The sequence below is a fragment of the Sapajus apella genome, unplaced genomic scaffold (genome assembly GCF_009761245.1).
Source record: "Sapajus apella isolate SASKATOON/1434 unplaced genomic scaffold, GSC_monkey_1.0 scaffold3, whole genome shotgun sequence".
Lineage (NCBI taxonomy): Eukaryota > Metazoa > Chordata > Mammalia > Primates > Cebidae > Sapajus > Sapajus apella.
The window spans coordinates 33198081-33342259 of NW_022436943.1; the positions used below are offsets into that span (position 1 = coordinate 33198081).

The following is a 144179-nucleotide window of genomic DNA, read 5'->3' on the forward strand; positions in this document are numbered from 1 at the left end:
CCTCCCACAACATGTGGGAATTATGGGAGTACAGTTCAAGATGAGATTTGGGTGGGAACACAGAACCAAACCATATCAGCATACCTCTGAAAGTCATAAGTAACTTGCTCAAGATCACTCATTAAGGGAATCTGGATTCAATTTCAATTTTTTGCTTTGAAGATCAATGTTGTTTCTACTCTCCTAAAGCTTCTTCAGTACACAGGCATGCATTTAAAAACAAGTAGTTATTTATGATTAACTTTTTATTAGTTTTTTTCAAATGCTAAAATTATATACCAGCACACTTCTTAGAAAAGTGTTTTAACATATTCAAGCCATAATCTACTAGCAGTTTTATTTACCTGTTGACAAACTTAAAAATGTTTTTGTTTAATTCAAAGGCAGCTTCTTTTCCTTTAACTAAACAAATCAACAAGTTAATCCATCTGTTTTCCCACTTAACGGATATCTGTAGAGAAGCTTTCAAATGCTAGGCACTCAGACTTGAGAGACCAAAATGAATAAGGCAGTAACTACACAAGAACACTAACAAAGCCCTATTATATTATGCACACAATCTCCCTGGGCTACATGACTAAAAACAAAACAAAACGAAACAAAAAGGCTGCTCTCAGTCTTCCCTAACATATCTTGAAAGCAAGCTGGAAAGGCATAAAACTGAAACCAATTAAACATATGCTGAGATAAATCCCAGCATAATTTAAATAATAGATAATACAACAAAACTCAATTCTGAAAATATAAAATTCAAACATGTCTAGTATTCAATAAAAAATTATTAAGCAGGAAAATAAATGACACATTTCAAGAAAAAAAATCAATAGAAACAGATGTACCAATAACAAGATGAAGGAATGAGCAAACCCGTTTAAATAGCTCTACTAAATATTCCCTAAATGTTCAAATAAGTAGAAGAAAACATGAATGTGATGAGGAAAACATAAAGTCATGAAAGATACACTCAAGTAGGTAGAGGAAATCATGAATATGATGGAAGATATAACAGATCTAGAAAGAACTATAGTTAAAAAAAACGAGTACACTTAAAAGCAAATTAGATAGTGCAGAAGAAAAGATCAATGAATTTGAAACATAATACAAACTATTGAAAATAAGGCAGAGAGACAAGAAAAAAACTGAAAAAGAAACAAACACAGTGTCCTATAGGACATTATCAAGTGATATCTATTATTAAAATTTCATCAAAAGAAGAGAGAAAATTATAAATTATAAAACTATACTTCCAGGAAACTCAACATATCTCAAGGACTATATGCATGGAATATTACATACTGAGAAATGAAAACTTCTCATCAGAAACTACCTGCTATGGTTTAGATGTTTGTCCCCTCCAAACTCATGATGAAGTTTGATACACATTGTGGAGGTGTTTGGGTGATAAGGGTGGATATCTCATCAATAGATTTATGTCCTCCCTCAGGGGTGGGTGAGTTCTTGCTCTATTATTTGTCTCAAGAACTGGTTGTTAAAAAGAGCCTGGTGGCCTCCTCATATTTGCTTCCTCTCTCATGATGTGATCTCTTTGCACATGCCAACTCCCTTTTGGCTTTCTACCATGAGTTGAGGCAGCCTGAGGCCCTCACCAGATGAAGATGCCCAATCTTGAACTTCCCAGCCTTTAGAATTGTGAGTCAAAGAAACTTTGTTTTTATATAAACTGTCCAGTCTCATGTATTCTGTTACAGCCACACAAAATGCTCTAAGACACTACCCAAGACGGAAGATAATTCAGTGACATCCTTAAACTAATAAAAGAATAAACTTTCAAGCTAGAATTCTTTACCTAGCAAGAATTTATTTCAAAAATTAAGTGGAAATAAGGGTTTTTTTTCTAAGACAAGCCAAAACAAAGAGAATTTATTGCTAGCAGATCTACAATAAAAGAAAGTTTAAAGGAAGTTCTTTATGTATTAAAAAAAAAAGATACCAGCTTTTTCAAAGGAATGAAGTACACTGGAAATATTAAGAAGGTAGATAAATAAGAAGGACATTCTTTCCAATTCATTTAATTCCTTTAATAGATAACTGATGGGTTGAAAGAAAATAAGACCCATGTATTATAGGGTATATAGCATAGATAAAAAGAGCATGTATGACAATAATAGCATAAAAAACAGGTTTGCCATTTAAAGATTCTTGCACTACATGTGAAATAGTATAGTGTTTTTAAAGGTAGAGTGCCGTAAGTGAAAAAAAATATATATCATAAACCCTGAAGAAGCCACTTAAAATTTAAAACACATATAGTTAATAAGCCAGCATTAAAGGTAAAATTAAACAAAAACTTCAAATAGTCCAAAAGAAAACATAGGGTACAACAAAAGGGACAAATAGGAGATTATAGGAGATTGGGCAAAAAATTAGTAACAAGATTGCAGTTTAAACTGCAAAGATAAAAATAAATACACAAACTGTAAATGGTATAAACATTCCCACCAAAAAAGGCACAACAATAGTTTGTTGCTGTTGTCAACAAAAAACTGTCTTTAACTATAAAGAGACACATAGGTTAAAAGCAAAAATGATAGAAAAAGTGACAGCATGCAATCCCAAGCCCCCCACAAAAAGCTGGAATGGATATATTATTTTTAAAGTAGATTTAAAAATAAGAAATATTATCAGATATACAGAGGCACATTTTATAACAAAGAATTCACTTGCAAAAACCCTAAATATTTGCTGACATCGGTTCAACTTCAAAACAGATAAAGCAAAAAACTGATAAAACTAAAAAAAAAGAAATTGACACATTTACCAATTATATCTTAAGATTTCAAAAGTCCTCTCTCAGCAATTGATAGAACTAGCAGAAATAAAATCAGTAAAGTTATTGAAGACCTGAACACTATCAACCAACTTGGCCTACTTGACATTTATAAAACATTTCACTGAACAATTTAAGACCACCCACTGGTCTCAAGTGTATAGAAAACATTTATCAAAATAGAACACATTGTGAGTTACATAACATTCTCACTCATTGTTAAAATAAAATTGAAATCCTGCAAAGTATACAATCTGAACACAACAGAATTTAATCAGATAGGAATAACAGAAATATATCTTACAAATGCTTAACAATTTGGAAATTAAGCAACATAACTCCAAATAACATACATGTCAAAGAAGCTATCAGACATAAAATTTGAATATATTTTTAATTGAATGAAAATGAAAACAACATAAAATTTGTGTGACTGCCACTAAAGCAGTATTTAGCAGAAAATTTCAAGTATTGAATTCTTATTTTATGAAGTAAGAGTGGTCTACAGTCAAGGAACTAAGCTTCCACATTAAGAAATAGAAAAAGAAGAGCAAATTAAACCCAAATAAAGCACAAGAGAAATTAGAAAGAGTAGAAATCAATGAAATAAAACATTTAAAATTTAGAGAATATCAATAAAACAGAAAGCTGACTGTTCAGATAAAATAATAAAGTGGATAAACCTCTAGCCAGAGTGACTGTGAAAAAGAAGACTAAAAAGTATCTTGCCCCTTATTTCACACATTATAAATAAGCTAACTCAAAATGTATCATACCTTTAAGGCCAGGCATGGTGGCTCACGCCTGTAATTCCAGCACTTTGGGAGGCTGAGTGGGTGGATCACCTGAGGTCAAGAGTTCCGAGACCAGTCTGGTCAACATGGGAAACTCCATCTCTACTAAAACATACAAAACTTAGCTAGGCAGGGTGGGGCACGCCTGTAATCCTAACTACTTGGGAGACTGGGGCAGAATTGCTTGAACCTGGGAGGCAGAGGTTGCAGTGAGCTGAGATTGTGCCACTACACTGCAGCCCGGGCGACAGAGCAAGATTCGATCTCAAAAAAAAAAAAAAAAAAAGGATCATTTTTAAATTTAAGAACCAAAATATCAACCACCTAGAAGAAAACATAAGAGAAGATCTGTAACCTTGGGTTATACCATTTTCCTTAAATAGAATACAAAGAACCATAAAAAAACTAATAAACTGAATTTTATCAAAATTTTAAAAACATGTACTTCAAAAGACATCAAGAAAGTGGAAAAGTACATTAGGAACAAATATTTACAAATATATTGTTTTCTTTTTTAACTGGAAAATAAAGACAACCCAATTTGTTTAATGACCATAAAAATTTGGATAGACACTTTACAAAAGAAGATATAGGAATGGCACATAAGCAACTGAAGAGTTCAAAAATTTCATTAGTCATTAGAAAAGTACAAGTTAAAAACACAACAAAATGCCACTACACACGTACCAGAATAGCTAAAATTAAAAAGACTGACAAAACCAAGTGTTGGTGAGGATGCGGAGCAAGTAAAACTCTCATACACTGATGATAGAAATAAAAAATAATATAGCCATTTTAGAAAAGTTGAGCAGTTTCTTGAAAAGTTAAACATACGCTGATACCATGACCTATCAATTCTACTCCTAGGTGTTTTCCCAAAAGAAAATAAAGAACATATGCCCACACAAAGTCTTATATTTGAATATTGATAACAGCTTTAGTCACGACACCTCAAACTAGAAACAACCTAAATGTCCATCAGCTGGTGAATAGATATCAACAAATTGCAGTATATTCATACAGTGGAATATTGCTCAGCAATATAAAGGAACAAACTGCTGACATACACAAAACATGGATGAATCTCAGAAGCATTATGCTAAGTGGAAGAAGCCAAACACAAATGTGTATGTTGTATAATTCCATTTATGTCAAATACTAGAAGGGCAAACCTGTAGCATGGTAAGCAAATCCGTGGTTGCCAGAGGCTGGGAATGTATAATGGAGTCAACATTCATTGTGTTGTGCACTTAAAATGAATTAATTTTATTGTATGTAAATTATACCTCAATAAAGCTGACTTTTAAAATGTGTGCATACACATTTATGCACACATACATATCTATATACTGATAACCTATCTTCCATATCCTTGCTAGAGTATTTGTTGTAAAACCACAATACATTCTCCAATGACTTTTTGTTTTTTTAGAATTATGTAGAAGCCCTTTTTCCGTGTTATTTATATAGGGTCCTTCATGAAGTTTTCTGTCTTTCTAAATAGCTGTGTTTCCCATTATTACTCTAATTTTTCCTGCTCTCCATCTACATGATACTAGTTACAGTTCTCAAAACCTGCTGTGGCGTTTAATGATTACATGCTTTGGGACATACTGTTACCTTTTCTTATAATATTCTTCAAAATTCTGCCTAAATGTCAACTCTTTTTTTTTTTTTTTTTTTTGGGACAGAGTCTCACTCTATCACCAAGCCGAGTGCAGTGGCTCCATCTCGGCTCACTGCAACCTCCACTTCCTGGGTTCAAGTGATTCTTCTGCCTCAGCCTCCAGAGTAGCTGGAATACAGGCACATGCCACTACGCCCAGCCAATTTTTGTATTTTTAGTAGAGATGGGGTTCACCACATTGGCCAGGATGGTCTCCAACTCTTGACCTTATGATCTGCCTGCCTTGGCCTTTCAAAGTGCTGGGATTATAAGCGTAAGTCACCACTTCTGGCCAATATCAACTCATTTATGAAGTCCTCCCAGCTCAGCACATCACAGTTCATCTCTTTTCTATAGTGTTTTGTACATTAATATTTGTTTTGCTTATTATAGTTTTCCTTGCATATGTCTGAATCATTTTTGTGTTATTCATTTAAGTGCTTTAAGTTATACTTACTACCACAGAAAATCATTCATTAGATAGTAACATTATGAGTTCACTTCCAGAGTCACAACATATGGTTGTGCAAATGCAGAATCCCATTCACAGTATAATCTATGTAAATGGTGCCTCTGTGGCTGTGCAGCATGTTACCTTCATAGCTAAGGGCTGCTCTGGATCATCCATTAGTTATATTTATTGAGTGTCCGCTATGTGCTAAGCTCCAGACCCGTTTCTGAGAACATAAATGTTGGTAGGGAATGTAGAGCCTACTAGGGAAAATGGACAAAGAGACAGATCATTACAATATATTATAGCGAGTACAAAATGGAAAGACTTCTAACTCAGACCAGATGAGCATCTGAGATTTTCCTCTATCCTCTTTCTTCCACACTTGCTTTTTATTCCTCTGTCACCAAACACAGTGTTCCTGCTCCACAAAGGTGACAGTGGTCAAAGCAGGAATGGTCTTGTCCCCCTGGCTCCTTTTGTGAAGATGATGGGGGGCCCCATAGAGTTGTTGGCTCATTGGTTTCTTAGGTAAATTATGAGGCAAAAAAGCCTTTTGTCTGTGACTATTGTATGTCTTTCTAAATTTAAGGTCAAAGTTATTAGACTAACAAACTCTTCCCATCAGGAGTAAAGCTAAGAAGGAACACAAGAAAGAAAAAAAATGTAGAAAGATACTCTCTGTCAGAGTTGTAAATCCACTAGGGGAGGAGCCATGAGTATCTCATTCACTGTATATACCCCTGTCTTGCCCACACTCTGTACACACACTAGTGCTGGATTGTACTTGAATGCCCAAAGAATGAATGGATGGTTGAATCATTTATGCACGTATTAGCCAGGGAATGTGAACATTTCACTGAATGGGAAAGAATGTTTCTAGTAGGGAGAACAACACATCCAAAAGCATATGCAAAAGAAAAACTAAAAGCTAGGAAAAATATGACAAGTTCCGGGAACAGCAAAATAGACCACTCTGGCAAGAATTGAGACTAAGGTGGTTAATAAATGAGGGAAGCTAGAGATGTAATTCTGAGTCAGAGCTGGTCAACACAATCATTTGGCATCATGGAGTTATTGAGTAAACTGCTTCTTTTTCCACAGGGTGGGTTGGCATTCTTTAGCATGTTATAAAATTGAGTTAATAAAGCTTTAAGCCACTTTCTACATATACGTATGAATTTATGGGGTAACATAAGAAATATATCTATCATTTTGAATATATGCAAACATAACGCTTTAAAATGCATAACATGTTTTAAGTTTTTTCCCATCTTAGTAACTTTTCCTAGCTGTCATGGTTGGGAAGGCCATAAAATCACTCTATAATTTAAAAATACTGTTCCTCAGTCTGAAAATTAACATTTTCTTTCTTGTGCCTGCAGCAATGGCTTCTGAGAGCTTCATGTTAATTAAAAATGTCCAATTACAATAATGCCTCTAATGAAGATGTAGAAGAACAAATATAAAAGCAGAAGGAATGGGAACACAAAAAAAGAAAGGTTCTAAAGGGCAGCCATTATTTCGTTTCTTGTAATTGCCCTTAGGAATTTACTATCTCTCTTAAAAGAAGGAAATCTGAATTATATAATTTATTAGTAATAATTGTACTTTGGGAGGATTTACAGGTGATTCACATAAATGGAAAAACAAGCATATACAAGGCCATGTATTTTCTTTGTCTGAGTACTTAAGGGTAATAATATTAAATTTAAAGTACACCAAAAAAAAATTAATCCTTCCTTATTGCTCTTAGACCCCTATTGCCTTGTCCATATACACTTGAGAAAGACTTGCAAGAAGAGAAATTATCAAGTGCCAACACTTATTAATTTTAATCTATGAGCTTATATTTTAACTGTTTAAAAAAATTGAATTTCCCAGCCTTAATTTTTAATTACTAGAACATTAAAGCAGCCATCTCTAGGTTCATGTGGTATATTTCCAGGGACTATTTCCTGACCAGCCCCTAAGAAGCAATCGAAAATCTTGGGCTCTGGCAGGACTTGTAATGATATAAGTAAAGTTTGAACTAAGTCTATTTGAATGAAACCTATAAGCACCATATTTTCTTTCAACGTATTAGCATTTGTCTAAGAATGGAATAGCACATTCAAATTGATGGTCTGTGTAAGTAGACGTATTTGAATTCAGAGCCAGGAAAAACATTGATAAATGTATCCTTACCAATAATAATCGGTTTTTGCTCTATTTTTGCCCATTAGGAAGTCTAGAGCTTTTACAAAACACGTTGACAGGATGTCAATGTAATAAATATATGCCTACCATTTGTTTACTATATATTAGACTTTTTTAGTTCCGTGATTTAATTATCACATTATTATAAGTTACATAGATTGGTATTTTATCCATTTTATTGATATGAAAAGTAAGAGAGATTTAACCAATGACACAGCTAAGAAAAATTCAAATGTATCTAACTCCAAAACTTCTACTTTCTCCTCTATACCCGCAAGCACCAATCCTATATAAGCTTTAAAACATGAAATTAATCGTTTGGAATATGTATCAGATGTACTCCTAGTACCCAAATGTCAGTATTTGTCTTTTTTTCAGAATAAAGAAGATACTTCATTGTCATTGGAAAATACTGAAATAATCCATCCCTATTTAAAAAGCCTATTAAAATATTCTGAACAGAAAAGACCAAGAATGAATACTTTTCTTAAAGTTTGTGACTGCATAGTTGAAGCATACTCTGTGTTTTTTATATTGTATAAAAAAATAACCTGATACCTATAGCTCTCAGTATAAGTAATTACAGAGAACATTTATCTCCATCTTGAATATCAAATATAAAGAACCTTTCTAAAGGAGCATTCCTATAATAAATTAGACATTAACCCTCTACCATATTCCAATAATGAAAAATCTACCTCAACAAAATTCCATAGAAAAAAGAAATAAGGTACAGAATGAACCATAGATTTCCTCAGGAAAACTGTGTTTATAGAGGGAACAGGAATTGCTATACAGATCTGACATTTTCTTTCCTTCAAATCTCATTTAGGTATTTTAAAGAGATGAAGGTAAAGGAAGCTAGAAAACTGCTATAAAAGGTAGGATCCTACTTGATACGAACACACAAGGAGAAAGGGAGAATAATACATTCAAGATTCCCATTAATAATGCACCATTCAGTATTTCTTCCAAGATTTGACCCCTAACCTTCCTCCACCTTCTGCTCCTTCCCTCTCCCTTACTTTCTATACAGTTTGGAAGTGATTTTGTTATTGGGAAATGTGGTAATTTTCAGATTTTGTTTAATTTGGAAGAAAGAATTTAGTTAAGAGATATATAGTAAGGATTGTTTTGGGAAGTCTCTTTGGGCACACATGTTCTGTGGTTGTACATGTTAGTACACATGTCGTATGTCCCATTAGCATCTAAAATCTCCACCCAGGGGTGTATTTTTTACTATTATAATGAGCAAAAGACTACTCAAGGGTGAGTGTTTAGAAGAGTGTGCATGTTCGTTGGGGGGAAAAATCCCTAGTGTGGTGATTATCTCTGACTAGGGCCTAATAAGTCTTAAGACTTAAAAGAAAACCCAACCACAAGGCCAAAAGTAGCCAGTATAGCTCACTGCCTTTTTTACTGTCAGTAAACACTACTACCAATAGACAATGTCTCCAAGGCTTCTTTTCCCAGGAAACTTCCTTGCCTACTCATGTCTGACTATCTGCCCACTCTATTTCAAATAGAGAGCTATCCATAAACAGATGTACCATCACTTCCTGTCACACCCTTGACTGGATGCAGCATAGAAATTAACACATGGAATCTAGAACTAATTGTCTTAAGTCGTATTAAAGCTATGCCATAGACTTGCTTGTTTCTCCATGTATTATATAAATGGAACTAAGAATTTTTTTCAAAAAGTTGTGGTGAGAATTAAATGTGAAACATTTACTGTGCCTGGGACAGGGTAGGCTTGCAAACAATGTTAGCTTATATTTTAAAAGAGTTGTAAGGTTAATTCTCCAACTCCATACAAATATAAGTATAGAATTGCATTCATCCTTTCAATTCAATTCTAAAAAGTGGTTTCATTCCAAACTTCATCAGACTTCCATTAAATAATCAGGAAAAAAAATCCCACCTGTCTCTGAATATTACTTCAAACCTCACTGGTCACTATCTTCCCTTCACTTAAAGCTTTTCCATTCTCCTAGCCTTTATGATCCTGCGTTTATAATCAGTTGAAAAGGGAACATTTACACTCTGCCATCTTTATTTCTTCTGGCTTTTATTTGGAATAATAATATTCTCATCTACTTATTAATTCATGCTCAGTCACAACCCACCTAATAGCAAACTAATCTTTTCATGGTTTTTCTTAATGTATACACATGACCATTACTATCAACAACTATTTTGTTTTGTTTCCTTTTTTTCAGTACATAATACATCTTTTAATTTTTTTTTACTTTCAACCTTTCTGTATTTCTATTTTTTTTTCATACTTTAAGTTCTGGGGAACATGTACATATTGTGCAGGTTTGACACACAGGTATACACATGCTATGGTGGTTTGCTGCATCCATCCCCTGTCATCTACATTAGGTGTTTCTCCTAATGTTATCCCTCCCCAATCCCCCCACCCACTGCTATCCCTCCCCTAGCCCCCAACCCCCAGCAGGCCCTGGTGTGTGATGTTCCCCTCCCTGTGTCCATGTGTTCTCATTGTTCAACACCCATTTATGAGTGAGAGCATGTGGTGTTTGGTTTTCTGTTCTTGTGTCAGTTTGCTGAGAATGATGGTTTCCAAATTCATCCACGTCCCTGCAAAGGACATGAACTCATCCTTTTTTATGGCTGCTAGCATTCTATGGTGTATATTGCTTCTTATGTCATGTAAACGATCAGGTTTACAGAAGGTGACACATTCATCTCAGCTTTCAGGGAATTTTCTAAGGTTGAGAACTGAAAGTCCCACATCAAGAGACCCTCTTAGGTCCTAAACAAACTGGAACAGTTGATCTTTCCATATCATTTCTATTGGACAAATTTATTCTGATTTTGTCTATAAAATGTCCAAATCATTAGAAAATGAAGCAAAGTGAAAATGGCATTGAACTTTTAATTCCTAATTTCCAGTTTCAAATACTGTCCTGGTTTTGCCTTTTACTCTGCCTAAGTGTAGCAGGTCAGTCAAATATTCAAGGTTTTCATTTATACACTAAAATAGGAAATATTAATCCTTGCACAGTAGGGCTGTTGTGAATATCAAAAGTAATAATGGTCATGCAGACAAAGTGTTAATAAAGAAAAAGCTTCACAGGTTATCTCTGCTGATCTTAAAACTCAGTAGAAATTTGCTAAATGGTGCTCCTATCAATGGTTAAAAGGAAGTCTTTCACATGAAATTTTTGTTCTTTTTCACAAACATTTCATGTCTAACCATATCCATAAGCAACTTTATTTTATATTTAGTCAATAATAAAAATCCATACCTCCTCTCGTATCCCAATATTCTCTGGCATAAAAGAATATCCAAACCCTCCCTTGAGCATCTGTAGTACAGATGTCTTCTCAGTTCAAAAGTGATAAGAAGACAACATTTTAAGTGTTACTCTCACAAGTGGGCATTTTCTCACATAGTTTTAAAGATATTGTTTTTCTAGGATAACCATTTTAAATAAGTGGTACAATATGCTGGTATGCACCTCATGTCTAAAAGCAAACCTCTGGTTGTCACTTCATGAATTATGTGCCCCTGAGCTAGTTGTCTAACTTCACTGTGCCTATAGCTATGCATCTGCAAAATAGAAATCATAACAGCACCTACCAAATGTGAGTGTTGTGAGGACTACATGAATAGATGCAGGTGAAAAGTCTAGAACAGCACCTGGGATACAAACAGATACTTCTCAAAAGAAGACATTTATGCAGCCAACAAACATATGATAAAAGTTCATCATCACTCATCATTAGAGAACTGCAAATCAAACCCACAATGAGATACCATCTCATGCCAGTTAAAATGGCAATCATTAAAAAGTCAGGAAACAATCAATGCTGGAGAGGCTATGGAGAAGTAGAAATGTTTTTACACTGTTGGAAGTGAATGGTTTACACAGTTCAACCACTGTGGAAGACAGTATGGTGAGTCCTCAAGGATCTAGAACAAGAAATACCATTTGACCCAGCAATCCCATTACTGGGTATATATCCAAAGGATTATAAATCATTCCACTATAAACACACATGCACACATGTTTATTGCAGCACTATTTAAAATAGCAAAGACCTGGAACCAACCAAATGCCCGTCAATGATAGATTGGATGAAGAAAATGTGGCACATCTACACCATGGAATACTATGCAGCCATAAAAAATAATGAGTTCGTGTCCTTTGCAGGGACATGAATGAAGCTGGAAACTATCATTCTCAGCAAACTGACACAGGAACAGAAGACCAAACACTATATGTTCTCACTCATAAGTGGGAGTTGAACAATGAGACACATGACAGGAACTTCACACACTGGGGTCTGTCAGGGGGTGGGAGGCAAGGGGAGGGAGGGCATTAGGATAAATACTTAATACATGCAGGGCATAAAACCTAGATGACAGGTTGACAGGTGCAGCCAACCACTATGGCACATGTATACCTATGCAACAAATCTGCACGTTTTGCACATGTATCCCAGAACTTAAAGTAAATTTTTTTTTAAAAAAGTAAGTATTTTATCATTCTTTCTGCTTTAAGCCAATCACTGCTATAGGTTCCCAGGACAAGATGTTAAATAAGGTTGGATATTGCCTTCAGAGAGCAGTATCTGAGGATTATAAATGTTTTGGTGGAGGTGATCCTGGGTCATGGTGTCAAGCAAGGCTTTCCTAAAAAATACTGTGCTTAGTCTCTCAATTTAGCTTAGAAAAGAGGCTTACCCTTCCTATGCACTCATTCCCCCATAAGCTTCATAGAATTTCCTGTTGAAAATCTTAATTTCAAATTATGTCCATGTTTCTAATGTGTTTAGTCTTCCATAACTTCTTTACCAAAATAGGATGTCAGGACTTTTGACATTTCTGGAATACACCAGGATTTAAAAAAAAAAAAAAAAGCTTTTGTTTATATGTCAATGTGTTTTTATCTAAATTTTTTAAAATAATGTGCTTCCTCATTGCCTCAAATCAAACGATCTTATGTTTTCATCTTAACCTTTTCATAGATTGTTTTCTGCAAGAAAATGTTGGAACATCAATATTTCTCTCATTAGAAAGCTAAAGAATTGGTTTCCATATAATACAGTAAAATGTGAATACAGTCAAGGATGTCTCACTCACCCAGCTAAGCTGAAGCATCCTCTGCAGTCACCTGAGGTCATGGTGACCATTTGGTCAGACGCAGTACTCCTCACCTCCACTCAGTCTCTGCTGGAACTGCCTTCTCACCCTCTCTGCAGCACCTCACTAATTCTTCGGCATGGATTGCTTACACAAATGATCAGTGACTTGCAGCTGTGTGAAATTATTCAAAGTGGGATTATTATTTCCAGCTGAAATGAAGCCCATTACATCTCAATTGGCCTTATTAACTGCTAAACTTTTTCTTTAATGCTCCTAACAACATGGAACATACTATTCACTTTTCTTCACTGGAGATTATAAACGTGTCTTAAAGATAAAAATCAGATCTTTACCTTGTTTGGGGTGTTTAATCATGGAGGGCAAATGGGAATGGCAATCTTGGGATGTGCAGGGGCTTCAGGGAGGCTTACTCAGCAGATGCAAGGCTTGCTATCCACCTCCAGTTCCACACTAGTGGACCAGTAGCTAAAATGATGGACTGTTCAGTTGTGCCCCATCACACCCAGGCTGCATACTTCCTTTGTGGTCTGGCCCAAAAACCAGCAGAAACTATCCTCTGAGAATCAGATGATCACAAAGTGGTACAGGCTTGCAGCTGTGCCTGTCCAAGCAAAAGGGACTAAATCAATCAGTTTTTACATTATTTACTGTAATTCTCTTATTAGATTCTCCACAGACAGAGATTCAGCAATGTGCACAGGGTTTTACCATATGGATGCTCTCTTGTTCCCCCTTATGGTCATTTACACTCCTTCCTGACACATTTCAGGCTGCCTTATCTCGTCTGGCTCTCCCAATAAAGTTTTTCTTTAATCTCTCATCAAAATGGAGAATAATGTCTTTTGTTTATTTATTTTTCTCATATTGTAGAGGCCAGAATTCAACACAAGTAATCAGTTACTGAATTTTAATGATTCCTCCTCTATGGATTTTTATCACATCTTCCTCCTCCTTTTTATCCCTCTGACACAATTCTAATAAAAACAACAATAGCTATCGTTTTTGGAAGGTCTACCCTGAGTCAGGCACTTTGCACATATTGTCCCTAAATCCTTGCTAATAATCATGCAATGTAGGGCTTATTCCTTCTACTTTTCTTTATTTCATTTAGTCTGATATGTCCATATTACATATAATATGTAGTTTTTCTCTTTCTTTCTTTTTTTCTTTTTTTGAGACAGAGTTTCATTCTTGTTGCCCAGGCTGGAGCACAATAGTGTGATCTCGGCTCACTGCAACCTCCAACTCCCGGGTTCAAGCGATTCTCCTGCCTCAACCTTCCCAGCAGCTGGGATTCCAGGCGCATGCCACCACGTGTGGCTAATTTTTGTATTTTTAGTAGAGACAGGGTTTCGCCTTATTGGCCAGGCTTGTCTTGAACTCTTGACCTCAGGTGATCCACCAACCTCAGCCTCCCAAAGTGCTGGGATTACAGGCCTGAGTCACCTCGCCAAGCCTGTAGATATTTACTGAATGCCTCAACAAACTAGAATATTGGTTGAGAACTAGAATGCCTCCATGGGGGCGAGGGGCATTTGTTCCATACATTACTGTATGCCCAATACCCAGCACAATAAATACCAGGTTGGAAACACTAAATCTATTGCTCATCATTTTAATTTTAGTGATAGCAGTGTCTTACATTTATTTATCATCCAATAAATATTTGTTGAATTAACTAATCATGTAGGAAAATAAAAAATGATACATAGGATTCCTACTTTTCCACTCTGTCTAGTTATATTTTATTTGGGGCATTTTATCCCTAATTGGCACACCTTACATTTATTTATTCCTCTTCAATTTCAAACTATTTTGGAAGGGTGCATTGTATCAGTTAAGATGCAATCAGAAAAGTAGAACAACCTGAGCAACCTATAATGTGAAGGAACTTGTGTCAGGGATTTGGCCTTCTGCAATTGTGAGAGCTGACAAGGTGGTCTCTGTAGGGTTATAGTCTTTGAACCTGGTGACAGAACTTGACGTTCACTTATGCATTAGTCAGGAAAAAAAAGATGAAAATAAACTGGGTGTGTTAGATTATTCTTGCATTGCTATAAAGAAAACACCTAAGACTGGGAAATTTATAAGAAAAGAATTTTAATTGGCTCATGTTTCTGCAGGCTGTACAGGAAGCATAGAGGCATCAGCTTCTGGGGAGGCCTCAGGAAGCTTCCAATCATGGCTGAAGAAAAAGGGGGACCAAGAACAACATCACATGGTAAGAATGGGAGCAAGAGAAAGAGAATGGGGCAGGGAGGTGTCACACACTTTTAAAGAAACAGATCTCAGATCTTGTGAGAACTCACTATCATGAAGACAGTACCAAGCCAGGAGAGATCTGTCCCCATGACCTAAACACTTCCCACAGACCCCACTGCCAGCATTGTGGATTGCAATTCAACATGAGATTTGGGTTGGGACAAATATTCAGACCATGTCAATCAGTCACGGGGAGCAAGAAAAAGCTAGAATCCCCAGATAAGGGCTGGAGTTCATAAAGACAGACTGAAATCCACATCATTCCCTGTTTCCTCTGACCTTGATGATGTGGGTGTCTACAGAAATCCCAGGCTTTCAGCATGGCGTTAAGCACACACATGTGGCCCAGGATTCCAAGAAGCTGAAGGAGGATCCAGGGGAAGGTGGAGTCGTCGCAGGCCTGGCTGCTGCCTCACACTAACGAGATGATCCCGCGATATGCAGCAACATTGTGTAAGCTACAAAACCCCCGAAGCTTGCTTCCTCTTTCCAAATATCCTAAGGGATCTTTCTCATGGCCCACAATCTCTGTAAACATGCAGGAAAGGAAATTCTGAGAAATGCCGTTCAGCCTAGGCCGGTTGATCTTTTTCGAAGCTATCCCACACATCTTCCAGTTGGTTATGACAGTTTTGTATTGCATTCTTTTTGGTCAGTTATTAAAAACTCATCCTAATTTAGACTAGAAACTTGAAGAAAAATATTTTATTCTTTTAGAAGTCTTGATAGATCAAGAAATTCTTATTAACATCTTAACTATACCATACCATCAAACATTTGTTTGAATATTCACTTAAATCAACTGCTCTATTCTTAGAACTGAGTTTGTCTATAAATAGCATTAAGCCAAACAGATGAAAAGAGAGAAAAACAGTTTAATAGCCTTAAACAAAATAGAAATTTATTTGTTTCTCACACAAAAGAAATAAAGAAATAGGAAGGCTAAGATAGGTCTGCCTATGAACATCAGGGACTTGGGTTTTTTCTGTCAAGATAAGCCTTAGCATCTTCAGAATTACTTGATGCTCCATGATAGCTGTTAGATCTCCAGCCATAAGCCTGCTCCCCAGGGAGAGAGAAAATCCAAAAATTTCACTTTCTAGCTTATTGCTTCCTTTTAGCCCTTCTGCAACTCCCAAAGAGCAACTTCTACTTACATCTCAGAGCTTAAAGAGAAGATGGGAATTATAACCGCAAGGCGTGCCTATTACTTAGGGGAAAATGAATATTGGGAAACAGATAGCAACATTTGCCAGAAAGAAAGACTGTCTATACAAATCATACTTACCAAGATGAAACATTGCTTTCTTTCATAGAGATGAAAATGTTATCAAATATAACGATGAGCTTTGCACCAGTTAATTTTGTGACAGGTGGCTTCATTTAACATTGTTGATAAATACTTTTGAAGCTCTGCACTTACAATGGGAATGTTATAAAGTCCTCAAACTCTTAAGCTGAAGCACTGGAAATAAAAGACACCCAAATTTTGCAGTCAAAGGCATGAAATTACTGTAAAAGTTGTTCAGACTGTTATAAAAGCTCAGTGGGACTCTGGATGCTGGTTAGCTGAGAGTACCAACCACATGAACCAGAGATTCAAAGAAGAGTTTCAAAAGGGCTGAGGCTGGCACATTGCAATCCACAATAAACAACCATAATTTGAACCAGATTGCGGAGATTGCAGGGTTCATTCATTTATCAGAGGGCATTTCTCCAGTTAAGAGAAGGAAAGATCCCTAAGAAAAGAAACTTGACAAGAATCCTGGGGACCTACAGAAATGGAGGGAGCTATGCAGAATTTACTTTGACCACAGAGTTAGTATCTGTTTTATATCACAGCATGTGAGCCTGATCTACCCACTATTTGTCTGTGGATATTAAAGATAATTATTCATTCACCTGATTGCTCTATCGTCACAACATTTTCCTAAAAGCAAAATCTTAATGAAACCAATGTAGTGCTTCATTTTTGATTTTACCTCCTTCCTTCTCTAGCATTAAAAAAAGAAAATTGGTTGGCCAACATTAGCTTGCCACTTACCCACGTTGATTACTATATATGGAATGTGACCACAATGTGACAGGGCTAACATCCTACAAATGTAGTGGCACTTATGCACCCTAATGAACACTACAAAATAGCTATAAGGGAAGAAGACACAGCTAAGGTGGTTACCATGGTTCAAAACATTTGGAATCTCATTTATCAGAATTCATCTGATACTGTGGCATTTTTCGCCACTCACATGTGTGCTTCCTTTTTTCCATCACACTTAGTTAATGAGAAATAAATGGCTCAAGGAGTTACAGTGGTTTCAGAATGAGTCTCTTCTACACTGTAGGAAGACCCTATCTGGAAGACCACAGGCATCAAGACTAAGAGCACAGGCTCTAAGGACAAAGCACTCAAGTTCAAATTCCAGCTCTGCTCCACGCTAACTGGGCAATGCTGGGTGAATTTCTTACCATCTGCTTGCTTCAGTTACCTCTTCTGAAAAATGAGATACTAAGAGTAGCTCTACAGCATAGGGTCTGAGGTACGGCTTAGGTTTCAGGTAGTGTTTAAGTTTTTTTAGCTATCAGGAAAAGATCCCTGGGAGTGACTGGAAGAGAAATATGATATTGGTGAACCAATACATACAAAAGTTAAACTTCTATTTTTTTCCTTACAAAATATGCTCAAGCAATTACATCTAAACAACCAAGTACCTGCTGTTAAAAAAAAAAGTGAAGCACCTTTAGAATTCATGTCTTAAATCTTTTAAAAATCATAAGTTCCCAATAATGTGAAGAAAGAGCCAAACATGGCATTTCTAAACCACACTGCTGCTTTGAAGACAAATTAAAAGTAACTGAAATATTACAGGGCAGTCTCTAGTCCCTCTTTTGCTTTCCTTCAAGACTGTGCGATCCAAGCTCTATGCTTCGGAATGATTTTACTGCCTCCCTTCAATAATCCAATGTACATGGAGCTGTGTCAGCCTGACAGGTCAAATTTAGTTTGAGAGAACAAATTAGAAAAATACAATCAGTTATTGGATAGTTTTAAAGACCTTTAACTTGATTAATTACAGGCTTTACTAAATTTATTAAATCCATCTTTATTCTCTATTAAGAACTGAATTATTATCCCCAAACTGCCGTGTACAAATAGGCCTGCCATCTGCTTTAGTTATGAAGCCCTAGTTTAGGTAGATCCCTCGGGCTCCATGACTCAGAGTTCAGGACAGCAGGGTGACTAAGCATGCCTGCCAGCATCATGTGGGTCTTGCCACGAAACTGTACATGCTTTAGAAATGTTAATTTGTATTTGAGGTTTTTTGTTTTTTTTTTTTTTTAGAAAAAGAATGAAAAAAAAAAAAGTAAAAGAATAAAGGAAACGAAGAAAGAGGAAGAGGAAGAGGGAGAGAGAACAGGGGTGTTGCTTTATTGCCCGGGCTAGAATGCAGTCTAAAACTGGGTATGCCTGTAATTGTGTTTAATAACAGAGACATTAAAAAAAAAATGAGGGAAGAAAATAATTGACAAGCAGCCAACCAATATTTCATTTAAACCTGTAAATACGTGTGATGTAGTACTGATAAGAGTGTATATTTTGTGTATTTAAAGTGGAGAGTTCTATGAATGTTAATTAAGTCTACTTGTTCCAGATCTGAGTTCAAGTCCTGGATATCGATGTTAACATTCTGTCTCATTGATCTATCTAATATTGATGTTGAAGTCTCCCGCTATTATTGTGTGGGGGTCCAAGTCTCTTTGTAAGTCTTATATATCTGGGTATTTCTGTATTGGGTGCATATATGTTTAGGATCTTTAGCTCTTCTTGTTACATTGATCCTTTTATCCTTATGTAATATCCTTCTTTGCTTCTTTTGATCTTTGTTGCTTTGAAATCTATTTTATCAGCAAAAATTGCAACTCCTGCTTTCTATTTATGTATTTTAGCTCTCCATTTGGTTGGTAAATTTTTCACCATCCCTTTGTTTTGAGTCTTTATGTATCCTTGTATGTGAGATGGATCTGGATGTAGCATACCAATGGGTCTTGGCTTTTTTTTTGCCTGTCTGTGTCTTTGGATTGGGGGATTTAGTCGATTTAAATTTAGAATTAATAACAATATATGTGTGTTTGATGCTGTCATTTAATGTTAGCTGGCTGTTTTGCCCATTAGTTGATGCAATTTCTTAATTATGTTGATGTTCTTTATTTTTTGGTATTTTTTAGAAAGGCTGATACTGGTTGTTCCTTTCTATTTGTAGTGGTTCTTTCAGAAGCTCTTGTAAAGCAGGCCTGGTGGTGATGAAATCTCTGAGTGCTTGCTTGTTCACAAAAGATTTTATTTTTCCTTCGCTTATGAAGCTTAGTTTGGCTGGATGTAAAATTTTGGGTTGAAAGTTTTTTTCTTTAAGGATGTTGAATATTGGCCCCCACTCTCTTCTGGCTTGTAGGGTTTCTACTGAGAGATCTGCTGTGAGTCTGATGGGCTTCCCTTTATGGGTAACCTGACCTTTCTTTCTGGCTGCCCTCAGTATTTTCTCTTTCATTTCAACCCTGGTGAATCTGGCGATTGTGTGCCTTGAGGTTGGTCTTCTTGAGGAATATTTTTGTGGTGTTCTCTGTATTTCCTGGAGTTGAATATTGTCCTGCCTTGCTAGGTTGGGAAAGTTTTCCTGAATAATATCCTGAAGGGTATTTTCCAGCTTGGATTGATTCTCTTTGTCACATTCAGGTACACCTATCAAACGTAGATTAGGTCTTTTCACATAGTCCCATATTTCTTGGAGACTTTGCTTGTTCTTTTTTATCCTTTTTTCTCTAATCTTGTCTTTTTGTTTTATTTCATGAAGTTGGTCTTCGACCTCTGATATCTTTTCTTCTGCTTGATCAATTCGGCTGTTAAAACTTGTGCATAGTTCGCGAAGTTCTCCTGTTGTATTTTTCAGCTCCATTAATTCACTTATATTCCTCTCTAAATTGTGTGTTATTGTTAACATTTCTTCAAACCTTTTTTCAAAGTTCTTGGTTTCTTTGCATTGGGTTAGAACAAGTTCTTTTAATTCCCAGAAGTTTCTTATCATCCACTTTTTAAAGCCAGCTTCTGCTAATGGAACACAGTCTTTCTCCATCAGGCCTTGTTCTGTTTCTGATGAGGAACTGTGATCCCCTGTAGAGGGAGAGGCATTCTGATTTTGGGTATTCTCAGCCTTTTTAGGCTGTTTTCTTCCCTTCTTTATAGATTTATCCATCTGTGGTCTTTATAATTACCGTCTTTATAGTTGGGTTTCTGAATGGATGTCCAACTTGTTGATTCCCGGCGCTAGAATCTGAGCAACCCACTGCTCCGGCCAAAACAGCGGCTTTAAGATTGATGGTGCTTTTCTGACTCTGCACCAAGAACCGCCACACCAAGGCAGCGGCAAAACCGCCTCACCGGCCTCAAGAGCCACGCTGGCGACACGTGGGGCTCCTCCGCTGGGAATCTCCTGGTGTGTGAGCAACAAAAATTGATCTGAAAGTGTGGCGTCCTCTTGTTCTCTGCTCTTTCAGTGGGAGCTGCAATCCCGAGCTGCTAGTGATCAGCCATCTTGGATCTCTCTCCTGTATTTGAGGTTTTGCAGGAATATGTGAATGTACTTTTTGGGGGATGACTATAAAAACAACAGTTTAGAGTAAAAGTGTGTTTTTGTTGTTGTTGTTTTGTTTTTAATTCCTAGCTAGACCTGGATTTCAAAAAAATTCCATATGGACTCTTGATTGTCTATGCAGGCATTTTACAACTCACAACCACGGGTAACATGTTCTGTTAGCCAACCTTGGCCATTGCCATTCCCTTCATTCTTCAAAAAGATACATTTGCTTTCAGGCAACCTATCCTTGCCTATATAACATGAATAGTTAAGGTAATGAATGTATCTTTCTGGTTATGAACACTGTACAAGCATTACCTGAAAGTGAGCTTGAATCAGACAGGGGAGAAATTTTTATTAATGCACAAAACAGAATTCTTTTAAATTGGAGATGAAAGACTGTGGGGAAGTAAATATTTGCAATGGATTTCCACTGTCACCTTTTTTCTTATTATTTGTTCCTATTTTTTCAATTCCAAAGTGTTAACCTGTTACTTTGAGAAAGTTTTCCTTTAAAAAACATTCCAAGATGTTCATGATTAACTCACTGTAGGCAGTTCAAAAGAAAAATTCTAGTAATCCTTTAAAGTCTAGAAAATAGGAAAAACATGTTTGTGTCTGGCACAATATTATATTTTGACCTTCAGGACACCAGCAGGGATGTTGCTAAGAGGCAATGCAGCAGACTTATATGAGTGTTAGATGAGAGTATAAAAAGATAAAGCAACGTTTTCCAAAATGAGTTCTACTGGACAAGGGCACAGAATAACACACACACACACACGCACATGCACACGCACACAGAGAGAGAGCAAAAAAAGGGGCAGGGGAGAGAACGAGGGAGTACCATGATCAAATAAACTGGAGAAATGTTCATATTTTATCCCTGCAAAGAGACACCCAATACACTTCACTATTTTAAAAGAGTATGTAGTGCTCTGCAGTAAATAAATCTGTAATCCAGAATTTCTGCAAGTATTTAAACCACAAAATCCTTATCACTTGAGATTAGCAGGACTTGTGTTTTGATTTTTTCTTTTTAAGGCAGTCTCACTCTGTTACCCAGGCTGGAGTGCAGTGGGGTGATCACAGTTCAATATAGCCTCAACCTCCTGGGCTTAAGCAATCCTCCTGCCTCAGCCTACTAAGTAGCTAGGACTACAGATAATGCCACCATGCCCAGCTAATTTTTTTTTTTTAATTTTTTCTACTGACAGGATCTCACTATGTTGCCTAGGCTGGTCTCAAACTCCTGGGCTCAAGCAATCTTCCAGTCTCAACCTCCCAAAGTGTTGGGATTACAGGCATGAGCCAATACACCCAGCCAGGACTTTGTGTTTTTGGTAAAATACTTTGAGAAATATTCTCTTAATAATCACTGTTGATTCTTGTATCAAGGATTAGAAAATGCAATAATTATATATATATTTTCGGGGCTTTTTGGGTTTTTTAAAGTGGAATTTATTTTTAAAGAGATATTAGGTTAACAGCAAAACTGTGAGGCCAGTATAGAGATAGTCCACATACATCTTGTACCTTCACATGCACAGCCTCCTCTGTTATCAACATCCCTGTCTCCAGAGTGGAACATTTGGTACAATTGATAAACCTTAATCGACACATCATTATCACCCAGAGCCCATAGTTGACATTAGGATTTACTCTTGGTAATGTACATTCTATGAGTCTGCACAAATGTATAATGACATGTATCCACCACTATAGTAGCATAGAATAGTTTCACTGCCCTAAAAATTCTCTGTGCTCCATCTATTTACCCTTCCCACCTCCCAAACTCTGGCAACTGCCAATCTTTCTACTGCCTAGTTTGCATTTTCCAGAGTGTCATATATTTGGAATTATATAGTATATAGCCTTTCAAGAATGCCTTCTTTCACTTCTTTGCATGACTAATGCATTTAAGCTTCCTTTATGACTTTTCATAGCTAGGTACCTCATTTATTTTCAGCACAGACTAATATTCTATTGTCTGAATGTCTCACCATTTATTCATTCACCTACTGAAAAAAACTTGGTTGCTTCCAAATTTTGACAATTATAAATAAATAAAGCTACTATAAATATCTGCATGAAAGTTTCGGGGAACATAAGTTTTCGGTTCCTTTGGGGAAATACCAAGGAGCATGATTTCTGGATCATATGGTGTGAGTATGTTGAGTTTTATAAGAAACTGTCAAACTGTTTTCCAAAGTAACTGTATCATTTTACATTCCCACCACAATGAATAAGAGTTTCTGTTGTGCCACCCCTCATGAGCATTTAGTGTTGTCAATGTTCTGGATTTTGGACATTCTAACAGGTGGTGGCATCTCACTGTTGTTTTCGTTTGCATTTCCCTGATGACGTATGATGTGGAGCATCTTTACATATGCATATTTACCATCTGTATATCTTTTGTTGGTGAGGTGTCTGTTCAGGTATTTTTTGGATCTCATTTTTAATTGGGTTGTTTGTGTTCTTATTGTTTAGTTTTAAGAACTCTTTGTATATTATGAACAATATTCTTTTTTCTTTTTTGAGACGGAGTCCCACTCTGTCACCAGGCTAGAGTGCAGTGGCACCATCTTGGCTCACTGCAGCCTCTGCCTCCAGAGTTCAAGCAACCCTCATGCCTCAGCCTCCCGAGTAGTTGGCATTTCAGACGCACACACCATGCATGACTAATTTTTGTATTTTTAGTAGAGACAGGGTTTTGCCATGTTGGCCAGGCTGGTCTTGAACTCCTGATCTCAGGTGATCCGCCCACCTTGGCCTCCCAAAGTGCTGGGATTATAGGCGTAAGCCACTGCACAGGCCTATTATGGACAGTATCCTTTTATCAGGTATGTCTTTTGAAAATATTTTCTCCCTGTCTGTGGCTTGTCTTTTCATAGTGACTCCTGCAGCACAGAAACTTTTTATTTTAATGAAGCTCAGCTTGTCAACTCTCTTCCACAGACTATGCCTTTGATGCTGCAACTAAAGCATCATCACCAAACCTAAGGTCATCTAGATTTTCTGCTATGATATCTTCTAGATTTTATACATTTGCACTTTACATCTAAGTCTGTGTTCCATTTTGAGTTAATTTTTGTGGAGGGTGTAAAGTTCATGTCCACATTAATATTTTTTCACTTTCAATCATCTCCATTAGTTTACAGCAGTAGAAAGTTCAAGTTTTATCTTTAGAGGCCAAGAGACAAAGCCTTATGTTTGCTACTTTCAACTAAGCACTGTCTCTACACACCTCTGTCATCACAATGACCACACTCTGTTATAATCATTGCCTTAGTGATCTCATTTACCAGTTTGTGAGTGGACAATGACAGCAGCTGTCCCTTGAAACCCAGAAGTACCACAGGGCCTTGGCAAATTACAAACATAATAATGGCTAACACTTACTGAACACTTACTATGCGTCAGGCCTTGATGTAAATGCTCTAAATGTATGGGCAAATTTTCTCCTCACACCAACTCCATTAGGTGAGTTCTTACTATCCTCATGTTACAGATGAGTAGCTTGAGTTTCAGGAAGGTTGAGCAACTTGCCCAAGGTCACACAGCTGTAAATAAAAGAGGCTGATTCCCCAGCATTATGGGACACACGAACTCAAGGCTAAATTAATAAATGAATGAAAAGAGATAACATTTACTAAATTCTCACTCTGTGCTAGGCACAATTCTAGGAGTGTTATGTCTGTTATCATTTTTATTCTTCATAATATTTGTATGAGGTGGGTGCAATTATTACCCCCTTGTTTCTTTCAGAGGAGGAAACTGAGCAAAGACAGTTTAAATTTACTCCAAATCACAAAACTAGTAAGTGACGGTCCAGGATTAAAATTGACTCTCAAAATCATGTTTTTATGCTTTGAATGAATAAATAATTCAGCATTAAAAAATGAAATACAATACAACTTAGTAGGGAATCACACATCTAAAAAAGTGTCATAGGAATCACAACCCTTTGAAAATGACTAATCCCAGAAAGTGTCTGACAAAATTTTCAAGCAGCAATAAAAAGTATGGTTAGTGGTTTCCATTATGAAATTTTCCAAATGGATGTATGTGTGGCCGAAATTGGAGATAACATTTTGGTGCAGCATTTCTTTTTGTGGCTGGTATCTCTAAATAAAAATCCATTTGATTTGGTCTGTCTTGGGAAAACAGATTTGAAAGATTTTAAATCAATCATGTATTTTTAAAAAGTAAATCATCATAGGAAAAACTCAAGATATTTTCAAACTTCTTCACAAATAGAACATTCCTATCCTATATCCTCTGCATTTCCCTCTTTAAAAATATTCCTTAGCTCCAAACTTCCCAAATGGGAGCGGTTACATGAGGAGAAAAAACAACAAGCACCATTTTTAAAAAATTTAAAAACTTTGTGTTTTCATCGACAGCTCTGAGGGGGCAGTTCTCTGTTACCCAACAGCTGTATAATGTTCAACGAAATTTTGCCTGTCTGGATTTATGAAGTATAAAAAATGGCCATCATAAGATCTGAAAATGATGAGACTAGTCCTGAAATGACTGTGTCAACACTTAGAAACTGCAGTGGAAAAAAAATAAAAATGATTAAATTTTTTGTGGCAGAAGGTGCCGGCACGCAGAGCACAAGCAGCTGTTTCCACAGGGAAGCATTCATCATAAGTGGGCCATATATAGTGGCCAGGAGCAGGCTGTCAGGGCAGATGGGTAAAAGAAAGCTTGCATTGCTTTGGTGCCTGCAGAAGAAAGGAAGGATGTTTATATCCTCATTCTAAGTTACATTGGCTCTTTCCATGAATATCAACTCTTGCTACCTCAGTTAGTCCCAGGATAATCAAGCATCTTCCACAGTGAACAGAGGCACTCTGTGGGTAATAATTATGCCTGTTAGTGAGCATACCATGTTAAGAACAATTCTTTTCAGCTGATATATATTCCCTTATTTAATGTCAAAAATCTCCAAGTAGATACTATTACCAACTTCATTGTACACATGAGGAAACCAAGACACAGATAAATTAATTGTCCACAGTAAAACAGGTAGAAAGGAAAAGCCTGGGATTCAAAGAGAGATACTGACTCCAGATACTGTAGATACCATCCCCTCCCCTTTCTTTTCTTTCTTTCTTTTTTTTTTTTTTTTTTTTTTTTTTGTTTGTTTTTTGAGACAGGGTTTTTCTCTGTTGCCAAGGATAGAGAGCAGTGACACAATCATAGCTCACCACAGCCTCAATCTCCTGGGCTCAAACAATCCTCTTGCATCAGTCTCCTTAGTAGCTGGGACTACAGGTATATGCTACTACATCTGGCTAATTTTTTAAAAATGTTTTGTAGAGATGGAGTCTTGTGATGTTCCAGGTTGGTCTCAAACTCCTGGCCTCAAATGACACTTCTGCCTCAGCCTCCCAGAAGTGGGAGATTACAAGTGTGAACCACCGTGCCCAGCTGAATTCCACCCTTTTAACATTCTATGCCAGAGGAGTGCAAACAGCAACAGGACGACAAATCAGTCCACTACTTCTTATTCCAGAGGCCCATGAACTCAGAATAGTTTTTACACTATTGGTTGGAGGGAAAAATTAAAAGAAGAATATTTCGCGACACATGAAAATCATGTAAGTTTCATATTTCATTGCTAATATGTAAAGTTTCATTGGAACACACTGTCTATGACTACTTCTGTGCTATGGTGGCAGAATCGAGTAATTACAACAGGTGGAGCGCCTGCAAAACCAACAATATTTCTTTTCTGGATCATTACAGGAAAAGTTTTCTGATGCCGTGTTTGTACAATATTAAACAAGGGGCTGAGGAGGATGTTTTACATATGCAGTACTCAAGTGATGACCTGTCCTTCCACTGCTGTCTGGGTGAACCTTCCATTCTACCTACCTCCATCTATCTCATTTTCATATCTTTGCCCTTGTATGAGAATGTGGCACAGTAAATATCTGACCCACCACTCATAAATTAGCTTATTTTGTCTTGAAATGTATAGAGAGAAATATAAGCATGATACACCAGCAAAGGTGAATGAGGACATTCTATGCAAAATTGAATTAGAAAGAAAGCCGCATTTCCCAAGTACAGTTATTGTGACTTAAAACAATATTCAGTCCATTGTATAAGGTGGAAAGGGGGCGCATAAGCATCTGAAATTTTTTTCTAATTAGATTTCTCTCATCAAAGAATAAAAGCTTAAGCTCTTGCCGGAGAAGACCATCTCTTTAGCTAATCCAGTCACTTAACTACTTTCATGGTAGCTCAGCAATTCTCACCTCATAATAAGAAAATGCAAGTAAGTCCCTCTTGCTGAAGACACCTGTGTGCATAAAACAGCAATCAACAAGGAAAAGGAGAAGGTAATTGGGAAAGCAGTGCTTCAGCTTCCCAGATGGCTGTATTTTAAATATTTTAATAAATAAATTAAGTCCACATTTAATTTAAACATTAGTTTGATAAAAATTTCAGCTGAATACTTCATGCCTGCCTTTTGTCTCCCAGGAATCGCTATAGCAACAGCACAGGAGCCAGATTCAGCATTTCCTTAACCACAGATAAGTGGGTAACCAATCAAATATGTGAACTCGATGAAAAGACCATAAAATATACACCATTAAACTGGTAAAGCTCTGGTTTTCTTTTGAATTAATATGCATTTCATAAGAACAGGAAGCAGGTGGGTAAATGCAATTCTCTGCAAAGAGGAACTATTACCCTGAGCGCTCAAGAGGACTCATCTGAATATGTACAGTGGATTTAAAGGTCCCAAGAGCTTGATTCTTTGACATCACATGGGTTTTTATCTCTGTTCCTTTATGCAACTCTTAACCTCCACAGACTGTCTACTAGCTAGTGGTATTAAGTCTTCAATACAAAAGGCTTTTCCACGATGGAGGTAAAGCAGATGGAGGGAAGTCAAATAGAGCAGCCTCATAGGCTGCCAGTAATGTAGGTAGTACAGTTTTACAGATGTGAGGACATCCCAGGGGCACAACCAGAGGCTCTAACTTCACATTCTCAAGCAAGAATATAGCTAAGTCTAGCAAGAGAAGAAACTGGCTTCCATTACGTTTCCTTCAAAATAATTTAATAGGAGTTATGGTACAGCATGACTGTGAGTTATCTGAATCTTTGATGGCTTTTTCCTTTCATTCTCAAGAAGAGCCTAAGATGCCCTCAAAATCAAACATTTAAAAATCAGAACAACCTCATTTTATAGTTGAAGAAACTGAGGCTCTAAGAATCGAAGCACATGCTCAGGTTCATCCAACTGACTTGTGGGATAGTGAAATTTTTACGGAGCCTCCCCAAGGATTTCGTTTCCATTACATGTATCACCCTCCCTCCCTGCTCTTCCAAGCACGGAGCCAATTGTTTCAAAAGATGACACTGCATCACTACACATTCTGCTGAACTCTGGATTGCCAAAAGCTAGCATTGCTTATTGAGGCACATTGTTAAAAAGCATGCGTAGAATGGGAGAAGACATTCTTATGGCTTGTTCTGTCCTGGAGAATTGGCAAACCCTCAATGTCATACAATCAGGACAAGTGAGGCAAGTTTTAAGTTGCTGCCCACAGCATCATCCTTGAAAGGCAGTGAATCAATCAGTAGAAACTGTTTTGATCTTTGAAGTACACTAAAACTTCAGGTAAGCTAATTCAGCAGAATCTATTAGGAACAGGCATAATATGGGTAGATATTGTCTTTTCAACTGCAATGGTATTCCATTATACATACTCAACTGAGTCTAGGAAAAAAACAGTTATTTTGGCAAGGTTCAGTATTTCTTCAGTTATTAGGATGTTGTAGAAAAATAGGGAATGTTGCCAGGCGTAGTGACTCACGCCTGTAATTCCAGCACTTTGGGAGGCCGAGGTCGGTGGATCACAACGTCAGGAGTTAGAGACCAGCCTGGCCAATATGTTGAAACCTCAACTCTACTAAAAAATACAAAAAAATTTAGCAGGGCTTGGTGGCACATGCCTGTAGTCCCAGCTACTTGGGAGGCTGAGGCAGTAGAATTGCTTGAACCTGAGAGGTGGAGGTTGTAGTGAGCCAAGATTGCTCCACTGCATACCAGCCTGGGTGAGAGTGAGACTCTGTCTCAAAGAAAAAAAGAAAGAAAGAAGGAAGGAAGGAAGGAAGGAAGGAAGGAAGGAAGGAAGGAAGGAAGGAGGGAAGGAGGGAAGGAGGGAAGGAGGGAAGGAGGGAAGGAGGGAAGGAGGGAAGGAGGGAAGGAGGGAAGGAGGGAAAGAAAGAAGGAAGGAAAGAAAATAGGGAATGTTTATTTGCAAGGTCATTCTCATTACTAGGAAATATGGTAGTAAGCGCTAAGTCGGAACAAACTCAATTTCATAAACATGCCCTGCCCTCCCGTTCCTTCACTTTATTACACACATTCCTTCCACAGCCTGAAAAAAACCTCACTCTTCTTTTCACTTTCAAGATTCAAGTCAAGTACTGGCTCTTCCAGGAGGTTTTTTGATCTTCCAGACCAAGTTGGTGGCTACTCACATACAACTGAAGAGTTTACTGCATTTCTTCATATTTCTATCACTGAACCTACCAGGTTATATTGTGACTCATATTTTGTGTTTGCTTCTCTCTCCCGTTAGACTATAAACTACTTAAGAACAAAGGACCCACTTTTATTTATCATTGATCCCCATAGTACTTAGAATACGTAGGTGCATGGTAAATGTTCATTATTTAAAATAATGTTTTGTGAATGATACTCATTTTTTTATGGTAGGCACATTCCATCAGTTCGCCAATTTCCTTCCTAAAGGCATGCCCTTGAAGACTGATATTTTAGTCTTTCACATGGATTGACATTATTCTTATTCTTAAATGGACTAAATCATTTTGCCAAAATTCAGAAGTCGCCTGAATGCTGAAACTGGCTGTGATCACCCAGTAGATTAAGGGTCTGCAAAAATAGTGCACTTTGCTAGGGATGCTGGGGCAGTAGGAGTTTCACATATTTCCTTCATCATAGCGGCTTTCAAACTTTTTTGACCCAGATCCACAGTAAGATGTACATATGACATTACCATGTAATTCATAGCTTTAGAGCCAGGGTTCAGGGTTTGTGCCCTGTATCTAGAATTTACCCATTCTCTGCCCTTCGGAAGTTGTTTAACCCCTTGGTTTCCTCATTTGCAAGTTTGGGTTGGTAATAAGACCTATCTCTTAGGATTGTTATGAGTATTAACTGAGTTACTATAAAGTTCTGTGAACAATGTTGGGCACTATCTCAGTGTCAATCATTATATTATTTCTTATTTGCGTAAGTGAAACGAGAAGTTTATAAAATAATACCCATATTATCTGAAATATTTTTAAAAAAGCACTTGTCACAAAACTTTAAATTACTTTTATAACTCAAATTGGGTCTCAAACTCCAATTTGAAAATAACAAGGCTTATCAATTTCTTATCAAATATCCAATTTGAAATTAACAATGCTTATCCTTCTCTCTTAGTATATTCATTTTGCTAGAGTTTGGTAAAAACTCATTTTGCTATAGAATGGGCACAGAGACTATAAAATTTCAGTCAGAAAGAGACAATAAGCATGGATATTTTCATCTCCCTGACTTATTTCAAGGATTTGATGAGCAAAAAAAGAGTTATGGAGCTGGGCGCGATGGCTCATGCCTGTAATCCCAGTACTTTGGGAGGGTTTAGGTGGGAGGATTGCTTAAAGCCAGTAGTTTGAAACTAGCCTGGGCTACATACTGAGACCTTGTCTATACAAAAAGTAAAAAATTAGCTGGGCATGGTGGTGCATGCCTGTAGTCTCAGTTACTCAGGAAGCTGAGGTGGGAAGATCGCTTGAGCCCAGGAGTTTAAGGCTGCAATGAGCTATGATCACACCACTACATTCCAGCCTGGGCTACAGAGTGAGATATTGTTTCAAAAAAAAAAAAAAAAAAAAAGTCACCCTATTCATTCCCTTCATCATTGAATAGATTTGAATCCTGTCTTCCTGTCTTTTCCCTGTCAGTTCTCTGCCATACATCGAGCATGTAGCTTCCTGTAGATAAACCTGCCACTTCTTGAAACCATTTATGAGGTGGGCACAACTTCAGAAGGCTATACCTTAAAAATCAGAAGAATTAGAAAACAGTTATTTTCTTCTACTATAATTATAGTAACTGCTAACATTTACTCAGTACCTTCCTTGTGTGAGCTTAGTTCTAATAATTTTAATTCATATTATTCTGCTTAATCCTAGGGAAAAAGACAAAAACCCTATGAGATAGCTTCTATTATTATTTACTTTACAATTGAAGAAATTGGGGTACAGAAAAGTTCAATGACTTGCCGAAGTCACAGATAGTATGAAGTGCTCTATGACTGACTAATGACTAATGATTCTGTCAGCCTGAATCAGGAACCATGGGCTTAGCATGCGTCTCTGCAATGGGGCCCTGTGCCTAGGGAGGACTCAGGCCCTGCATGGGACATTCTCGGGGAAAGACAAGGCACCTACTGCTGCGTCCTCTGAATTTTCTCTGATGGTACCTTTCCTCTACCCCAACTGGTTGCTCAGGGGCTATTTATCCAACTTGCTAATTTTTTCCTAAATCCTGGACCTGGTCCTGTTGACCTTCTCTCTGGTCCTGCAAAATTACACTGTACCATTTCGCATGGAATTAGTCATTTCTAACCTTATACACCCTCAAAAATGTGTACATACCTCAATTACAGGAGCTGACACACTGCAGTATAATTGGCACTCTTTGTAAGTCACCCATGCCAGGCTGGGGACTCCTCTGTGCTGTTCATATTCATATTTCTATCTGCAGTGTCTGGCACAGAGCCTGTGAAATAATTGGCACTCAATAAGTAAGTACTGAGCAAGCATGAGTGGACAAAGAGTTGACTCTTCACAGTGAAGGTGAGAAATCACTCTGTAATATCTCTTCACTCTTCTTTCCTGCCATTCTTCTTCACAGAGGCTTTGCCAGCAGGCTAGAAAGTTTATGAGACTAGTTAATAAAATATTTCAGAGTTGTCTTTCTTTAAAGGAAATAACTGTGATGATTTTACAAAGTGAAAGTGTGTTCCACACTGTCTCTTTTTAATTTTTAAATCATTTCCAATATTAAAGTGGCTTCTGATTCTCTAAGATGTTATACTTTTGACTTAGGCAGATCTTGCTTACATCCTTCAAATAAATCATCATTTCCTATCATTCTCACTCTCAAAAAGTCCCCACCTGACCCACCTTCTCTGAGGGTGTGAGCCATTTCTGGGACTATCAGAAAAGATTTCCTTATGGAGATGTGGTTTGTTCTGCACAGCAGTGCCAGAAACAAGATGGGAAGATGGGCTTAGGGAAACAAGATGGGAAGATGGGCTTTACGAAGTAAGACTTTTGGAGAGGAATTTTGAGTTGGAAGTGGTCAGGGTAGGGTGCAGTAGGGAAAAACACCTTCACTTCAGAAAGCATTTTTCATCCTGAAAAGCAGAAGGCTAGACAAGAAACAAGGTTTTCAGCCTAATCTCTGTCCTCTAGGCCAGGGAGAAAGGCACAGGGGACAGCCATTGTCCAGCCTGCTAAACCAGGTGGAGGAGAAAATTAAAATTCAGACAAAAATCCTGCTTGGAGTAAAGAATGTGCATTTGGCTGGTGCGCTCCACCGTCTCTCTCAGAACTTGGGTGTGATGCAGGAATCAGAACTCAAATGGTGGCAGAGGGCAGGTATGCATGACTGAGAGAAGCTGGAGGTGGTATGGCATGAGGAACAGGATGCACGTCCTGCACCAGGGACAGCTACAAACTCCTGGCCACAACAGCCACTCAGCTGCAAATGGTTATTTCTGTGAAGAAATGCAAGCCCTTGGTTGCCAGATCTTTCAAATATTTGTGATAACAATCCCAATTTGATATTCAATTTCTCAATTTTGAAAGGTAAAAAATAATAAACTGTGTTAAATCCCTAGGGCCTACCGAGAGGCCAAACTATACATGACTGAAGGCTGACCGTGGGCTCACAGGTCATTAATATGTTACTACAAATAATTGGGAAGTAGAAATTCAGTGATTCCTCAGTGGTTCAACAGGTGGGAGTCATTCAATATAATCCAGAACTTCACCTTCATCTCATTGTTACACGGCCTTGGGCATGTTTTTGATATCCCTATGGTCCTGTCTACTCAAAATAAACTCTTCCATTGACTTCTTCTAGAGGTTTGTTTTTGTTTTGGTTTTTATTTTGAGACAGAGTTTCTCTCTTGTTGCCCAAGCTGGAGTGCAATGACACAATCTCAGCTCACTGCAACCTCCACCTCCCAGATTCAAGTGATTCTCTTGCCTTAGCCTCCCAAATAGCTAGGATTACAGGCACATACCACCATGCCCAGCTAATTTCTGTATTTTCAGTAGAGACAGGGTTTCCCCATGTTGGCCAGGCTGGTCTCAAATTCCTGAACTCAGGTGATCCACCTGCCTCAGCCTGCCAAAGTGCTGGGAGATCACAGGCATGAGCCATCACACCTGGCAGAGAGGTCTATTCCTAATCCACCAGTTACCTTACAGGAAATTTAGCTAAGAATATTTTTCATTGTCAGTTAATAAGATGAAAGTGAAGAAGCATTAGCATTTGATGTATTCAGTTGGTGTCTTGAGAAAAAATACATGTTTTCTGAGCTTCCATTAAAATATATATATAGATTTAAGACCAGGCATAGTGCCTCAAACCTGTAATCCCAGCACTTCGGAAGGCTGAGGTGGGTGGGTCACTTGAGCCCAGAAGTTCAAGACCAACTTGGGCAAAATGGCAAAACCCGAAAACCCCATCTCTTCAAAAAATACAAAAATTAGCTGAGTGTGGTGGTGTGTGCCTGTAGTCTCTGCTACATGGGAGCTTGAGGTGGTAGGATCACTTGAACCCAGGAATTTGAGGTTGCAATGAGCAGTGATCATGCCACTGTACTCCAGTCTGGGTGACAGAGTGAGATCCTATCTTAAAAAAAATAAAAAATTAAAGAAAAAAAAACATTAAAAAGTATAGATTTGCCCACTGGCTACTTCAGAGAAATAAAGCTGAATATTTTTCTTAAAAAGGTATATCTATACATTTTCATTTCAGAGTTGTGGTATCAGAGTGGCACTAGTCTAGATTTTTACTTGATGATTTTCCACCTAGAAATAAACTGAGACACAACATTGTCAGGTGGTTCATGTGATTGGAAATCCAGAGGATGGGCGAAGGGGAAAAGCACCCAGGGCTGATAGAGAGATTCTATAAAGTCATCCAGAAACAAGAGTTCAAAAACAAACTTAACAGACTCTGTGCAGGTTTAAATTGATGTTTTTAGCTCAAAGAGGCTTTTGAAAAATAATTGTTATAAGCATCAGAAGATTGCAGCTGAAAAGGTTTGAAATCAGTTTTAACTCATTTTCCATTCACAAAATAGGAGAGGAGGAAGCCAATTGCACTGATTCAGTGTAAGGGTTTTCATAAAAGAGAAAGAGGTTGATTTCAGCTTAGACAGGTATTTCAAGCTTCAAGGGCCATGTCTAGACTGACAAGGATTTGCTACCCCCAAAGTCCTAACAAGCAAGGAGTGTAAATATATTTCAGAGCAGCTCAGGCACTGGAGTTTCTGCAGAACTTAGACGATCAAGCAACCACAAGATCAGCTGCTTCTGGACCCCTTGCTTATGATTTCAGCTTTCCAAAGTAAATACTGTATCATCAACACATTTAACAGTAAATCCTCCAAGAGCAGAAGTCTCTGAATCAGTGAGGACTGACTGGCATTTGTGAGTGTGTGTGAATGTATGCGCGTGTGTGTGTCTCTGTGTGTGAGAGAGAGAGCCAGCGAGTATGTTCTCATTAGGGGACGATCTATGATTTGACAGCCTCACTGCTGCTGCTCCTGCTGCTGCTTCTGCTTCTGCTGCGGCTGTATGGTCTGTCATTAGTTGAAAAGGGCTGTGAGGGTTTGGAGAAACTGCAGTTTTAAAAACTGAGCACTGCTAAGTGATCTCCCTGTCAAATAGAGTAGACGAGCTTTTCTGCGAGATTAGAAACTTGGACCTATTACTACTTCATCTACCCAGAAAAGCAGGCAGCGCTACACAGGATAAGGTAAGAAAAGAAACTGTTCTCTCTTGGATATATGGGGCAGGGGGCATGGGAAAATGTCATCTCAAAGGCTTGCTATTTTATACCAAAGGCGATCTTACCCTCTGAGAGCAAAAGAGGCAACAGCTAAATTTTAACAGGCTTGATTATTGAGCCTCTTGGCTTTTTCCTCTGGTATCTTTTTCTTCTTTATTATACTTTTGCCAAGCATCTAGGAGATTTGTTAGTAATTATTTTTCATTTAGCAGATAGTGTTTAGTTTTTTTTTTGTTTTGTTTTTGTTTTTCAATTGGGCACTGTTTCAAAACAGGACGTTTTTGGTGTTTCTCTTTCCTTAAGCATTTTTCTCCGTTAAGAGGAAACTTCTCCCTCTTAATGTAAGCTGATCACAACAGTTACTCCATTCTACACTAGAGATGCAATAAAAGAAGTTTTCAGAAGTACATGTGAGCCTTATTCTCATAGAAAAATGGCAAGTGAAAGGAGTAGAAGTGAGAGTTACTTGTGATTGGGACTTGATCAGAAATAACAACACTGTTAATAAATATGTACTATGACCCTTCACAGGGGGACGGAACTGCTGCAATGAAGGTGGGCACTGGAAAGAAGATGTTTTGAGAAGTCAGTGTTTCTGAGAAACTTTAACCCAGGAAAGATGGAAAACGAGACAGTCATTGAACTGAACCAAACACAGCTTCAGCCACGAGCAGTGGTGGCCTTAGAATACCAGGTGGTCACCATCTTACTGGTGCTCATTATTTGTGGCCTGGGGATTGTGGGCAACATCATGGTAGTCCTCGTTGTCATGAGAACCAAGCACATGAGAACCCCCACAAACTGCTACCTGGTGAGCCTGGCAGTAGCCGATCTCATGGTCTTGGTGGCTGCAGGCCTCCCCAATATAACAGACAGTATCTATGGTTCCTGGGTCTATGGCTATGTTGGATGCCTCTGCATAACTTACCTCCAGTATTTGGGAATTAATGCATCCTCTTGTTCAATAACAGCCTTTACCATTGAGAGGTACATAGCAATCTGTCACCCCATCAAAGCCCAGTTTCTCTGCACGTTTTCCAGAGCCAAAAAGATTATCATCTTTGTCTGGGCGTTCACATCTATTTACTGTATGCTCTGGTTCTTCTTGCTGGATCTCAATATTAGCACCTACAAAGATACTATTGTGATATCTTGTGGCTACAAGATCTCCAGGAATTACTACTCACCTATTTACCTAATGGACTTTGGTGTCTTTTATGTTGTGCCAATGATCCTGGCTACTGTCCTCTATGGATTCATAGCTAGAATCCTTTTCTTAAATCCCATTCCTTCGGATCCTAAAGAAAACTCTAAGACATGGAAAAATGACTCAACCCATCAGAACACAAATTTGAATTTAAATACCTCTAACAGATGTTTCAACAGCACAGTATCTTCAAGGAAGCAGGTAAGCAAAACTGAAACTCCAAGTCGACAGAGAAAATGTGGGATAGAGTTCCTTGGAGATGGGATCAACTTTGCCCTGTTTAGCTGATGGCGAAACCAAAATACAATCATGCAAATGTTACACGGTGTAAGCTGCTGCCTAACATATTAAATCCATCTCTAAAGCAACAGAAGATCTAAAAATAGATAGGGAAAATTTGATAGCAGGTATCAGTTCAGGTGCTATTAAGATACAAAGAAATATAAACAGAAACTCTTGAAATTCACCTTTAATATGTTTGTGCCTCTCTGGAAATATTATTAAAATATTTGGACAATTTCTAGCTTCTGTAAGGAAGAATTCTATTGCATGGTAAAGAATTACCTTTAAAAATTCTGTTGCACAACAAAGATTTGACAAAATAGTTTGAAAACAGTTTAGTTAAAAAAAAAAAAAAAGAAAGAAACTTTCTTTGCCATTCTACAGTTACTCACAATGGAGCCATATACCTGAGAAGGTTCCTGGACTTATTTTTCGTAGTCTTAGTAGGGAAAGATTCTATCACCCTCTCTTCCAGCTCCCTACACTGTGTCCTAGCATACAGAAACTGAAAATGCACTTTGCTCAGGAAATGTTCTAATAAAAAGGCCAACATCAAGCTCAATTTTTCATAAAGAATGATTGAATTTTTTGAATCTGTTTTTTCCTGATAAGCATACCAAAAATTCCTTTATGCTTTTAGATCACCTCAATGCCCATATAATTAGTTGAATGGTGGTTTTACTAGTGAACCAAGTGCAATATAGAGTACATGATTAATAAAATTATATAGGAATAAAATGTTTTATATCATTTACACATTTATCTGTATTTGTACAATTGTTCTAAGTTACTTATAAACTTAGCTTTAAATTTCTTTATTTGTTAAACATAATAAATAGATGATAAATAGTTATTCTTATAGCTGAAAAAGAAAACTAAACTTAAAATCAACATGCTGATTATTTTAAATGGGTTGAATTTTCTCATATTTTTCACAAAGAATATAGTTCTTTCTGTGTACATAGCTAGAAACTGAGTGTACTTTCTAAAAAGTATACATATGAATCATTCACACTATTACTTCATAAACTCTAGCTGATATATGCATTGTAACTGGACACAGTGAAATAAACTACTAAAAAATTTAAGTGTTTTAGATATGCATCAAATGAATAATGAGCCATAACTTAAAGGAAATATATACTGCATTTTAAATGGTGCTGTGATACTTGGTTTGTGCAATATTTCTTATTAAAGTTAACTAGACAACAGAAGAAAAGACCTAAGCAACTATTGTCTGCTCAGGTTTCTTTAGCCTTGGATCTCACAATGCTACCTAATACAAGGCTTATTTGGCCATTTAACACCCAAAACTTGATTAATGGAAATTTAGAGAGATCTACTGACTATCTTCCAAGACAAACGGTGACAAATATAACAAGAAAGTAAAGAATATGTACATCTCAATTAGACACCAAACATAGGTTAATGTCTGCAGCAAGGAAGTTCAGGGATTAAATCCATTTATTAGATGCCAATTTGCATTCCTGTTATAATCTTTTAAAACTTGTTTGTCTTGTCTAATGTCCTTTCTTTCCATTACAGTCATTAGTACCTATCAGCATTAATAACATGCTTTAATTTGCTAATTATGTTACATGTTCACACCCTTATTTCAAAGCTGTTACTGATAAGCTGTCTTTACAGAGGCTGTATGATAGGAGAAAAAGCCAAAGGTTTAGCTCCAAACAACCTTGGGCTTAATGCCAAGATTCCGTTCAAACTCTTGGATAAGCAGAACTCTGTGAGCCTTAGTTTTGTCATCTATGAAATGAGATAAATAGCAATATCCAGGATCAGTGTAAGGTCCTGTGAAATACCTCATGAAAGATGCCTAAAGTGCAGTGATGATTAACAACTGAGTGTTAGCTAGGCTCCTTCCTAATTTTTAAAAATATATTGGCAACCGTAAGGGAACTACAGGTATTTCCTTAAAAATATACATTCACTGCTTTAACAAAGATTACTTGTTGAGCAAATGTATATATGACATAGTAACTTCTTTAAGGAGTTTTTTTATTATTATTAATTAGAGCATTTGGAAATACATTCTGAGCATTTGGGGTTGTCACATCAACACCACTGTCAGTTGACATCCAAGAATAAGGAATGAAGTTCCTTGTTACGAATACCCATAACACCCTAATTGAGAAACACGGGGTGACATATAAGCCAGTAGGAGTGTATTTAAGTAATGTGTCTTGTAATTCGATCCTGATTATAGATGGGATGGGAGTTCAGAGCAAAGAAGGAAAGTTACTGGGCTACAGGGGTCAGAGAAGTCTTCACGGAGGAGGTGGCATTTGAGATGGTTCTGGAAAGATGAAGATAACTTGAAAAGTAAAAGTCCAGAAGGATGGTGTTCCATGCATAAAGGACAAGATGCAGTGACTGGAATGAGAATGGTATGGGTTTGGAGAGGGGCCAAGAAGGGGCACATAGATTGGGACTTACAGAATGGAGTGACTTGGTTGTCTGAAATGAATGACGTATTTTGGGGAATGTTAAAAAGTAGGACTGGATTGATAGCAGTGTGTGAGGGTGAAGGAAGAAAGAGAGACAGAGAAGGCTGTAGAGGATCCAGACAGTCAGGCAAGGAAAGGAATTTGAACTTAATGCAGAGGTAGTAAAGAATGTGAGTGATGAGCAGGGAGCAGCGATGATGAAATGGTGTTTAGGGATGAGAAATCTGACAGCGTTGGGGGAGGCAGATTTGAAGAGAAAGAGACTGGTGGCAGAAAGACCACTTTGGAAGTTGTTAGTAGTGATACAGGTATGAGGCAGTAAGATTCTCTATCAGGATAGCTTAAAGAGTAAACCAAAAAATGTTTTAAAGAAAGAAAGGGTGTGATATGAACATATTAGAAAAGATGAAGAAAGGACAATTGAATATGGCACGAGGATTCTGAGTCTGGAAGAATGTGGTGCCCTTGATCACGGGAAATGAGAATGGGGAAGGGGAGCCAGTTTTGTACAAAATTAGTGACCTGCTTTTTTGTTCTTCCAAAATAGTTACTTTCTTAAATCTTTGAAAGGTTCAAACCTCCACCTTCTACAGCCAAAGGACTTTAATTTTAATATTTTCTCTGCATTTTTTTCTTTTAGGCAAGTTTAATTTACATTTTAATAAATACTTATCTGGGTCAGGTCTTTCTAACCAAGTTCTTAAATTCAAATGTGCATAGCCTAAAAGAGCTACATTTGAAAAGGAAGTAAAAGTGCATTTATATATAAGGGACAAATGGGAATTTTTTCCTGGCTTATTTGTTTTTTACTTATAGTCTCTATGCAGAAAATCCAGCCCAGAATCTTTTCTTCTTTTATTCAGAGATTCAATTATATTTTAGGAAACCATCTAAATGTTGGGTAAATTCAGTAAGATAAATTACTCAGACTTATGGCTTGGAATTGTGTAAACCCAAAGGATTATCTGATTGACTAAATATATTGCTTTTATGTTGGTTGTTTTAGTACAAAAGAGGCATGGTTTAAATTATCATATTTGTGACATTTCAGCTCTATCTACACAATGCCTAAAGAGTGCCTCAGTTCAGTCAATTCAGGTGTTTAACATTATGTAGATAAAATATCTCTATCATTGACTGTATATTTCTATGTAATTGATTGGATTTCTGGCATTCTGAAAGCACAGAAACACCTGAACATCTTAGTAAAATGTAATATCAATAAATACATTTAATTCAAATATGTGCTTTCTAGAGGATGCAGAGATATGAAGAATATTTTATAGAGTTATAAAACAGGCTACCAGTTTTATTTTCAATGGAGTCACTCTAATAATTTGTTCTTAATTCTTACAGAATCACTAATAGAGAAACCATGCAACATAGTCTTAATAGAAGCTCTAAGAGTAATGGCAAAATTTTTACTATGGAATTCACTTGACTCATCAAACCTTAAAAATATCAAACAGTCTTAGTCTCTGTCAAACTATTGAACATCTAGAAGAAATATTGGTAGCCCAAGAAACAAAAACAACTTTCATTTTTATTTGTTATTTCATATATATATATATATATATATATATATATATATATATATTTTTTTTTTTTTTTAGATGAAGTCTCCCTCTGTCACCAGGCTAGAGCGCAGTCATGCAATCTCGGCTCACTGCAACCTCTGCCTCCCAGGTTCAAGGGTTTCTCTTGCCTCAGCCTGCTGAGTAGCTGGGATTACAGGCACGTGCCACCACACCCAGCTAATTTTTGTATTTTTGGTAGAGACAGGGTTTCACCATGTTGGCCAGGATGGTCTCAATTTCCTGACTTCATGATTTGCCCACCTCGGTCTCCCAAAGTCCTAGGATTACAGGCATAAGCCATCACGCCCAACCTATTTACTTTTTAAAGAATACAAGTTTTAGGGTGTGAATGAATGTTTAATTAAATTGGAGATGATATTGCACAGCCCTACTGCAAATTTTTACTTAATGTTGACCCAGCTCTAGCTTTAGAACTTTTGCTTTCCCCCAAACTCATATAAAATAAAATAAAATAAAAAGTAGGCTGGGTGTGATGGCTGGCTCATGTCTGTAATCCCAGCACTGGGAGGAGGTGAGTGGATCATCTGAGGTCAGGAGTTCAAGGCCAGCCTGGGCAACATAGTGAAAGCCAGTCTCTACTAAAAATACAAAAAATTAGCGGGATGTGGTGGCAGGCACCTGTAATCCCAGCTACTCGGGAGGCTGAGGCAGGAAAATCACTTGAACCCGTGAGAAGGAGGTTGCAGTGAGCTGAGATCGCACCGTTGCACTCCAGCCTGGGCAACAAGAGCAAAATTCCATCTCAAAAAAAGAGTAGAGGAGACTAAGAACATAGTTACTGATCAGCCTTCACCTGTCTGGAACTTGGGGTATTAGTTTGCTTTTTGAAAAATTCATGAGAGGTTATGTAAAACCTTTAATACACAAAGGAAAGGAGGCACAATGTTGGAATGTCAGGCAGTAGGGCTGGCATTTGGGAGCATAAAATCTCATAAATTGTAAACGTAAGCAACTGCCAGCTCCACCTGCATCTAAGAGAACCTTTACTCAACAGACTCATTCTTCTCCCCAGGTAGCTTAATCAATGATTAACCACACAGGGCAAATTAATGATATTAAACTCTTCAGCATTAGGCCTAGATTAGAGGTTTCCCAAGAGTAATGAGGCTACAGGCTCATCTTTCATTTTATTTTTTTCTTTTTTCATTTTTCAAATTTTTTTTAGAGATGGAGGCCTTGCTCTGCCATGCAGGCTGGAGTGCAGTGGTGCCAATCATAGCTCACTGCAACCTCTTCCTCCTTGGTTCAAGCAATCCTCCTGCTTCAGTCTTCCAGGTAGCTGGGACTGCAGGTGCACAGCGCTGCACCCAGCTCATCTTTCATTTTTAATTGTTTTATTTATTCCAAGTGTCTGAGATCAACTATATACTTAGTAGTGTATATCTCTAAGTTCAGGAGAAAAATGTATAATTTTGTGACAGTTCACAGCTAAGTGTGCCATTTTATTTTTATTAAAGAATAGCCTTCTATTTTCTGATTCACATCTTGTACAAGAAAAAATTTTATACCTATCCTATAAATTAACTAATTACCCCCAAAAGTTGTGTGTTTTGTGTGCCTTGGTTTAAATACACATTGTTTATTCCTAATTTGATATTTGCAGCTTTTATGCAAATATAAAATTAGGAATAAACAATGTGTATTTATGAATAATTGAGCCATAATTTCACTGGCAGAGAAAAATAAATTTTTCCATATGCCTACAAAAAAGAAAGACCTATGCTCCTATAGAATTCAATCTGGTCACATAAGAAACATGATATCAGCTAACCTTGAAGATGACAAACTACTTTATACTTCTTTATATAGCCTCTCATGAATTCTTCAAAATGTACACAGGCACCCCAAGTTTCAGACAGGTAAAGGCTGATCAGTAACTGTTCTTAGCCTCATTTAAGTTTTTTAAAATGATTTGCAGAAAAAGCAAAAGTTACAATGCTCAAGCTGGGTCAGTGTTAAGCAAAATTTTGCAGTAGGTCATTCTTATTCAATATGTTTCCTAATTTAATTAAGCATTCATTCACATCCAAAAAGCCCCTAGTACTACCCTAGATGTAAAGGCTACAGGGATATATAAAGACAAACTCTTTATCTTCAAGGAGCTTAATATTGGCCATATACACAAATAATTCTGAACATCCCACTACATTCTATGATGGAGAACATGGCATCTGTGAGAGGATAAGGAAATGGAGGAAGGCTTTTGGAGTATATAGTGTTTAAACTGGATCTATAAAGATGGGACGAATGTCTACAAGCAGCACTAAAGTCAGAGAGAAAAGAAAGAAACTTCAGTAGAAAGGGAGAAACAGATGGGAGAGGACTGGGCAGAGAATAATCAGGGAGAGAATAATGTGGTATTGTTGAAGCGGACTATGGAAGGGAAGTGTCTAGAGAAGGAAGTCTGAGCCAGATTGTGGTTCAGCTATGCCTAACTCTCGCCTCTCCTCCCCATCCTGTCCCTTGTCATTCTACATACTTTCTTCTATGCCTATGCTTACAACTCCTACTTGAGTCTTCAATGTATAGCTTTATAAAAGACATTTCCTGACCCATACATACAATTGCCTTTTGGACATCACATAATTACATCAAATCCAATATGTCTAAACCAAAACACATTTTGCCTTATCAACGTCTACCTCTTTGTTTCTTTCCTATGTTAGATTCCCAAACCAGAAACCTGGGAGTCCTTCTAAGTGCCTTTTCCTCCTGTTATCCCCCGCTCCCCATAGCTAAGCAATAGCCAAGTTCTAGTGGTTCCAGCTCATTATTCTCCTGCTGACCCACTTCTCCACTCACATTGCTGCTGCCCTGGTTCACCGCCTCTCACTGCCCTATTTCAGTTCACACCTTACCAGCCTCTCTGGCTCCCATGGCACTCTACCTGAAATCATTCTGCACATTGCTCACTAAGGGATCTCTCTAACACAAAGAGATACTATCAGGATAATTTTTACAGTCCCCTGAGGCCTGGAGTTTTAACTCCTCAGCGTTAACAAATAAGAGCTTGTCCCGTTCCTGTTTCTGACTTCCTCTCATGTGGCTCTCCCAACTTACACATTACGCTCCAGCAATTCTGAATTATTTGTAGTTCTCTGAACTTCCTGCATTCTCTCAGCTGGAACACCCTTCAACTGGCAAACTCCCAATTATCTTTCAAGTCATAAATCAAATGATGCCCAGCCATCCCATCAAGCTTTCATAGAATTTCCCAGGTAGATTTATATAGCTACATTCTTAACTGCTATGTTAGGTGTTCATGCTGTGTTTCCACAGTACTTTGCATACACCTGTAGTTTAGTAATTCTTGGTCCTTATAATTGTTGGCATGTATTTTTACCCTCACTAACATCCCTAAGAATAGCACTTTGTATTTCTGATACTCTTAGCACTGCATTTGTCATAAAATAAGTTCTCAAAAATGTACACACTCAGTGGTGTGTAGCTGCCAAGGAGTGCAGGTTTTGCAAGAGCAGGTGATTAGTCTCACTCCCTAACTCCACATTCAGTGCCATCACACTGGTTCATTAAAATTGGTCATGGCTGAATTACTTACTCTACAAAATCAGCAAATATGACAAGCAGGATCCCCTCTTTTTTGGGGATAGATGATTGTTAAATATTTATCAGCACACTTCTGAGTTTTTCTGATATATATATATATATATATATATATACACACACACATATATATGTATATATGGTATGCAATTTTACAAATGTAGTAAATGAAAGTGTAAAATAATACATTCATACAGACTTAGGGCCTCAGTCAAATCCAACACTCTGTTTTGCTCCCTGAAAAGTTTTATTTTCCATGTGACATATCCTTCTCTGATTTTAACTAAAATATCCCTGTATTTTATTAAATCCTTTTTGAATTCCCCAAATAACAAAAGTGCAACTAGACAGTATGATGGTGATTATATTAGTGAAGAAGATGTTTTAGGAAGATTTCCCCCTCCAAACAGAACAGGTTGATTTGGAAACACGGCACACTCAGATAATAATTCACTTCATTGTACAACAACCTGTTGGCTTTCCCATGAACCTTCAAATTCCCACCACAATAAGAGAGCTACCTTGGATAGAAGGCATAAAGAGGCAGAGAAATGACAGCCCAGGGAAGGGAAACAAAATGAACAGAGGTATAAAGATGAGAAGGAATCCATGTAAGTATCGCTATGTGACTAATTTTCCTTAAACAGTTTGCACACATCATCTTCTGTAAAAAGAAAATATATCCAATATTCTCTGAGGGCTTTCAACACCCTTCAAAATATGACCCTTTCATCACTTTTCTGTCTTCGTTCATCCCTTATCTCTTCAATTCAATAAACATTTATTGAGCACCAATGTTAAGCCAGGAGCTGTCTAAAGAACCAATAGTGGTTACTGTCTTCTGGAACATTCAGTAAAATATGAAAGATTGACATTAAAACACAAGGTTAAGCTGTGCAGCATATAGAAGTGACAAGAAAGTGGTGCTTATTGTGTGTAAGGTTGAAAAGCAAGCCCCCAATGGAATACGAGTAGCTCTCAACACTTGAAGGATAAATAGGCATTCACCATGCCAACGTGAAATACAGGACCTTCCAACCAGCAGAAGTAGTCAATGAGGCCAGAAAAACCAAGCCCAAGATCACCATCAACACCTACCTTCTCAGTTTTCTCTTCATGCAATTGAGCAATGCCAGAGAATATCACATTCTACAGACAGCAGCTTCCTCACCCTTGGAGTTTCCATTCCGAATGAGCCCTCAGGGATTTCTGTCTATCCATATGCAGAACCATAATCAATTTCTTCTTTTTATTTCTTAAATGGCTATTTCAAAATTCCTTACTATCCTCATGTCATTATACATGGAGTTCTTTCCTTTGAAATTTTTCCCACATCCAGTAACTCCCTTCTATTGTTACGACCACAGTTCCAGTCCCATTGTAGGCAAGGAGGCTGATATCCATCTCCTGCCTTGCCACATGTGCAGAAAACTCCTACCAATCCCCTGCCTTTTTTTTTTCCTTTGAGACACTCTTGTTCTGTCACTCAGACTGGGGTACAGTGGCTTGATCTCAGCTCACTTCAGCCTCAACTTCCCGGGCTCAAACAATCTTCCCCCGTCAGCCCCATGAATAGCTCAGACTATAGGCATATGCCACCATGCCTGGCTAATTTCGTTCATTTTTGTATAAACATGATGTCTCACTATGTTGCCCAGGGTGGCTGAAACTCCTGGGCTCAAGGGATCCCTTTAGCTTGCCTTCCCGACATGCTAGAATTACAGCCATTGGCCATCGCATCCCCTCACCCCCACCTTGCCTCTTGATTGCCCACTTCCAGTTCTTCTCCCAGGGTACTGCTAGAATCATCTAAAATGCAAACTTGATACCATCACTGTGCTGCCTGAAATCCTTCAATCTTCCCATTTCCTATATGTTAAAATCCCAAGTCACTATCTTGGCATACTAGGACATTTATGATTTGCTCCCTGCTTTACTTTCCCAAATTCATCGGGCCCTCTGTCTCCCAACATACCCTCATACAGGCAGTTTCCTTTACTGTTACACTGTCTCATGCCTGCCAGGGAGCATGCAGGCTCCTCCAGTCTTGAGCATTCGGTAGCTGATTATTTGATCTGTTTCTTTCTATCCTTCCTGTGGTAGGTCACCTCTTGGAGCAGGCTTTCCTGACCACCACTGGCAGGGTTTGGTGTTTCTCCCTTGCCTTTGCAATACTTTGTGCTTTCATCTGTACAGCTCACTATTTTGCTGTTAATCATTTGTTCAAATGCCTCTTTCTTTTTTTTAAAATTGTACTTTAGGTTATGTGGTACATGTGCAGATCATGCAGGATTGTTGCATAGGTACATACATGACAAGGTGGTTTGCGGCCTCCGTCCCCCTGTCACCTACATCTGGCATTTCTCCCCGTGTCTTTCTTTTAGCTGATTGCGCATCCCACCATGGCAGAAACATGATCACATTTATTTTTGTGTTCATGGAGCCTCCATGGTGCCTAGAGACATATTGATAAATGATTAAACTAGTAAAGCCTGGGTATACAGGATAAGAAAATGGAAGAATCAAATATGACTCTAAAGACGTCTTTCAGGAAACAGAAAATGGTAGAATTATTGAAAGAAATGGTAAGGGAGAGATATTAAATGGAGAAAGGTTAAGAGGAGGAGTTTTATGTAGGAGGTGGAAATAGGGGATTGGAAGTGAGTGGTCAGGATAAGGTAAAGTGGATTTGTAAGTCATTATAATTATGGAAAGAAGGTGTGATGGGGGTTGAATTTAAGGCCTGAAGAACAGACTGACAAAAACTGAGGTACAGAAGAATGTTTACAATTAGGCTAAAATGGGATAGAACTTAGTTATACATAAAAGGACCTGTTTTCTCCTCTTGGACATGGCTAGAGGGCCAAAGACATGTTTTAGTATATTCTCCCACTTGGGAGGAATATTAAAGAAAGAAAAATGAGTCATGGAGCAAGAGAAGATGCAGTTAAAAGAATAAGTGGATTTATCTACTAGAAGTCATGGTCTTGCCACTGGAGTCAAACGTTAACACTCGAGAGCTGCATGGAAATACATGAGAAGAACTTGAATAAATTTAAAGCTAAATTAGCTCTGAGAATTAAACAAGGCCAAATACATATGCACGTGAATTAGGATGCATAATGTGAAACACTTGACAGCCATATTCAGTTGAAATAAAAATAGATAACATTTCAAAAAAGAAAACACTGCAACCTTTCATAAACAACACTGGTGACTTTTGGCTATAACCCTTGGATAGATTGCTCTGAACATAATTACATAGTAGCTGCAAGAAAGTAAAGCATCCCATGCCTCTCCATTTTGGGCCTTTGTTGTTTGAGTTTTATGAGGATTTATGACTGTGGGAAAACAGAATATTTTCTGTGGGCAGCAGCTCTTAGCTTACAAAATAAGGAAGTGGCTCAGTGAGAGAGGTGGCACCATTGTGAGAGGGAGAAAGGACAGAGGCAGGGTGAATGCAGAGCACTCCATGAATTTTTAAAGATAATTTTTGTATAGTCAACTGATTCAAGCCCCTGGCAATGTGCAGAACTGACACCCTGCCATGTTTCCTCTGATAGGAGCTTGGCTTTGTGACTAATTTTACCTGACAAACATTTGAAAGATTATGCACACATAAAATTCAGTAGGGAAGGGTAGGAGAAAATAATTCACTGGTAGATTTTCTGTTTTACCAGGAAAAATAGGAATAGGCTCAGATTCAGAGTACATTTACAGGAGAAATATTTAACTAGAGATTATAAGGGGCTAGTATAGACCTCCAGGGATTTCTTTAGGAATCAGCTGGAAATCTGTCTGAATAAGTAAAAGCAATAGAATCAATATGTTGGTATAAAGCAACTGCAGTGCACAGGAGAGGTGCTATCCTGGAATTAAGCATGGTCTGGTTTTGAATTCCAAAATAATAATTCTATTTTTACAGCTCCTTCCAGCATGTTATATTGTATGGGACAGGAAAATGGTGAAAGATAGATTCGGATATATTTGCATCTCCTCACCTATGAACTAATTTAAAACATACTAAATGTCATGAACTTTATTAGCTACTAGGATACAAAAATGATTAAAACAAAGTTTATTCTCACAAAAAAGTTCACAGTCTAATAGAGGAAACAGAATAGTAAACTGATAAAGTTATAAAGAAATAAATGTTATCATAGTGAAAACACAGATTAATGGCACCTGATCTACATGGCTTGGGAAGAGGTGGGCACAAGAAAGGCTTTCTGGAAATGAGGACTTTAAAGCTGAGCCTTGTGGATTCATAGAAATTTTGTAGGTGAAGGGAAGTAAGATGGTTTATTTACTAGGAACTACACAGCTGAGGACCAGAAATCTAGAAATAACACTATCAGTCTAGAAAATGGCAAGTAGCTCCTTAAGTCTAGGCAACAGAAGATGACACTAGTGAGGTAAACAGAGATCAGGAAATAAGACCTTTACTTCATATATGAAGGATTTGGATGAGCTTCTAAAGGCTATGGAAAGACACTGGGAGATTACAAGGCCAAGAGTGTTATGATCAGAGCTAAGCTTGAGGAAGACCACTCTGTCTTCTATGTGGCCAAATAATTGGACCAAAGTCAAGGCCATTAGTTAGGAGAGGACTGCAACAATGTGAGTAAGATATGAATCAATCTGCAAAGGCCTAACATGATAAGGTAAATAGCATTGAGGCTAGGGAAAAAATGATACATTTGGAATAGAATCAATAGATTTGGTGTGTGTATATATGTAGAAAGTGAAAAGAAAGGAGTCAAAGTGACTTTACTTGAACCATTGAGAGAGAAAGTGGTGTGACTATTAAGAGCCTGAATTCCAATTTTACCCCTTGGAGTCACAGCCAGGGTTGGCTGCAGACCATGCGATGTGAACAAGTTAACTTACAACCTTGAGACTCAATTTGCATATCTATAAAAAAAATGATAATAACAGTACCTATCTCACAAGGGATTTATTAGGATTGAGTGCAAAAGTTCATATAAAGTACTTCTCATAGTGCCTGGACATGGAAATAACAAATGTTAGCTACTGTTATTATTAATTGAATACTGTAAATGTGGACAATAGTGGAGAAGAAACACATTTCAGTCAGGTTTAGTTTTGTCCATGTTGCTCTTGAAGTGGCTATAGAATACCAGGGTACAAATAGAAATATAGATTTTAGGCTCAGAAGAAACATATGGACTGGACATATAGTTTTGGGAGTAATTAGTATACAGATGCTTTGTTGAAGACATCAGAGTTGATGTAATCACTAGAGGAAATTTTATAAAATAGAGAAGAACCTCTGAGTAGCTAGAATTCTAGGGAGAATGAGATGAAGAGCCTTTGAAATAAACAGAGAAGGAATATTCTGAGGGGGAGGAGGGACACAGGGAGAAAGAGTTACAGAAATTAAAAAAGGAGACTATTTCAATAGTGGTCAATGATAAACGTAAAGATAAGGACTGAAAAGCACCCAGTTTGTGAATGCAGTTTCCATAAGATGTTGGAAAAATAAATTAGATTGCATGGTGTTGGTGAATGATTTAACAAGCTTGATTATGAGACAGAATAGTAATAACACGGAGAAACAAGGTAGGTATATTTGTTTGCTTTATTTTGATTTACTTCTTAAGATAGAAGAAATCTACCTCTGTTTAAATTTTGATGAAAAAGAGCTAGTAGAGTGAGTGGAAGGAATTTTTGTAGATGCACAAGCAAGACTTGATATTGATGGAGCATGATTCCTCAGGAGGTAAGAAGGAATAGGATAGGGCTCATCTTTCTTTTTCTTGTCAGATAGGATCGTGTTCTAATTCACTGATCCATCTGCAGCAACTTGCACAGTATCTGGTACATGGATATATCCAATAAATAACTGTCAAATAAACAGATAGATGAATGAATTAAAGAAGAAATGAATGAGATGCAAAGAAAAGAGAGAAGGATGATCGTGGTTGCAGATTAATTTTAAGTAATGAGGAAGAAAGTTATGAGTTTAGCAAGTTGGTCTCTGTTTTTTCAGTGAGGTAGAATGGAAAGTCATTGATTGAGAATGAGGGTAATGGCAAGGGGAAAAGGCACGGCTATTCATTGCGGGATATGGGAGTAGTAGAGATGGGTAGACTGATAACAGATTAAGTTCCATTCATGTTTCTTTAAAAAATGAAACTGGTGTGGTAGTAAATTATAGCTGATTTGAATTTTTCTGTGACATCTAAACACTTTCCAGCGGGTCTGTTCTGGGACTCATTCCCAATAAACCATATTTAGACAAGCCATTTTATTAGCCAGTAGCTAGCTGGCATGGTCCTCAAGGTTGTTTCCTTTGCTGCTGCAGCCAGTGATACACCCACAACAGGTATGATTTCACATTTAGCACTCTATTCCGCTTCACTGAGGCAAGGATCTTATAATTAAAGGCCAGACTGGATCATATTGCATGATAACACAGGTCAGGGATTTCATCATTTGCCAAAAAGTTCTGCGAAGTCCTAATTTTAAATCAATAGAAGCCAAGTGCCTCAATACATCTCTTACTCAAAAACATGTGAACAAGACCAATTTATGAGTAATAACTCTCTCCTCACAATCTTGAACCAGGTCTTTCCCTTATCAGCATTCCCTGATGATATGTCTCTCTGATGTTCACAGTCCATTTTTTGTTTCTTCCCCTCAAATATCGTGGCTGTTTCCACTTTATCTTTAAAGAATTCTATAAACACACTTAGAAGCCATTCAATTTTAGCCTGTGACACAAGCAACACACTCCATTTTGCCCACAGTTCTTGACTTTATTTTGTTACTGGCTTAACATCAAAGGAATGTGATAGTGTGAAGTACAATGCTCTTAATAAACAGGATCGATCAAGGGTGCTTGACTCTTCCTGTTCATGTGAAAGCATACTGGGTTTTTTTGTGCCTCACCAACACCATCAAGAGTACTAAAGGCAAAAGCTAGAAAGGCTTTCTCTATCAATGTACCACTCTTCAGCATCATGCAGAATGTTTGGTTGTTCCTAAAGGAGTTCTCCCAACTCAAGAAGTCTGTGTCAACCACTCAAAATCCCATGTAGACCCCAAACTGAGACAGGAGGAAAACTGCTGTTACTGACCATGGCTCTTAAGCTAATAAACAACAGTGTCTGTTGCTGGCTTTTCCTGGACTTCATCCATTTCCTCAGGATAATCAATCGGGAAAGGTTATTAAATCACACCAGGCTCATTGTTCCTATCATTAACATGTTTTAAATCAGAAAAATGCCCATGCATATACCACAAGCAGAGAAAGCAATCTTGATTTTTTTAAAAAATCATGAACGCTGAGGCAGCAGAAGAAAGAAAATTCATGTTCTTATATGCCTTGTTAGTCAAAAAGCAGAAACTTCTGGGCTGTGATGAAATGAATTATCATCTCAAATAATTTTCAGTGCTCATTAGAAAGGTCTTGGTAGCCTTTAAGAAAGGTGAAATAATTTTTTGCAAATTTATTCCTAAATGTAAGCCCACTGCCAGGTTGCCCACTATCTTGAAAGAGTTACAATGGAAAGTTATTATAATCAGAATTCTACTTATTCAGTAAGATCATCTTTCTTCTTCAGCTAAAGTGACCTAACACGATTCCAAAAATCAATACTAGAGAGTTAAGCTGCTGAGTAACACTGAGGAATATAAGCTATTCTTTCAAAAGCACCAAAAATTTACCATAAAGACAACTTGAAAAATGATGATTAGCAAGGACAAAATTCACAAAACCATTTTCCCCAAAGAGAAATAGAAATGTCTGTGTTCAGAAGTAAAACATCTTGGTAAACTGTTATGTAGTACTGCGAGGGGAAATGCTATGCACAAAAGCCTTTGGAATGAGTAGTGATTTCCTCGTATACTAACTAGCCAATATTTTGTATTTATTGCCATGTTTACAGTCATTATGAAGATTTGAATGTATTATATATCTTAATATATTATATTAAGATATATAATATATTATATTATATTAAGATATAATACATTGCAAATTTATACATTGCAAATTTGCTGTTGTCAACATTTATTTCACACAAAACCCCTGAAGAACAGGACATTTTCCCGTCAGTAGTAGAGGTATATCCCAAGACAAATTCTAAAGATAAGGCAACATTACAGACTCTCCAGAGAGCATGGAGATTTTTGAAAATTCCCCTAAGTGATTTTTGTAATCCTCCTCAAAACCTCCCCATTCCAGTTCAAGAATCACTGTTTAAATATTCTAGCTTAAATTCTTCAGTTAATATCTCATTTGGTAACTGGGTACCAGGGCTCATGCCTGTAATCCCAGCTACTTGGAAAGCTGAGATGGATCACTTGAGCTCAGGAGTTCAAGAGAAGCCTGAGCAACATAGGGATACCCCATCTCTTGGATAAATATGTTTAATGCAACAGATCAAATATATTTGTCTGATTATCCTTCTAACAACATAATCCAGAAAACAATCTGTCCCATTTGCATATGTGTCCATCATAAATTAACCTTTGTAATAGGTAATATTATTGAGCTATTAGTATGTGCCAGGCATGGGGGATTTTCACACGTCATCTCATTTGTACCTATGACATAAGTATAATTTATCCTGTGATTTTTAAAGATAAGGGGTATAAGATTTAGTGATATTAAGCTCATGGTCACACATTCAAAAAATGAAGAGCAAAAAGTCTAATCCCAGAATCTAATCCAAAGTCTCTGATGGCAACACTTTTCTCTGATTCTTTACGCACTTGCCCACGGTATGAGCATCTCAGAAATGAGGTGCAGAGATAAAGGCTATATCCACCCAGATAAAAGTCAGCATCATCACATATGTGTGACAATTAAATTCATTCATTCATTCCACAAAAATAAGTTGAATACTTACACATTTCTGAATCCCAGGCACTCTTTTAGGCCTTGGGAACACAGCCATGAACAAATATGACAAACATCCCTCTTGTATGGAGCTTTCTTTTTAAGGGGAAACAGGGAATAAAAAACGAATGCCCATATTATATCACATTGCGACCTGTCAGACTGTGGAGAAAAATCAAGTGAATGAGGGAAATAATGAAATGCTGAAATGAGAGGTGTCTAATTTTAAATAGGACAGTCAGTGATATTAAATAAATAGCACATTTTCAGAGTATGTTGTTGTATTGACGCTATATTCAGGCACTAGTGAATGTCATTTATATATCAATACCTGAAACTTATACATCAAAGCCTGAGTTTTTCCCATTGATGCTATGTTAAGATACCAGACTGGCCTACCTAAGTCATTTGGTTTCTATGTACAGGAAATATAGCATTAGCAATACTATTTAATTATATTATTCTAAAAGAAAATGCATTCTACATTTTAATTCAAAATTGCAACAACATTCTAATTCAAAACTACAACATTCCAGTGGTTGAATAAGGATCTTTTGGTAGGTCAGTAATTAAGAGAAGTTTGTGATAGGTGTTCCTTTATCCAAATAGGTCTTAGCTCTCTCCATTTTTGTAAGAGAAAGTATGGCAATCTCTATGCAGTCTTTTTCACCCGGGGAATAAGAAATAGTTACCTTTATAGGGACAGATTGGACAAGAGACTCTTTTGCCTGGTTCACATCTCACTTTACCATATGTAAGTGGTATATGAGTTTCTTCATTTGTAAAATAAAGATGATAGTATATTCTTTGCAGTGTTATTGTGGAGATTAAATGAGCTAATATGTGTGAAATACTTAGAACAGAACATGGTGCATAGTAAATAATGGGTGTTTTCTATTATTAGTTTCAAAAATAGCTTTCACTTTTCTCAAATTTGCCATGGTCCCAGCTCTGGCATAAGCACTTGTCACATTTATCCACACAGCAACTCTGTGAGACACATGAAAATTTCTGTCACCATTTTACTGAAGAAAAAACTGAAACTCACAAACAGTAATGGGCCCAACGCCTACCAACTGGTGAGTGCTGGAGCCAGGATAGCCAGAGGGACTACCATAAAAAAGCAGAGTCTTTTATATTGGTAAATTAAGTCCGATACAAAATCCAAGAGACTGGCTTGCTTTGGGCCTGGAGGGCCAACTACCATCAATTTGTACATGCATCTTCTCCAAGAGGTTCCTTCATGGGTTTCTACACTTTTTGATTTAGCCATGCACAACAGTACGTATCTTCTGGAAAAGAGCTCTCAAGATTATTAAAAGTATAATGTTACCATGATTGTTTTAGAATGTTTGGTAGAGAGAGAATGCAAATTATGATTCTGTCATAAAAGAAAGAAAATTCTAAATCAAAACTTTGGTTCACAAGCTAAGAGCCAGCATAATATGGTTTATATTACTCATGGGCTATGTTGATAATAGATGAAGAATTTGAAAAATAATTAGGCATAAATATGAACAGTAGTTTGAAACAGATTATATGCATTTGTCTGTTGTATTAAAAGTGTTCAACTACTCTACTCGCTGGCAAACTGAGATCATGGGGCAAAAGCAGTTCTACTGCTTGTTTTCCTAATTAAATTTTTAGTAGATCTTAAAAAGCCATGCCTGTTCCCTTATTTATTGACCATGGCTGCTTTCTCACTACATTGGCAGAGTTGAATAGTGTGACAAAGATTGTATGGCCCACAAGGCTAAAATATTTACTATCTAGCCCTTTACAGTAAAAGCTTGATGACTCCTGAACCATTCCTACTTAAGAATTTATTTGTGAAAATAATTATACACTTAGTACATGTACTGATATATGATAATTGCTCAATAAGTAAATTATAAATACACATTAAATAAATATGTTTGCATTCCACAAAATTGCCAAATGCAAGAAAGGTCAAGTTTATTGTAGGCAGCCTAAACTAGCAGCTAGTGCATCTCCTGCTTTCATTTTAACTCTGTATCTCCAAAAGAAAATGCTTTCTGTGTTATGTTGGAACCTGCTTATTTCAATAGACCCTAAAGATACCAATTTATAATCTATAGATGCAGAGTGGCATCATGAGAAATAGCCTTCAACAACTTAATGAGTAAAGGAGGAGCCACAAAAGATTGAATGTGACAGCTGACAGATAGGACAGAGCAAGAAAACCTGCTAAAGTCAGCTTCATATCCTTTGGAGGCAAATCCCATTTTAGGTTGTTAAATATTAACATAGTGTCGATCAATATTCAGTAATAGGAAGTGAACTTAGCATAAATCAAATTGAGTTAGCATTCCCTTAGCTCTTTATTTTTCCTAAGTTCTTCCTAACAATATAGCCAATAATTCTTTATTTCTACAGAATAACTGACTGTTTCCTGAAAACATTTTCTTCACTGTAATTGCATTCTGATTTATCAATCATGTCCTTTTCTGAGAAGGAATCTTTAAACATTGATTCTAATTTTTAAATGCAAGTGTTTTTGATGCCAAATTTGTTTTAGAAGTTAGGACAAAAATATGCAATACATATCCTGCCTCTTAACCAGGAAAGAGACCAGACACGATATCATACTGACATTCATGATTAGGAATGGAAATGTAAAATGGCAACATAGAACTCCACAGAGGCAGAAAGACTTAGACTAGCATTAATGAACTATTTTTTTTCATTCATGTATTCTTTCTTTTTCTGAATGTTTATTGCACCTACTAAGTGCCAGAGCCTCATGTTGCCCCTTGCAGGTAGAGGAGTGGCAACCCTCAAGGAGTCATCATTCTAGGGAAGAATGAGAGACAATGCATAAGTAAGCCAATGAAGGAACAGGATCCTTTCAGATTGTGACTATTAACACAAACAAACAGGGAGACATGAGGGAAAGTAACTTGAAGAAGGATTAGTATCTACCTCTCTCCAGAATTATTAACACCTAGGAATCTGTTTCTCTTCATTCATACAATATAAAGAATAGAATGCCTGCCTCATAAATACCATAAAAATTAAACAATTCAATAAAGTCCCTCGTTCTATGTTTAAAATATAACGTGTTCAGTAAGATATTATTATTATACTATTGTCAAAGTCTTCATCTGTCATTTGGTTAAATCCTACACATTTCCCCAGTGATGGTAAATCGTACCCACTTAAATTATTGAAAATTAGCTGTCTTTTATTGAGAACCATACCCTATGCTGGTGCATTACCTAAACTACCTCATTTATTCTTCATACCTCTTTGTACTTCACAGACATATATTCTGAGGCTTACAAGGGTGAAATATCTTGTCCAATGCCACACAGATAGCAAGTGGCAGAACTAGATTTAAAGTTCAGCTAGGTCTACTTCCATAGCGTGTTCCCTTCATCACTATGCTAATACTACAAAATCAATCCTGACTGTATCATCCAAAAGAGACTGTGATGCAATAATAATCTGTGTTGAATTCTTAGAACTCATTGCCAAGGCCAGTATGGTTTGTAGGTTCAAATTATGTTTCTAGCCAAGCAGTGAAGAAGCAAGTAAGAGCAAAGAAACTCCATTCAGTGTGCTAGGTTAACACAGAGTGATAAAGCTGGCACCTCTTACCAAGGATGCAGATTTCAAGACAAGATCAAGAGTATAACAGCCCCTTATATTAGAAAGGTATAGTACACGTTATAATGTGTTTTCATGATCTCCTTGTAATGAATCCTCATGCATCTATTTTCACACATTAAATGCAGATATCAAGGCTAAAAAATCTTTTAGTGGCACTGGTTTGTAAAACTGATATTTAAAACCAAGGCTTCTGATTTTGAGTATCATATTTAGTTCATCAGAAAGCTAAAATTAGTGGAAAACGCTGAATGTATGGTTTGCTGAAGGAAAGATATAGCGCCTACCTGTTGGCTAACTCTGTGAGTTCTTTTAGGATAGCTAGAAAATTAACTCTGTAACTCCAGGCCTGAGCATAGTACAGCCTGTCTCCCTTGGGAGAGACACAGGTGAAGAAGGAGTCTGATGCCTCCCAGGTGTTCCCAGCTCTATGATGAGGGAATTTGTCCAAGATTTTTAGAAGCAAGACAACTAAATGCCCTCTTAAAAAGCTGGCAGCTCTGAGAATTTTACTTCTATCTAAGGATCACCATCATCTCTCTCCTTCTCCATCATTTGCATTCTACATTTTAAAATATCCTCTTTGATTACCCATCCCCTACTAGGTAAGCAGCTGAGGAATCACTTATCTGTGTCTCTGTTTACAATGTCACCTTTACCAGGTGTATAGCCAGAGAAGCACGAGGGAGAGAAGAGGCCATGAAATATCTCCCTTGGGAAAGATCAGTGTCTTCAGAGAAGTGTTACAGCTAGCAGCTCAGAGCCAGCCAAGGTGCCCAATTAGAATTCCTAAAAACTAGTTCCCAATGAAAAAATAACCAGGAAAAGTAAACATACCCTAGAGAGCAAAGTTAAGAAAATTAAAGCGAGCTATATTAGGGCTGACTTTTCCACAGTCTTAGCTATTTACCAGTAATTTACCTAGAAGAGAGAATATTTAGAAAAGGATAAATAGCAAACCCAGCCCATGGCAGATCAACTGTAGCATTTTTCTAGCATGGCTCACAAAAGAATTCAAAATGACATTTTGTTTTCTAAATTTAGATGTTATTGTAATTTGAATCCAAATTCTGCCAGTTGAGTTTTTCTTTCTCAGCATGTTTCTAAATACTCACTTCCTGTGAACAAGAAAACATCCAAGCAACAGGAGAAAAACCAACCTCTCATCATTCGTGATTACCAGACTCCATAATCGATACTGAAACCTCAGAACTACAACATTTGCTAGCATTGTAGAAAGTGTTACATCTAATCCTCAAGTCTAGATTCAAATCTTACCTAGCACACAGCTCTTTTCCATTCTTAGAAGAACCCTGAGATAAGAAACATTTAAAAATACATTCCATAAGAACTTAGTATCACAGTGTGAACAGGAATATCTTTGTTAGGTCTGATAGGCATAATAAACCCTTGTGTAAAAATAAGAGTTAGTTTTTCATTCTCCCTGCTCCCCTCCCACATAAAAACTCCATCAATTCCTAACTTAAGCCTAAGATTTGCTTTTAGGTTTTTCAAATTTCAGGAAAAATATTCTTTCCCAAAATTCAAGGCATTATAGTAAAGAGAAAAAGATGATGTTGGAGTCCAATGTATCATTTTGATATACAAATACAGCAAAAGTGTGGCTTTTGATCACCAGCATATACATTTTCTGACATCTGTAAAATATAGATAAAAAGTAGGGCTGTTATGAAGAATATATCAAGTGCCTTGCCTGGTGCATGCTACATATTTCATATATTTTAATTATCTTTTTTCCTTTGATCTGCTAATTCCTATTACTTAGATTAGAATACCTTCAATTTTCATTTCTTTTTTTCCATTCTAGATTAAATATGTTCCGAAAATACTGCATTGTTCTCATCTCACATAGACTGTCGTTGATTCTCAGAAAGCAAGGCTCACCATCACTTGGAGCCTCTCTTACACTGAGAAATGTTGGTGCAACTTAGCATTGAACCCCATTTCCACTAACCAGGACAGCTCAAAATCCCATCACTTTCCCACTCTTCATGTATGTATGCCTCCAACATTCTTCTCAAAAGAAAGTACAAGGCTTTGAGGGTTCATGTCACATCAGAGTGAAAAGCAGAGCTCTGTTTATTTTCCATAAGAAGTACCTTCACATTTGCATTTGATGATGCTAAGTTATTTTCCTAGAGAACCGAAGGTGTCACAGGGGAAGGGTCATGTCATATTCTACATAGCTTTAAGCCATCCTATAACGCCTATTGTCATCTGTGCTCTGATATCCTCCTGATAACAGTGTCAACTCATACCCCTGCTGGTGCATGCAGCCCCCCTGAGATATAAAGTATAGTTTACTGTCCCCTCAAATGTCTTGCTCAAAAAAGAAGTCTTCCTGTATTTCTCAGTGCACTCTAGAATTGTGAAGAAAATGCTTTGTTTCCCCATTTCACTGATGTGCCACAGTTATAAATTTATACTTTAAAAATCCTGGCTGGGTACAGTGACTCTCACCTGTAATCCCAGCACTTTGGGAGACCAAGATGGGAGGATTGCTTGAGCCTAGGAGTTCAAGTTTACGGTGAGCTATGATTACACCACTGTACTGCAGCCTGGGTGACGTGATAACTTGTCTGTGAAAAAAACAAAAAACAAAAATAAAAATCCTGTGTCACTGTTTTCTTTTCCTACAGTCCTTCTTCTCTTTCCTTATCAGGTACAACCAAAGTTTCTCTATTGTGAATCCCTGCTAATATTTTCTTGAGCATTTTTAATCAGAAGAGAGCCCAGAAAACATTCCATAATGCTTGCCAGAAAGGTTATTCTGAATGAAATGTTTAGGTACTTGGCAAGTGACGTCAAGAACCTATGCATTAGCATCCCTGGGTGGCTTCTTGGCAAGAAATCCATAAGCAATACACAGCACAGAATATATCAGTCCACAGTCTCTCCACCATGAATCACCACTCAGTTGTCATTCTCTTTCATTATAATTAACTGACGAGTTGATGTCAAGCCCTCGTTTTGGCCCCCTCATTCAACTTTTAAGCCCCATCAATGATCTCACTCCATGATATGAAGCACCCCACATTGATTATAACTGTCTCTTGAAAGATGTATGTCAGCCAGGCGCAGTGGCTCATGCCTGTAATCCCAGCACTTTTTGGAGGCCAAGGGAGTGTGGGTCACTTGAGGTCATGAGTTCAAAACCAGCCTGGCCAATATGGTGAAAACCCACCTCTACTAAAATACAAAAATTAGCCAGGTGTGGTGGTGCACAGATATAATCCCAGCTACTCGGGAGCTGAGGCAGGAAAATCGCCCTGGAGGTGGAGTTGCAGTGAGCTAAGATCATGCTACTGCACTCCAGCCTAGGCAAAAGAGTGAAACTCCATCTCAAAAAAAAAAAAAAACAAAAACAAAAAAAAACTGAATGTCCAGAGATAAATCAAAACAGCAGAATAATCTGCAAGAAGAAATTCCCAGAGCTTCCAATTAGTGTGGAAGCTTGGCTAAATTCAGATTTGTTTAATTATCGTGTCAAGTTCATCATTCACCCAGCACAATTATTTTAACAAAATTTAAAGAGTCATTGATCACTTTGCTGAGGGCTATCTGAGAGTAAAATATTCCCAGTTATAGGACACTTTGTTAATATGCAGAAATATTGGAGAACATGGACAGAGTCCAAGCACAGAATGTATTGTTACCCTTTGAAGAATGGCATTAGAATAATAAAGACTAAATGTTTTGTATTCGTTAACAAGAAAATATTTCCAGAAAGAAGTATATTTCTGAAAATGAGAGTATTCCAGCCAGAAGAAATACAAGAACTAGAGTATTTTTGCTAATTTAACAAATTCTAAACCGATGCATAACTCCATAATAATATTTTAATATTTGTGAAAAATAAGTATTTACTCAATAATAATTTAGCTGTGCATTCAGTACTTATGTGCCAGGCATATGTACAAAAGACATCTCTCAACGTTTTGTAGAGTAGAGATGAAGTGAAGGTCTGTTGTTTATTTACTTTGTGAATGAAGCCAAACAGGGGTTTTGGCATTATGCAAGGTGAGATCCAAAATTGATAAAGAGTCTATTCACAAATTAAAGTTATCTGTTTGTAATACCCTTGAAGATCACTCATTATAAAAGAGATAAATAGTCTTCAAATACAAGTTTAAAGATAAGGTTGTCACCGTCGGGTATATGGCTTTGGTTTTTAGTACTAACAGAGTTTTTTCACAACTTAAGATTGCCCTGGAATTTACATTAGATTTAGACAAAAGTCATATTACCTGCCCAGTGTCTTCAGAGGCAGAAAAGGACTGTGAAACCACCATGCTGAATGCAAATTTCAACTATTTCTTCTATACCTACTACATATTGTCATTCAGTAACACACAGAAGAACAAAGCCATATCCTTTATCTCCAAAGCAAGAGTATCCAGATACTAGCAAGATACATGAGCATGCACAGAATTTTTTCTAAATCATGTATAGAATCAAAATTCAGAATTTTTTCTGAATCAGTACAAAAATTTTGACTAAAACTCCTAGGGAATTGAGGTATGAATCAAATCCTTACGACTTCCTAGGTAAACCTATAAGCTAATATCTGATAATTAATCAAAATGTCCCCAGATACTATGTAACCAGAACCTAATAAATAGCACGCTGTTAACTGGACTGTGGCCCAAGAAATAAACGTTTTCATTTTTAAAATGTGATTGTTTTTGCATTTTCAATTTTCTTTTTTTCTCTTCCCAGGAAATAGATTAGTATGAAGGAGTTCTATCTGCCTTGTTACGAAAACTTTCTTCTTCTTAATCAGTGTTTTCTCAATGTAGCACTCCAATTTGGGGCATAAACCCCACAATTCCATAGTTACTGGTGATTTCTGGCAACACTATTATGCCTTCCAAATAGTTCATAAGCAATATTTACAGTAATTAAAATTCTTCAACTCATTATATATGTTGATTTTTTTGTCATTATCTGGAAAGAAAACAAGAGCTAGACTCAGGAAACTTTGGTTCCGTAGCTAGCTTTGTTTCTTATATGTATAAGCTGTATGGCTTTATTTCTGTGCTTCTCTGAGCTCAATTTTCAATTTCTCATCAATAAAATGGTAATGATAACACTTGTCCTACAAATCTCAGAAAAATATAAGCACAAAATGGTTCAATTACAATAAAAGAACTTTGTTAATTTTAAAGAATTCGACAATTAACTGCTATCAGAACTCCACTCAGGATTTGGAGCACTGATGAGAAAGATCACATTTTTTCATGCATTATGTTGATCTCTTAAATGTGTGACTAAGAAATAAAGAAGAGGCAGATATTTAAAAAATAATTTCGTGGATATGTTTGAGATGAGGACAGCCCCACACTGTGCACTGGACTATTCACTGTTCTAAAACAGTTTCCCTAATTGTCCTTGTCCAGTAAAGTTCTCAAAAAATATGTTTACTCTCGCTATCTTCATATCATCTCCCATTCTGGCAAGGCTGTTTGGAGCAGGTTCAAGAGAGAATGGTTGATATGTCATGTTGAGAATGGCATGTCACTGCTGTGGCCTTCCTCTCAAAAATTCATAACCCCAGTCTCACCATGAGAAAAACATCAGCCAATCTCAAATTAAAGTGAATTCTATACAACGCCTCATGTATTCCTCAAAATTATCAAGACCATCAAAACAAGGAAAGTTAGAGAAACTGTTCCAGCCCAGAGGAACCTAAGGTGCTGTGACAACTAAAGATAATATGATATCCTGGAGGGGATCCTGGAACAGGAAAGAAACTTTGGGTAAAAGATAAGGAAATCTGAATCAAGCATGGAGTTAACTAACTCCATATAAAAATTATTGGTGTAGATTCATTAATTGTGACTAATCTGCCATACTGATGCAAAAGGTAAATAATAGAAGGACTTTGGTATGGAGTATATAGCAACTCTCTGCATTGTGTTTCCAACACTTCTATAAATATAATACTTTTCTAAAACAAAAAGGCAATATGCTAATGTTAGCTAATAGTTTCAGAACTTGTAGTAAGAGTCATAGCAGTAGTTACAGTGATAGTAGTTAGTAATAGAAGATTCATAAGCACGTTAGAAGAGAGAACCCAGTTAGCCTGTTTCTTCCGTGCAGCATATATACACAGGGTTGAACTGCATATACAGCCCACTTGAGGAACTATAATCTTAATTTTAGCAATAAGACAGAAATCTGTCCAATTCACATGTATAAAAGATTAAGATAATAGGATATTTATCTAGAGGCATTATAAAGATGACAAAAGGGTGTTTTGAGAAGGACTGAACTCAAACTTTGTAAGCGGTTTATGCCGCTTATTTTAAATATTAAATACAGTGAAGACTAAAAGATATATAGCACAGTTTTATGCCAAAATTTCCAGCTGACCTTCAGAAAGAAGGTAACGCTTAGCCAGAGTGGCCAAGAACAGAAGCCATCAAGCCTAGACGCTCCTGTTCTCATCTGCCCTTCTCCTCAACTGTCTCTGCCAGCAAGCTCTCTCTAAATACTAAATTTTAATCCATTTATTTTTGCAATCTCCTTTGCTTGCCTTCAATACACTCTGCAAAAATGGCTGCCTGCTTCTATGTTGACTAAAATGACTCCACAGAGCTGACATTTTCAGAACTCAATATACCTGTACCCCTTTTGGCAGCTGTACCTCTTTCTATAGGGAAAGCAGAAGGAGTGGAAGCCAGGCGCTCCACAGAGTATAACATCACCCCATCATATAAAAGTAACGGCTTTGTAGTGGTTTCCACAAGATTGCTAGAGAAAGGGATAGTGCCACTACATTACATGGTCTGCAGTTGAAATCTGCATACTAAATTACTTCTAGTCCCATGATATGCCCACTGTTATGCTTTCAGATGGTCACACACACTTAATCTCTGCAAGAACAGTCTTCTCATCTCTCTTTATCTTAGGATTTTGACTTAGATGTCACTTGGACAAGGAAGACCCTGCTAACAACCTCTCAACCCCAAGTTTATATCAAGGGTTCCCTTAGAACCAAAACATTCCTCTGTCTAAGCAGTTGTCACATTGTATTATAATTGTTCATCAGCTTTAAGGTACATGAAGGCATTGCCATATCTCTCTGGATCACCGTCAAATCATTGAGAGCCAGAACTTTGATTGATACACAGTAGGGATGCAAATACATAACTTAGAATGAATGGATAGAATCATTCCCAATCAAAAGTATATTGTAAGATCATTTTCACTCAAAGATTGTGTCATGATATTTCTCAAGAACATTTAAATCTTAGGGCAGAGGCTAGTGTAAAGAAGCCATCTTTCATGTCACCATACACCCTATCTGCTACTCTGGAAAAAATGTCAATGTTTAAAAACAATGAGGTTTTTAAAATGTGTTTCAAATCTACATTTATGTCATGTTTTCAGGATAAGGAATAATAGCAGAAATAAAATTTTTAAAACCACAGTGAAATTACCTAAGTATAAATGACGATCTTCATGACATTTCTTTTCTAGGTGTTTGTTCTTACATTGAGAATGAGCTGTTAAAATCCAAACTATAGCTAAAGTAAAAACTTGTGAACATTTTAAAAAGTAATTAAACTAAATCAAAAATTTGAAATTAACTAAAAATAAGTATGGGCAGGATTAAACGTACTCTCTTTCATCTCACTGGAGATATAGTTTTTTTGGGTAAATCCTAGAAACATTATATTTTTTTATTTTCACATCTCCTTAACATTTTACAAATACACTTTAAACAAAAAATTGAAATGTATTAAGGACTCATTTTATTAACTGACCTAATCTCCATTTAAGAGAGTTTTTAAAATATTAAATAATATATTCTTGCAAAACCCTATAACAATATAGCAGAGTATTAAAGCACAGTAAATGATCATAGTTAACATATTTTTAAATAATTCCTTCCATGCCTTAATTTATTAAAGTTTTTCTTAGGGCCACTTTATGTCACATAGTGCCCTAAATCCATGAGAGTAGAGAAATGAGTAAATTTACCCATACTATGAAGAAGTTTACTATTTATTGGAGAGAGAAACAAGTATAGGTCACTGCAATGAAATCTTTGGGAATGATGTCAAAGTATGCCTGGAGGCACTGTGGAAATAACGCAGGAGAGATACTAACCTTGGAACAGGTTGCTCTTCACACAATCTAAGTTGCTCCTTTCACTGACATTCAGTGAAAAGAGGCAGGTAGATGTTACATGTGGATTCAATGTGGATTCAGTGTTTCACTTGACAGTTGTAGGGAAATATAAAAGTAGATGAAATTTAACCTTTCTTCTGAAATTTAGCAGCAGTAATTGTGGTTTGGTTTGTACATTTAAGAAGTTAAGTGTTTTGGTGATCATAATGAAAATAATACAGTAGAAATGTTAACAAAAATGCAAGAAACTTTCATAGAAAGGGCAAAGTATAAAGGAAGGAGCATGACTTTTGTCTTAAGTACATAGGTTTGAATCACAGCTCTGGCACTTACTACTCATGTGTCTGTAGACAAATCATATAAATTACCTAAACCTTAATTTCTTCATATGCAAAATGAAATGCATACTAGCTTACTTGTGGAGTTACTATAAGCATTAAATAAGATAACATTTATATAGCACTTTTCAGATTGCCTGTGCCATCTTAAAGGACTAAAATGTGATGGTAGAGATCTAATTGTAAACTAAACTAGGTATTTCAATGCAGGATGCTTTACCCCTGACAGGGAGTGGCAGAATGCTGACAAGTGTGAATCAGTGATCTGATTTCAGAGAGTCTGGAGTACCAAGCAGAGAATAAATGCAGGGATGTGGTTGATGATGACAATGAAGATGATAATCACTGCATCTTCTCCAAAAGCATAGAGCATTTATCACTTTGATTTCCTATGACCAATTAAAATACTTACTTATATGTTTTTAAAAGTGCACTTAGGAAAAATCATGTTTCAGTTAACCCCTTTGCTAAGTAGACCCTCCTTGACTCTAAAAGAAGTCAGAATCTTTGGAATATCTTACTTGGTATTACATGAACCGATGTGAAATCTCACTGAACAACTTTTCTACTCCCAGTGGTAAAATCAGGGAGCGTTAGTATCCTACATGCATTGAGTCAGAATGAAGCTCAGTGAGCAGTGAGCAATGTGGGATATTAACCTCATCCTACCTATTGTCTAACTTCCTGTGCATTGCTTATACTTAGCAGTGGCTTCAGCATTAGGTAGAATTCCAGCATTTGCTTTCTCTCTCTTTCACTTCCCTTTAACCTGAAAGAGTGCAAAAGCTTTGAATTCAAGCTCACTTACTAATCCTGGCCCAAGACTCTCCAGCTTCCAGCAAAGCACTTAGCAGCCTCTGTACTTGTTTTCTAATTTGAAAAAGTAGCTGGTACAAAACCTATTTTAGGAGGTTTTAAACTTTTTAAACATGATAACAAATATCAAACACCTTGGATACTGTCTAGCATATAGCAGGCATTCAATAAACACTGACTTTTTTGCATCATTGTTTTCATCCACTGTTACCTCATTTGATTTAGGAGAGCATTGTTGGCTCCATTTTACAGATGAGCTGTAAGATAGATTAAGATAATTTCTTAGGCCACGCATAAGGTATGTAAAGAAGGGATTTGACCCTAAATCTCCTAATGCGTGTCACAGACACTTTTGGCACCCTGTGCTAACATCCTCTTACGAGACTCTGATTTCAGCCATAGCTGCAGTAGATGGTTCCTGCAGCTGGAAACATCCCACTTCAGGCCTCCACTGTACCATTTGTCTCTCCTCTTCTTGGCCTCAAGTTCCTCTCTAAAGGCCCTAGGAGTTTTCAGGCAAGAGAATTCTGGAAGTACATAGGTGTTAAAGTCCTTAACACCACCCTTTAATGAATGGACACCAGCATCCATTCTCTTCCTTCTGACAGGTAATTCTCAATTGCATTATTTGAGTCAGAGTTGGCCATAGGGGGAGCTATCTCAATAGCACACCCTACTTTGGCTTTTCCTTGTCTATTGCATTCTGTTCTAATTAATAATCCTTAATCCTGCTTCCTAGGATTATTTCCCCAGTAAATGACCTGCACCTAAGTCCTTGTCTCAGATGACATTTTGGGAACTAAAGGTTTGGGTGAGAGAAGAAAGGGTGTTTTGTTTTGTTTTCATTTGTGTTTGTACAGCATTTCTCTCTATTTCTCCTTAGGTTACCAAGATGCTGGCAGTGGTTGTAATTCTGTTTGCCCTTCTATGGATGCCCTACAGGACTCTTGTGGTTGTCAACTCATTTCTCTCCACTCCTTTCCAAGAAAATTGGTTCTTGCTCTTTTGCAGAATTTGCATTTATCTCAACAGTGCCATCAACCCAGTGATTTACAATCTCATGTCCCAGAAATTCCGTGCAGCCTTCAGAAAGCTCTGCAACTGCAAGCAGAAACCAACAGAGAAACCTGCTAACTACACTGTGGCCCTAAATTACACTGTCATCAAGGAGTCGGACCATTTCAGCACAGAGCTTGATGACATCACTGTCACTGACACTTACCTGTCTGCCACAAAAGTATCTTTTGATGACACCTGCTTGGCTTCTGAGGTATCCTTTAGCCAAAGTTGATTCATGAATTAGAGGAAAACGGACCATAAAGAAAATGAGAATCTGTGTAGTAATCAACAAAAGGGAGAATATGGCCAATAGTTGTATGTGAAGACAGAGCAGATCAGTCTTTGTCAATCCTCTAACAAGTCCTGGCCCTAGACACTTTAAGGAGGATGATTCAGACTTTCCTTCTTTCAAACTAGTATCACAAAAAATGAAGCCGATCTGTGAAATAGCTAAATGATTAAAAACTGAAAGTTTAGCCCTTTTCGTTTAACTTAAGAAATTTACTATATTTTCTGGGCTTACAGAGTTTCAATAAAATCTAGACAGCAACTTACATTATTCATAATAACCTTATCAAATGTCACTTTTCAACCCCCTAAGTTATTTATACATTCAATAATTTGACAACAGGCAGATTTTTAAATGTTTGCATTTAGTATTTCCTTTTAACATAGCACAGTGCTAGCTCGTGAATATCTGAAATTAAAGGGAAAAATATTACAGAAAACATTTTATTTATTGAGTAGAAATAAGATTTTAGACATACATGTTCACTGTATTTTAAAAATTGTCATAATGTTTATAAAATTCCGAGATGATTTTCATCTTAGAAGGCAGATAACCGTCACTCAACTTTAATGTTAAATAAACCTCAAAGTATCCAAAATTATTAATTAGGAGAAACGTAGATTTTAAGATAAATCCAACTCTTATCAACTTCTCCAGCCTCCTATATGATAGATGGAACAAGGTAAAAACCCGGATTAAGTAACTGGGAAGATACAAACTAACATATGATTAATTTTGAAAAGTATAGCCAAGACAAAAGCAAGTATTTATAATAAAGTTTTGCTTCTTCTTTGAAGCTTTTAAGCAAGAAAATATTTTTGAACATTCTTGTTTATAAACTACTGAGCCATCCTTCAAGCAAAATCTAGCTTAAAAGTCTGAAACATTTGTAAAAGCTTCACTGTTACTCTAGATCAGCCAAAATCCTGGTATCCCCATTCCAGATGAAGAATTCCCACTGAGAATTGTAGTCTAGGGATTTTTACCTTGGTTGCAATTGTCTTTTCTTCCTAACTGCTTGTCGTTTGTAGGTTCTTTTTCTGTTTTTTCTCCAATGTTACTGATATTTTGTTTACAGATTCCCAATTAAAGCAATGCAAAATTCTGTTGGCTTTATTTTCAGTAGAGTTAAAACTGATTTCATCATATTATCAGCTTCTCACTTTTATATTTATGACGAGATCTGCTAATGCAGTGATTATTAGAAATTTGTGAATGGATCTGTCCAGGACATTTGTCATTTCCTACCTGAATCTCTTACCTACTGGGATATGGCCAACCAGAATCTTCAAGGGTGTAAATTGCCTTTGGTAATGGTTCGGTAGTCACTGGTTTTTAATGACTAGATGATCAAAAAGTACCCATACCTTTACATGCCCCATAGCCTGGCATTTTCCCTCTCCAGTCTATATCCCTATTTTATGGACTTTTCTAGAACCTAGTTGCTAATGATAATTAGGCCTACCCACCTTCTTAATGAAGAATATGCCATTCTACTTTCAAAACTTGTTTTTAAATGCTGTTTCATGGAGACTCTACTATCCAGAACCTCATTCTAGAATATGCTTTTTTGAAAATTGTCTTCATCTGCTCCACCAAGACATTTCTATCCTGTTGCTATAGTAGTAAACAAACGCAAGCCAATATTTGCAGGAAATACCCTAAAATTCTACCTACATGACAGTAAGCAATCTATGTCAACTGACTTTTTATTCTGTATAAATATTAATCTTGGCATTGTATAAATAGAGCACCAGAGTGACCCAACCCCAAATCACACAAGCATATGCGTGTTTATAAACACATACCCACATGTTCATAAACTAGGGAAAAAGGGATTGGAATATATGAGGTACTTTTCATTACAGAAAGAAACCAATATGATTGAGCATCTACTATGTCTCAGGTATGCTAGTAGAGTCAATCAACATTATCTTCATCACAATCTCACTACAGCTGTGATTTCTCTGATTATAAGACCAGTTTTCCTGTAACCTAATTCCTAATTGATAAAAATTTATGGATTTTGCAGAATAATTATATCAAATGTTAAAAAATACAATTAATTTAACATGATATACATAGAATACAAAGATGCTCTTCACATATTTGGATATTTAATGTATGGACTGACTTCTTCTACTTTAATTTTTAAAAAGTTATTTGCCAATAATCTATTAGTCTTAGAGCACATGGGAAATTCATAAGAACTGAGTTCATAGCGTTTTAACTCTAAAGCAAATGCCATTATAAAATTAAATGTTCCTATGTAATATCCAATAGATATTTGAATTTACCCAGAAGAGACATAACTTTTTTAAATATTCTTTATCACACTATACTCAGTTAGGAAATATTTCCATAATCAAAACATAATATACCACCAAATGAGAAACAAAGAGCTAGATTAAAATTTGCTGGTGAAATGAAGTAATGTTATTAAGAGCCTTCCTTAATAAAGATTCCCTGTTTTATTTTATTACTTCCAATTTCATTAATTGCTGAGTGTTATTGGTTAGATTTTACACTTGAGGTAATTGGGTAAAGGGCACTGATCATGAATAAAACGAACAATCATAAATTCACTCTCAGGACTTAAGAGCTGTGAGTCTATTTCTAGACCTTAACAGACAAGGCAGATATTCTAAATGCTGAAGAAAAATAAGACAAGTCCAGACTCTATAGTCATTCTTAAACAAATTCAATGTACAGAACAATAAACCTTGATAATACACAGAAATGAATGGCTGATTTGGCTAAACAACTCGCAATGTCAAAGGAAAAGCCACAGCCATAAAACTTAGTGTAGTGCAACTAAGTCTTAATGGATATCTGAAATGTTTTATTTTCAGAAGACTATGTTGGAATAATAAGAACAATATGTCTTAGTAAAAGCTGGGTCAACATAGTTTTGTCTGGCTTTTAAAGAATAGAAGAGTTTATATCCTTTTAAACTATGTTAAATCTCTAAACATGATAAAAAGAGAAAACAACTTTCTGAAGGAAAAGATTTTATGTGGTTAACCCATCAATCTTTGAATTCTATAAATATTATATTTAATATTTTTACTTCTCAATTGCAATTAAAACAGGGGTTGGAATATTTGTGTATGAAATAGGGAAACTCAATGTGAATTATTGTACACTAGTCAGTTCCAGAGTCAAGAAAAAATGTTTTCAAATGTTTTAAGTCACTCAGCAAACATGAATATCCCCAGCAATTTATTTCCTATGCATCCACAGCTGTCTACAATAAACAGCCATCAAAACCAAGATCTGATTGAATGAACATAAGCTTTCAGAATAATACATATGAAGAAATCTTACAGAGCTCAGTGGTCATAAGTATTTTTCTCTCTCTTCTCTCTTCCCCATCAAATTCTCATCACTCCACAATCATCATTTTCCTCGTAGCAGAAAGATTCATCTAAGTTCATTCAAGACTAAACCTGGACATGAAATATCTTAAGTACAGGTGTTCCTTCAAACGTATTTATGTATAAAAATATGTGGTTGTTTTGCAAACTTTCATTTTCATGAAATCACTTTTAAACATTGAAAAACTGATATCTTAAAATAGAATTCTATTTATGTTCGCATTTACATGTGGGGACCATGTATAGAGTTGAGAAGTTTAATATGGCTCTTTCCCTCACAGAACAAAGTACAACTTTGGCATTTTAGGGGTTGCTGTCAGAAGCTAATCAAAGAAGAGTCAATATGTGCAAAATTGCTGCAGAAATTTGTTTCAGCAGACAAAAGGCTCTTCTCATTCTTATGAAGCTCATAATCCTACAAGAAAAACAAGACCAACATGACATTACCTCAAGATATAACTGTTTGGCAATATTTAGAATACAAATCTGAGATGTCAGAAATATGATTTTAAAGAAGCATTTGTTAATGGTCCATTTGAAATCTCTAAGATGACTTTTAATATAATGATCAATTTTACATATTCTCATTCTACTTTATGGACTCTAATTAGAAGTATCTGATAACTTAATTCTTCACTGATTACACAGGAAACTAATGTCAGCTAAGACCCTGTAATATTTTTCTGATATGTTCAGCTTGTTGGTATAATCTCATCGCTCAGCAGCAAACCTCATTTACAGGGGTTGCACATTGGAGAGCGATTTTGTTACTGACATGGTTAGCACCAAATGATGACAATGCTGACATAAACTAAATCTACAGGATTCTGCTTCTAATATTCAAATACAGTAGTCCTCCATATCCTCTGGGGATCCATTTTAAGACCCCTAGTGGATGCCTGAAACTGTGGATAGTACCAAACTCTGTATATACTGTTTTTTTGATCTGATAACCAAGATGGCTACTAAATGACTAGCAGCAGGCAGGCAGCATGCACAGCATGAATACACTGCACAAAGAGAGGATTCATGTTTTGGGTGGAATGGAGGTTGACTGCAGGTAACTGAAACTGCAGAAAACCAAACCAAACTGTGTATAAGGGGTAACTATTGTAACCTCTTTTGACAAAAGGGATCATGAGTGTTTGTGTACAATGTTGTTGGGCCTATTTACATTCTTCTACAACAAGCACATTCATGATAAAGCCAATATAAGATTATTAATTCATATTTCAGAAATGACATCTGGAAAAATAAAAGAGCTAAATGAAGTAGTACAGCTAGGACAGTACATTGTCCCAAATGTCCAAATCTGGATCCAGCAAGATAACAAAGGATAGTTTTAATGGCCAATAAACAGTGAATTCACACTGCTTTCCTGCCTGGCCTCAATGGAGAAGCATCTGGGTTAAGTCCATGCTACAGACTCTCAACTGGAATAATGGAAATAAAAGTACTTCATGAATTATAAAAGTTAAAAAGGCAGGATAAACCGTGGAGTCAGCTGTAGCTCCTTCAGCATATCTGAGCCCTGAACAGCACCTGTAAGTGGTTAGTTCATTCCTCACAGAATAATGAACTTAATTCTTGTGCATTAGGTTGTTCTCTGACTTCCAAACAGGAGAGAGTATGAACTTCCTCAAAAATGGTGTGACTGATATTGACAAAGATGGAGGCTTTTCAAAAAAAAAAGAAATAAATACAAGGTAGCAGAATAAGGCTCCATCTAACCAGAGATCAGAATTCGGAAGTCAATAGGAACATAATATTCCTGAAATGGCACAAGATGCCCTAGTAAGGAGGCCAAATATTTAATCCTTAGCCAAGAATAATAAAACATTTCTGCCTTCATATACATAAGAGTTACCCAGGAGCTTATCTTAAAATGCACTTTCTTTTGGTCTTGCCCTAAGTAATTCTCATTTATTAGATGATTTTGATACCTATAGTCTTCTGAGCATACCTTGAAAACCACTGAGCTCAGGGCCCTCAGAGCCTTCAAGCTCACATAATTCTTAATAAGCAAGTAAACGGAAAAATCCTTGAGGATAAGTCTATTTCATCTTTGTATTTCACAAATTATCTAAACTACTTTTTAGTTAATTATTTATTATCTATTGGATGATGTCCCTAAATATCTGTAAAATGAATGAGTAAATCAATCCCAAGCTCAGAAATATATTCTAAATTGGGTATTGATAATACCCAATTTGCCTATAGATATATCTTCACAATCAGATAACTCATTGTGCTTGTTTTATGTTTTAAATAGTTCTCCTGGCTCATTGAAAGGCACTGCATGAAGTGTGCCAGATGATGGTCAGAACAATTCCTATGTATGTAACGTGCATGACAATTTCAGTGGTACTCTCATGTCCACCATCCACTTTAATAATGAGAAAAAGGAAGACTAAAACATTTTCTCCGCTTTCAAGGAGATTACAATTTAGTGACAATGTATTAACACAGAAACATGCCAGAAGAAAAAAGAACACATAATTGGAAGCCAAATTGTGTGATTTCAGACTACACACAGCTGAGTTCTTCAGAGGAAAGGGGGCATCCCTGGGGCCTGGAGTAATTAAGGAGGGCTTTGTAAAGTAGGTAGGACTTCCTCTAAGGATATTATTTGATTTAGATAGTTAAAGAAAAGACGATCCATGTGAGAAAAAATAAGATGAGTAAAGGAAAGGAGACATAAATAAATCTTAAAGCAAGGCTCTTGATATTAAGAGTGTATCCAGAGCAAATAGAATTCATCAGGGATTGATTAAGGAAGGCAGCTAATCCAAAAAAGGAAAAAAAAAAAGAAGATAAATGAAGTAAGGGACCAACTTGTGCTTATATTTGGTGAGAAAATGTTCACTCATACACAAGAATATAAAGTAGAAATGTATATAAATCTGCTATGTCTGTTTTCTAAACTTTGTGAATTTCATTTATTATCTAGAAAATATAGTATATCTGTTATAATTCTAAAAGTATTCTTATAGTCCTAATTGTCCAAGTGAAAAATATACGTATATATATTTATCTTTTTTTCTATATTATATTATCATCGTATACTTAAAATATTTACATATGTGTATATTATTCAGGGGTACCAAATGACTCTGAATTTATCCAATTATGCTACACATAGAGATCAGAGCTAGCTCAGGGACCTAGGCCCTTCATGAACCTGAACTTCGACGTTAAACATGAAACTGAGAAACATGTAGTAATTTGCTTAAGACTACTGTGACAATATTGTTGACTTGCATGTTGCTTATGACATGCCTTGGAATGTTTTGGCTTTCTTCTATCAGCTTTAGAAAGTTGTATGCTGACTTATTTCATTATTTTGGGAATTAATCATTGTGTCCTTGTGGGGCAAACACTCTTTTTTAATAAAGTGCAGTATTATGTGCTTTATTGTGAGAAACTGTGTGTCTGTTCCAATATTGTATGGTGAGCAATAAAGCATCAAACTGAAAGACCTGGCTCTTTAGATTTATTTTTCTTCAAAATTATTTCATTTTTGTTGTGACTGGACCCTAAACCACTTAAAAGACTTCATTTTAATTCAGTGCCACCCACATGTACCACTGGTGGTTTTTCAAAATAATTATAAATAATAGACAAATAGACATTTACTTTTAATAATAAATTGAATGTGTCCATCCCATACACTCTGCATAACTGCCTATTATACTTATATCTAAAAGGGGAGATAATGTAGATGAATCTATAAAATTAAACCAGTGATAGTAGCCACTTGTGGTGCTTCATGCCACATCTCCTCTTTGGTCCCATGATTTCAGCACAGCTGTGGTAGACCATTTCATATACATTGCTGTTCTCCCATCTTCAGCAAACTAAAGTGGCAGAGTTCCTCCAAGCTGTATTATAACACTCAGTGTAAGCACAGGTAGTCAAAGATTTCAAGGGAGTTAACGCCCGTAGGGACACCCATCAAAAAGTGGGGAGTAAAAACCAATAGACAAATGTTCCAGGTCTTATCTTCTAACAGAATATTTCTGAGCCATCTTCAAAACAATTCTTCAAAAGGCCCTCAGCATTACCGAGCCCCTATTTTTCCTACTGGAAATCAACTCAAACACATACCCTTCATCGACTTTTCCTCCTTCCTTGTCCCACTTCCTCACTTCTGTTTCCTGAAGTAACCTCCGAAACATACTATTTGCACCCAAATCCTTGTTTCAGGCTCTGCTTTGGAGTACCATCGATGTGATAATGTTTTTAAGTAGATGTCTATGAGTGGTGGATCAGAAATATCATTTTGAAAATGAAAAATCAGAAAGTGACACAGAATAGTTCTCTCTGTACAGGTGCTTCTCAACTTATAATGGGGTTATGTCCCAATAAACTCATTGTAAGTTGAAAATACTGTAGGTTGAAAATATGTTTAATACACCTAAACTACTGAACATTGTAGTTTAGCCTAGCCTGCATTAAACATGCTCAGAACACTTACAGTAGCCTATAGTTAAGCAAAATCATCTAACACAAAACTTATTTATGAAAGAGTGCTGAATATCTCATGTAATTTATTCCAAATTATGGTTTCTACTGAATCTGTATTGCTTTCATATCACAGTAAAGTCAAAAATCGTAAGTATAATGAGTTAAACTATCAAAAGTAAAAAAGTATTTTCATTTCCAATCAGACATTGCCTTCTAATATACTGAAGAGCTACCATTGCATATGTATGTCAGTTAAAATACTTTTAATATAGCACAAAGTTTATGAATCACAGAAAAAATAGTTGTTTCTCTATACTCCTGAACCATAAAGTATCCTGTCATTTCAACTCAACTTTGTTCAAATTCTCCCATGTAATTTATAAGTATTTTACTCTTAGAATATAACAATTGGGTCTGTAAAATAGAGATAGTAATGCATCTAATTCATGAATGAATTAAGATAATTAAATTACATGTAAAAGTAGTTATAAGATGGGCCCATAGTTTACACTCAACATTTCCTAACAATTACTAATCAGACTCAGTAAAAGGAATTTCAACCATCTGGAGCCATAAATATTCACTGAGAAATACTGGGCACAAGGCACCTTCCCTGGTGCTACAATAAGACAAAAGAGGAAATAAGAATTGTCCTCAAGAATCTTACAATCTGGCTAAAGAGACTAAATACAAACATTTTAAATTTAGGTAGCAGTATAAGGTTTAACTAGCATCCGAAGATGCCAAGAGAAGAAAAAAGGAAGTACCTAATTAATTCCCCAATAATTAACAAAGACAATAACGGTAATGAAATTTCAGAAAAGAGAGATAAATTACTTCAGTCTAAGCTAGTATCTTATTTTGTTACCTGCTATAACAAAATATCAGAGCAGGGTAGTTTATAAACAACAGCAATGTATGTCTCACAGTTCTAGAGGTTGGGAAGTTCAAGACTAAAGCACTGGTACATTTGGAGTCTGGTGAGTGCTGTTTCCTAGGTTCATAGATGATGCTTTTCTGCTGTGTCCTCACATGGCAGAAGAGCCAAAAGAGCTCCCTTGGACCTATTTTATAAGGACGCTAATCCTGTTCATGAGGGCTCCATCCTCAACATTTAATCACCTTCCAAAGGCCCCACCTCCTAATACTGGCACACTGATAATTTGATTTCAACACAATTTGGTGGTAATGAGGGGCCAAAAATCTTCAGATCATAGCAGCTAGCAAGAAAAGACTTTCAGAAGGCAGTGGGATATGATCTGAATGTTAAATTGTAGTAAAATATGAAAGGTCATGAAAGGTCAGAGAAGGTATGGGGTGGAGTAGACAGAAAAGGAGACATTCAAAAAATGCCTGAGTGAAAGAAATGAGAGAGGATAAGATGGTGTGGATACAGAGAAGTTAGCTAAAAACTGGAAAATTACCTTGTTTACAATAGAATATCAAGAGTGGAATAGCTTTAAAGTCAGCTAGTGCTCATTCAAAAGGAGAATTTATGGTCAAGTGCAGTGGATTACTCCTACAAACCCTGCACTTTGGGAAGCAAAGGCTGGAGGATAACTTTAGCTCAGAAGTTTGAGACCAACATAAGCAACATAGTGAGATCCCACCTCTAAAAAAAAAAAATTACCAGGCATGGTAGCACAGGTCTGTAGAGCCAGCTACTGGAGAGGCTGAGATGAGAGAATAGCTTGATCCCAGGACGTTGAGGCTGTAGTGAGCCATGATTGCACCACTGCACTCTAGTGTGAGCAACTGAATGAGAAGAAAGAGAGAGAAAGAGAGAAGGAAGGAGAGAGGGAAGAGAGAGAGGAAAGAAGGAAAGAAAGAAAGAGAGAGGGTGGGAGAGAGGGAGGGAGGGAGGGAAGGAGGGAAGGAAGGAAGGTTAAAGGAAATTTAGCTGGGCTACATCTTATGATTTTTATTGAAAAAAATTTTCTTGAAAATATAAAGCATGATAATAATTATAACACTACTTTGCTTAACTTTTTTCTGGTTTAGAATAACGGTAGTAGTATCTGCAACCTTTTTGAAAACCTAAAATAATTCCAAAAGAATATGTTTACTAAATAAATAAATGTTGGTAATAGAAATCCAAAAGAAAAGTAGTTTGATCTAAATGTTTCTCCTGTAAGACCACAGATTATTTTGGCACTAAAGTTTTTTTTTTTTTAATTAACCAAATGGCAAGATTATTTTTCTTTTCAAAATGACTAACAATGTTCGTAATTCTTAAACCGTAATTCAAGTACAGCAGGGCTTTTATTGCAAGGATCTTTTTGAATAACTATCACTTGAGTCAGTTAGTTTCATATTTTCTTATGTAGCAATATAAGCTAAAGTCCTGTCAACTCCAAATACACACACACAGACACACACACACACACACACACACACACACATAAACACACTACCAAATCAGAAAATTTTCAGAAGTATAAATCATAAGAAGCAGAGTCAACATCTTTCTTTCTTCACTTCATACACACATTTACTCATCAACTAAAATATATCATCCACCTACCACTCATGACTTTGGACATTCTCCTTTAATGTGAAATGGACACCAATTGACTCCATTTCATTAACAGTTTCTAATTTCATTTCATTGGCAGTTCCTAATGACTCTGGCTTTGCCAAGTTATCCTCAGAGAAACTCCATCATTGATAATTAAATGGGTTTCAACTTTTCCCCATACTCCATACTTTGAATTTAAATATCTCATGCCCTTGGGTATATTGACAGGTGACATGGTTGTGACAACTTCTAACTTTTAAGGAAAACTATCTCTCGAGCTGAAAAAAAAAAAAAAACCTGACAAATAGGCAATAATGCCAACAATTAGAATAGTTGCTTGTTTAGCTTCTAAGTCCTATTTGTTATGGTTTGATAGATATGTATAAAAATATTTTTGAGACCATTACCCCAACAGACAGATAAAGAGAAGAAATACAGAATTTAGAAAAAATCAATGATAAGTCTTCCAAATAACATATTCTAGGTTAGCTTTATTGGGGGAAAGGTTAAATTAAAGATTTTATATGAGTACCATTATTTCATTCACAATCAGTCATTTTTTTGGAAAGGAATGCAATTGGCCACCAGAAGGATCTGAGACAACTGAAAGAATGTGTTCCTTTGCTTGGAATATTGAACATATTTTTTTAAATGCCAAGATATGAAGGATGTGAAAACACTGATTGTCATGGCCAGATGGCAAACTACAACTTGGGTAAATTGGGTAGTTGCTGAGTTTGCCATCACTTATTGATCATCTAGGCTATATCTCATAATGCCCTTCTGCTTGCCGATCAGAAGTGGCGACGAAGCTGATTAGTATAAAATTCTTTAATTTCTTATGTCGGTTGCATATATTTGGGGTTTTTATCAAAATTAATATTGCCATGGATTATAATTGACATGATATAGTCAAATAGAAGAGCTAAAGGGTTTGGGACCTGGCATCAAATCTGCCGCCTCCATGAAGCAGGCACTAAGAAGAAAGTGAGGTGATGGTCATCTATCTATGGAACCAGAGAAAGAATTCAGTCTGGTAGGGAAAACATCCAACACATAATCAACTGAAGGCAACAAATGAGTAGTGAGATGGAGACCATTTATAATTCCAGGAAATTCTCCAATACTAAACAGTGGTCTGTGCTTAAAAGAACTGATTATGCCTTCTGAGAATGGAAAATTAGTAACCATTTCTCTCTTGGTTTTATGTGCTTTGTGTAACAGTGATGTCTAATGGCCCTCTCCTCCTCTCCTTGCCTTGAGTTTTATCCTCCTCTTCCAAATCATCTCATCCCCCACCTCATGTTGAATACACAGCTCAAAGAGGTAAAACCTAAAGATGGGGGTGGGAATATTTGTTTCAAACATTTCTGGGTAATAAAACATACCAATAATTTGATAATTTTCTTTTCTTAGATTGAGTCAAAAGTGCCTCCTCCAAAACCACAGGGACAAGCTGCTGCATCAAAATGTCACAGGAGCTACAAGCTTATTTACTATGACTGCCTCAAGGCAGCTTCAAAATGTCCTCTAATCTTTCTCAGCATCTTTCTTTTTCTTCTCTACCTTCTTCTCTTGCATTATTTTCTTTCTATTCATTCTCTTCCTGATTCTTCACAGAGCATTAGCTAAAACGTGGCACTAAAACATCAGGCGGGACCAAGTGGGCTTATTAATAGAGATTCTTCTTACTTTAATTAAGCAATATTTTCCTAATTAGAAAATATTTCCCAGAAGATTCTAAGGGCTTATTCAATTTACTACTGCTTTGACCAAAAACAAATCAATCTATGTCAGATGTTAAATTCATAATTTTTGACATCAAAAACCACATAAACATAAAGCTATACTTTCTCTACATCTGTTACTACAGATTGAAGTAAAGATCTTTATTCAATTAAAAATTGCCTTTATTTAAGGAGGATTAATGGATAGATGGATGAACAGATAAAGAGAGAGATAGATCAACTCAATCAGACAGATAGGCAGATATTATTTGAATATTTAAATTGCTAAACGATGACTTAAGTGCTTTTAAAAAATGTTTTTAGGGTTACTCTTGGCACACTTTTTCTTCCTACTGTTCTCACTACAAGTTCACTTTCTAGAAGTCTCATCAAAACACCCACAAGTTCACAAGTTGCCTTTCAGACACCCCTCAAATTCCACTCTCACCCCTCGTTAAAAAAAAACCCTCGTTAAAAAAAAAAAGACAACAAATTCATTCCACACACTATCATCTGCCATGAAGCAATTTCTGCATTTGTTTTTATTATCCCAGGAGGATTTCACATTCTGTAAGCTTCCATTTCTGAAACAACACAAAACAAATAGAAAAGTTTACCCCATCAGATTTTAGAAAAAGTCATCAGATGCAAATGTGCTGAAATAATAGAAATGCAGCAAAAAGAGTGATCTCTGCCAATAATTTGGCATTAACGCAAAGTGCCCTAAGGCAAAATGTAATGCCTCTGTTTTCAAGTGAATTGAAGTGTGAAGTCCCAAATACATATCTGTGCTGTGTGAAATAGAAGCAAACGTAGTTTATATTCCTCTGGTCTTCACCAGCCTAGGGATACAAACTAAATCATATTATGGTTAACATGCAATTTCACTGGGTGGTCAACCACCCTATCTAAAACAGAAAACCTCAGCCTCCCCTTCAGTTATTTCCTGCAGGGTGGGTATCACATTGCTCCGGGCTTATCTTGTTTTTCAACCTCAGCCTCCTCTTTGACTCAAAGCCCACAGAAGAATAGCACTTCTTGCTGCCATGGCTTCTAGTTCCCCTTGTGATAATGCAGCTTTGCCAAAGGAATCATCTCTTCCGACCTTAAAAGTTGCAAAACTTTCTGTTGTCTTAAAGAACTATACTTATTTCCCTGCTCCATGTGAAATAGCCTCTATTTCCTATGTCATTTCATCTTTTGTCATAACCTTGGTCTAATGCCACCACTTTTGTACTGTGTATAAGAATGATTCTTGCGAAAACAAGCTCTCAGTTTCCACCTGCAAATGCTCTTTTGCTAAAAGACCAAATCTAGCCTGGCTGGATCTTCTGCCTCCTCCACCACTGCTATCAGACACTTAATCACAAAACTTCCATCTCTAGCACATCTTCCCCACCAATATAAGTCAACTCATGAAGGTAAATAATGACAGGCACTGGCTCACCAGAACAGCAGACTGAATTGCAGTATCAGTTCAGTGAAAATTACACTTGTATTGAAAACAGGCTGTTCGAGAAACAAAGTAAATGTGCCAGTTTTCTTTCTTTTGGGGACCTGGAAGGAAAGTAAATGTCAAAGGAAAGAAAAACTCAAGGGATCTCTAGCTCACTTCAAATCTGAGTTCAACCCTACCCAAAGGAAAAGTACTAACACCAACTCAGACATCACCACTTATGGTTTCAGAATGTCTCTCAATCAGCAACAGCCTCAAGCATTCAGATGGCGTGAGGGGCAGAGCCAAAATAAAACAAAACATATTTGACTGTCATGAGACTATAAATGACTAAAAAAAAATAATCTACTTAGTGTGAGCAACTAACATCTGATAAAGCTGAGGTAGAATTTTGAAATTAAACAGGAAGATTTAACTGTTAAGATCCTGAAAGCAAATGTATTCATTGGTTTTTATTTCTGGCTTCCAGCTGTTATTTTAAAATTCTCTAGACTGGACTGAGATTATAAAGCATTCTACCCAACAAACCTAGATCTGCTGACATTTTTTGTAGTGCTTTTGAAGGGAAGCCACAGAGTCCACACTCCACTTTCCATAGCCCTTAATTGATGGATTCACAAAATTCAATTTTGTGGTGAAAGGCTGCAGCCTTTCTCTCTCCATGTTTTAAAGATCATGAAATTATTTATTCCCTCCATGTTTTAGAGATCATCAAATTATTTATTCCCTCCTTTCACAGATCTCAGGAGAGAGTAAGGTCTAAATTTCCACCTGCAGGTAAATAAACAGAACTTTCATAAGCAAATGAAGAATGCAAACCAGAGGCTTAATCTTGGTTTGTACATGCAAATCACAAAGCAGCAGCTCAGCCAGGCTTCCCAAACCCAGTAAGACCAGAGTCAAGGAAACATTCTTTAAATGGAATCCTGGAAGCTTATTTCCCTCTTTCTGTATTACCTCCCCTGGAGAAGTTTCTCCAGCAATTAAAGGTGTCAAATTCATGCAGAGTGGCTGTTACACAGAGGAAACTGCATACAGAAAATTGGGAGACACATCGCAGCATCGAGTGCTGTAATTAAGAAAATTGTCTTTATGCTTTTCTATGAATATGAATGACTGAATAAATAACTGAGCAACACCACAGCCTCTTCATTACTAAGACAGCCAGAAGCAGAAGAAGCTCCTGAGTATTCAGGAGATCTGACAAGGGTTAGAAGGAGGAATAGGGTCAGAAGCCAATTGAGCTCAGTAAAACACAGGAACCTGTATGCTTGCAAACAGAAGATAAAGATAAATGAAGTGCGCAGCACAGGTGCAGGTGCTGAAACATAGCCTGAGTCAGAGAGAGGAAATAAACTGTCACTGCTGGAAGATACCTAGGAAAGGCTTGGGTTCTACACTGTGAAAGTGGATTGTCAACTCCCTGACCTCAACACTGCTCTTCATCCAGCTAGGAACAGTTAAAAATTTTTCTGTGTTCACCTCTTGGTGCTTCTCCAGAAATCAGGGCTGGTATAAACTGGAAGTTCTAAAAGACTGAGAAAGAAGCAGAGAGGCATTGAACTGGGCTCTCAGAAGTGCCCCATGCCTACCTGGCAGAAATGGGGAAAGTCTTGGTCCAGAGTCACCTTTGGGAAAGCATGGAGAAGGAACTAAAGACTCAGAAAGGGGATTTCAGAGGCAAATGGAATCCAACATACAAGGGGCAAATGAACAGCCAAGTAAGAGGATTTAGAGTCCATCACCTGAGTATTGTTTGCAACAAAAACTGCATGGTTCTAGCTCACAATCTCCCTGTTAGACTTGGTGAAACATTCCAACCAATCTCCAAATTTATTTTGCAATGTTCTGGATTTCTATGAATTCAGTCTTTCAGATTAAAAAGGTCTTTGAAGATACTATTAGGAGCATTTAAACTTATGCCTCTGGTGTTCATTGTGAGAAAATATTTACAACAGATAGCAATTAGAAATGAAGTAATCTGGCCGGGCGCGGTGGCTCAAGCCTGTAATCCCAGCACTTTGGGAGGCCGAGGCAGGTGGATCACGAGGTCAAGAGATCGAGACCATCCTGGTCAACATGGTGAAACCCCGTCTCTACTAAAAATACAAAAAATTAGCTGGGCATGGTGGTGCGTGCCTGTAATCCCAGCTACTCAGGAGGCTGAGGCAGGAGAATTGCCTGAACCCAGGAGGCGGAGGTTGCGGTGAGCCGAGATTGTGCCATTGCACTCCAGTCTGGGTAACATGAGTGAAACTCCGTCTCAAAAAAAAAAAAAAAAAAAAAAGAAATGAAGTAATCTAAAAATTCAACATTAGAAGATTAAGTAAATTATAATTCTATAGATGGAATATTATGGGATTATTAAAAATTATGTAGTAGTAGTACTTAAGATATAAAGCAGCATTTGTGTAATAATCTGATTTTATATATATGCATATGTGTGTAATTTGAACTTGTATTATTTGTATGGAAATTTTTAAAGCCCTTTATTTTCATCAAGCCAAAACTCACTTAAGTAGCCCTCTTGGTTGTTGCAGTGTAGGAAACCAAAAACTTCTGCCACTTGAGCAGCTCATGATCTCAGAAGAATTACTTGGGAACCCAGAGAGCTTCTGAAAGTCAAAGGAACACAGCCTCAACACTGTTGCCTGAAAAAACTTAGGAAGAAGACCTGATGGGGCTTTCTGAAATTGCTCAGATCAGGTTTCATTGGCAAGAAATAGAAATAGGGCACCTGAAATAAATTTACCTTGACAAAAAGGGTAGCTGTGTAGGCTTTTGACTCAGTCTTAAGAACATAGCTTAAGAGTATATCTGGAAAGGCTGGTTCTAACACTGCATGCAGCTGAATTTGGAAATTTCTCTGGAACCATCCCCTTTGGGATACAGTGGTTGTGCACTAGGGAACATTGACTTAGCTAAGACAATAATTCTTGAGAATCCAAGTATAGAATTTAGATAAAGCATAATATAGAAGAGTGCTGATCCAGTCCACTGTGGTTCAGAGAGGCATGTCTGTATTTTACACTATGTGTGTTGCATGGTCAGAGCTACTAACAAGTAAAACTGTGAAAGAGTCCATGTTTGTCTTAGCATCATTTTGCTATCTTCCCCCAAGTCCCTCCCCTCTGCTCCTTCCCTTTGTCCATGTGAACAAAGGGACTCCAACTGTGGACATCCATTCAGGATAGCTGATACTGTTTCGCTCTGTGTCCCCCTGCCAATCTCACCTTGAATTGTACTCCCATAATTCCCACATGTTGTGGGAGGGAACTGATGGGAGATAATTGAATCATGGAAGCAGTTTCCCCCATATTGTTCTCATGGTAGTGAATAAGTCTCACAAGATCTGATGGTTTTATTGGGGTTTCCGCTTTTGCAATTTCCTCGTTCTCTCTTTGCTTGCTACCATCCATTGCTCCTCTTTGCCTTCCACCATGATTGTGAGGCTTCCCCAGCCACGTGGAATGGTAAATCCAATTAAACCTCTTTCTTTTGTAAATTGCGCAGTCCTGGGTATGTCTTTATCAGCAGTATGAAAACAAGCTAATGCAACAGTTCTCTAGTTTCACCCTTGTTCCTCCCTCTGACTAAATAAAAAAATAGTTGTTTCAATTGGACTGTAAGCTCCAAAAAGACAGGGGTCAGCTCTGTCATTGAATACTCAGTGTTTACTGCATATCAGGGGCTCCACAAATATTGAAAAATTAATGTTCCAGATTTCAGGGCTTTTTAAATGAATAAGGCTTTATTCCTTGCACTACAAAGTCTATTTTTAGAATGATTTATTTCACAAAAGTGCTTTAGAATTCAACAACAGCTTAGTACAAAAAAGAACAACTTTATTATAGGCATTTCAAACGTGAAGGCAATTAGAGGGGCTCTCCAATGTCCTACGCCATAGCACAGGCAATTATCTACTTTTTCTTCCCAGCCAAGCTCTGAACTCAACCATCTTTTATATATATATATATATATATATATATATATATATATATATATATGTATATGTATATGTGTGTGTGTATATATATATATATATATATTTCTTTTTTTTGAGAGCATTTCGCTCTGTTGCCCAGGCTGGAGTACAGTGGTGCAATCAAGGTTCACTGTAGCCTTGAACTACCAGGCTCAAGCAACCCTCCCACCTCAGTCTCCTGAGTAGCTGAGACTATAGCCACAACACCCAGGTGTTTTGTTTTTTTTTTTTTTTTTTTTTCAGAGACAGAGTCTCACTATTTTGTCCAGGCTGGTCTCACCTCCTGGACTCAAGCAGTCCTCCTGCCCTGGCCTCCCAAAATGTTGGGATTACAGGCATGGGCCACTGCACCCAGCCAACCATATATCATTTATTCATGTTCTACAAACTTGCCATTTTTTGGAACATGTCCTTCCATGGTACAGTACACTTTGACACTTGTAAGTATGCACAGCTGGAGTGCTTTGCTACATTTCTATACATACATGTTTGTATATATAGACATATAACATTTAATGGTTTGGAATGGCCAAAAGAAGGAGAGAAGAAAGGAGGAAGGAGAGAAAAGAAAAGGAAGGAGGAAAGAGAGAAGGAAGGGAAGGAGGAGGAATATAATTTAGAAACATGAGTTTGGGTTACTTAGACTTAAAGTTGCAGTCAAATTTTCTAATTATTTACTTAATTTGTAAACCATTTTATTGACATGTAATTGACATATACAGCTGTAGATGTTTAATGTATACTTTTAAAGCCACACAAGACTATATGCAGGTGTTACACAAAAATGAACATAGGACAAAGCAAAGGAAAGAAAATCTGTGGAATTATAATACTTGTTAGTAATTGCTAAATAATGCTGTGGCCTTGAACATTCATATATGTGAAAAAGGAATGATCTGAGGAAGCAAAGTGTTGGAGTAAAAGGTGCCTGGTTTTCAAATCAAACAGGCTGGATATAAGCCCTGACTTTGCCACTAATTTTAAAGTCTAACTCTTCATCTCAGGGCTTCCATCTATAAATTAGGGATGATAAAAATACTAAGTCTGGTTATGTTGAGTTTTAAATGAAATAGTGTGTATAAAGAGTGCCTGGATCATGGAAGTGTCAATAAATAACATGTTTATTTGTTTTTAAATACTTGGTTATTTACAGACAAATCAAATGTCAAATGAAAGGTTAATAAACTTTTTTTCCCTAACCTGATCATTCAAGTACACTAGATCCCTTCTGAAATACCATTCATCAGAAAAAAGAATTTGACATTAGCCACCCACGTGGACCACTGCAAGATGTATTGCTACCCATAACGCTTTCTGTCTCTGTCCTGACTTGCGGGCATTTGTCAGGAGATTTCATTAGAGTTGGCTGGAGTTTTGTGAAGATAAAAGGGACAACATTTAGAACTACTCTGTAATTGAGCACATCAAATGCTCATTTATTCTGTACAACAATTCTAAGAGATAGATATTAGTCCCTGTGTATGTATGAGGAAACTCCATTCTATTGAATGGAAGTAACTAAATTACCTAAATTCTCTCAGCTTGTCAGTGGTAGAAACACTGTTCAAATTAGGCTGACTGCAAGCCTACTACTTTTCTGTCACATAATAATACCAATGAGAGTCAATCTCAAGCAGGTGGTCTTCTAGTTTTCAGTGCAACAATAGTTCAGAAAAAGAAATACATGTGCATGCCAAGTTTAAAGAACAGACTTTTAGGCACCATGAAATCAAATGAGATAACATTAAAAGTTTATTTCTGATTGATTATTTCAGGAGAATTCTAAAGATCAGAATTCACAATAGAACACAAATAATAACATTGGCATGATGCCATAGAATGTTGGTTTGGTAGCCATAAATGCTGAATCTAATTCTCTTTTTTATTGTAGTCTTGGAAACTGTTTGTAAAACTCTCTGTGACATAGGTTCAAATTCTCTGTTTTCCAGAGAATGTTTTTCTCCCAGTAGTTCATTTCAAGATGCAACAGATGTTCCTTCTAAATGATTAATTACTCAGAACTTAAAGAATGCCTTTTGGGAAGTCAATTTCTTTACTCTTTCTTGCTGATCATCAGAAAATCCAACATACTTTTTAAAAATTTAATTTGGTGGAAATTCATTTCTTAATAGCCATCATATTGATATATAATAGATAAATAAAAATTGCACATATTTCATGTATACTGTTTCATTAGTGTGAATATATGCATATATCAAATACATTTTATCTGGAGAGTTTTGGCTTTTTTCCCACTTTTCTCAATAGAATGAAAGGTCAGAATGTTGTGTTGCATTTTGTCATCATTCATGCACAATACATACACAGGTCATTTCTAAGCATTCATCTTCTGAGGTAGTGTTCATAAAATATCTACATGATTACCCCATCTAAAACAAGCCTAAGTCTATGGTTTATGTTAAAACAGCTACAACCCACACCATAAAGTTTCCAATATTGATAACTTTAAAGTTTCCATTACAGATATATTTTCCCTAGTTGTTTCCAGAATGCATAATCTTTGTGTTCTTGCATCAGAAGTTCTGTTAACTAGAAATATAGTAGGCCAGTTCTTCACATTTTATTCCTTAAAATCTTAGACATGTTGCAGTTTGATATTAAGGCACTTCAGAGTGAATGAATGGATGCCTAGATGGCTTCAGGGAGGTATTAAAACAAAGGATGAGCTTTGCTTAGAAGGAATTCAATTACATGAAGGGTAACTGTACTATCTTTAAATAATAATGAAAATAATAATATGAGGGGCAATTTCTGAAATACTATGTGTTTAATATACCAAGAGCTATGCATAGCATTTATCTCACTTTGATCCTTTTAAAATTTTGTTATTATTATTATTGCCATCTTACAATTTAATAAAATGAGAGGGGAAATTCAATAATTTAACTAAGTTTCCACATCTAATAAGCAATCAAAGCAACATGTAATTCTAAGTCTGTCTGACCCTTAGGCTCAGGCTCTTAACGACTATATCATACTACCTTTCTAAAACTTTAGAATTGTGTGTGTGTGTGTGTGTGTGTGTGTGTGTGTGTTACCCTGTGAATATCACATTTACATTGTGTGTCCCTTAAAAAACAGTCAGGATATCTTGAAAAGAAACATTTGGTAAAATTGGAGATTATTTGGTAAAACTGGAGATTATTTGGTAAATGAGGTACTAAAACCATTTCTACTATAATCAGGAGCTGTCCACATTAAAGAAAGCAAAATAATTTGAATTTTTCCTTTATATAAGCTGTCATTCTTGCCACTATTTTGTCTTTCTGTAAGAACTGAGCTAAAATGTGTTTAAAAATTGTGCTGCCATAATATATACAACATTCATTTCACAAACATTTTCTAAGCATTTACACTGTGCTCGGTCCAGTATTAGGCCCTGGGGTTACACGCATGCAGCCTACACAGTCCACATAAGGAAACAAACTGTTATGTATATTTAGGCCTTGTTCTAAGTACTAGGTTTTTGTATTAGTCCATCCTCACACTGCTATCAAGAAAGGCCTGAGACTGGGTAATTTATAAAGAAAAGAGATTTAATTGACTCACAGTTCTGCATGGCTGGGGAGGCATCAGGAAACTTAAAATCAGGGCAGAAGGCAAAGGGGAGCAAGGCACCTTCTTTACAAGACAGCAGGAGAGAAGTGAGACTAAGCATAGGAAAAACTGCCACTTCAAACACCATCAGATCTCGTGAGACTTATTCACTATCATGAGAACAGCACAGGGGAAGCCACTCCCATAATCCAATCACTTTTCTCCCTTGACAGGTGGGGATTACAATTCTAGATAAGATTTGGGCTAGGACCTAGAGCCCAACTACATCAGTATTTAAACTTAAACAACACAGCATGCCCTCGTAGGCATCACATACTCTAATAATTACATGTGAACAACAGTCAGTTGATCAGGAAACATTTGCTAAATCCCTGCTGTGTACCAGGGACTGTATTCGGTGCTAGTGATACAATGGAGAACAAGCTAGACACTACCCTTACCTTCACGGGTTTACAGAGTAATATGTGTGTTTGAGGGAGGTGCTTCAACAAGGCACATAGCCCAGTCTTGAAGAGGGGATGAGAGTAAGAAGTAGTAGTTAGCCATATGAATGTGGAGAAGGGAATAAACCTCTTCACGAAGCAGGAAAAACTTCACTCTGCAAAGTTTCTGAGCTAAGACAGAGCTCAATGCCAGTATGTCTGCAGTACAGAATTTGATGCAAGAAAGGAAAAGAATTCAATTTATATTTTTCCATCCAATCATTCAACTCATATTAGCCATATTAGAGAGTTTGGACTTTATCTTGAGAACAATAGGAAGTCTTTAACACGTTTTAAGAAAAAAAAATGACATAATCAGATCTACTTAAAAAAAAATAAAAACTATGTTCTAGCTACAGACTAAAAAAATGAATTAGAGGGGAGCTAAACTCAGGGTAGGAAGATCAGTAGGAGATATTTTGTGATAATTCAAGTGAGAGAGGTTCAAAGCCTAACCTAAAGTGATGGCCTTAGGATTAGAGAGAGACAGATTTCATAGATATAAATGATATACAATCCACAAGGATAGATATATAATTCCATGCATGTCATAAAGAACTGAGGCAAGAGAATCACTTGAATCTGGGAGGTGGAGTTTGCAGTGAGCTGAGATCACACCACTACACCCCAGCCTGTGCGACAGAGTGAGACTCTGTCTCAAATAAATAAATAAATAAATAAATCACCTCATATTGGAGGCTTTCTATATAGAGAATAAATTCTGACTGTATGCTGTTTCTATAATTGCATGAAATTCCTATTTTTTTTTCACTTAGCATAGTAGTCTGTTTGTTCACATGCTTGTTTTAATCACTGAAGTGCAAGTTCCTTGAGGGCAGAAGCTGAATCCTACCCATATTTTTTTTTATTGGAAGTTCCTACTACAGGACCTAGCAGACAAGGAGCAGTACCCAACCTTTTTGGCACCAGGGAACAGTTTCATAGAAGATGACTTTTCTACAGATGGTGGGGGGATGGTTTCAGGAGAAACTGTTCCACCTCAGATCATCAAGGCATTAGTTAGATTCTTGTAAGGCGCGTGCAAACTAGATCCTTTGCATGTGCAGTTCACAATAGGGTTTGCGCTCCTATGAGGATCTAATGCTGCCGCTGATCTGACAAGAGGCAGAGCTCAGTGGTTATGTTTGCTCACCCCCCACTCACTTCCTGCTGTGCAGCCTGATTTCTAACAAGCCACAGACGGGGGTTGGGGACCCCTGCAATAAAGAATAAACATTACCTTAGAAAGATTTTAAGTCTTGTTGCTTTCTCTCTTTTTTTTCTTTTTTCTTTTTATTTGAGACAGAGTTTCACTCTTGCTGCCCAGGCTGGAGTGCATTGGTGAGATCTCGGCTCATTGCAACCTCTGCCTCCTGGGTTCAAGGATTCTCCTGCTTCAGCCTCCCCAGTAGCTGGGATTACAGGCATGCATCACTGCACCCAGCTAATTTTGTATTTTTAGTAGAGACAGGGTTTCTCCATTGTTGGTCAGGCTGGTCTCAAACTTCTTGGCTTCAAGTGGTCCACCCGCCTAGGCCTCCCAAAGTGCTAGCATGAGCCACTGCACCCGGCCCAGTCTTGTTGCTTTCTTAATGTACTTTGGAGCAAGACAGGTTATGCTGTCTAATCTGACTCGGTAAACTTATACTAGGCAGACAGTGGAAATAGCTTCACTGTGTCTATTGTTCAAAGATCAGGGCAGCTGTTTATATGCCCAATCAACCCCACGCCAGAGCTTAGAATACCAAAGATGGGACCAAGAACAGTTAACAGAATCAAGTAATTCTCTTAGTCTTCTATTTTACACATACCCCCATGCCTACCTCTCCTCCCCACCCACATATTATACACGTCACAACATAACAACTTTTGATGTTAATTTTCCAAGTGACTGTAGAAAACTTATTTGCTGCTGACACGAAGGCAGCACTCCTTTTCTTTGAAACATAGACTTGTTTCTACAAAACAGTTTAAAATAGAGCTTTCTCTCCAAGTCATCCTGAAGAGTCAATGATACTAATAACAAACTTGTCTTTATTGAGGTTTTACTATGGGCTGCACATATTTTTTCATTCAATCTCCTGCATGCATAGTTTCATTCACCCTTCTTTAGAATAGAATGAAAAAGGTATTGTGAATATTTCCATGTAAACATGAGGAAACCAAGGTTTACAGATCACACAGTCAGTGAGTTAACTAAACTAGGGTTCATGTTAGATGCATGTGACAGCGAAGCCCAATTTGGTGACTGCTGCCATGGTGGGGAATGATTTCTGACCTTTCAATTGTGAAGAGGGGAATTTCTAACACCAGTCCTGCAGGTGATGTAGTTTGAATGAAGTAAAGGATGACTAGGTGCTGTGTCAGAGTATTATAATAATGGGAAAACCAAGAAAATTTTTAAAAAAATCCAACTTAGCTAAGTTTTTCATTAATATATTCCACAAATAATTTTTATCACTTACTATATGCCAGCACTTTTATGGCTACTGGGGAGACAGTGGAGTATGAAAGAGAAATGGTTCCTGACAATTTAGCAAGTGAATTTTACCAGAGGCAAGGGATAATCAATAAAAAATTAATAAATATACAACGTAATACTGGGTAGTGGTAACAGTGATGAAGCAACTTTGTAGCAGGATAAAGGGATTATGGGATTATAACAGGAATTTTATTTTAGAGGCACCAAGGAATGCCTCATATATATGGTGACTTTTGAGCAAAGGGTTAAAGGAAATGAGACACTGAGCTATGAAAACATCTGGAAGAAGAGCACTACAAGCTGAGGAATGGGAAATGTACAGGTCCTTTGGCAGGAACATGCTTGGCCTGTTCTCTCTCTGTTTCCCTCTCTCTCTCTCCTCCTCCTCTTCTGCCAGGATTGAGGTGAACAACTTGAAAATACTTCTCATCAGAAATAGTGCCTGAGAAACTAAATAAAAGCCGGGGCTATTTTTGATGCAAGTGAACCCTAGAAGATGGGGGATTGCCAAAGGGTAATCAGAGACCTTACAGAGAGCCATGATTTCATCAGGCTGGGAGCAGCTTAATCATTCACCAGCCAAATATCTGGAGGAGACAGGTGACTGTAAATCACAGCAGTTCAGATTATGGCATTGGAGACCATATACTTGGGGTTAAATTCTGGCATTTCTCCATTGATTTAAAATCATGAAATCTATAAATTTGAAAAGGAGAACTTTATTTCTTATGGAGAGTTGCAACCTGCAGGCTGGGAAGTGTAGCCTCCAGCAGAGACCTAAAGCATGAACGTTGAGAGAAGGAGGGTGTTATGGAAGTTTTATGCTTGATAGATTGGCCCGACTCGTTCATTAGGAGAAGTCATGCGCATGTGTGGTATGCAAACATGGATGTTACATGCATCCCATGTTCACTGTGGGGTGGATACTTAACATTAAAATGCAGTAAAATTCACTTTTATACAACAAAAAGTGAAGCAGACTACACAGAGGTGCCTTGTGCCCAGACTTTGTGGACCAGACAGATCCACAGTGGTTGGTGATCACTTATCAGGAAGAAATGCTGGTAGTTGTCATGTGGAAACTTCACAAGAGGAGGGGAATTTGGTCACAGCACCAGGAGGTCAGTTGAAGTCAGTGGAGTAAGCCTTCCACTGTTTGTTTTCTGTTCCATTCTTCCATTCTACGGCTTCTGTTTAACCCTTAGGAAAAAAAGTCTAATGGCAGTTAGCAAGAGAGGGGATATAATGAGGCATGACCCACCTCCTATCTTGTCATGGGCAGAAAACTTAGTTTTTAAGGTTTTTCTGGGGTCTCCTTGGCCATGAGGGGTTGACTCAGTCAGCTGGGGACTTAGTGTTTCATTTTAATTTCACATCCCTCATTATCTGTGTGACCTTGTGCAAATTTTCTCCTTGTTCTTCAGCCTCATCCTTTGTGCTTCCAGTTCATCTTCTGTGATACTAACATCTCTCTCCCAGAGGAGGTAAGAGCTAAATGAGCCAATATATGTGAAAGGGTTAAAACAGTCTCTGAATCATAGTAAGAATTAAATGAAGTAATATATGTGAATTGGTTAGAACAGTGTCTGAATCACAGTAAGAATTAAATGAGGTAATATATAAGTGGTTAGGACAGTCTCTGAACCATTGGAAGTGCTGTGTAAGTGGTATTATTGTGACCCAAGAAAGGTGTTGTTCTACTTGTTAAATTATTTGAAAGATAAAAGAAGTCTCTCCCAATGAAAGCTGGGTGCTATTTTTGAAAGAACATGAGATTTGGTATCAGGTATCAAGTTCTCATTTGTTGGTGGAAGTTGATTCTGTGTTCTGGAACAAATCTGTTAAACCTCTCTGAGCCTCAGATTATTAATCTGTAAAAAAAATTAGCTTAATATTTGCCTCAAGGTTACAATAAGAATCAAATTAATCACAGAGTGGGAAAGCACTTTGCAAACTATTAATGACACAAAATTGAATTCTAACTGATTCTCGGATTGAAGAAAATAATGCTCATAGCAATAAAGGAGGAAATGTTAGTGTGATTTTATTGCATTTTCTCATCAAACTGTTGATGTCTTTGTCTATAAATTCTCTCTTTTAATATATGTATTTCTCCTAAGCTCTAAATTTATATGCCTGTGTAAAAACATTAATTTTCTGTAGGAACACAACTTCTTCACACCATCCCTCAATGTGTATCAATTGCCCTCTATAACAGTTCCATGTCAGCTACAGAGATGAGAAAAAGAAAAATGGTCCTTGACATGCAGGAACTGACCTGGTACTCCCAGCTAGGCCTTGTTGTTCTGCTGATGAACATAAGTAGTTTCACACATCAGCATTAGACAAAGCCACTCTGTGACTAAGATGGGTCAAGACTAAAATAGGATCATTTCATAATTATATCTGAGCACACAAAATATGAACACCATTGAAGCCACAGATACCAAACATCCTTTTCTTCCAGTTAATGTAAATAACTGCAACTTCTTTACCAATCATGGCTTTAACCTTTGTTTTTCCTCCTCCAAATAAGATTTGTAAAAATACTCAATCATAGAATTACCCCTGATTCCTGACAGCATTTAATCCACAGCAAAATCCTGCTCTTTATACCTTCCCGAAATCAACTGACATAAGCCCAAGTCCTATACAGCAGGCCCTTGAACAATGCAGGGGTTAAGGGTGCTGACCCCATCCCACAACCCCTACATACAGTCGAAAATGTGCAGAGAAATTTTGACTCCCCAAAAGTGTTATCACTCATAGTTTCCTGTTGACTAGAATCCCTTACTTGTAACATTGAGTCAATTAACACGTTTTGTTTGTTATAGGTATTGTATACTATATTCTTACAATGAAGTAAGCTAGAGAAAAGAAAATGTTATTAAGAATATCATAAGGAAGAAAACATACATTTACTATCCATAAAGTGATAGTGTGTCATCATGAAAGTCTTCATTCTCATCATCTTCACATTGAGTAGACTGAGGAGTAGAAGGAGGAGGAAGAAGAAGAGTCGTCAGTTTTGCTGTCTCAGAGGTGGTAAAGGTAGAAGAGATGGAGTGGAAGGGGAGGCAAGAAAGGTAGGCACCTACATTCAGTGTAGGTTTTATTGAAATAAAAAAAAAAAAAAACTGTGTAGAAATGGGCCCATGAAGTTCCAACTCATGTTGCTCAAGGGTCAACTTATTAAGTTTTCCTCTGACAACATTTTACTGAGACATGCATAGTTCCCCATGGAATATGTTCTATATGTGTGTTTATTCAAGTGTGCTCAAACCAAAACTTCTGGAATCATGCTGTTTATGTGTATAGGTCTAGCAGCTTTACCTTAGGAAGTTCATTTAGCCAGTATTTCCTAAAGATGTTCTGTGTCTCAGGCAATATGCTAGTTGCTAGAGAAATAGCAGAGAATATGGCAGATGTAGTCTCTGGGCAGAAAAGAGCTAACACAGTAGGCTTGACACTGCTATCCTTGAAAGAGCCTGTTGGCCCTTGCTTGGCATCTGGGAATTTGGCTCTCAGAGTGTTCTCATTAAACAGTTAATTGATAAGGGCTAGATTGTATGTAGACAGTTTATGCTGTATACTTTCTTTCCTTGTGGGAATCTGGAATTTTGTTACATTATGTGCAGAGTATGCTTATGTGACCAACCTCCAATAATAACCCTAGTACTATGTCTCTAATGGGATAACCTAGGCAGAAATGTCATATGCAATTTGCTGGTTTTGTTTTGTTTTGTTTTGTTTCTGGGGCAGAGTGTGTTCTGTGTAAGCCCTAATGGATTGGAGAAAGCCTAAGAAAGCTCACACATGGATTCTTCCAGAATCTACCTGTGTCTCTCTCCCTTATGATGTGGTGGCTGTGCATCCTTACTACACAGTTGTATTAAGTCTTTAGGCTTGAGTACATCTATATGAAGAGTCCTGTGAGCTAGGGAATCACCAAACTTGGGGAAGTCTTGGGGATTCCCGACACAGTCCCTCATGAATTTTATAATCTACTGTAGAAGATAGGCAGATGACAAGGCCCTTCTATTACAGTGCAAGATTTCTATGACAGGAGAATTTCATGGCACTATGGAGCACATGGGAGGAAACCTTCACCTGTCCTGATAGGGTCAGGATAATTTTTCTAGAGAAGTGAAGCTCATACTGAACCCTGAAAGATAAGGTGACATCCAGATGGATGCAGCTGATCTTAACATTCTGATACATTTTTAAATACAGCTCCATAGAATAGCCCTCAACATACCTCTAAAAACCAAAGCTTTAAAAACAATAGATATATACCCTATAACAATAATAACATATCTCAGCTGGTCCGAAGAACTTTCTACGGCAACAGAAAAGTCAGCAAAATACTGTTTTCCCTTGGTTTAGAATTTACGTTCGGTTTGTCCATAGATGCTGGTTATTAACCCCTAATCCTCAGATTTCACATTGTTGCTCCCAGACCCCCAGTCTCTCCTGGATTAGTTTGATCCTCATACATAAGATTTGGGGTCCAGATCATGGTACCCCTGTCTTCCAATCTTAGACTAACACTTTTGTTTCACTACTGCCCTCTTGATGCTTTAAACTTGTAAGAAACTGCCCCATTATGTAATTGAGATTGAATACTAGCCTTTTTTATTTTTCATTTTTGCAGGTACATAGTAGGTGTGTATATTTATAGTTTACATGAGATATTTTGATACAGGCATGCAATGTGTAGTAATCACATCAGGTAGAGTATCCATCATCTCAAGTATTTATCTTTGTGTTTCAAACAATCCAGTTCTATTCTTTTGATTACTTAAAATTACTTCTTACTATAGTCACCCTGCTATGTGAATACTAAACTTTAACGATTTGTGCTATGTACATCAAGTCACATGCATATTCTAGAATACAAACAGCTATATTGTCCTACTTGCCTATTCTATCCAGGGCAAAGAGCATTTGCTTATAGCCTAGGAGAGTGGCCCTCAAACTTTATTGTGCATCAAAATCGCCAGAAAGGCTAAGACATAAATTGCTAGGTATTATCTCCAAAGCTGCTGATTCAGTAGATTTGGGATGGGTCCCAAGAATTGCATTTTAAGAAGTTCTCAGGTGGTACAGGTGCTGTTGTTCAGGGAACCAAACTTTGAGATTCACTGGTCTAAGAATTAAAGTAAGAGGCTATTATTTCTCAAACTAATATATGTTGCCCTCTGGGGATCCAAAACATAGTCTCAAGGGCCTGAGAGTTGTTTATACAATTGTTAACTTTTGTGTATCTATTTTGATAATAATCTGAACAAAATTAATACAAACTTGTTTTAAAACATCTAAATAAGCATCATATTGCTGACTATTGTAATATAATTTCAGTGCCCATATTTGCATTTGTAATTAGAATTTCATTGATGCCAAGTAGTACTACTTTAATTGTTGATAATAAACTAGCTAATGAGATACAATCAGAGGTAGACTAATTACATAAATGATGTATTCATACTCAGTAAAAACCCATTGTAATTATAAATGCTATCTGAATAAAGATTTGTCAGTAATTTGAATAGAGAAATATGCTAGAGAAAAAGGATTGGAATGATTGAACCAATGCACAAGAAAGCAATGGCATGTCCAATTCAAAAGAATCCATGTGATAGCAGTCAGTGCTAGATTCCCTATGTGAATGATGCCTTAGTTTCAGAAAAATGTTAGATGTCAAGTAAACTCAGGTTATTATTATCAAAAATGTTAGACATCAAGTAAACTCAGATTATTATTATCAAAAATGTTACATGTCAAGTAAACTCATACTCATATCATACATATTATTATGAAATGTATTATTGTTTGAATGCAGATAAATGATTGAATATATCACTTTTCATTGAGATATTTTAGCATAATTTAGGAATGCCACTTAGTGTTAGAAGGCTTATTATAACCTTATCAGTCAGCCTCCTGGCTAAACTGGAGGTGAGCCTTCATGGAAAAAAGCTAGTTCTAAACTCCTAATTATTTTAATAACAAGAAACTTACTATTTAATATTGAATTCAAAAGGAGGGGAAATTTAATTTTTAAAATTATATCTATCAGGTGACAAAAACTAAGGAAAGGAAATGGATTTTTTTAAAAAGACAAAAAGAAAATGTAAATCACAAATAGGTAAAAATAGAAAATAAGAGTAATAGAGAAGAGTGAGAAAATGACAAAAAAGAGAGAAGGATCATGAAACAGAAAATTGTAAGTCAGTGGAAATGTGCTTGGGAATAAATAACGTAACTCCAAAAAGGTCAAAGACATATTATGCCTAATATTTGATAAGAATAGAAAAATAAAATTATTATGACAAGGTTTGTACTAGAAACTCATAAATCTTTTTCTTTCTGCTATGCTAAAACTACTCAAGTCAATACAAACTTTGTTCAAACAAGCCTAAAAAGCACCATGTCAGTTTCTATACTGAGTAAACAAATTACTTTATTTTAAAGGAGCAGATATACAAATTTGTAAATGTTTTTGAATCTTTAGTATGTCTCAGGCACACTGCCATCCATCAGACATACAATGGTAAATAAATTACATATAATCATCATTTTAATGGAGTTCGCAGCATTTAGGGGGCTACAGGCAACAACAAACCAAGAAGTTATAATACCTTAGCAATCAGTTGGGTGGAGGAAATTCAAAACTACAGAAATATTGGTAGGGATACCCGTCCAGATTTAGATCATAAGTGCTTACATTAGGAAACCGAGAAGAAAAGGATTAACAGCAAGTCTATAATCTATTTTCTTTTCTTTTCTTTTTTGAGACAGAGTCTCGATCTATCGGCAGGCTGGAGTGCAGTGGGGTGATCCAGCTCACTGCAACTTCCATTTTCCAGTTTCAAGCAATTCTCCTGCCTCAGTCTCCCAAGTAGCTGGGACTACAGGCGCTCACCACCAAGCCCAGCTATTTTTTTTTTTTTTTTGTATTTTTAGTAGAGACGGCGTTTCACCATGTTGGCCAAGATGGTCTCAATCTCCTGACCTTGTGATCTGCCTGCCTTGGCCTCCCAAAGTGCTGGGATTACAGGCATGAGCCACTGCATCTATTTTCTTCCTTCAGGAGAAAGAAGAGATTGCTAAGAATCAACCTCTAGGAAGAGATTCCACAGTCAAACCCTTTGTAAACACTAATGATAGAGCTTATGGTATTTTCTAAGGGGAGGGTCCTTTCTTTGAGATGTCCTAACTTTTAGGTTACTTATTATAACTAAAGCTGGAATTTATGAGTTTATAGAACATAGCTCACTAGGAAATGTCATGTAAACTGTCTAATTAATGGTGTATATAAAAGAAATATTCCATTACTGAAATGACTCCCGTTATGCAAGTAATATCACTCAAGCTTTATTTAGGTCCTCACATGTTCTAATGCACATCCTAGTATGGGAAGAACAGACCTGGGTGACTTTGTTGACATGCTCAGACTTCTCCACGTTTCCCTTCAGTGTTGTGATTTTCCACATGCCCAGAATTTGACAATTCCACCTTCCATGTTATCTCAGAAATGACAAGCTATGACTTGAGAAGTAAGTAGAAGTTAGCCAGATAAAATTATAGAAAGGAATGAAGTTGGAGATGGGCAAAGAGTAAAAGAAAACTGATTTTACAGCAGAGTAAACATGTGTGAAGGAGCACATTTAGAAAAGGTGAACAAAGTTTAGCTAGAGCAAAGGGTGAAAGCCAACTCGCAGAAGGCCTGTGGGCCATGGAAGGGGTTTATAATACATTCCCAAGCAATGCAACCCAATTGAAGTGGTTTAAGAACATAAATTAGGCCAGGCGCAGAGACTTAAGCCTGTAATCCCAGCACTTTGCGAGGCCGAGGCGGGTGGATCACAAGGTCAGGAGATCGAGACCATCCTGGCCAACATGGTGAAACCCCGTCTCTACTAAAAATACAAAAAAATTAGCTGGGTGTGGTGGCACACGCCTGTAGTCCCAGCTACTCAGGAGGCTGAGGCAGGAGAATTGCTTGAACCCAGGAGGTAGAGATTGCAGTGAGCCAAGATCACGCCACTGCACTACAGCCTGGGCGACAGTGCGAGACTCCGTCAAACAAAACAAAACAACAAAACAAAACAAAAACATAAATTATAGGATTTGGCTTCATTTTAGGAAGAGTACTCCATCTATAGTATAGAGAATGCATTAGAGAAAGGCAAGAAGTCAAGATAGGATGCTATGAAAAGAATAACATTGTATCTAGGCTAAGTACTGCAAATGAAAGATGAATATTTTTATTCCAAAGAGTTTATCTAACATACATGGATACAATGTGTGCCAAAGGAAATTGACAAGAGTGATTTTAGAAGTACTATTTACATTAGCCAAAAACTGGAAACTACCTAAATATTCATCAATAATAAAATGGATAAACATACTGTGGAAAATCATACAATGGAATATACAGCAAGGAAAAGGAACAAGCTGCTGCTGCTCACAACAATAGAAATCCTTCTCATAAATGTCATATTGAGCTAAAGAGGTCAGACACAAATAATGCATCCTCTATGCTTTTATTTACATAAAGTTCAAAAGCAGGTAAATTTAATCTATAGTACTAGAAATTAAACCAGTGGTTCTTCTGAAGGTTGAGTCGTATCTGGGGAAGGAGCGGGCCTAAGGGATTTCTAGGGTACTGGTAATGTTCTGTTTCTTGATGTGAGTAATGGTATCACTAGTATTCACTTTGCAGTAAGCCAATAAGCTGTTTGCTTAATTTTTTTCCACTCCTCTCTATGTATATTATATTTCAATATCAAAGTTAGTTAAAACAAAAGCAAAACAAAAAACATATACCATTAAGCTAAGATGTATTGCCCTAGAAGAGAGAATATAAAGCAATCCAATAAGAAAACAGTGTCAAATTTCGGGATTTTTGTTCCCAAATGTCTTGAAAGTAGTGACTTTCCAGTGCAAGAACCAGGCATTTGAAAGAAATAATCGTTTTATGCTGCTTGGTTTTTCTGTGGGAAGTTTCTGGTGGACTTGTGGGAGTTCTAAAAGCTTGGCTTTATTGATTAAGAGCAAAGACTGGAAAACTCAAAACATAGAGCACAGAAGAATGTGTGATGGCACAAGAATATCTTTCTTAACTCCCAGACAGGTGATTAAAACCCTTTATGGGCTATGGAGAAAGAGGACAAGAACTTAAAAAGAAAAGCAAAGAGTTTTATATGAATCTAGAGCACCTGAGAAAGCCTCTGCCATACTTCCCTACTATTTTAATCCTAGGTGGCAGATCAGTTTAGAGGGATCCTAGGGTGGATGGGATATAGCTTTTCTTTCCAAGGTTTAGCCTTTATAAATAGAATGCATGTCTCTGAGAGAAGCCTTGCATTCAAACAACACCAGAGAGTGGATGAGCAATGGGTGTAGCATCAATAGACAAAGAAAGTGGGCTTGATATGCTCCCTCCAAGTCTCCTTCAGAGCTAAAGCTACATGCAAAGCATCGAACCATCGCTCAGGTTTCCAAGAGGGGCAGAGAAATTAACAGTAGGCCAAAAGAACGCTCGTGCCTGAGGCAAGGCTAATACACACCACAGTATCCAGCTAACTAAGGCTGTGGTAGAAATTACACTGTCAGCAGATGCAGCAGTCCCAGATGTCAAGCGCCAGGACCTGCTAGGACAAGGCACCCATCAGAACAGACAAGCAAGGTCAGAAGATGATCTTGGTTCTCTATGTCACCCACTTCATGTTACATAGGGCAGAATCTCTTCCAATTCTAGACACCACTCAAGGAGATAAGGGGAATAAAGGGGAGGAGGGAAGCTACAGAGTCTGAGCTCTAAACTGGCAGTGACTGAATTTCCTTAGCTTAGCAAAATTATGTTTTCACCAGCAAGCAGAAAAGAGGAATAAAGTTTCATGTTTGCACCTGAGTCTGTGACTATAAACAGTTTGACTGCTACACATAAAAAAGATTTACAAGCAAATTGGAGGCTCAGTTGTGATTTTCCTCACATCCAAAAAGATGCTGTCTCCAGGGTATGGAGAAAGAACTGAAGGAAAAAAGTGTTTGATATGGATAAAGCAGTAATAATTACCCAACCTCACAGGATAACTGTAAGGATTAAGGAACATGATAAAAGCAGCTGTCACCAAGTCAGAAACAGTAGATACTAATCCCTTCTCTCATGGAATGAACGGGTTGAAAGAGAGCTCCAGGGGCCTTCTGATGCAACCACCTTGTCCTTATGAAGGAAAATTAAAAACACCTAAGGCAAATTTTTGTCTTACCTACTTTTATGGATTTCAGGTATGGACATTCTACAATCCATGCTACTATTTACCACATGCAGAGTTAGCAGTATTTCCAATTCATTCCCAGCAATGTAAGCCATTTATTCTCATTAAAACCCATGTGAAAAGAGAGAATAAGTTATTAAGCATTTTTATATAATTTTTCTTTTACTGGAAAATAGTCATCAAATTATGATTTCATTTTATTTTCATGTAAGGTAAATAATTTTAACTGGTTTAACCTTTCCTCACTGTCATGCTTTAAGATGTCACTGTTTTTGAATTTCAGCACTAAAAACTTCTTTTGAAATGTAAAGATTGAAACAGAGTATGATGCTTTATTAACTAGGGAAATTACTACTCAATTTTTATGACATAAACAATAGCATTATTTTTTGAAATAACACTTGAACATTGCTATTTGTAAGAAAGTTAATATTTTTAAGAGACAACTATGATTGGACTGGCCCTGAATGTCACATTTTTAACAAGATAGGAAATTGAGGCAGGTAATGTTAATTTTAAATTTATAGAGTATGAATTAAAGAAAGGCAAAAATATACAAAGATTTATGTATTTTGATGACATTTTTCCAGTAAAAGAAAAATTATACAAAAAGATTTCATAAATTATTCTCTTTTCACATAGGTTTTAATGAGAAGAAATGGCTTAAATTGCTGGGAAGGAATTGGGAGATATTGTTAATTACACATGTGATAAATACTAGCATGGATTGTAGGCTGTCCATGCCTGAAATCTATAAAATTAAGTAAGACAACAATTTGCCTTAAGTGTTTTTAATTTTCCTTCATAAGGTCAAGTAACTTACGTGCAAACTGCTAGTAAGGTAGAGCTGAGATTCGAATTCCATTTACTCTCACTCACTCCCCATCCCTGGACTAAGCTGCCATTGCCTCTGACATTGTCCATTGCAGTAGCCTCATAACTGCTCTAACCTACGTACATTTTCACCTCCTTTAATCCATTCTCTATACTTCAGCTAGAGATCTTTTCAAAATGATGTTATCAATGCCTTGGTTAAAACCCTTCTATGATTTCTCAGTGCCCTAAGGATACACACGAAAATGCTGTGATATGCAGACAAGGTCCTGCACGGTCTGCCTCACGCAGGCCTCAACAGCCTGGTCCACCATGGACTCTCACTTTTTCTCCTCTCAAAATGTACTGGCCTTCTTCCACACCTCAGTATCATCAGGCTAGTATTTATATTAGATTAAACATGAGTTTATACTGATATCTCCAACTCTAATCCATTACCACATGGATCATTTTCCTCTTGTTTATCTATATTCCCCCATTCCAATAGTGAGAAACTCGCCATTTACATCCATTTGCTTGGTTTTTCAATTCTGATATACACATATAGTGATATCAAATTGTTACCTCATACTCCTGCGGGAGACAACTTTATCAGTTAGCATGCAGTGCTTACATGCAGTTCTTCCTGCCTTTTGTCTTATAGATTCCACTCATTTCCAGTGTTAGATAGGTTGGCACTTTTTTCCCCAGTACTTTTAGTGCAGTGGTTGTTTCATACATTTGTAATACAGTTAGATTCTGAATTCCATCCCGGGATCTGGTGACCTTTAAATAATTTCTTTAAAATTTGCATTGTCAAGAATTATCAACATCATCATTTATATGGTCTTACCAGTTTAATTTCTGCTCCAGGGAAGCAAATCTCTGTTGTGACTCCCCAAATTTACCTTTCTTTCCAGATTGAAATATAGTATCCTGTGAACTCAGTTCTCTGATGGGTCCAAGAAAAGTCGTTAATGTTCAGTTTACTCAATTTTTTTCTTGTTTTAAAGACAGAAATGAAGATTTCTAAGATCTGTACATGTTGAAACTAAAAACACTGTATTTACTTTTTAATGTCCATCTTTCTCTTTAAATTCTATGTTCTGTGAAAATAAGATTATGTCAGTTTTTCTCACCATTATATTCAAGTACCTAGTTCAGGTTCTGGCATATAGTAAATACTCAAAAAATATTCGTTAAATGAATGCGCAAATGAATAACTCAAGTCTAAATACAAGTCCAATAAACTTTCATCTATTCACATGTGCTTCCCTGGTCCTATGCCATTAGACAGTCTTTTTTATTAATCCATGTTGGTTATTTCACAGTGTCCCTTTCAGTCATACTTATAGCTTCTCTATTAGTGACAATCTAAGTCTTTATTCCATGCTCTTTAGGGAAGAAAATGTCACAACCTCTTTTTAAATCCTATTTTTATCATCATCATTGCCAATAATTTTTTCAGGCAGTAACTATCTACTGTACTTACTGGGAACACTGGTGCTTAACCTCATAGTGATTCTAAGTAAAGAATATAAAACCAAGTTTTCCTTTGCACTGTGTAAATAGTTTGCCTGTCTCAATCTGCCTCTGCTATTTCCTAATGTTCAAACTTCCTAACAAATGTTCTTTGAATAAGGAAATAAGCCACCTTTCAGGATTCTGCAGTTTGAACAACTAATCAAAGCTTTAAACTATACAGATGCAGAGAGCAACACATGTTTCATATGTGGCAAAATAATTATCTTGATATGTATGCCATCAACTGTTGATATTTAAAACTCCATTTGTAAAGCCTAAAAATACAAGAGCTATGAAGAGATTACTGAGCAAGGCAAGAAAACCAAAGATCTCTATAATTTTCCTTTTCTTCTACAATAGATTATTTACACATACATAAAGAAGTATGTTACTTACACACTCTCTTAACTTTAATACACACTTTTTACCAAAGCTGCGTGTATTAACTTTTCTTAAGTAAAGTATATAAGCCTCAAAGGAGACTCATATGTTTCTTGTAGGAGTGTACATTGATATAACCATTCTGGAGATTATGTATCCAAAGATTTTAATTTTAACACAGAAACAGCTTCTCTAGAAAAAACTTCCAAGGAAATAACCAATGGGGTATTAAAAGATTTAGCTACATAGATATTAATCACATATTTTTAGAGCTTTGAAAAAATTGAAAATAATATATTCAGCTGTACTACATTGATTAAATTGGTTCAATCATAAAATGAAATATTCTACAGCCATTAAAAATTATGTTGTAGACGTGCATTTATCAACAAAGAAAGATGTTCTTAATGTGCTGGAGAGGTAAAATTAAATTCCAAACAGTTCACACTGTATAATTTTAAACATAGATAGATTTATTGACATACTAAAAGATAGATAAAAGATAGTTGATTGAAAAATAGACACTCCAAAAATGTTCACAAGTTATTTCTAAATGATTGTATTTATCTCCTTCTTTCTTACTATATTTTCTTATTTTATATTACGTAGATATATTTTGTGTTTTTTAAGGAAGATGTACTCAAAAATAGTCATTATCTTAGTATCATAATTGGGTCTGTTGCCATTTCCAGTTAGTATTGGTATCTTGGTAGTGGTAAGCAATATTGCTAGAGACCTTGACCGTGAAGTCATGATCGTTATCTTTCAAGGACAGCTATGAATAAAAGTGGCTCTTTTGTTCTTTCTCTTCCAAAGATGAAGTTAAAATATACAAAGAAGAAAACAGAGCAAGGTTTGAATATCATACTGAGAAAGCAATGGCAAAATAACAATATTTCTGTGTCAGAAAAAAAAAAAGCCAGATTTGGGACAGGTCAGGTATAGATGTAGTCTTCACATTGGGCTATAATTTTAAGAGCATTCATTTTCAGATTCTCAACTTCCATATGCCCTTTTTCTCATCATCAGGTAGATTATCTTCCCCACTTTCCCTTTCAAAATGACTCTTCTCTCATTTTACAGAAGAAAGACATTGCCATGACTCATCTGGAATCTAATTATGCCAATATGCCAGGGTATAAAAGTATCTGGGGCATCAGCAAAATGCAATTAATGTAATGTATGCAGGAAAGGCTCCTTTGTTGATATATCAAGACCCTGTCTTCCTTCCTGTTTTTGTGTGTCTTATCCATATTTCTGATAAAACTGAAGCATGTAACATTAGAAATCAGGGTACATTGATCCTTATAAAAATGTTTTAAAATGTGATATATTATACAGAGGCAGTCTTCACCTTTTCCTTTCCCTAGACCCTTTTCAAAGAATGTCTTGCCCCCTGAGGGAGAATTTGAGGAGAGAATATTGAAGAAAGCATTGTCAAGAAATATTAAAAGCTAAAAACGCCTTTTCTAAAATGAGCAATTTTTCGGATATTCATAATGAAAGGTATGTTGTTACAAAACACTACAGCTTAATAACACTAACTCTTCTTAAGAGTATATTTTCTGTTGAGAAATTGTTTCTCACCAACATAGTATGTAGATATGTACTTACATAAAACCAAAGTTTACTAAACAATACTTATTCTAAGAAAAAAAAAAAAACAGAGTATATTTTCCAGGACTATTCAATTTTTTTTCTACTTTTAGTGGAAATTATATCTACAGATGAAGATTTTATGTGATTTCTTTTAGATTCAGTATGCATTATTAAACAAAGTCATTAAAGTATAGTTTATCAAATTAGACCTTTAAATATTTATTGTAATTATATACTAGTTCATTTTATAAAGTAGTTAATATTTTCTATTTTCTATTATATAGTATGCAATAATATGATAGCTGCCATGTCAACTCAGCAATGAAAGCATTTTTCTTTCATAAAATACATAGAAAATGTTATTTTACCAAAAATTGATTATATTATGAATATTTATATAATATACTTAATAGTTCCCAAAATCTGATACTAGAATTCAATGAATGTCTACAAACTCATTTAGGAAAGGAATACTATGTCTGATTTATTATACTCCTCACTTCGCAGCTACTTATTTTAGCTATCTACCACATAAGATATTGGATATTGTATAATATTACATTATTATACATAAGAAAAAAAGTGATATATATTTGTTTTATGACTCATAAAAACTAAAACATTTTTATTATTTTAGATTCTATACCATCTTAAATTAGACTCAGCTGTTTTGGGGGATCTATCTTATAAGATGCATTCCATAATTTGGTTTCCAGTGCTTTTAATAACCGTGAAAATGCAACACATGTTCATCCATTTACTTGAATTAAAAAATAAAGCTAGAGTTTATCTGTCTTACAAGATGCATTCCATAATTTGGTTTCCAGTGCTTTTAATAATAGTGAAAATGAAACACATGTTCATCCATTTACTTGAATTAAAAAATAAAGCTAGACATTATCAATCTTAAATGATGCATTCCATAATTTGGTTTCCAGTGCTTTTAGTAATAGTGAAAATGAAAGACATGTTAATTCGTTTACTTGAATTAAAAAATAAAGCTAGACTTTTTCTAACAATGAATATGCTTGATTTGGTTGATTGGTTTACTAAGGAGTAATGGCTTTGTTAATTTGGTTATAGATTGGAAATCTATTAATTGGATGAACTGAATTTGAATTTTCAAGTTTTTGATAAAAATATATTTAATGCATATAGACTATGGAGACACAGTATTTTGTCAAATTATTCTGTTGGCAAAGGTATGTAGAAGTTATTACTACCTCATGTCCTAGTTGCCTCTTGAGTGTATTGAGTTAAACTATATGCCTCTATGCAAAAATAACAGATATAATTAATAGCCATCCAAAAAGTATTGGTGAAGCACTTCTGGTACAGTTCCCAGAAATTGAGAAAATGAATGATTCCAACAACTGTGTAGCAAATCTTTGCAAGTGAATTGATTTTCAATTCTTTGCTCTCAACAAAATTGAAGGTAGACCTAATAGAATATTCAGTTAATAAATCATCAAATGTGCTTTTTGATGTTAGATCACTTTGAGATGTTTGTCATATAACTCAGAAAGTGTTCAAAGAATTAAGGAAAATCAGTGTAACAAAATCCATTCTATTCCCATCTACTTATTTATGTGAATTGATGCTGAACCTTCCCTATCTCACTAAAGCAATGAGTAATATTCATCTAGAGTTGCATTAACTAATTGAAAAAAGGTGCCATTCATCTCAGTAAGTGCTTAATAAAATTGTCTTTGTTTAATAATTATCATATTATTTTAATCACATTGCATACTCATAATGCAATGATAATACGATCCCGCACATATGTTTTAATTATAATAAAACATTTTAGTTTCAATTTATAAACATAGCTTTGTTAAAAACAAGTTTGATAGGGGATCAATAAAATAATTTTAAGGATAAAAATATGTTTTCTTAACATAAAATTTTATGGTGAAAGTAGAATAAAATGTAGAGCTCAATGAGTACATGATGTTCAATTTCTTACAATTAAAGTTTCTTGTATTTTTAAAATGAGTGGTGATGGCTATCAAATTGCTAGAGTATTTAGATTGGATTAGATACAATTAAAAGAGCATTTTAACAGTTTCATTTAAAATATTAATATTGAAACATTTCAGAAATTGTATCTCTCCATTTCCTTAATGTTTAAAAATTAACTAAAAATAGTGATTAAAAATTAACTACTACTAGTCTAATAAAGACATCAGACAAACATCAGTGAAATGAGTATAAAGCTTCAGTTATGTAAAATGAATAGTTTCTGGAAATCTGCTATACACCATAATACTTATAGTTAACAATTTGGTATTGTGCACTTTAAACTATGTTAAGAGGATAAAGCTCATTAAATGTTTTTACCAGAAGCACAAACACACAAAAGAGCACAAGGAAATTTTGGAGATTATAGGTTTATGTGCACATACCATAGTAAGCACATACCTTGATTGTGGTGATGGTATTATGGGTGTATACATTAAATATGTGCACATTTTTGTATATAAATTATACCCCAATAATTTTAAAATAAGTAAATAGAAATTACAAGTTAATTTTTTTAGATATGTCACATAATAAGAAGCAAAATATACCTATTGTTAAAAAAAGAAAGGAAAACTAGGGAAAGTTTGTGAAATTGTCATAGCCAATAGAAGACTAAGAAGTGTGATGACTAAGTGTGATTTGGTAATTAAAATGGGATCCCACCCAGAAAAGGACATTAGCTAAAAACTAAGGAGATCTAAATAAAGTATTGCTTTAGTTCATACTAATGCATCGGATATTGGTTAATTAATTGTAACAAATGTACCATCTTAATGGTAAGATGATAGTAATAATAAGAAAAACTGGGTATAGGATTATAAGTATTCTCTGTACTCCAAATGTTTTCTGTAAATATAAAACAGTTCAGAAAATTCATCCTTAAAATTCTGTATCTGTGGAACCACTCTCAGTTTCAAATTCTGTGTTAGGGTTCTCCAGAGAAACAGACCAATAGTACTCTGGAGAAACAGAACACACATACTTACATATATTATATATTGCATATGTTATATATATAATATATATATTCTCATAGTATAATTTTTAATAGTAGTATAAGAAATGTGTGTGTGTGTGTGTGTGTGTGTGTGTGTGTGTATTTACTATAAGAAACTGGCTCACACTTGGAGCTGAGAGGTCCAAGATCTGCAATTGGCAAGCAGGAGATGCAGTAGAGATGATGGTATAATTCCAGTCCAATAAATCATTGCCAAGACCTGAACATGATTTAGTTTTGGAAAGAAGATGGACTTTTCTAAAATTTGAAAGGCAAAAGTGAGGAGGATGCCAGTCTCCTCCTTTCCTTTGCTTTGCTTTTGTTTACGTGATCAACTAAGATTGTGGAGACATTTGTATTTTCATTGGTTGTGTTAGAAAAGGTCTCATTGTCCGGTCACTACCTTCATGCATGTTGAAAGGCAACATACTTCACATCCATTTCACAGGTACAGATACAGATGGTAAGAGGCAGTATGGCTTTAACTCTGGTGGCAGTAGCAACAGCTTCCTGACTATTGTGGTAGCCTGATTGTGGCAATGGTAATTTGAGCTGAAGCCAATAACTTCCTGACCATAGGAAAGGCAGCAACATTTTTTTCATTTTTAATAAAATTTATATGTGTATGTAATGCATAAACATGGTAAAAATTAAATAGAACACAAGTGCTTATGATAAAAAGCAAGTCTCCCAGACATCCCTCCTAGCCAGTGGCCTCCTTCCCAGAGGCAGCCTCTTCTAACTATTTCTTGTTTTGGTTCTTCTGAAGGTAACTCCCACAGTCTAGACTCATGGGGGTCAGGCAATCTCAATATTGGAATGAGGGTTTTTGGTTGTCACAGTGACGGTGTGGGGGGACTCCTGGCATTTAATGGGCCCAGGAGAAGGTGACAACCTCCTGTAATGTACAAGATGGTCCTAAACAATGAAGTCATGTTCCCGTTTCTCACCCTGTTTATTGTCCTCTGGATATTTGCATAGACAAAAAAAAAAAAAAAACCTGCTTCTAATCATTAGTATAACATAACTCTATTTCACATATAAACGAGATAATTCTGGGGTGGTTTTAAGACATGTTGATTTTTCCAGGGATGCAATTATCTTGTAAATTGAGGAAAATTATACTTCATTTTGATGGGAACTTTACCAAGTTGTCCACCATTTGGGGATATCATGACATGGATGGCAAGGCCACTCTTGATATTTGAATTATGAAACAACACATCGTGATAGGTTAGCCTCTTAGCTGTCCCATTGATGGAGATTCTATAAGCAGATTGCTCATTGGGTGACTTCATTACATCTTCCATTGTCATTGTACCTGAGCACTTACAGATCAAGATAGACACTATTTGTGCAATTATTTTCAGTTCTCTTTTATAGTTAATGAATTGTATTGAGTTTTCCCTCAACTTTTATTTTAAGTTCAGGGGTACATGTACAGGATATGCTGCTTTGTTACATAAATAAATATGTGCCACGGTGTTTGCTGCCCAGATCATCCCATCACCTAGGTAGGAAACCCAGCATCCATTGAGCTATTCTTCCTGATACTCTCCCTTCCCCCACCACCCCACCGATATTGACAGGCCCCAGTGTGTATCATTTCTCCCCATGTGGTCATGTGCTCCCATCATATAGCTCCCACTTATAAGTGAGAACATGCAGTGTTTAGTTTTTTGTTCGGCAGCAACATTTTTAAAGGTCCAATTTTGCATGTGGCTTTGGGATTCACTCCTGAATGCTCAATGCAGAATTTGTTGCCTCATCCCACCCAACAATTTCGTAAGCCATTTAATACCCTAGAATAAATACCTTCTTATATACATTAGCTAGAGTGCGTTTGCTACATAGCTAGAGTAATTTATTTTTTCCACAACTGAATGCCAAACAATACGGCCACTAGTATTATTACATGAATTGTAAATGTCCTTTTTGCTTTTACTTTTTACAGTAGAATAAAAAAAGACATGTGGGAGAAAAAAGATTTCTCTCTGATTCATAGGAGTTCAAGTTGTATGTGACCATTGCACCTCCACATCTTGCGTGTCTCTCACCACTCTCCCCCATACACTGAATATACCTCTCTACAGGGTGCTCGGGGGACAGCTGGTAACATAGCTTCATGGGGACAAATCTAAACTTAATAACCAAGAAGCTATGCAACATATATCCTGACTATATTTAGACCTCACAAAGCACAGCAGGAACATTTTTTTTGTATACATATGTTCATAGCAGCTTTATTCATAACAGCTAAAAAACTGAAAATAACTCAAACGTTCATCAACTGGTAAGTGAATTAACAAACTGTGGTATGACCATACAATGCAAATACTACTGAACAATAAAACAGGAACTAACTACTAATAATGTAAGAATATCAGTATCTCAAAAGTATTAAGTTAAGTGAAAGAAGCTGTACACGAAATACTATATCTGATTCTGAGTATTTGAAATTCTCGAAAAGGCAAAGCAAAAGTGACAAAAAGCAGATCAATGATTGCCGTGGGTAGAAGCGGGGACAAGGGATTGACTACAAAAGGGAGAAAGGGAAAGTTTTAGCTGATAGAAATGTTCTATATCAAGATTGTGGTGGAGATGATTAATGACTACACATTTGACAAAATTCACTGAATTATGTACCTAAAATGGTTAATTTTATTATATATAAAATAATACCTTATTATATATGAAATATTACCTAAAGTTTATATATATCGAAATGGAATAATGGTAACATGTTTGACTTTGTATGCTATATTTCCAAATATTCTCCAGTGAGGATGAATTGTTTTAAAATCAGAATAAAAATCTCATTTAAAAACAATTAGTATATTGCAAATATATGAGTATACATGATCACAATAACTTATAAATAAATACAAACTCAGAGCTAAGAAAATAACCACTATTTACTTTGGGTAATGGAATAGTAAAATTCCTCCTAAAGCTTTTGTATAATTCTTAACTTTTAGGGAATGACTTTGTTTTAAAAATCCAGTAAGAATAGAGAATGCCTTGCAGTAATTGGTGTAAGTTTATCTAGAGCTTTTGCCCAAATTAATGAATTAGGAAAGCATCACATGTACTCACTGTTTAAGATGCTTTTGAAAGATTATTCAGTAGTTTATTTATTTTGCATTTTCTCTGGTAAGTTTCTGTTTCATGTTTGTTTGTTTGTTTTTTTGTTTTTCAAGAGTTATTCTCTGCAGGAGCATTTAAATTGAAGCTAAGACACCAAAATTGAAAGGCTGTCAGTTCTGACTTAGTCATTCATCCAGATTATGCTACCTGCATGAGCCCAAGAGTCTCTTTTTCCATTAAGGATTTCATGTTCAAATTGTGTTTTGGGAGTGTACATATATGTATGCTAGCAGCAAAAGGAACAGGCTTATGGGAAGTAAAAGGCAGGAAAAGAGAAGGTTTGCATAATCTAACCTTGCTAGCCCCTCTGATCCTCTTGGGTCGCTTTTACTCTCATCTCATCTGTTGGTCCCACGTCTTTCCCATCTTTATTTTTCTCCCCTATATGCCCTGAGATTAAATCTCCACCTCACTGCTATTTTCTCCTTCCTCCCAATCTCTATTGCTTTCTATCTTATTCTCTTTAAAGAAGAAAGCATAATAGCAAAATGAAAAAGTTCTGTAAAAGGAAAATCAAGGTCCGATTCCTACATCTAACATCTAATTTTCTTCTCTTCTTCTACATTCAATCATGTTTACATCTAAAATATTTACACAGATAGAAGAAATGAAAAAGGAGAAAACATAAATAAGAAAAAGATAAAGTGGTATTTAGATGGTTTTACTACTTGCATTTATAGTTAGATAGGAATAGTTGTTATTATTGTTGTTGTTGTTATTTAAATTAAACATGGGATCATTTATTTAGCATTTATTCCATTCCTATTCTCTGTCCCCTGAATGGGGGTTAAGAACTGTATAGAAAATAATAAATGAGACTTAGTGCCTGCCCTCAATCAGCTAGTAAGAGAAACATATTCATACAATTATGATGAAATGTGATAAATCTAATACTCCAGTTTGAGCTAAAAATCTCAGCATCATGTTTAATTCCTCTGAGGAAGAAGCTAAAGCACCCTGCTTTGCCACATGGGCTAATACTCTTTCTAATAAATTCTTATTGGATGTGCAGTGCCTCTAACTTAAGTACTTGCACTCTGAAAACCCCTGGAATGCCCATCTGCTACAGAATGTTTAGGGAAACTCTTTTTGGTCTTAGGCCACTAAGTGTTCCCTAGTGGGCTCATATTTCATAGTAACACAGTATTGGTTAATCATTTTTTATTCCTTTCTTTCCCTCAGTACCCTCATATCTAATCAGTGAGTAAGTCCCATTGTTTCTGTCTCCAGAGAGTATTTTTAATTTGTCTATTTCTCTTTATTGTCACTAATTAAAAGTCCCTAAAAAAGAGTTACTGTTATTCTGTTTTAGCCTGCTGCAACAAACTCTAACTGGTCTCCATGCTAGTTATTTTCTGTTTGTTATCCCAACACATTCCTCAGATCCAGTTTCAGTTTTTCATGTGTCCTGCTCTGTGTCCCAGAAGTCTGACTTTACAGGCTGCCTCATCCATACTCTTCGGTTGGCTAGATTCTGGGTCAGTGTGGCTGAAGGGAGACACCAGCAAGAAGTCAGTAATATGGTTTGGTGTGTGCCCAACCAAAATCTATCTTGAACTGTAATCCCCATAATCCTCGTGTGTCAAGGGTGGGACCAGGTGGAGGAAATTGGATCACAGGGGCAGTTTCACCCATGCTGTTCTCAAGATAGTTAGTGAGTCTCATAAGATATGATGGTTTTTTTTTTGTTGTTTGTTTTTTGTTTTTTTTTTTTTTCCGAGACGGAGTTTCGCTCTTGTTATCCAGGCTGGAGTGCAATGGCGTGATCTCGGCTCACCGCAACCTCCGCCTCCTGGGTTCAGGCAATTCTCCTGCCTCAGCCTCCTGAGTAGCTGGGATTACAGGCACGCACCACCATGCCCAGCTAATTTTTTTTTTGTATTTTTAGTAGAGACGGGGTTTCACCATGTTGACCAGGATGGTCTCGATCTCTTGACCTCGTGATCCACCCGCCTCGGCCTCCCAAAGTGCTGGGATTACAGGCTTGAGCCACCGCGCCCGGCCCAGATATGATGGTTTTTAAAGCATCTGGCATTTCCCCTGCTTGCACTCACTCTATCCTGCTGCCTGGTGAAGAAGGTGCCTGCTTCTCCTTTGCCTCCCACCATAATTGTAAATTTCCTGAGGCCTCCCCAGCAATGCAGAACTGTGAGTTGATTAAACCTCTTTCTTTCATGAATTACTCAGTCTTTGGTATTTCTTCATAGCAGTATAAGAACAGACATGGATGTCCACTCAGAGACCCAATCTGAAAGTCAACAATTACAAAGATGACAGGTGGATAAATCCACAAAGATGGGAAGAAACCAGCACAAAAAGGATGAAAACACCCAAAACCAGAACGCCTTTCCTACTACAAGAGATCACAACTCCTCACCAGCAAGGGAACAAGGCTGGATGGAGAATGAGTGTGATGAATGGACAGAATCAGGCTTCAGAAGGTGGATAATAAGAAACTTCTGTGAGCTAAAAGAATATGTTCTAACTCAACGCAAAGAAACTAAGAACCTTGAAAAAAGATATGATGGAATACTAACGAGAATAAACACTTAGAGAGGAATATAAGTGAATTGATGGAGCTGAAAAACACAAGAACTTCGTGAAGCATACACAAGTTTCAACAGCCAAATTGACCAAGCAGAATAAAGGATATCAGACGTTGAAGATCAACTCAATGAAATAAAACGAGAAGGCAAGATTAGAGAAAAAAGGGTAAAAAGGAATGAACAAAGTCTCCAAGAAATATGGGACTATGTGAAAAGACCTAATCTACGTTAAATAGGTGTACCTGAATGTGACGGAGACTATCAATCCAAGCTGGAAAATACTCTTCAGGATATTATCCAGGAAAACTTCCCCAACCTAGCAACGCAGGCCAATATTCAAGTCCAGGAAATACAGAGAACACCATAAAGATATTCCTCAAGAATAGCAACCCCAAGGCACATAATAGTCAGATTCACCAGGGTTGAAATGAAGGAGAAAATGCTAAGGTCAGCCAGAGAGAAAGGTTGGGTTACCCACAAAGGGAAGCCCATCAGACTCACAGCAGAAACCCAACAAGCCAGAAGACAGTGGGGGCCAATATTCAACATCCTTAAAGAAAAGAACTTTCAAACCAGAATTTCACATCCAGCCAAACTAAGCTTCATAAGTGAAGGAAAAATAAAATCCTTTGCAAACAAGCAAGTACTCAGATATTTCATCACCACCAGGCCTGCTTTACAAGAGCTCCTGAAAGAGGCTCTACACATATAAAGGAACAACAAGTACTAGCCACTCCAAAAACATACCAAATGGTAAAAAGCATCAACACAATGAAGAAACTGCATCAACTAATGGGCAAAACAGTCAGCTAGCATCAAAATGGCAGGATCAAATTGACACATAACAATATTAACCCTAAATATGAATGGGCTAATTGCCCCCATCAAAAGACACAGACTGGCAAATTGGATAAAAAGCCAAAATCCATTAGTGTGCTATATCCAGGAAACCCATCTCACAAGCCACGATACACAAAGGCTCAAAATAAAGGGATGGAGGAAGATTTACCAAGCAAATGGAGAGGAAAAAAAAGCAGCAGTTGCAATTCTTGTCTCTGATAAAATAGACTTTAAACCAACAAAGATCAAAAGAGACAAAGAAGGACATTACATAATGGTAAAAGGATCAATGCATCAAGAAGAGCTAAAGATCCTAAATATATATGCACCCAATACAGGAGCACCCAGATACATAAGGCAAGTTCTTAATGACTTACAAAGAGACTTATACTCCCACACAATAATAGTGGGAGATTTTAATACCCCATTGTCAATATTAGACAGATCAATGAGACAGGAAATTAACAAGGATATCCAGGACTTGAACTCAGGCCTGGACCAAGTAAACCTAAAAGACATTTACAGAACTCTCCACCCCAAATCCACAGAATATACATTCTTCTCAGCACCACATCGCACCTACTCTAAAATTGACCACATAATTGGAAGTAAATTGCTCCTCAGCAAATGAAAAAGAACGGAAATCATAACAAACAGTCTCTCAGACCACAGTGCAATTAAGTTAGAACTCAGAATTCAGAAACTAACTCAGAACCGCACAGCTTCATGGAAACTGAACAACTGGCTCTTGAATGTTGACTGGATAAACAATGAAATGAAGGCAGAAATAAAGATGTTCTTAGAAACCAACGACAATGAAGACACAACATACCAGAATCTCTGGGACACATTTAAAGCAGTGTCTAGAGGAAAATATATAGCAATAAATGCCCACATGAGAAGCAAGGAGAGATCTAAAATCGACACCATATCGTCAAAATTGAAAGAGCTAGAGGAGCAAGATCAAAAAACTCAAAACCTAGCAGAAGGCAAGAAATAACTAAGATCAGAGCAGAACTGAAGGAGATAGAGGCACACACACACACACACACACAAAAAAAAAACTTCAAAAAAATCAATAAATCCAGAAGCTGGCTTTTCAAAAAGATAACAAAATAGACCACTAGCCAGACAGACCACTAGCTAGATTAATAAAAAAGAAAGGAGAGAAGAATCAAATAGATGCAACAAAAAATGATAAAGGGGATATCACCACAGATTCCACAGAAATACAAACCATCATCAGAGATTATTACAAACAACTCTATGCACATAAACTAGTAAACGTGGAAGAAATGGATAAATTCCCGGACACTTGCATCCTCCCAAGCCTAAACCAGGAAGAAGTCAAAACTCTGAATAGACCAATAACAAGGTCTGAAGTTGAGGCAGCAATTAAGAGCCTACCACCCAAAAAAAGCCCAGGTCCAGATGGGTTCACAGCCGAATTCTACCAGACATACAAAGTGGAGCTGGTACCATTCCTTCTGAAACTGTTCCAAACAATCCAAAAAGAGGGAATCCTTCCCAAATCATTTTATGAGACAAATATCATCCTGATACCAAAACCCGGCAGAGACTCAGCAAGAAAAGAAAACTTCAGGCCAATATCCATGATGAACATAGATGCAAAAATCTTCAATAAAGTACTGGCAAACCAATTGCAACAGCACATCAAAAAGCTTATCCACCATGATCAAGTAGGCTTCATCCCAGGGATGCAAGGCTGGTTCAACATACGCAAGTCTATAAACATAATTCACCACATAAACAGAACCAAAGACAAAAACCACATGATTATCTCAATTGATGCAGAGAAGGCCTTTGACAAAATTCAACAGGCCTTTATGCTAAAAACCCTCAATAAACTACATATTGATGGAACATATCTCAAAATAATAAAAGCTATTTATGACAAACCAACCGCCAATATCATACTGAATGGGCAAAAACTGGAAGCATTCCCTTTGAAATCTGGCACAAGACAAGGAGGTCCTCTCTCACCACTCCTATTCAATATAGTATTGGAAGATCTAGCCAGAGCAATCAGGCAAGTAAAAGAAATAAAGAGCATTCAATTAGGAAAGGAGGAAGTCAAATTGTCTCTATTTGCAGATGACATGATTGTATATCTAGAAGACCCCATCATCTCAGCCCAAAATCTCCTGAAACTGATAAGCAACTTCAGCAAAGTCTCAGGATACAAAATCAATGTGCAAAAATCACAAGCATTCCTATACACCAATAACAGACTTAAAGAGAGCCAAATCAAGAATGAACTGCCATTCACAACTGCTACAAAGAGAATAAAATACCTAGGAATACAATTAACAAGGAACGTAAAGGACCTCTTCAAGGAGAACTACAAACCACTGCTCAACAAAATAAGTGAGGACACAAACAGACGGAGAAACATTCCATGTTCATGGTTAGCAAGAATCAATATCGTGAAAATGGCCATACTGCCCAAAGTAATTTACAGATTCAACGCTATCTTCAACAAGCTACCAATGACCTTCTTCACAGAACTGGAAAAAACCACCTTAAACTTCATATGGAACCAAAAGAGAGCCCGCATAGCCAAGTCAATTCTAAGCAAAAAGAACAAAGTGGGAGGCATCACACTACCAGACTTCAAACTATACTTCAAGGCTACAGTAATCAAAACAGCATGGCACTGGTACCAAAACAGAGATATAGACCAATGGAACAGAATAGAGGCCTTGGAGGCAACACAACATATCTACAACAATCCGATCTTTGACAAACCTGACAAAAACAAGCAGTGGGGAAAGGATTCCATGTTTAATAAATGGTGTTGGGAAAACTGGCTAGCCATGTGCAGAAAGCAGAAGCTGGACCCCTTCCTGACACCTTACACTAAAATTAACTCCAAATGGATTGAAGACTTAGACATAAGACCTAACACCATAAAAACCCTAGAAGAAAATCTAGGCAAAACCATTCAGGACATAGGCATAGGCAAGGACTTCATGACCAAAACACCAAAAGCATTGGCAACAAAAGCCAAAATAAACAAATGGGACCTAATCAAACTCCACAGTTTCTGCACAGCAAAAGAAACAGTCATTAGAGTGAATCTGCAACCAACAGAATGGAAAAAAATTTTTGCAGCCTACCCATCTGACAAAGGGCTGATATCCAGAATCTACAAAGAACTAAAACAGATTTACAAGAAAAAAACAGACAAGCCCATTCAAAAGTGGGCGAAGGATATGAACAGACACTTTACAAAAGAAGGCATACATGAGGCCAGCAAACATATGAAAAAATGATCATCATCACTGGTCATTAGAGAAATGCAAATAAAAACGACATTGAGATACCATCTCATGCCAGTTAGAATGGCGATCATTAAAAAATCTGGAGACAAGAGATGCTAGAGATGATGTGGAGAAATAGGAACACTTTTACACTGTTGGTGGGATTGTAAATTAGTTCAATCATTGTGGAAGACAGTGTGGCGATTCCTCAAGGACCTAGAAATAGAAATCCCATTACTGGTTATATATCCAAAGGATTATAAATCATTCTACTATAAGGACACATGCACATGAATATTCATTGCAGCACAGTTTACAATAGCAAAGACCTGGAACCAACCCAAATGTCCATCGATGATAGAATGGACAGGGAAAATGTGGTACATATACACTATGGAATATTATGCAGCCATCAAAAATGATGAGTTCTTATCCTTTGTAGGGACATGAATGAATCTGGAAACCATCATTCTCAGCAAACTGACACAAGGACAGAAAATCAAACACCGCATGTTCTCACTCATAGGTTGGTGTCAAACAATGAGAACACATGGACACAGGGAGGGAAGCATCACACACTGGGGTGTGTCAGGGGAAACAGGGGAAGAACAGTGGGGGGTGGGGAGTTGGGGAGAGATAGCATGGGGAGAAATGCCAGATATAGATGATGGGAAGGAAGGCAGCAAATCACACTGCCATGTGTGTACCTATGAAACAATCTTGCATGTTTTCACATGTACCCCAAACCCTAAAATGCAATTAAAAAAATAAAAAAGAATTAGTTCATGTCCTTTGCAGGGACATGGATGAAGCTGGAAACCATCATTCTCAGCAAACTAAAACAGGAACATAAAGCCAAACACTGAATGTTCTCACTTATAAGTGGGAGTTGAACAGTGAGAACACAGGGACACAGGGAATGGACCATCACACACCAGGGCCTATCGGGGGTGGAGTCTAGGGGTGGGATAGCATTAGGAGAAATATCTAATGTAGATGATGGGTTCATGGTGCAGCAAACCATCATAGCACGTGTATAACTATGTAACAAACCTGCAGGTTCTACACATGTATCCCAGAAATTAAAGTATAATAATATATTTTTTTAAGTCAAGATATTTCTTCCCCTCTCCGTTCTTCCTAGGCACCACAGTGCTGGCAAAAAGTATGTCTCTCCCTAATTACAGTCCTTTTAGGGCAACCCCTCCTCATAGTTCTAATTTTCATTGGGCTCTGGATGCATAACTTTGCCCCCTTCCTTCTTCAGGCCTAGGAGAGATAACAGTTTTCTGCTATTGTAAGTCTTTGGGAGCCTCAAGATAATTTGTGGGTTCCCTTCGACCTGCCTACTCCTCTATAATAATTCTTCATTAAAGCTTATTAAAGCCTTCTGAGTAATGTTCATTAGATCATGACCCTAATTCATATAGTCTTGTTTCTACTCCTGCCCGCTTCCAATCCATTCTCTCCACAGTAGCCCAAGCCATGCAAATGCAATCATATCATGTTGCATTTACCAGATATGATTGCATCATGTCTGGTAATAATGACCTGGCTTATTCTTTCTGATGTTTAGCCCTCAGAACCTCCTTGGTTCCAACCCAATCTTTCAACCTGCTCTCCAGCTTTCTATCAATTATTTAGTAGTGTCTAATGGACACTACTCAGAAGGCTTTAATGAACTCTAATGAAGGAATTATTCGTAGAGGAGCAGGCAGGTTCAAGGGAACCCGCAAATGATACTGAGGCTCCCAAACACTGGCAACAGCAGAAAGCTGTTATCTCTTCTAGGCCTGAAAGACGAATGGGAAAAGTTACGCATCCAGAGTCCCATGAGAGTTAGAACTGTGAAGAACTGTGGGGAGGGGTTGCTCCACAAGAACTGTAGTTAAGGAGGGACATACCTCTTACCAGAGCTGTGACACCCAGGAAGAACAGAGAGGGGAAGAACATGTAAATGCAATCATATCACTCTCCCACTTAAAACATTCCACTCATTCCCCATTGCACTTAGAAAGAATAACTCCTCGCCATGGCCTACAAAGCTCTGTAATCCTGCCCTCCCTACTGTTTCTAATTTCTCTGACCCTGTTACTCTATCTTAAGTATCATAAACATGCTGAATTTGTTTCCTACCTTGGGGCTTTGGCAGTAGGTGCTTCTGCCTTGCGAAGCATTCTTCCCTGCAATCTTCATGCAATTCATTCCTTCCTGTCTTTTAGATATCATCCATAATGTCATCTCCACACTGTGGTCTTCCCAGAACAACAAACGTAAAATAACCTCTCAATAACCCTGTTTCAATCTTCTACACACAACTGTCATCTTCTGATATTTGTCTTATTTATTTATTGACACTGCTTCTCCATCCACTAGATATAAATCATATCTGGTAGTCTAAAACAAAAAATGGATAATTGGATCCAATTTGAAAGATCGCAGCTCAGATAATTTACAGAAAGCTGGAGAGCAGTTGGGAAATTGGGCTGGAACCAAGCAGGCTCTGAGGGTTAAATGTCAGGAATTAAAATGCAGGCCATCATCACCAGACATAGCTGCCTAGCACACCTGCCTGAAACCATCACAGTACCTTACCAGCACTGCCACTAGATGCTCTCACTGCTGCTAAACACTGCAGTTGCGCCATCATTACAAAGTTGGGTCTCCTATCCTTGAGCTGAGAGAACAAAGGCATCTTTGTTCAAAGGAAGTAATTGAAGATGTGGTAGATAAAACACTGGATTTGGATTCTGTTACTTACTGCTCTGGCTGTGGATGTAATCTCTATAGGTTATCATCTTCAGATATAAAGCAGGGGACAAAAGGATATGGTTTTGGAAGAAAAACTAGAAGATATCCATTAAAGCCCACTGGTTTTGACCTTCAGCACTCATTCTTGTCCTTCATCCCATTAGAAACATTTTATCTTCAACCCAGGTGACTAAACTCCCATTAGAAGCTGGCATTAATTTGGTTACACTGCCACCTGAAATTTAAAACATTAAATATCATAATATTTTTCATATTAGGTAGTAGGGGGTAAAAGATAGATCATGAAGTTATTAATTTATATAAAATATAGGTGCTCAGTGACTACTCTGGTAGCTGATCAAGAGATTAAGCTGCCTTTTTCCACTACCCAGTTCACATTTCTTCTACCTTTACCAAGAACCTCGACTGCGAAGGGATTTTTATTTGGAAGGGTTATTTGCAGGGTCCAAGTGCTTGGTTGTCTTGTTATCTTGAGATTTTTGCTATTTTCCATTTGACAGAACTATTAGACAAGAGAATGTTAACAGGCATCCAAGAGAACCTCTGAGGCCCTAAACATAGTCCTAGTTATGTGAAGATCATGGGCAAGAACACTCCAGAAAGGGGAAGAGGCCATTCCAGGAGGTACATTTACATATCCTTCCTTATCTTCAATCTTCCATTTGTGTCCTTAAGTGCCTGACCACCTGGCCAGCCCGTTAGGCCTTGCTTACAAATCAGTATAGATCTGTAACTCAGGCTCTCTCTTAACACGAAAAGTGAGCAACCAGATGTCTCACCTAAAGTTCTGCCTGTTGGCATGATATTCACTTTCACCACAGTCTTTTGGAGTCTCGCTTAAGTTGACTATAGTGCAACAGCCATCTACTCCTGCCTGGTGCCAGTATACCATGCAGATACATCAGTAAGCCAGGCCCACCCTTCTTTCCTTCTAAACAAGTCAGCCACGGGAACTGTCTGTGAGGCAGAAGATATGAGTTGGGAGAGAAGCAGCAAAGTGGAAGATGATGACATAAGCCTGAATACCTGCTTATGCAGTTTCTTTTTGCCTCTGGGTCAACTTAGATCCAATATCTATTAGTCATTTCTATTTTATAGTGAAATGCAGCTGATGTTGGTCCAATTTTATGATTCGGCAGATCTAGAAACACTAGTTAATGTGTAGTTTGGGGAAAATAGTAACATCATGTTCCATAGTCAGGCTGCAGTCTTTACCAGAGCCCAGTAACAAGCCAGGAACTGTGTTGTTTTTGTTTTTTACCACCTTTGCTGTTGTTTTGCTTTTTGCTGTTTATTGTAGTTAGCACTTATATTTTTCCTTACACAATGATGTGTTGCTGGGGCCTAATGTTCTTAATAGCAATAGAAAAACAAAATGTGTCTCTTAAAGGGTTCTGATTTACGTGCAAAACTTTACATAAATTAAAAGGATAGATGAATGCACAGGTGCAAATGCAAACCACTCCTCAACTCAAGGTAAATAACAATATATATATATGTTCCAGTAGGAAAACATCAGGTAAGAAAAGAAACTGGATGCCAAGGCTTGAATTTTTCCAAGCCATTCTGGCTGGCAAGACAGAAATGATAACTGATTCAGGAACTCCTGCCAGCTTCTAGAGAAATTTTGAAAGAGTTAGCTTTTACACTCTGAAAATCAAACTATTAATATCCTGCACAAATTGGAAAATTGACAGTCTTTCCTTTTCCTAAGCCAATGTCTTTTTACTCCTGTAAACATGCTATCTTTCCTTCACCTCAGTCATGAAACAATTAAGTCACATCTCATAAGAGTTTAAATCAGGGAAATGTATGGATATGTGCATATATATATATATATATTTATATCTATACATATATACATACATAAAAGCAATCTGACTGAAATACAAGGTCAAATCAAGAAGTTCTACATTCCATTTGTCATATATTTATTTGATCAGATATAGGCTTCAAGGACAAATTATTTTTCACAGATTTATTCCAGTTTCATTCCAGGGGCTGCCATGATATATGTATATTTATCAGGGCAAATTTATACCTTCCAAATTAACTCATGCGGCCACTGCTCCACATCTGCTAGCAATCCATTTAGAAGAATTTGCAGTAGACAATGGCAACACTCAATTCATTGCATTCCTGCTTACAGATCCACATCTGCTGGAAAGTGATGACAGACTGTTTTTAAAATGGAAAATAGTTGTAAGCAGAAGAGGCTGTGGCCTTACTCCATAACTCTGGGGTCTGTACTGTGATTCTCCTGTTGGGGCTCCAGCAGCTCCTTACAGCTTCTCTGTCTGCCATAGACTCTTACAATACCATTGGGTTTGCTATGTCATAGATCCAAATACAGCTTTGTCAATGGTGGCTTGTATTTTAGCAGTTCTTTCCTGCTCCAGTCTCCAACCAAACTAGTAGGTTTGGGGGAAATGGGTCAGTGCAGCATGCCTAAATGTAATGCACATTGCCTACAGATTTGGTACACATTATCTCTAAAATCCAGTGAGCTCCATTATATATTCTGTTCCTTTCTTTTTAGTGCATATGCAAGGTACAGAAATCTGTCTCTTACTTCAGAAAGCATATCTCAACATACTGAGACCTCCAGATATTTCAGGTATATGGTAGACATCTGAACTTTCTTAGAGGATAATTTCTAATACTCAGACCAAAATACAACTAAGGAATAAAGACTGCATTTGTGCTTCTTGTTAAAATCTGCTTAGTATAATATAAGCCATGTAATGAACCAGCATCATGTTCTGTAGGGTACCAAGACAATTATGGTCCCTTTGGACTATGAGAAAGGCAAGAAAATTGACATGGCCCTAAAGTAAACCATAAGGATGCACTGTTGACCCTGCCACATAAACATATACTGTTTATGATTTTCTTCTGTGATAAAAATTGAACCAAAAGCATTTGCTAAATCAGCTGTATAGCAAGTTTTAGGATTGTGATTGCTCCAATAAAGATACTACACCTGGAACTGTAGTTGCTATGGCATTACCATCTAAGTAAGTTTTTATAACAAGCTGCTGACACTTTCCATTACTCATGTGCCTTTGCATAGTCCTTTCACTTTTAAATACTCTCTGGGTATTCACTTTTAAATACTATCTTGGTAGAATAGAGTAATTTCAGGAGCTTCTACTTGGACTTTCCTACCATAACAGCTTGTACTCCACAGACTAAGAACTAATGTGGGTATTCTTTCATTTGTATTTATTTTAAAATATATGTATAATGCATTATACATATATTTTATATTAATGTAAATATATACATTATATTTCCTATATTGTATACATATTATACTTCACATATTGATATCTTACATTATATTAGACATTAAATATATATTTACATTATATAATATGTATGTTTAAAATGTATATTTTACATATATTCACATTATACATGTATATATCAATATACATATATATGCAAATATATTTCAGGCCAAGGGACATAAACAGAGGATGGGCCCCATTTTATTATAAATTTAAGTCATCTTTCACGGAATAAGCCACCCATCTGAACCATCAATTAAGATGGTATCTTATCCTTCCAGAGACCAGCAGTAATTCAGTCACTAGATAATATCTTCTGGAAAATCTGAGTATTTCTGTCTCCCCCCATTACAATCACTCTAATAATGTCCACAGGATATAAGGGACTATTTCAAGGTGACCATGGAGGCACTCTGGTTCTTTACATGCTTTAAATTTTATAACATAGCTTCTAGCTTCTCTTATTTGAAATGTATGTTTTCTAGGACAATCACAAGAAGCCAGATGAATCCACAAGATTTATCATCATTATTTTCAACATAACATCAAAGTTGTTATAACTCCGCCTTCTGATCTCCCAATGTCTTGCTCTCTACTTGCACCTTATCTGCCTGCATTTGCCATCACTGGTGATAACTGGAGTAATCCTGATGCCACTGTATGCCATAATTTACCCATGTGTCATTCCCTTAAGCAAGAAAATTATCTTTCCATTTCTGAAATATGTGAACAACTAAATTCCAGAATCCCACTTCAAGGCAAGAAGCAGAACATTGTTTCACCATTCACTGAGTGACCAGGTGGTGCAGCCATGGTTAAAGACAGGTTTCACCCAGAAAAGAGAACAGTATGTGATTTGAGGTCTTGAACTTCCACGCCTCCAGAACTATGAAAAATAAATTTCTGTTCATTATAACTTGCCCATTCTCAGGTATTCTGTAATGGCAACCCATTCTCAGGTATTCTGTTACAGCAGGACAAAACAGACTAAGAACAGGCCCAATGCCCATTCCTATGTAGCTAATAAGGGTTCAAAAGACTATATGCACATGATTGCCTTCCACAACTCTACTAGTAGATTATTACCAGCCCTGGAGGTCTGAGGAGCAAGGTGAGGGAGTGATTACTGAAACCTGTAGATAAGGAGAATGATGGAGAGTGCTGCCTTACAGAAGCAGTGATCTTCAGTCAAGGGACAGAAGTAATCTCACAGACAGGGAAATAGTAAAAAAGTCCCTCAATCTCATTCTGTTCCTTTCAATCACCTATCAGTATTTCAACTGAATGTACTTCCCTGGAAGCCAGAAGTCAAGGAACCTGATGATGTACTCCATACAATTCAGCCTTCTAAGGCAGATAGCAGGCTAACAAAGCTTGTGAAAAATAGATTCAGAGAGGTAAAAAAAAAAAAAAAAAGTTATCTAAAATATGTATCCACAAAGCTTAGAGCTAAGTATTTCCTAGTACTGCATTGTTATCTGTCCTTGCTTAGTATAAATAACATGAAGACATTCTCCAGTGCGTAAGCTGTTAGCAGCGGAGATGAACGTTATTCTCTCTGGTTCTCAGTAGTCAACATCCCAACATACTCACAATTTATGAGGCATTCGGATTGCTTCTCATCTTTGCTGTTGCAACACTTGTGTCCTGATATTGAGGATCCTTTAGGTCCTCTGGCTCTTACTCAGACATTTCCGCTCACATGTGAGAGACATGGAAACATTTTGCAGTTCTCTAGTTCCACTGCTCTACATGACAGTGAATTGGATAGGACTACCTTAGGACCTTCTGACAAAGATATACTACACTGCCCTCTCCATTCTACCTCTCCTGAGCCATGATGAGTATAGGAACCGAAAGAGGGAGTAGTCCTTGAGAGTGAATGTCTTTTTCAGGTTATACACAAAAGTAATGGATGGGTATCTCTTGCCTAGGACCCCATGGAAGGGATCCTGTGACTCCATCTGGAGTTCTACCATTCTGCTTCTTACCTGTGGGAGTTGAGAGGTGAAGAGTGGGGAGTGTGAAAGTGCAGCATTCAAGCCTCTTATCTGGGACATCCACTCGTACCTCATTTTATATCTCCATTTCTAATTTTCTTAAATATTCTGTGCCAGGGATATTTTATAGCCTCTGGGAAGGGGGAATAAGTTCGGCCTGGAAAAGATTCTTCCAAATTTACATTTCATGGTGAAATCTCCACTTTTGATGTCAAATGACAAAAAGTCATTTCTATTATTCTCCTGTCCTATAGCTACCTCTTCTTGTGGCAGAGAATACGGATTCTTCTAGCTGCCTAAGGTTGGGGCAGAACCATTGCATACAAGTAAGTGTATAGAGAAAAGTACATAAGCTAATAACTCACAATATTCACCCCGTCTTTTCTTCAAATACTCGAACATATACACACTGATCCCTTCTAAAGACTCAGGTTTTCCCTCCATTTTCCATAGTAAACTGAAGAATTATTATGAAGATAACAGCTAGAATTTCTCCAACACTTATTCCATGCATTACATGTAAGTATTTTAACAAAATAATGTAATGTGTATGAAGTCCTTTGTATAGGTAAGTTTAATAAATGTGAAGTCCCTCCTTCCATATACTACTCACATTGTTGGTATTCACCTCATCAAAAATAAATATTGAAATGAATAAACAGGTGAAAGACACAAGAATAATTACATAGCAAATTGGAATTCCTTAATACTTTTAAATTCAACATTTAAAAACTTCTAAATAACTTGAAAAAATAGAAGATAAAGGTAGTGATTTTTGCTTCAGTCTTAGCCATGCTTCCACCACTTGAGAACCCATCCCTGTTATAATTTAATAACTAGATATGTCTTAAACATAGTCTTTTGGCAACACACATTTTCTCTGCAGTGCTTCAAACCTGCTCATTTTTTAAAGGGATGATACTTAACATCTATCATTTTGATAGTCTACTTTAAAATACATATTGCAATAGATAGAAATAACATAAGTTAAATTTCAGAGATAAATGGCTTTTAAAATGCCATTTTCTAATTTTTATAACTAGAATTTCATTTAAAGAAAATAACTTCTTTTCAAAATCTGTGTATATCTTGATAGAATTCCTGATGTCAAAGAACAAAGCTTCAACAGCTTAAGTTTTAAAAATCTAATTGGATTTTGTGATTCATGAACCAAGCAGAATTCTGTCTACAGAATAGAAAGGAGATCCACTGCGTGCAGCAGAACAATGGGCTTTTATAAGGCAGCTTTAGCAGGAACAAGTAAACAGTGTAGTGCAAAAAGTGGATTGGGCTATTTTTCTTGCAGGAATGTAAACAAAATCTTGTTGGCTTAATGGGATTTGGCTATTATCTCTCTCCAAACTTCTTGGAAGGACAGGCAGTTCCTACAGGCAAACAGCTTATGTTTCAGTTTGGTGACATGGAACCTAGCATGAGTGACTCCATTTAGGTTGGTCTATTGGGGTCTATAGTAGAAGTTCAGTCTAAATCAACGACCTCCATAGATTTTATTTAACACTAGAAATCTAACCTGCACTCCAAATTTACCATGTTCATTAACCAAATCTGCACTGTGTATTTATATAGGTCATCTACTATGTGAAAGGTACTGTGTTGAGCATTTTGGAATAAATAAATAAAATATAAAAATTAGTCCTGCCCCTAGGGGGAGGACAAGTTAGGGAGACAATATTTTAACATATGAAAAGTAAATAATGTCACAGAGTTTTAAAAAACACCATGAAATCAACAGTACAAAAAGTTGAAAAGACAACATGGTTTTAGAATGGTAAACCCACAGTTCACAGGTTGCAAACCATATAAGCCACAGTATCCTAAGAAAGCTTGATAATAATAATCTCATTTATAAGATAAAACAATAAGATCACATGTTTACTATGTGTCAAGCACTATGCTCAATGTCTCATAAGTACTTTATTTAGTTTTCATAATCCATCCTGTGTAAGAAATACTATAATCACCGTTTACAGTGGGAACAAACTTCCACAAGATTACATAGCTAGCTTAAGTCGCAGAGCTAGGAGGCAAGCCCATGGCCCATACTGTTGTTAATCAGCACATTATATTATCTAGTAGTGTTTACTTGGACTCTGAAATGTAGGTGAAACTTGAGCAATAGTTAAAGGCTTAACAATATTACCAAGTCCTAGAAAATTTAATATTTGTAACATAAATATTATATTTAACATTCATATGGTATATGCAATATTATAATATAATATTTTTATTTGTTGTCTCCGTACAAGAAAATCTACAAAGTAGATACTTATTATCATTTCTTTCTTACAGATGAGGCAATTACCACTTAGGCTAAGTCATTTTCTCATATGACAGAGCTGGTTAACAGCAAAATAAAGATTTCAATCCATGCAGTCTAACTTTCTATCAACATGATAAGCCTTGACAGACACAGAAGAGTAAGAGAACATTTAGGCAAAAGTAGTAGCTAATGTGGAGACAAATTAACAGCTAGAGAGTTAGGTTGGATCAGTTTCTAAAGAGCCTGGAATGCTGAGATAAAGAGTTTAAATTTCATCTGGTTGGTAACAGGGAGCTACTAAAAGGTGTTAACTGGAAATTCTCACCTTTAGAATGACTTCTAGGTATAATTAGTAGTGTTAGTCTGTCAATGGACAAAATTCATGACAAATCCTCTCACTGCTTTCTGATAATGGTTATTATGAACAGTAGCTATGGGGTGATCCAGTGCCAGCTGGGAGAATTAAATAGGGCTAAGACAGATCTTCTCTGCTATGGGATGACAGCTGCCTGTGTGTGTGTGGGTGGCACTGCCTTAGATAAGAGAGAAGAAGAATGCCAAGATCTTTCCCAGATAGCTCCAGCTTTGAGGGAGATAGCCATCTATTTGTGATACAACAGCTATTCTTCTTGGTCACTTGTAATACTTCCAACATCAAGACCAAGAGCCTCCTTTTCCAGAACTTAAGTGGGCCTGACCGTGATCCTTTCAGACTTAGCAAAATCTTTTCAATTCCAGCTTCTTTCCTGCTTAGTCAATAAAAGTCAGTGATCTTTATACCTGGTCTGTACCTCTTTAAACTTGACCGCTCACCTTGCTTCCCTAACCTTGATTAGCCAGACCCTTTCTAGTCCTTGTTTCACCTCGCTAGTTTCAAATTGCCTTCATTCTACGTTGATTATTTTAGGGTATTAACTCTGGTGGCAGTTACAGAGCAGGCTAGAAGAGGAAAACACATGATACAAGAAGGCCAGATGAGAAATTACTGTCATTGTTCACATGTGAGATAGGAGCTGCAACTAGAATGATGGCAGCATGAACAGGAAGCTGCTAGAGACTTTGCAAAGACATAACAGGATCAACTGTCTAGAGGATAAAGGTGAGAAAGAAAATAAAGAATTCAGAGGTGAAATAGCAATTTCAAGTCCAGGTAGGCTGGATAATGGTAGCACCTGAGATATTAGGTTGGAAGGATGGGAATTCAGCTGTAGACATGGTGAGCTTTAATGTGGCCACTGAACATCTAAATGCAAATCTCCACTGGGCAGCTGAGAATGAAGGCCTTGAGCCCAGGAGAGCCATCAGAGCTGAAGCCATTGATTAGGAATTGTTTACATAGTGAGGATTGGAGAAGCAAGAAACCTGAAAAAGCTCTTCAGGGGAAAAACGTTTAACGATATCGTTTCCCTACAGATTTCCACTAGCTAAAATGTCAGAGCACAGTAGGCCCTATTATCCTCTTTATCTCAAATGGATTCTTCTGCATTTAGGGCTCAGATGAATGTGTGAGGGGAAAAAAAGAGGAAATTGAAAAATAATGAGTATAACAACAGCAACAACAAAGTGCTCCCTCCAAAAATATCTTCTTCACCAAATCCTCAATTAGAAATCTTAAAATCACATTCCCACTTTCTGTTATTATAATAATACTGTTGTTTTAAAATAAGCTCTCCCAATTTCAGTCTTCTTATTCTTGACAACAAACTTGATTATATATTATGATAACAGAGTTTACTGATCTAGTTGTCCAACCATCCATTCCAGAGAAGTATAATATGTACAATATGCATGGATTAATAATTTTTAAAGATCTATAAAAATCTCAAAGTATTACTTAAAAGAAAACATAAAGGGGCCTGTCAGGTGGTAGGGGGCTCAGGGATGGATAGCATTTGCAGAAATCTAGTGTAGGTGACGAGTTGATGAGTGCAGCAAACCACCATGGCACTTGTATACCTATGTAACAAACCTGCACATTCTGCACATGTATCCCAGAACTTAAAGTATAACAATAAAACAAAGAAAACATTAGAAATACCATTTAATCTTTCTTTTATAATTCAAAAGGCAAATTAGGATTATGAATTCCTCAGGGTCATCACTGAGGCCATAAATTTTCATTGGGGCAGGCATGTGTCAAAGCATGGGATTCACTGGATTTTCTGATATAAAAAATTCTAGCTCATCATTTATTCTCTACCCGAGCCAAGGGAATAAATTAGACTGGCCGCAAAAATGTTCAGAGTAGGTACAATTATGAATCCTGTAGAAATGAAACACATTTGTAATGAAGCTAGCTTTTGCTTTATCAAAGATCTATTTAGTATAATAATTAGAATGCTGTCACTCACTTTAAGATTGCATCTTTTGGTGCCCCCAATAAATGCAAAAGGTCTTAGTATGGGTCTACTGTTAATCTGATTGATTGATCATACATTGTCTTTTTAAGCATCTCTTAAGTATTCTTGATTATAATATATGACATTTAAAAACATATCTCAAGTATAAAAATATAGATTTTGTCATTAGTTCTACAGTCTTAAGTTCCCTTAGGAAAAAAACATGATAAAATTGGCAAACCTAAGGAAGTCTAAATGGGACTCATACTACTGGTTAGGTAACTTTCTGTTACCTTCACCCTAGGAGAAAAGGAGACATTTCTCTGAAATGTCTTGCATTGTTTAATGTGGTAGCCACTAGCTACAGGTGGCTATAAAGTACTTGAAATATAACCAGAAAGAATTAAGAAGTACTCAAAATGTAAAATACACATTAGATTTTAAAGACTTAATATGAATATGAAGACAGTAAAACAAGTCTCATTAATAATTATATTTTATATGGATCACAACTAATTATGATATTTTGGATATGTTGGATTAAATAAAATATACTGTTAAAATTATTTTTACCTTTTAAAAATGCAGCTACTCTAACATTTCAAATTATATATGTAGTTCATATTATATTTCTATTGGATAGTATTGCTCTAGTTCTATTGGATAGTATTGCTACACACCTTGTGGGAGCAGGTTTTGATGAGAAATAAAAAGTCATTTAATCAAGGAAGCACATGTGAGATGGGAAGACCAGCACAAACTGAGTAAAAACATGCACAAGGCACAACTTAAAAGAGCTCTGTATATATTGATTTACTTAGTCTTCACTACAACCCTTTGAGGACCTCAGTTTTCAAATGAGCACACTGAGGCATAGAGAGGTTAAGTAATTTGCCTTAGGACACACAGCCAATCAGTGGTAAAGATTTGAATCTATGCAATCTGGCCCTGGAGTCCATATTCTTTTACAACTGTTTTATTTAATTACCTCTCTAGCAGCAGCAGACCTTAAAATAAAAAAGCACCATGAGAATGTAAGTGTCCAAAGAAACTGCAGAAACAGACAAGGAGTAGTGAAACTTTCCATGTGTCTTGTGATGAGTATTTGAGCTAACCTTCCAAGACTTTAAAGGGAAGAATGGTATTCTCTAAGTCTTGGGTAACATTTAAGTTAGGTTTGCTATAGGTCTTCGATAACTCAATAACATAAACTTCTTTATATACTTTCTGTTTTACTTCCTTCCATTCAGAAGGTTCTATGTTTGGGCCTCACTCTTGGTGTAATCACATTTTCTTATTGGTTCCTTCTACTTTCAAATCTAAATTGAGCTTTCTCATCAAGCTAGGTCTGCAGAAAAGCTCTTCCTTTCTAAGATCCCAATCTAGTACTTTAATTTCTTTTGTATTTATTAAACATTTTAAAATACTTTATTTTTTAAAGACAGGTTTCTAGAGCAGCTTTGGGTTCACAGCAAAATTGAGAGTAAGGTACAGAGATTTCCTGTATACCCCCTGCCTTCACACATGCTTAGCCTCCCGCTATGAAAATCCCCCACCAAAGAGGTTCATTTGTTACTAAGGATGAACATACAGTGACATATCATTATAACTTGAAGTTCATAGTTTACATTCAAATTTACTCTTCATTGTATATTCTGTGGGTTTAGACTAAAGTATAACATCTATCCATCACTATATTATCATCCAGAGTATTTTCAGTGCCCTAACATCCTCTGTGCTCTACCCATTTATCCCTCCTCCAGTGCCCAAATCCTGACAATCCGTGATCTTTTTACTGTCTCCATAGTTTTTCTTTTCCAGAAAGTCATACAGTTGGAATCATATGGTATGTTTCCTTTTCAGATTGGCTTCTTTCTCTTGGTAATATGCAATTAAGGTGAATTCTTGTCTTTTCATGGCTGATAGCCTCATTTCCTTTTAGTGCTGAATAATATTCTATTGATTGAATGAACTACAGTTTATTCATTAATCTACTGAGGACGTCTTGGTTGCTTCCAAATTTTGGCAATTATGAATAAAGCTGCTATAAACACCTGTGTGCAGATTTTTGTGGACATACATTTTCAAGTCCTTTAGGTAAATGCCAAGAAGCATGATTGCTGGACCATATGGTAAGAGGATGTTTAGTTTTGTGAGAAACTTCAAACTGCCTTCCAAAGTGGCTGTATCATTTTGCTTTCCCCCAGTAATGAATGAGAATTCCTGTTGCTCCACATCCTCAACAGCATTTGCTGTTGTAAGTGTTCTAGATTTTGGTCATTTTAATAGGTGTGCAGTGGTATCTTTTTGTTTTAATTTGCATTCTCTGATGACACAGGATGTGGAACATCTTTTCATATGCTTATTTATCATCTGTATTAGTTTGTTCTCATGCTGCTAATAAAGACATACCCAAAACTGGGTAATTAATAAAGGAAAGAGGTTTAATTGACTCACAGTTTCACATGGCTGGGGAGGCCTCATGATCATGGCAGAGGAGCAAAGTTATGTGTTACATGGTAGCAGACAAGAGAGTTTGTTCAGGGGAACTCCCATTTATAAAACCATCAGAACTCATGAGACTTATACACTACCATGAGAACAATATGATAGAAATCGCCCCCATAATTCAATTAACTTCACCTGGGCCCATCCTTCACACATGGGATTATTACAATTCAAGCTGAGATTTGAGTGAAGACACAGCCAAATCATATTCCACCCTGGTCCCTCCTGAATCTCATGTCATCACATTTCGAAACCAATCATGCCTTTCCAAAGTCTTAACTCAAAAGTCCAAAGTCCTAAGTCAATTTCTGAGACAATGCAAGTCCCTTCCGCCTATGAGCATGTAAAATCAAAAGCAAGATGTGCAGGCGTGCCAAGATGGCCAAGAGGAGGCAACACCAGAATGCAGCTCCCAGTGGATGAGATGCAGAGGGCTAGAAGACTTCACGATTCCAAGTGAGGTTCTGGGTTCATTTTGGTGGGACTGGTAGGACACTGAAAATAGCACAGGAAAGTGTGAGCCAAAGCAGGGTGAGAGCAGCCCAGGGAGGGTGAACCGAGACAGGGCGGGGCAAGCCCCCACCTGGAACATGCAGCCAGCTCAGAGGGTCAGGGACTTCACCCTCTCAGTGCTCCAATTCAGATCCTGTGCTCCCCTCATCCCTTCTACAACCCATGGTCCACAAGAGCCCCACCGGATGAAGGGGAACCGTGGGCTGTTGATGCAAATCTGAGCAATGGCTACCACCCGGTGCTGCAAGTTGTTGGCACGGACCAGGGCAGAAGTTTGGACTAACACCAGCAGGATGGAACTACCCGTCTCATGGAAAGAGGCAGAGTTGAAAGCAGAGAAACAGGCCATAAGGCCTGGCAGGCCCCATCCCCACAAAACTCAAACTGAAGCCCACATGCCAGAGAGCTTCACAGTGAATACACCAGTTTGACCCCAACCGGGAAGATCGAGCTTAGGGAAGGAGAGACGCCATTGGGAAGGCGCGGCTACTCTCACCTCTGTAAACAAACTCCAGGGGAAGACCACCGACCCAGAGGCCTGACTGAATCTGAGGCAGCCCAGCAGCACCTCTACAGGTTAAAAAAGATATAGCTCCAACCTCAACAGAAAAGGCATCCACTCAGCGATTCCTCCTGAAATCACCAACTTCAAAGACCAAAGGGAGATAAATCCATGAAAATAGGAAGAAACCAGCACAAAAAGGATGAAACCATCAAAGACCAGAACACCTCTTCTCCTCCCAGGATCACAACTCCTCACCATCAAGGGAACAAAACAAGACACAGAATGAGTATGACGAATTGACAGAAGCAGGCTTCAGAAGTGGGTAATAACAAACTTCTCTGAGCTAAAGGAACATGTTCTAACCCAATGCAAAGAAACTAAGAACACTGAAAAGGTTTAGGCTAAATGCTAACTAGAAGAATAACCAGCTTAGAGAAGTACATAAATGACTTGATGGAGCTGAAAAACACAGCATGAGAACTTTGCGAGGCATACACAAGTTTCAATAGCCAAATTGATCAAGCAGAAGAAAGGATATCAGAGATTGAAGATCAAATCAATGAAATAAAATGAGAAGGCAAGATTAGAGAAAAAAGAGTGAAAAGAAATGAACAAAGCCTCCAAGACTATGGGATTATGTGAAAAGATCTAATCTACGCTTAATCAAGTGTGCCTGAATGTGACAACGAGAGTGAATCCAAGCTGGAAAACACATTTCAGCATATTAACCAAGAGAACTTCCCCAACTTAACAAGGCAGACTGACATTCAAATCCAGGAAATACAGAGAACACCACAAAGATACCCCTCAATAAGAGCAGTCCCAAGGGACATCATTGTCAGATTCACCAGGGTTGAAATAAAGGAAAAAAATCCTAAGGGCAGCCAGAGAGAAAGGTCAAGGCACCCACAAAGAAAAGACCATCAGATTCACAATGGATCTCTCGGCAAAAGCCCTACAAGCTAGAAGGGAGTGGGGGCCAATATTCAACATCCTTAAAAAAAAAAACTTTCAACCCAGAATTTCATATCTGGCCAAACTAAGCTTCATAAGTGAAGGAGAAATAAAATCCTTTATGGATAAGCAATTGCTGAGAGATTTCATCGTTACAAGACCTGTCTTACAAGAGCTCCTGAAGGAAGTACTAAACATGGAAAGGAACAACCATACCAGCCACTGCAAAAACGTACCAAATGGTAAAGAACAATGACGCAATGAAGAAACCACGTCAACTAACAGGCAAAACAACCAGCCAGCAACAAAATAGCAGGATCAAATTCAAACATAACAATATTAATGTTGAATGTAAATGGCCTAAATGCCCCAATCAAAAGACACAGACTGGCAAACTGGATAAAAAGCCAAGATCCATCAGTGTGCTGTAGTCAGGAGACCCATCTCAGGTGCAAAGACTCATATAGACTCAAAATAAAGGGATGGAAGAAGATTTACCAAGCAAATAGAGAGCAAAAAAAAAAAAAAGCAGGGGTAGCAATCCTAGTCTCTGATAAAATGGACTTTAAACCAATGAAGATCAAAAGAGACAAAGAAAAGCATTACATAATGGTAAAAGGATCAATGTAACAAGAAGAGCTAACTATCCTAAATATATATGCACCCAATGCAGGAGCACCTAGATACATAAAGCAAGTTTTTAAAGACCTACAAAGAGACTTAGCCTCCCACACAATAATAGGGGGAGACTTTAACACTTCACTGACAATATTGGACAGATCAACGAGACAGAAAGTCAACAAGGATATCCAGGACTTGAACACAGAACTGTACCAAGCAGACCTAATAAACATTTACAGAACTCTCCACCCCAATTCCACAGAATACACATTCTTCTCAGCACCACATCGCACTTACTCTAAAATTGACCACAAAATTGGAAGTAAATCACTCCTCAGCAAAGGCAAAAGAACAGAAATCATAACAAACAGTCTCTCAGACCACAACACAATCAAATTAGAACTCAGGATTAAGAAAATTACTCAAAACTGCACAATCACATGGAAACTGAACAACTTGCTCCTGAATGACGAATGGATAAACAATGAAATGAAGGCAAAAATAAAAACGTTATTCAAAATCAATGAGAATGAAGACACAACGTACCAGAATCTATGGGACACATTTAAAGCAGTGTCTAGAGGGAAATTTATAGCAATAAATTCCCACATGAAAAACAAGGAAAGATCTAAAATCGACACCCTATCATCAAAATTGAAGGAGCTAAAGGAGCAAGACCAAAAAACCCAAAAGCTAGCAGAAGACAAGAAATAACTAAGATCAGAGCAGAGCTGAAGGAGATAGAGGCATTTAAAAAAAAAAAAAAAACCCTTCAAAAAATCAGTAAATCCAGGAGCTGTTTTTTTTAAAAAACATCAAAAACATAGACTACTAGCTAGACTGATGAAAAAGAAAAGAAAAAAAAATCAAATAGATGTAATAAAAAACAATAAAGGGGAGATCACCACTGATTCCTCGGAAATACAGACTGCCATCAGAGATTACTACAGACAGCTCTATGCATATAAACAAGTAAATCTGGAAGAAATGGATAAATTCCTGGACACTTGCACACTCCCAAGACTAAGCCAGGAAGAAACTGAAACCCTGAAGAGACCAATAACAAGGACTGAAGGCAAGGCAGCAATAAATAGCCTACCAACCAAAAAAAGTCCAAATTCAGATGGGTTCACAGCCGAATTCTACCAGATGTACAAAGAGGAGCTGGTCCATTCCTGTTGAAACTATTCCAAAAAATAGAAAAAAAGAGAATCCTCCCTAACTCTTTCTATGAGACCAACATCATTCTGACACCAAAACCTGTCAGAGATGCAACTAAAAAAGAAAACTATAGGCCAATATCCATGACGAACATTGATGTGAAAATCTTCAATAAAATACTGGCAAACCAAATCCAACAGCACATCAAAAAGCTTATCCACCACAATCAAGTAGGCTTCATCCTGGGGATGCAGGGCTGATTCAACATATGCAAATCTATAAATGTAATCCACCACATAAACGAACCAAAGACAAAAACCACATGATTATCTTAATAGTTGCAGAGAAGGCCTTTGACAAAATTCAACAGTCCTTTATGCTAAAAACTCTCAATAAACTAGGCATCAATGGAATGTATCTCAAAATAATAAAAGCACAATATCATACTGAACAGGCAAAAACTGGAAGCATTCCCTTTAAAAACTGGCATTAGACAAGGATAGCCTCTCTCACCCCTCCTATTCAATATAGTATTGGAAGTTCTAGCCAGAGCAATTAGGCAAGATAAAGAAATAAAGGGCATTAAATTAGGAAAAGAAGAAGTCAAATTGTCCCTATTTGCAGATGACATGATTGTATATTTAGAAGACCCCATCATCTCATCCCAAAACCTCTTTAAGCTGATAAGCAACTTTGGCAAAGTCTCAGGATACAAAATCAATATGCAGAAATCACAAGCATTCCTATACACCAACAACAGACAAACAGAGCCAAATCATGAACGAAATCCCATTTACAATTGCCACAAAGAGAATAAAATACCTAGGAATACAACTAACAAAGGATGTAAAAGATCTCTTCAATGAGAACTACAAACCACTGCTCAAGGAAATAACAGAGGAAACAACAGATGGAAAACCATTCCATGCTCATAGTTAGGAAGAATCAATATCATGAAAATGGCCATACTGCCCAGAGTAGTTTATAGATTCAATGCTATCCCCATCAAGCTACCATTGACCTTCTTCAGATAACTGGAAAAAAACACTTTAAACTTCATGTGGAACCAAAAGAGAGTCTGCATAGCCAAGACAATCCTAAGCAAAAAGTACAAAGCTGGAGGCATCATGCTACCTGACTTCAAATGGCACTACAAGGCTACAGTAATAAAAAACAGCATGGTACTGGTACCAAAACAACATATAGACCAGTGGAACAGAATAGAGGCCTCAGAAGCAACACCACACATCTACAACCATCTGATTTTTGACAAACTGGACAAAAACAAGCAATGGGGGAAGGATCACTGTTTAATAAATGGTGTTGGGAAAACTGGCTAGCCATATGCAGGAAGCTGAAACTGGACCCCTTCCTTAGACCTTATACAAAAATTAACTCCAGATGGATTAAAAATTTAAACATAAACCTAACACCATAAAAACCCTAGAAAACCTAGGCAACACCATTCAGGACATAGGCATAGGCAAGGACTTCATGACCAAACCACCAAACAGCAATGGCAACAAAAGCCAAAATAGAAGAATGGGATCTAATTAAACTTAAGAGCTTCTGTACAGCAAAAGAAACTATCATTAGAGTGAACCAGCAACCAACAGAATTGGAAAAATTTTTGTCATCTATCCATGTGACAAAGGGCTAATATCCAGAATCTACAAAGAACTAAAACAGATTTACAAGAAAACAAACAAACAAACCCATTCAAAAGTGGGCAAAGGATATGAACAGACACTTTTCAAAAGAAGACATTTATGAGGCCAACAAACATATGAAAAAAATGCTCATCATCATTGGTCATTAAAGAAATGCAAATCAAAACTACATTGAGATACCATCACACTCTAGTTAGAATGGCCATCATTAAAATATCTGCAGACAACAGATGCTGGAGAGGACATGGAGAAAAAGCAACCCTTTTACACTGTTGGTGGGAGTGTAAATTAGTTCAACCATTATGGAAGACAGTGTGGCAATTCCTCAAGGATCTAGAAATAGAAATTCCATTTGACCCAGCAATCCCATTACTGGGTATATACGCAAAGGATTATAAATTGTTCTATGATAAAGATACATGCACACATATGTTCCTTGTGGTGCTGTTTACAATAGCAAAGACCTGGAACCAACTCAAATGCCCATCAATGATAGACTGGACAAAGAAAATGTGGCACATATACAGCATGAAAAACTAGGCAGCCATAAAAAATGATGAGTTTGAGTCATTTGTAAAGACATGGATGAATCTAGAAACCATCATTCTCATCAAACTGACATAAGAACAGAAAACCAAACACTGCATGGTTTCACTCATAGGCAGGTGATGAACAATGAGAATACTTGGGCACAGGGAAGGGAACAACACTCACTGGGCTAGGTGAGGGGGTGGAGGAGAGGGGAGGGGAGGGACAGCAGGGGGTGAGGAGAATGGGAAGGGATAACAGTGGGAAAAATGCCTGATGTAGGTGATGGGTTGGGGGGGATGGAGTCAGCAAACCACCATGGCACGTATGTACCTATGCAACAATCCTGCAGGATGCAGGATGTGCACAGTACCCTAGAGCTCAAAGTACAATAATAAAAAAAGAAAAAAAAAATCAAAAGTAAGTTAGTTACTTCCTAGATACAATGTGAGTAAAGGCAATGGCTAAATACAACCATTTCAAATGGGAGACATTGGCCAAACAAAGGGGCAAGAGGCCCCAGGCAAGTCTGAAATCTAGCAGGACAGTCAAATCTTAAAGCTCCAAAATGATCTCTTTTGACTCCATGTCTCACATCTATGTCGCACTGATGCAAGAGGTGGGTTCCTATGGTCTTGGGAAGCTCTGCCCCTGTGGCTTTGCAGGGTATAGCCCCCACTCCCAGCTGCTTTCACAGGCTGGCATTGAGTGTCTGCAGCTTTTCCAGGCACACTGTGCAAATTGTCAATGGATCTACCATTCTGGGGTCTGGAGGATGGTGGCCCTCTTCTCACAAGTCCACTAGGCAGTGCCCCAGTGGGGACTCGATGTGGGAGCTCCAACACCTCATTTCCCTTCTGCATTGCTTTAGCAGAGGTTCTCCATGAGAGCTTCACTGCTGCAGCAAACTTTTGCCTGGACATTCAGGCATTTCCATACATCCTCTGAAATCTAGGTGGAGGTTCTCAAAGCTCAACTCTTGACTTCTATTTGCCCACAGACTCAACACCAGATGGAAGCTGCCAAGGCCTAGTTTCCAATTATGGTGGAAGATCAAAGGAGGAGCTGGCAGGCTACATGGCCAGAGCAGGAGCAAAAGACAGAGAGTCCTTGGGATATAGATCTGGTATGACCAGATCTCGTGAGAACTGTATATTCCAAGGACATTACCAAGTAGATGGTGCTAAACCATTCATGATTAAGTCCACCCCCGTGATCCAATCACCTCCCAACAGACCTCACCACACTGGTGATTACAATTCAACATGAAATCTAGAAGGGACACAGAAACTCTATCAGCAATTTCCACACATGGCGAAATTGATCTCTTAAAATGTAAGTCAGATCACATTATTCCCTTCTTAAATCTTTCCAATATCTTATCATGATACCCATAATAAAGTCTAGGTCCTTAACATGGCACACGAAAGCACTGCATGTCTTATCCACTACCCACCTGTCTGATCTCATCACCTACCTCTCTACCCCTTACTTACCACTCTCCAGCCACAGTGACCTTCTTCCTACTCCTCAAAATGCTAGAATCATTTGTGTTTCAAGACCCTTATAATCATTCATACTATTCAGGTCTTTACTTAAATGTCATCACCTTTAGAAATTAATTCCCTCATCATCCTATCAAAATTAGCTTTCCCCTTGCTCCCCTCCCTCACTCTGTAGCCCTGTAATTTGCTTTATTTTTTTCACAATACTTACCATCCATCACCTGAAAGTAATTATTTGTTTCTATATTTATCTACCTTCTCATTCCCCATGCCCATCCTCAGGAAATTATAAGCTATCAATTTGTTCAAGGAATATGGTTGAATGAGGAAAGAAATTAGTTTTCTTATCCAATAGAATCAATTAGTCAGTGACAAAGTTGATTTTGTCTTAGAACTTTCAGAATAAGCATCTTAAATCTTTTATAAATGCTTAAAGAGAAACACTCTGATTTCTCTGAGTTATCTAAAAAATGGTCGTGTGGGTTTTTGATGGATATAAAATGGAAACATGATTGATACTTATTTTTAACCTAAATTAAAGGAGATTAGCATTTAATTTTTTAAATGTGCCAATTGCTGGAAGGCAAAAGTTCAACAGTACTTTTTGAACATTTACTGTGTGAGGCATTTTTCTAGTTACTAGCAATTAGTTCCTGGAGATATTGTAATGAACAAAGCAGATACCTTAAGGTTTCTCTTCCTTCCTTTACCCGTGCATTCATTTTCCATCTCAGCAATATTCTTCACGATGAGAGTCTGGAGTAATATTTCCTCTTTTTATTTCACTTTTTAAAGGAGGCAGTAGAGCATAACTGATGAGAGTGATGCTCTGTTATTTTTAGACTGTGAGAATGTGGCAAGTTACTTGGCCTTTCTGCACTTCAGTTAAATGGAGATGAAAAAAAATAGTGCCTAACTCATGTTATTGTGAAGATTAAGTGTGTTAATACATGAAAGCCCTTGGAACAGTACTTAGAAATAATGTGGTGCATAATAATTGCTAGTCATGATTACAATTATCATAATAAAATATTCTATATAAGGCTTGTCTATTAGTATTACTGGATAAACGTAATGTTGAACTATCTTGTGATAACATGGATGGATTTTAAAATTCAACAAACATCTTATTAAGTATTTCAAAATAATGTGGAAAGCCTGACTTGTGAACACATAAGTGTGATTAGGGATACATCCATTTAACAATAAGGAAGGCAGGGCAAAATGGGGACTTGTATAGGCAGGCTGGTAGACTTGTTAGTGGGAAAATATTCACCTTGAAATAGTTATTCAGCAAATATTTATTAAGTTCTTACTATGTACCAGGCATCATACTAGGTGCCCCTAGCCTAAACAGTAGTGCTGAGCCATACACAATCCCTGCTGTGCTGAAGTCTCATTCTAGAGAGTCTGAGGTGAGGCAAATAGGTGAGGAAGAAGCTAGGGAAGGCTTAAAGGGAAAGTGAAAATTGGAAAAGTGAACACTTTAGGGAAATATGAAGTTTGGATGCTACATTGAGAATATATTTGAGTTTTAGATAAATTTAAAGTATGGCTAATTTGGTCCAGTTGTATAATTTCTCAAACAGCATTCAGCTATTCTGGTACAAGCACAGAGAAGGTAGATAGTCTACTTCGAGCAGTGGTTGGCTGGATTTTGAAAAGCTGACCTTCAAATGAGAAATTCTAACGATTGGTCATAAAATGTAAGCTGGGTAGGCAGCAGTGACAGTTAAGAATAGCGTATTAGATGGGGGAAAATGATGGGATTAAAAAATTAAAAGTCTAGATGGTGTAAATTAAGAGTTTCAGTAGCAGTAATAGAGTGAGGCAGCTGGAGGATGAGAGAGGACTACTTGAAGACTTTGAAGGTGGTGCATTTATGGGGGATAAGGTACTAAGGGGAAAAACAGAATTGTGAAACTAAAATGGAAGCAAAGATCACTTTGGAAGAAGGTCAAGAAAAGTGGACCAAGTTGCTGGATGGGTCAGTGACAGGTCATCAAAACGGCTGAGAATAATAGAAGGGAAGGAAGTGAACCAGAAGCCCAAACTCAAATATCTACCTAGACCGCATACATGCATGAAGTGGCCACAAGAGCCTGCTCCTCAGTCTGCTCCAGTGGAATGTTGCCAGGCAGGAATGTGGACTCAATATTGCCAAAGTTTATATCTTTTTCCAGAAAATTTTTTAACCACTTTGTGAAGGCATGAATATAGTGCCTATCTCATAAAATCAACAATCATTCATTAAAAGTAACTGAAAAAAATAGAGTCTGAACAATTTTTATAATGTATCATCTTGCAACATAGTTCTTCTAAATTGTCCAAGATAGTTAACCCTGAGTCTTTATTTTTTTCTCCCAAATCTATTCACCCAAATTCTTTATGGTTTATTAGAAATGTAGTCAATATTTTAAGTGCTACATCTATGAACTCAAAGTTCAAATAAAATCTAAACATCAAAGACTGGAAGTAAGTAGGATCCTTTAGTGGTCTAGTTCATTTGCTTCTCCAAGAAGGATAATTTTTCAGGAGACAAGAATTTATTCAACATAATGTTAAACACATGAACGTTAAGTGATACACAGTCTTTATTGGGGTCTTCATTAGTCAGCTTACAGTTAATATGAGTTTTACTTTACTTTGGGGAGAGTTGGTTATAGT

At 36.9% G+C, this 144179-nt stretch overlaps 1 protein-coding gene across 1 annotated transcript; it reads left to right on the plus strand.

Moving 5' to 3' along the window:
* Positions 1–34741: 34741 nt before the first annotated feature.
* On the plus strand, positions 34742–73536 carry TRHR (thyrotropin releasing hormone receptor). Its single transcript, XM_032251952.1, has 3 exons — positions 34742–35040; positions 35605–36481; positions 66886–73536. Exons 2-3 carry the CDS (start codon positions 35693–35695, stop codon positions 67291–67293), a joined length of 1197 nt encoding a protein of 398 aa, XP_032107843.1. The 5' UTR covers positions 34742–35040; positions 35605–35692; the 3' UTR covers positions 67294–73536.
* Positions 73537–144179: the final 70643 nt, after the last annotated feature.

What these genes read in the sequence shown, in the direction of transcription:
- TRHR (XM_032251952.1), top strand. Translation starts at nt 35,693, where the DNA reads ATGGAAAACGAGACAGTCATTGAACTGAACCAAACACAGCTTCAGCCA. An exon ending in CAGTATCTTCAAGGAAGCAG is followed by an intron (nt 36,482 to 66,885) that starts GTAAGCAAAACT and finishes ATTTCTCCTTAG; the next exon opens with GTTACCAAGATGCTGGCAGT.